The sequence below is a fragment of the Balaenoptera ricei genome, chromosome 1, assembly GCF_028023285.1.
Source record: "Balaenoptera ricei isolate mBalRic1 chromosome 1, mBalRic1.hap2, whole genome shotgun sequence".
Taxonomy (NCBI): domain Eukaryota; kingdom Metazoa; phylum Chordata; class Mammalia; order Artiodactyla; family Balaenopteridae; genus Balaenoptera; species Balaenoptera ricei.
In genome coordinates, this window is record NC_082639.1 from 20,537,630 (window position 1) to 20,677,613 (window position 139,984).

The following is a 139,984-nucleotide window of genomic DNA, read 5'->3' on the forward strand; positions in this document are numbered from 1 at the left end:
TGGCTTCTGGAGGGTGCTGGTCTTGGATCTCGTCCCTGCTTAACAGTATGTGACTTGGGAGAGGTCAGTTACCCTAAGTCTCAGCTTCCTCAGCTGTACATGGTAGAGTTGTCATTGTGAGGTTGTTGGTAGTCATAGTTAGACTTTTATCCCTCATCAGAACCTGAGGTTTTCCAGAAATGATTTCGGGTAGGGGTTGAAATTTCAAGATACAAGGCCATGAAGGTAAAACAAGTGAGAGGGGTTGAGTGGGGTCCACACTGAGATAAAGAGTTCATCTCTGTGTCTCTAACCACCTCACCCCCAGTCTAACAGAAGAACTGGCACATGGTGAGTCCCAGGAAGGCTTTGTTGAAAGAATGCATGAATGACTTACAAAACAATCCCCAAAGTGGAGTATCTAAGCTTAAAAAGTTTCCCAGGCTCTCAAAGCCACCTAATTCTGCTTTATAATCATTTCTTTCTTTCCTGCAGGATCCTGGATCACCGTCTTTCTTCTGATGGCGATAGGCTGGATGCTAGGATAAAATCCTGCCCAGACGCCTCCCCCAACTCTAGTCCTTAGCCTTTAGTTTAGTTGCCTGAGGCCAAGGGTAGGGTGGAGGAAGATTTAGGGAGAGGCAAGTCGTCTGTCCTCTTGTTAGGGACCAGAGTGGTTGAGGGTGAAGATGGAATCCATGTGTGACCCAACTACTATCTGGTTAGGAGTGTGACCACTGAGCCTTGGGCAGTGCTTCCTCATCCCACCTTCCCTTCCCATCTCTGGAACTCTTCCAATGGTGGGATTGGGCAGCTCAATATGGTAAGGGGCAGGGCAGAGGGTATGGCCAATAAACAGCAGGGAACTTTCCTACTTTGACTCCTTTTCTGTGTTATCAGACCACAAAGCTTCAAGGCTTTATGAGAAATGGTGTGTGTGTGTGTGCATGTGAGAAGTCGCTTTGTTCTCTATGGGTCTCAGTTCCCCCATTTGTAAAACGAAAGAATTTGACCAGATGATCTCTGCTTCAACATGGGGACTCCATGACTCTCATTTTAGGGTAAGTTGCTGGGCCTTGGCCAACTGGTTCCAAGTCTCCTGTCTTCTGCAGAAGAAAGCAAGAGCTATTTAATTTCAGAATTAGGATTAAATGTGTCCATATAATATTGTTCTGACCATTAATTATTTCCAACTTCATTAACTCCCATTTCCTAATAGAGAGTGGATACAGGCAACAGTATGCTATCATTTATTCATTCAGAAACAGGTTGGAATCTACTATGTTAGGCCCTGGAGATTCAGTAGTACACAAGACACAGGCTTGGACCTTACAGAGAGGACAGTTGAGTGCAAGAAGCAGGTGGTGTGGATTGGGAAGCAGGACAGGCTTTAGAAGTTGACAGAGGTGGCACTTTCACAAAATCACAAGAAGGCCCTGTGCCTCTTTTTGTTGTTTCATTTTTGAAATACTACTTTTATTGATATCTATGATCATTTAGAAATTAATTTCTTGGGAAAATATGTTGTTCCAAGCAACAAAATAAAAATTAAATTTAACAGTCTCAACATTTAATTTGCAAAATCTCTTCTTGTCATTTAATGGTTTAATAGCTCCAGAAAAAAATTAAGTCAAATGATTAATCCATATTATTTTTTCATGTACATAAAAATCACACACTTATTAAATCAGTACAGTTAATTACATTTCATTGGGAATTCATATTCACTTTATAAGTCTGGAGTAGAAACTGTTTAAATATCCCTCTTGACAAAGGCATTAACCCTTGCCTGTATTTAAAATAGATCCTAAAGGATAAGGGAAAAATATCATTGACTATATTATGCTTAAATATCTCAAAAAGAAAATAGAGTGAAACAAAATGAAGTTAACAAGGAAGCTATTGAACTTAAATTATATTTAGTTGACCATGTTAAAGAAGCCTCTGTGCTGTGTAACAATAGATGCTTATAAAATAATCCACCAGACAACACTTAATGCATGTGAAAGTAGCTCTAATTACATGATTACGAAGATGCAGTTAGTTTATTTTCTCACTTTCCTTGGTTAAATTAGGGTGGGACATAACTGACCAACTCTAGTGTTTTTTCAGTCATGTCAGGTGATAGTTCCATTCATATATCTTACTGAAATATGCAAGTGGTTTTTTTTTAAATTTAATTTTATTTATTTTTTTATATAGCAGGTGCTTATTAGTTATCCATTTTACACATATTAGTGTGTATATGTCAATCCCAATCTCCCAATTCATCACCCCCCACACTCCCCCGCCACCACTTTCCCCCCTTGGTGTCCATATGTTTGTTCTCTACATCTGTGTCTCTATTTCTGCCCTGCAAACCGGTTCATCTGTACCATTTTTCTAGGTTCCACATATATGCGTTAATATACGATATTTGTTTTTCTCTTTCTGACTTACTTCACTCTATATGACAGTCTCTAGATCCATCCACGTCTCTACAAATGACCCAATTTCGTTCCTTTTTATGGCTGAGTAATATTCCATTGTATATATGTACCATATCTTTATCCATTCGTCTGTCAATGGGCATTTAGGTTGCTTCCATGACTGGCTATTGTAAATAGTGTGCAGCAAGTGTTTTTTTAAAATTTTTAAAAAAATATATTTATTTTATTTATTTTTGGCTGCGTTGGGTCTTCGTTGCTGCGCGTGGGCCTTCTCTAGTTGCGGCGAGCAGGCTTCTCATTGCGGTGGCTTCTCCTGTTGCGGAGCACGGGCTCTAGGCGCATGGGCTTCAGTAGTTGTGGCTCTCAGGCTCAGTAGTTGTGGCTCGCGGGCTCTAGAGCGCAGACTCAGTAGTTGTGGCGCACGGGCTTAGTTGCTCCGCGGCATGTGGGATCTTCCCGGACCAGGGCTCGAACCCGTGTCCCCTGCATTGGCAGGTAGATTCCCAACCACTGCGCCACCAGGGAAGTCCCGCAAGTGTTTTAAAATAATAAAGTAACTGAAGATTTACTATGTCATAACTAAAAATTGTGTATGTTCTCTGAAATTAGTGAGAAAATTTTTCATTAAAATATGATTGAGGAGGGCTTCCCTGGTGGCGCAGTGGTTGAGAGCCCGCCTGCCAATGCAGGGGACACGGGTTCGAGCCCTGGTCCGGGAAGATCCCACATGCTGCGGAGCAACTAAGCCCGTGAGCCACAACTACTGAGCCTGCGCGTCTGGAGCCTGTGCTCCGCAACCAGAGAGGCCGCGACAGTGACAGGCCCGCGCACCGTGATGAAGAGTGGCCCCCGCTTGCCGCAACTAGAGAAAGCCCGTGCACAGCAACGAAGACCCAATGCAGCCAAAAATAAATAAATAAATAAATAAATTAAAAAAAAAAAAAATATGATTGAGGAGTCATTCACATTTGAAAATTGGTATTATAATAATGGAGTTACCTTTAAAATATAGATACCCATTGGAGAAAACTGTACAAATGTACTGTTTGCCAATTGTAAATTTAAATCTCAGCACTTCCACTGTTCCCAGTCTGGTTTCTCTTCCATTCTCCGCATCAGCTTTTCAAATCTTCCCCATTCTTCTCAGCCCTCTACATGCCTCTGTTCCCTCCCTTCTTACAGTTGCTTTTCATCAAAGAAATAGAAGCCATCAAGTGGGTGTTCCCACCACCCACCAGCCTATTTCCTACCCACCAGTCCACAAATTTACTCATTTACACATCTATCCTTACCATTTATATTTTAATAAAGACTTCTGGTCTTAATTTCAGAGAATACTCCCTAAATTCATCTATCATATCATACCCAGATTCATTATCGATTAAATCTGTTATTTTCTGCCATCTATATTCTTACCTTCAAACACTATAAGAGAGGGCAAGTGATAGAACCCCAGAGCCCTTCCTCTAGAGTGAATTTGGTCCGGTAATTAACTCTTTATGTCTGGTTCTTCAAAGTTAAGAAATCACACAACTTTTATTTTTCTTTTGTTTTGTTGAGTTATAATTGGCACACAGCACTGTATAAGTTTAAAGTGTACAGCATAATGACTTGACTTACATACATCATGAAATGATGATTACAGTAAGTTTAGTGAACATCCATCATCTCATACAGATGCAAAAGTAAAGAAATAAAAAAGAATATTTTTTCCTTGTGATGAGAACTCAGGATTTACTCTTTCATATATAAAATACAGCACCGTTAATTATATTTATCATGTTGTATCACACAACTTTTTAATGCCTCTCCCTCCCAAGTCGAGTTTCCAGATACCTGGAATTTTACTGTACTTTGGCTGATGGCTTTGTTCCTCCTTTTAAACAATTTCAGTCTGATTTTTCAAGTATGTATTAATGCAAATAAACTTAGTTCCTTTTCCTAGGGACCGAGTTTGAGTAGGGGGGCAAGATTGATCCCTTACCCTTCAACCTGAGTCCTGATCACAGATCGACCACTGATTCTAATCCAGACCAAGCCCTGACCCTGACAAGACAGCGACTCTGGCCACACCCTAACTCCTGGTCACAACGTCACCCCCTGCTTCAAGTGGGAGTACTGATAGATGGTGAGGAATGGGAGGAGGGTGGGCAGGTTGGGTGGGATCCCGGAATGAGCTGCGCTGGCTGCCAGCTTCTCGATCTGCACAGGCCAAGCAGGCCGCTTCAGGCCGGGGTGCACAGGTCTCCGCCCAGAGGCGAGACCCGCCAAGGGGTAGAGGCAAAGGCAGAGAGCCGCGGCGGGCTCATGCGCAGAGAGATCCGTCGGTTCTCTGCGCCGAGGGCGGCGTGCGGGGGCGGGACACGCGCGCGGCCCGACTTCTGATTGGTCGCAGGGGGGGCAGAAAGGGGCGGTGCCGGGGCGGTGCGCGCTCTGAGGCGCGCGGCCTGGCGGGTGTGTAACGGCCGTTAGGCGAGCTGAGGCACTGAAACGCTGTCCGCCGCCGACCTGGTCGCAGTGGTTGGTGTCCCTGAGTGGGGGATTTCGCTGCCCGCTTTCAAGCTCACGTAAGTCCTCCTCCCTTCGGGGGCCCCCGTCGGACTGACAGACCCTGTCCCCTGCCTAGAGAGCCTTGGCGGAGCCTCAGACACTCGACCGGCCTCCGTGGTGGGGAGGGCCGCGGGAGAGCGAAGAGCATGCGCAGAGCGACTGAGCCGTTCGTCTTGGGTCTCTGACGCCGCGGCTTTCTGAAGTAATGCCCCCCGCTCGCCTCCTTGGGTCTCAGTGGCCTCCCGCCCTCATCGCCTCGCTCTCTCCCCGTCACTCACTCCGCAGCAGTTTCGGGACCTTTGCGATGGACGGGCCCAGTGCCGGTCGCCAGGGCACGGCGGGAGGGAAGTTCTTGCCCTCCACGAGCTCGCAGCCCCGGGAGAGGAGTAGACGTCCCGCGGGTGGTTGCTCGGCCAGCACTCAGTAGTGCAGGGTGGCGAAGTACGGGAGCGCGGAACCCAAGGCGCCGACGGAGTCTGAGGGGGCGGGGAGCCCTCCCCGAGGAAGTGAAGTTTGAGCCGAGATTTGGAAAAAGATAGAGGAGGAAGGTCGGGGGACAGAGAGCCCTTGTGAAGGCGCTAGGCTGGAGTTTCTCAGCCGGCGCGATTTTGCCCCCCACGGGATACTTGACAGTGTCTGGAGACATTTTTGGTTCTCACAACTCGGGGATTGCTCCTGGCGTGTGATGGGTAGACGTCAGGGGTGCTGCTAAACAGTCTGCAGTGTACAGGACAACCGCACATCAAAGACTTACCCGACCTCCAATGTCGTTAGCACAGAGCATGAGGCACCCTGCTATAGACAGGGAGGAGCTGGTTCTCTGAACAGAAAGTGTGTTAAAGCTTATTTGTGCAATAGAAGGTGTTCAGAACTTATTTCATCACATTAAACCGGGAGAATCAGAGCCCTGTTTTGTCTTTTACACCATCTACTTCCACGATATGGCACAGAGCCAGGCAAACAGGCACTCAGTAAATTTTGGTTGATGAATTGAGTACTGTGTGCTGGGAAGGAAGGAGTAGTGATACAAGGACGATTAAGAGAACCATGCCTCATTACTTGCCCCTAGGCCTTGTCTGTTTTATTATTATGTGGTGGTGTTCAGGACTTGTTCTAGGCCTAGGCCTTGTCTGTTTTATTATTATGTGGTGGTGTTCAGGACTTGTTCTTTGTAAAGGCAACACCTTGGCAAGGATTTGGCTTCTCTTTCTTTAGGTTTGGTTTAATGAATGATCAAGGCGATGAAAATAGTGTGATGGTGTGAGGTTCTTAGTGTGTCTGTGTCAGCTGTCTGTGTTTCCCTTCAAATCCTCTCCTGTCTTGATGTGGTTCTGTCAACAGCTGCCAAGTGTGTTCCACACTAAGATTATAATTCTTCAAGGGGAGAATACTTATAACAGCCAAAATCTAATTCTTGGGTAGTAACTTGGGAAATAGAGCCTGGGTGGTGACCAAGGGCAGAGTGAAGAAATGATACGAGCTGCCCCTGCTCCTAACTGCTTTAGGGCTTGCAGCTCTGGCTATGTCTGAGGCATAGAAACTCCAACTTGTGGTGCCTTAGTAACTTCCTTTATTTCTTTTTGTCACAGACAGAATGCTGACTAGACTTCTGTAGCATTAGAGCACAGTCCTGGCTTTGAAACCTCTTCCTAACTGTACAATCTTCACCTTTCTAATCCTTTATTTTCTCATCCATAAAATGAGGATAATAGTAGTAACTACCTCATAGGTTTGATATGAGCATTCAGCATAACACATGATACTATAGAGTCTTTAGCACAATGCTTGATGGGTAGTAAGGACAGGCATACCTCAGAGATATTGTGGGTAGAATTCCAGACCACTGCAATAAAGCGAGACACAAATTTTTTTGGTTTCCCAGTGCATATGTAAGTTATGTTTACACTATATTGTAGTCTGTTAAGTATACAATAGCGTTATGTCTTTTAAAAATCTATATACCTTAATTAAAAAATACTTTATTGCTAAAAAATGCTAACCATCGTCTGAGCCTTCAGTGATTTGTAATCGTTTTGCTGGTTTGCTAGTGGAGGATTCTGCCTCGATGCTGACGGCTGCTGACTGAACGGGGTGGTGGCCACTGAAGGCTGGGGTGGCCGTGGCAATGTCTTCAAACAAGACAGCAGTGAAGTGTGCTGCATTGATTGGCTTTTCTTTTCACAGACGATTTTTCTAAAACATGCAATGCTGTTTGAGAGTATTTTCCCCACAGTGGAACTTCTTTCAACATTGGAGTCAGTCCTCTCAAACCCTACTGCTGCTTTTTCAACAGAGTTAGTAATATTCTAAATCCTCTGTTGTCATTTCGACAGTCTTGACAGCATCTTCACCGGAAGTAGTTCCATCTCAAGAAACCACTTCCCTTGCTCATCCATAAGAAGCAACTCCTCATCTGTTAAAAGTTGTATCATGAGATTGCAGCATTCAGTCACATCTTCAGGCTCCACTTCTAATTTTAGTCCTCTTGCTATTTCCACCACATCTGCAGTTACAAATGTAACATCGAAGATCACAGATCACCATGACAGATGTAATAATGATGAAAAAGCTTGGAATACTGTGAGAATTACCAAAATGTGACACAGACACAAAGCGACCAAATGCTGTAGGAAAAAATGGCACCCATAGACTTGCTTAACACAGGGTTGCTGCAAATCTTCAGTTTGTAAAAAATGCAATCTGTGAAGCTCAGGAAAGTGAAGTTCAATAAAAAGATGTATGCTTGTACTTAATACATGTTAAATTTGTTGAACGCATAGTTCTGTAGTTTAAACAACTTTGAAAATGGAAACTATCAATGTTGGGTGCTTTTCTTCTGTCTGCCTCCATTCATTCTTACCTTTCTTGGCTGTGTAATTGGTTATTTGTGTTACTGCTATTTATTTATTTTAAAATTTATTTATTTATTTATTTATTTTTGGCTGTGTTACGTCTTCGTTTCTGTGCAAGGGCTTTCTCCAGTTGCGGCGAGGGGGCCACTCTTCATCGCAGTGCGCGGGCCTCTCCCGTTGCGGAGCACAGGCTCCAGACGCGCAGGCTCAGTAGTTGTGGCTCACGGGCCTAGCCGCTCCGCGGCATGTGGTATCTTCCCGGACAGGGGCATGAACCCGTGTCCCCTGCATTGGCAGGCGGATTCCTAACCACTGTGCCACCAGGGAAGCCCTATTTATTTATTTTTAATTAATTAATTTATTTATGTGGCTGCATCGGGTATTAGTTGCGGCATGCGGGATCTTCGTTGTGGCCTGTGGGGTATTTCGTTGTGATTTGGGCTCTCTAGTTGTGGTACATGGGCTTAGTTGCCCCGCGGCATGTGGGAATCTTAGTTCCCCAACCAGGGATCAAACCCGCATCCCCTGCATTGGAAGGCGGATTGTTAACCACTGGACCTCCAGGGAAGTCCCTGTGTTAACTTCTTATACATTCATTTCTCTCACTTTTATCTCAAGAAGTCTGTCTCCTTCAATTGGTCCTAAAAATTTCCACCAGTAGGCCATCTACTTCTGAACTTAAGTAGGAAGAAGTTTAAAATTATTTATTCTGTAGTGTTTTACTCCTTGGAGTTTTTTTTTTTTAATTAAGGTATAATTCACATACCATAAAATTCAATTTTATGTGTGTGCAATTCAGAGGTTTTAGTATATTCACAAGCCATCATCACTATCTAATCTCAGAACATTTTGATCACCCTAGTAAGAAACCCCATACCATTAGCAATTGCTCCCCATTTTCCCCTCTCCCTGCCCTCCTCTTAGTCCCTGACAACCACTAATCTGCTGTCTCTATGAATATGCCAATTCTGGACATTTCATATAAATGGAATTATACAACATGTAGCCTTTGGTGTTTGTCCTCCTTCACTTACTATAATGTTTTCAGTAGCAGGTATCAGTGCTTCATTCCTTTTTGTTGCCTAATAATATTCCATTGTGTGGATGTACCACATTTTATTTATCCATCAGCTAATGGACATTTGAGTTCTTTCTATTTTTTGGCTATTATAAATAATGCTGCTATGAAGATTCATGTACAAGATTTTGTGTTGACATATGTTTTTATTTCTCTTGAATATATATCCAGGAGTGGAACTAGAGTCATAGGATAACTCCATCTTTAACTGAGAGTTCTTTTGTCATACCATTTTCAACCCCTCTGAATTTGGAAGGGTCTCAGAATCCAATGGGCCTACCATTTTGTTATATTTTAAAGAAAGGGAGACTTCCCTGGCAGTCCAGTGGTTAAGACTCCACGCTTCCAATGCAGGGGGCATAGGTTCGATCCGTGGTGGGGGAACTAAGATCCCACAAGCTGCTCAGTGCAGCCAGGCCAAAATAAAAGAAAAGATCCTTAATTTAATCACATCTGGAGGAAAAACCCTTTAGAAAAAAAAGAAAAGGATTAAAAACGTTTTGATATTGATGATTCAGTATGACTAGCAGGTAGGGTGTCCTTCTGTGTCACAAATAAAACACTGAATAATACTAGCCATAAATGGAATCTTTTTTTAACTGAACAAAGTTTCTCTTACCCAGTATGTAGAGACCTGGGATTTCAGGGGATGGTACAATTTCTGTTGTAGATGCAATGAATTAGTGAGGGTTTGTGTTGTTGTTACTAAGAGGAGACTATAGAGGTCAGTAAAGCACATCAGAGAAATAGTACCATATAGCTTGCCCCACCCCCCACCCCCCCCACCCCCCCCCCCCCCCCCCCCCCCCGCCCTCCAAAGTTAAATTTCACCTTTCAGAATTGTGTTCTGTTGACAGGGTTTGTCCTAAACTCTTTTGGGGCTCTTATAAATTCAGAGTTTCTAAATTCGTACTTTATCTTCTGAGGACTGTACTGTGTCACTTTTTATTAACATAAAATGTTAATATGCCAAGTATAACAAAAACATTAATTAAGCACTTAATATGTGTCAGGCACCATTGTAAGTTAATTATAAATGAATTAGAATGAATTAGGTCCTGTCTTTATCCTCATTTTTATATGAAGGAACTGAGGCACAAAGATATAAAGAAATTTGCCCAAGGTTACACAGCTAATACATTGCTCGTGTCAGGCTTCAAACCCGAACTGTCTGATCAAGAGTCAATACTCTGGGGACTTCCCTGGTGGTGCAGTGGTTAAGAATCCGCCTGCCAACGCAGGGGACACGGGCTCGAGCCCTGGTCCGGGAAGATCCCACATGCCGTGGAGGAACTAAGCCCGTGTGCCACAACTACTGAGCCTGCGCTCTACAGCCCGTGAGCCACAACTACTGCAGCCCATGAGCCACAACTACTGCAGCCCGCGTGCCTACAGCCTGTGCTCCACAACAAAGAGAAGCCACCACAATGAGAAGACTGCACACTGCAACAAAGAGTAGCCCCCGCTCACCACAACTAGAGAAAGCCCGCGCACGGCAATGAAGACCCAAAACAGCCAATAAATAAATAAATTTATAATAAAAACAAGTCAATACTCTGAACCACTTCTCTTACTCTGTACTGCCTCTCAATTACTATGCATTTACAAGATATTATTATTTGCTATTATTAGTTACAGTTAATTAAAGCTTTTGTTTACATAGATAGTAATCAGACATATGCTAAATTCTCAGAACCTACCATTAGAATAAATATAAATGTTTTAAGGAATGGGGTAATGGGAAGAAAACCTCATGTTCCCAGCTGAGTATTGAGGTTCTGCTTATGACCAAAAAATCCATCTTTGTACATCATATGACTAACTTTCAATACTGGAAGGAATCGGGGAATTCATTTTACGTTAATCATAATTGAAGCTATAATACTTCACTGTTGGTTTGGTTATTTAGTTTTTTTTCCACCTCACTCTTCCAACCTGTTCCCATGGGTGAGAAGATCCATGGCAATGTTTGTTAATTAAAAGTAACATTATTTTTAATTTTTGCAACGATTAGAGGGGTTCTAGACCTAATAGGATCAGTATTGGGAATCTCTATTTGGTTCTAGGTTTTTTCTTCTTGCTTCAGGAGAAGTAGAGTGGACTATTGGGAGTTGCTTTTCCTTAAAAAAACATCCTCAGGAGTAAAAGATGTGGAAGAATACTTGAATACTCTGTGTGTTTTTGACAGTTTCAGCTGAATGAGAACAAGTTACAGGGAATTAAAAGGTAGTGGAGAGATCTGACTGGTTCCTTCATTCTACAGCTGGCTCAAATAACTGTGTTGATGGCCATGCAGGAGAAATACCCAAGTGAGCGGATCTCTCATGCCGCATCACCAGGTGAGTAGTCAAAGTTTTCTGGGTTAAATTCTGACCTTTCCTCTATTATTTTATAACAGAAATTTCCTTGAAAGGAAATACTGAACAAACAAGCATTCACTGAAAGGCTGGTGCTTAAAGAACAAAAATGACATGGGGCTACATTGAATAGAAAAATAGGTCTCTCTGAGAGAACAACTATTTATCTCTGGTCCTACGTAGCTTCCAACAAGACCACGTGATTGATTGGGAGAGGAGGACACATAAAGGATTGGAACAAAATGACTTTGGAAGATAGTTCCATTTGAAATCAGAAAAACACAGCATAAATTACTGTGTTCTATGTTGTCTTTGTAGTCCTGTGGGTGGGTCAGTCATCTGTTAGCCCACAAAGATTGGAATTCTTCTTGGATGCCAACAGTCTCACTTGTGTTGTCACTAGAGACTCACGAATTTATCTCTAGAATGGATTTACAGGGTTTTGAAAGCTCAGTAGATATCCTAAGTTGATATGTTAGAAGTTTGTGTATGTATTTAATATATATATTAAAACATGTAAATATATATACATACTCAGTAGACAACATTAAGTAGATATGGTATATTCAAATAGGAAGTAGCATTTTAGAAATATAACTTTTGAATTTGGGGGGATTTATGAAGAAAGGAGTACATTTGATGGAACTAATGGTGTGTTTTCTTTAACTTGAAAAATCCCACAGTGCCTTATAGCAGACATTTGGTAGATATGTTCTGCTAGGCATACTGCCTTGCATATAATAAGCACTTCTAAAAGCATTTGTTGTATCAATTCAAGGTTCATTCAGCAAATATTTATTGAACATTGCTACGTGGCACGCACTGTCTTAGGACTGAATTATACAATTTCTTATGACACTTATGTGTATAGTGCACGTTTTTGGAATGTAGCAATTCCTAACAAAGCTCACTGCTTTTCTGATGGCTTTGTTTTCAGTCGTCTCTCATTTGATTGATAATGGTCTTAATATTTGATAAGGATGCTGCTGATATGACGTGATACGAGCTTTCAGACTTGAATTTTGAAATAATAAGTCTCTATAACTACACCAAAACATATTTTTATTTTAGCAAATATCACTTTTAGAATTGATGTATGGAGTGGGTGAACAGAAAAGTGGTAGTGGTGAAGAAGATCAGTAGTAGTAACAGGGAGTGGTTTCCAGTAGGAGGCCAGGAACATGGTAATAGAGACCCTCAATTGATTTTCACATTTCAAAAGACCTGATAAATTGTACACTGACTAGAGAGATAATGCCATATAGACTCACCAGGAGGTCAAATTTCTTTGCTTCTGGCCAGAATTATGTTAATTTAGTATAGTAACACTGGCTAATCTTATGCTGATCAGATGCTCTGATTTTTGGCTGTGTTTTCTATTAAAGATTGTTACAGGGACTTCCCTGGCAGTCCACCGGTTAAGAATCTGGGCTTCCAATGCAGGGGATGCGGGTTCGATCCCTGGTGGGGAAACTGTGATCCCGTATGTCATGCGGCACAGCCAAAAAATTAAAAAAAGAAAAAAGAAATTGTTACAGATTACTGTATGTATATAGATTCTTTCAAATCAGGCAGTCCACTGAGACCCAAAGAATAAAAGGAGTTCTTGGGGAAAGTGAGGTTGTCTTCAGTAGAAAGCAGAAGTAAGGGTAGCAAAAAAGAGCAAATATAGAAGAAAGTAGGTTCAAAAGATGGGAGAAGCACTAAATTCAAATATCATTTGCTTCCCACTAAATCATAGAGTCTGTAGAACCGTATTTTCTGATTTCAGCTCAAACTCTGACGCTTTAAATGGATAAGTAGCTACCATTACCTGTTTGTTTGTTTACATGGATCATCAGATAAAGTTTAGAAAAATTACAGTGGTTTTTAAAAAATAATTTGAATTTAACTCTTTGCTAGTATATTAGTAAATCAAGTATTTATTGAACACTTTGTATCTACCAGCCCTCAAACAACAAGCTGATAAAGTCAAATAAATCTCATCAGTCTTGTTTCATCTTACCTGCTCAGAAACTTTAGTAGTTTCTTTGCATTGCCCCCGCCCCACAAACTCTTCAGATTAACTTATAAGACTCACCTTGATCTGGATTTACCCTAACCACAAGGGTACCCTGATGCAGTCAAGCAGTGGTTTTCAGCAGGGGACTGGATTGCCTGTTACCCTGCAGAGCATTTGGAAACATATGGGATGTTTTCAGGTTTTATAGTGATGGTGGGATGGAGTGAGAGCTGCTGCTGGCATTTAGTGGATAGGCAGGGACTAGGAATGCTTAACCATCCTGTAATATGTAGACTATACATTAAAGAATTGTCAGGCCCAGAATGCCAAAAGCACCTGTTGAGAAACCCTGTAGGAAAGAAATGTGGGTATTGGAATCAGAACAACCTGGGTTCAAATCTCAGCTCTATCCTCTGCAAAATAGGGGTTATAATACTTTTCAGTGAGTAGGTAGATGAGATCATGTTTGTAAAGTGCTGTGGCTTCTAGATTGCAAAGAATGGAGCTGCTATTAACTATTACTGTCCCAGTACCCCTGGGTTCTTGGTAGTTTTTATTTCTGTCTTTGAACATTCTCACCTCTTATGCTATTTCCATTTAAAATTAACTGGGCTTCCCTGGTGGCGCAGTAGTTAAGAATCTGCCTGCCAATGCAGGGGACACGGGTTTGGGCCTTGGTCCGGGAAGATCCCACATGCCGCAGAGCAACTAAGCCCATGCGCCACAACTGCTGAGCCTGCGCTCTAGAGGCTGCAAGCCACAACTACTGAGCCCGCCTGCTACAACTACGGAAGCCCGTGCACCTAGAGGCAATGCTCTGCAACAAGAGAAGCCACTGCAATGAGAAGCCCACGCACTGCAGTGAAGAGTAGCCCCCACTCGCCGCAACTAGAGAAAAGCCCATGCGCAGCAACGAAGACCTAATGCAGCCATAAATAAATAAATAAGTATTTTTTTTTAAAAAAAACCTCCCTAAAATTAACTAATTCAGAGTAGCTGAAATAGGCACAGGAGAAAGAAAGGGGTGGGGTGCCACTATTCTCTGATAGGTTTAAGTGATTTTTTAAAAAAGTTTTGTGGGGTTACATGAGCAGGTTCACACTAAAGGTGGGAAATGCCGCTTGTTTCAGGTTCCAATGTGATTCAGAGGGGCGGTTCCCTGGGCACTGAATGGCAGACCCCAGTTATCTCGGAGGCCTTTCGGAGCCGCTTCAGCCGCTGTTCAAGTATAGCCGACAGTGGGGACACAGCCATAGGCACATCATGCTCAGACATTGCGGAGGGTAAGTTTGGATTAATGATTTGCTTACCAAAATGTGTTGTCATTTTCAAATTGTATTCCACGTATATTGTCATTTCCAGAGTATTCATAAGTCAATCCATTCAGTCAAAGAGTCTTCTTGATTCTTCTTATCCTATGCTCCTCACAGCTGGTCCCTTCCTCTCAACTTCTACTGTTTGTCCTGTCTGAAACAACTTTCTAATAGGTTTCTTGGATCAGGTCTTTCCCTCTCCTGCCAGATTAATCTTTCTAAAAGCCTGATTTCATAGTTTCCCTTTCCTGCAAATCCTCAGTTGTTTCTATTACTTCGAGGATAAAGGTCAGAGTCCCCAATTCTGTGATATGGCCCTATCCCATTCAAACATATTTCTTACTGTCACCAGGTATGTTGTCTAACTATGCTACGAGCAGAACCTTTTTTTTGTTTTGTTACCTGAGCTCTTTCTTTCTTTAATCTGGGCCCCTTTGTGCTGTTCTCATCTCCTCTTGCCCCTCCCAGCTATGCTTATCTTATTTTTCATGATTTAATGACGTGTCTGAAAAAACTTTTCCAATTTCTTCCTCCCATTACTGATCTTCCTTTTTTGCAATTTTATATCTTTATTTTTTTCTGCCACTTGTTTTTGCACTTAAGTATTAACTGTCAGGCTGTCCTTTACAAGAGTATTTTGTTTTTTCATTTAGATGGTGGGTTCCTAGGAGGGCAGAAAACCTAATGATAATAATTAATTACTGTTTATCAAATACTTTATGATGCATACTGTGCTAAATTTTTTCTATATTTTTTCATTAATACCTTTAAGAACTCTATGAAATATTTTATTTCCAATCTACAAATGAGAGAGCTGAATTTCAAAATGATTAAATGAGTTGATTAAAGTCACAAAACTAATTACCTTGGTACTTGGTGCATCTGATAAGATGTCACACCCACCAGGATGGCTATAATCAAAAAGATAATAACAATCGTTGGTGAGAATGTAGAGAAACTGGAACCTTTGTACATTGCTGGTGAGAATGTAAAATGTTGTAGCTGCTTTGGAAAGCAGTTTGGCAGTTCCTTAAAAGGTTAAACATGGAATTGCCGTATGACTCAGTAAATCTAGGTATATATACGCAAGAGAATCGATGAAAACATACATCCACACAAAAACTTGTACACAAATGTTCATAGCAGCGTTATTCTTCATAGCCCCAAATTGGAAACAACCCCATGTCTATCAGTTGACAAACGGATGAGTAAAATGTAGTATACCCATATGATAGAATATTATTCAGCCATAAAAAGAAATGAAGTACCAATACCCCCCACAAACTGGATGAACTTTAAAAACATCTATGCTAAGTAAAAAAGCCAGGCGCGAAAGACCACATATTGTGTGAAATATCCATAATAGGCCAATCTGTAGGGAGACAGAAAGTAGATTTAGTGGTTGCCTAAGGCTAGGGAAGTTAGAGTAAATGCAGCATGACTGATAAAGGGTAAAAAGATTTCTTTTGGGGGTGATGAAAATGTTCTAAAATTGATTGTAGTGATGGGTACATAATTCTGTGAATGTACTAAAAACCATTGAATTGTATGTTTCAAGTGGGTAAAAATTGTACAGTATGTGAACTATATCTCAGTAAAGCATTTAAAAGAAAAATGTTTGGAAAAAATAAAAGAAGAATGAAAAGGAGAAAAACAAACACATCCACTACATCTACTACTAGTACTGACTCCTGGACACCTGGCATTTAATTTTTTTTTTTTTTTTTGCCACACCACGTGGCATGCGGGACCTTAGTTCCCCGACCAGGGATGGAACCCATGCCCCCTGCCGTGGAAGTGGGGAGTCTTAACCGCTGGACCACCAGGGAAGTCCCTGGGATTTAATTTTAATAGTTTGACAGCTGTGTGTACATGGGCCCAGTGTCAATAAATATTGAATTAATGGAATCATAGATTTTAAGGTAGACAGAACTTTAAAAATCACTTAATCCAGTTTTTTTGCAGGTGAGTAGCAAAAATTCCCTGAGGGGTTAAGTAACTTGCCTGATGTCACACAACTAGTTATCAGATTCAGATCTCCCACCTGTAGTGTTCTTTCCATCACTTGTGTAATCTAAAGTGTTACTGTCAATGTAGTTGTGACTTGTTAAGGTTTTGTCTGCATGTGCAGTCATGGGACCTTTTTCATTCTGAGTAAATAATAGGACTTATAAAAATCAAACAATGGTCTAGATTTTTTTCCCCCCGTTGAATTGACTGGCTATATCTCATTCAGTCAAATTGTTACACAGATTGTGTGTGACTCTGTGTGCTTTTTATTCCTTTGGGGAAATATATATATTAATTGCATAGTACATTCTTTTTTTTTTTTTAATAAATTTATTTATTTTCATTTTTGTCTGTGTTGTGTCTTCATTGCTGTGCAGGGGCTTTCTCTAGAGAGAGGGGGCTACTCTTCACTGCGGTGTGTGGGCTTCTCATTGCAGTGGCTTCTCTTGTTGCGGAGCACGGGCTCTAGGCGCACGGGCTTCAGTAGTTGTGGCACGCTGGCTCAGTAGTTGTGGCTCGTGGGCTCTAGAGCGCAGGCTCAGTAGTTGTGGCGCATGGGCTTAGTTGCTCTGCGGCATGTGGGATCTTCCCGGACCAGGGCTTGAACCTGTGTCCCCTCCATTAGCAGGCGGATTCTTAACCACTGCGCCACCAGGGAAGCCCATCTTTTTTTTTTGGCCGTGTGACACGGCTTGCAGGATCTTAGTTCCCCAACCAGGGATTGAACCCGGACTCCTGGCAGTGAAAGCGCCCGGTCCTAACCACTGGACCGCCAGGGAATTCCTGGTAGTGTGTTCTTTTTAAATTGTAGTAGCCTTGACGTAGTGGCCAAAGCTATCGGTCTAGAAGTTTCTCTTAAAAGAATCTAAGGTGTCTTTTCTGCCGTGTTTGATATATACCGTGATCTTTATCTTAATCTTATTTCTTGCTCACTTTGTTCATGAATGTAGCTTGGTTTATTTGGAGTGCAGTTGACAAGAACACTTACGACTGGTATAAAATATAGTTCATTGGGGTTTTTTTTCTTTTTTTAAAAAATTTTTTTATATTGGAATATAGTTGATTTACAGTGCTGTGTTAGTTTTAGGTGTACAGCAAAGTGATTCAGTTATACATATATCTATCTATTCTTTTTCAAATTCTTTCCCATTTAGGTTATTACAGAATATTGAGTAGAGTTCCCTGTGCTATATAGTAGGTTCTTATTGATTATCTATTTTATATATAGTAGTGTGTATACGTTAATGCCAAACTCCTAATTTATCCCTCCCCCGTCACACCTTTCCCCTTTGGTAACCATAAGTTTGTTTTCTAAGTCTGTGAGTCTTGTTTTCTGTTTCGTAAATAAGTTCACTTGTGACATTTTTTTAGATTCCACATATAAATGATATCACGTGACATTTGTCTTTCTCTGTCTGACTTACTTCGCTTAGTATTATAATCTCTAGGTCCATCCATGTTGCCACAAATGGCATTATTGCATTCTTTTTTATGGGTGAGTAATATTCCATTGTGTATATGTACCACATCTTCTTTATCCATTTATTTGTCAATGGACATTTAGGCTTTTTTTTTTTCTGGCTGCACTGTGCAGCTTGTGGGATCTTAGTTCCCTGACCAGGGATTGAACCCAGGCCACGGTAGTGAAAGCGCAAAGTCCTAGCCACTAGACCACCAGGGAATTCCCTATTTAGGCTTTTGATTCTGCCCTTCTCTAAGGTGTTTTACCTTGAAGATTCTCAAGGGACAGGATAGAGGTGGGTACTGGAGAGCTCAGAAGGCTTTCAGTTTTTTGATAAAGACTGAAATTGTTACTGGCTTAATTCAGACTACCATACTTCATAAACCAGTAAGTGATGTAGGCAGAAGTGATCAAAATTTAGCAATAGCTAAGTCTACCCCTTACCAAGAAAGGGGGGTTGCTAGAAAGAACAAATTGCTTTTGGGGGGGATGGAGGTTGAGGGGCAGGGAATGTGTTTGAGGAAAGGAGAGATTTAGAAATATATCCTTGAAGTGGCAAAAACCCAGTGATTTGGGGAATTGTAAACGTCTCATAAAAATCACATATCCCATACACTAAATTTGGAAAGCCTTTGAAAATTGTAGAAGATAGTGGCCCTTTTGAAAATGTGTTGCTGTTTCGTTTCAGAATGCTCTAAAACACAAACCAGACTTAAAGTGTGATGTAACTTGACATTTTATAGCAATTTCTGAGGATTACACAGTTGCCTTAATATAAATAGATAAACCCAATAGATAAGTGACAAATGCTGACAAAGACCTCACTTCATCATCTGTAGGTGGACCACACTCACCAGAAAATTAGAAAAACCATATTCTCTTGGGCAGTTGGTACCTTTCTTCTTGCCTTTGGTTTTGCCATTACTGCTTTAGGCATTATGGGCTCAAAACTGAATTTGGTGAGTCTTGAGAGAGAGTGGTGCTGTGGATGGAGAATGGAAGGAGGTGTTGCTGAGTTCAGCATAGTAGCAGCCCTCATAACCACAGTCTTACTGTCCTCTGTTCCATAATTATATTTGGGAGTGGGGACCCTTGGTGAGAGTGGATATTATGGTGCCATTATGGAAGATTTCAAGTAGAGAGCTTACTAGTCTTAGAAGTCTTCATCACCACCAGTCTACCTTAACCCTGTTGACTAGTTCTGTATTTAAGTTTTGGGACATCAAAAACTGTGTCCTTTGACTCTGAAATGCCCTTTCTTGGTCCTGAGAAGCTGATGCATGTCATCAAAAATTATTGGTTGTTTTGCTTCTTGTTTGTTTTTAGTATGGCATTTTATATATCCCACGATCATCTGAGTAGAGGAAATTAGACCCTGTGCATATATTATAAGGGATAATTTGGCTTGCCTGTGTTTTTAAAGAGCTGCTTACAAACCCATATGAGAAGATGATAGCTGATCTATACTCATATAATTCTGGAAAAGGTTAGTATCTGTCCTCATTAGCTGAGCGTGTTCTGTGTTGGTTGATGGAAAATGAAAAGAAACAAATCGGAGGTCTACTCTTCTCTGTGGTAGACATGCTTAGTTTGGAAAAGAATACTAGACATAGTTGAAAAAGGAAGACGTTTATATTCCTTGTCCCCCTCACTCAGTTTTCTGCCTGCTGAAGGTAACAGGTGTGTTTCCTCATATTCCTGTATTGTTCTTCACTTGCAGCCCACTGTCCCGCGTTAATTCTGTGACCTCGTAGTCCTCTTCAGAGTAGCACTTGAAAGTTGGAAATATGTAGAAATATGAACCTTCTACAGCAGGGCCAGTCAGCGAGTTGTCTCCCAAGACTAGGCAGGAGCTAAAGGAAACATAAATCCAGTCTGAAGGAAAGTGAAAAATAACAGTTGTATACAAACAAGGGGGTAAATAAAAGGCAAAATATAAAATAGAGGATTTCACTGTTTACCACTTGAGAGTGCTCACTGTGCTAGAATGAAACCTGAGAGTTACTAAGAATAACTTCACATATCCTGGCAGTCAGGTCTGGTGTGTGGGAGAGAGAACAGAATCCTGATTCAGATGCTGTGCTCCCTGCCCTAGATACAAAGCAGCACTATCCAGTTCGCCTTATTTTTCGGATAGTTTAGATTCATTGCTCACCTTCACAGGGGAGCTTTTGGAGATCACAGAGGATTCTGGCAGCCCTTGGAAAAGACATTTTTATTAGATTGGATTATAGCTTAGAGTTGCCCAGCCCTTAGAAGAGTAGGATCTAATCCATTTCCCTTAAGTAAGTGATTTTTTTTTTTTTAAGTTCAGTTTTCAGCTTTGTTGACTGGCAGGATTTTTTATTCAAATACAAAGGACAGAGTATAAGTTAAAAGTGAAGCCAGTGTTGCCTTTTGTTGGTTTGCCTTGTGAATGGCATTTGAGATCCTAGAACACACATCTCCTGTTTAGGCTGCTGTGTTTTTTGCCTGATACTTGTGATGACAGTACGCTTTCTGCCTGGTCTTAGGACGGGCAGAGAATGTCTGGCATAGCAGCCAAAGTCAAGAAAGCTTGCTGCCTCAATTTTGACTTATGGAAGACTGTTCTCTCCGCAGATTTTTGCAGCTCAAGTAGCAGTCCTTCTTTCCAGCCCATCAAAAGCCACGTAACCATTCCAACAGCCCATGTGATGCCTTCTACTTTGGGGACCTATCCTGCCAAGGCAAATTCTCCTGCCGGACCCTCTTCTTCCAAACTTCCTTTGTCAGGGTTGACTGAAAGTGTGGGGATGACAAGAAATGGAGACCTCGGTGCAATGAAACGTTCTCCCGGCCTGTCTAGAGATTTCATGTATCTTTGTGGTGCTGCTGGAGAGAATGGAGTTGAGCAGTCCTGGTTTCCAGCAGTGGGCCATGAAAGAGAAGAAGAGGCGAGGAAGTTTGATATTCCCAATATGGAGTCTACCCTCAATCAGTCGGCAATGATGGAGACACTTTATTCAGATTCCCACTACCGAGTCTTCTTCCACAACCCAAGAACCGACACAAACAAGGAGTTATACAAAGTGTTGCCTGAGACCAAGAAGGCACCAGGCAGTGGGGCGGTATGTGAGCGGAATGGACCACACCCTAGTGGCAGCGGGGTTCTTCCTTTGGGACTCCAGCCTGCCCCTGGGCTCTCCAAGCCTCTACCTTCTCAGGTGTGGCAACTGAATCCTGACCCTTGGCATCCCCGCGAGCGATCTTGTGAGCTCAGCACTTGTCAGCAGCAGCTGGATTTGATCCGTTTACAGATGGAGCAAATGCAGGTAGAGACCCTTCTTTCTTTGGATTTTGCAGTTTCTGTGCTGATCTTAGAACTGTATAGGTTTTGTCCTATAAGTTTTGACTCCAAAGACAGCATTTGTAAAAAGGAGGAAAGATGTTTGTAGATAGGAAATGAAGTCTTGTGAATGTCATCAAATCTGTTGGTGGTCTAATTGAACACCAGATAGTTTCTCCAAAGCAGAGGGTTATAAAGGGAAACCCGGAGTCAGGACACCAACACTGACTGTGTTGTGTGTGTATGTATTTATGTACCAGTCACTAGGCTAGGTACTTTAACATACAGAATCTTACTTAATCCTTATAGCACTCTGATGAGGTAAATGTAGAAATTTACCAGGTTCTTAGAATAAGTAATCTGTCCAGGGTCACAGAGCTGGTGAGTGGCAGAGTTCTAGGGTTCAAAAACTATCTTTGGATCCCAGGTTCTTTCCACTATAACACGTTTGGGTTTTAAAAAAAAAAAGTCCTTGTGCTGCTTAAGAATGGGAAGAAAGGAAGCAGGACACATTCTCCTTTCCTGGTTGGTGAGGACATCTTAGCTCCTGGTTAGCTTCTGTTGCCAGATAATGAAAGACAACTGACCTTTTCTTAGAAACTGGAGCCTTTCTGAGCAGGGAGTGTCCAGTTGGCAGAAGTCTCCCTAGCAGGTTCTTTCCAGTCATACATCAGAGCTAAAATTATTTCATAAACAGTGGGCCTTCTCAGACTGAGCCAAAGTAAGCCTTGACTGCAGACCCAGCTGTAGCTCAGGTGTTTTCAGGTGCCTATAGGTCAAGATTAAGCCGCTCTGGGCCTGCTTGTCTTTCAGCTTCAGAATGGAGCCATCTGCCACCATCCTGCTGCTTTTTCTCCTTCATTGCCCACATTAGACCCAGCACAGTGGATCAGCATCTTGAACAGTAATGAAAACCTTCTGAAGGAAAAGGAGCTCCTTATTGACAAGTAAGGGGGCAAGGGGTGTCATAGGGCTAGCCTCTGCTGTCCCAGCCCCCACTAAGGAGGTCTTCCCAAGGGCAGCACATCCTCCTCTGTTTAGGACCCTGCCTTGCCTCATGGTAGAGCTAGGTCAGTAAGCAGCCTAGTCCAGTATGTGAGTAATGTGATAGGCCAGTTGCATATCTCTGCAGTGGCTGTGGGGAGTGCCTAAAGGAGGCAGCTGGCTCTTCGCAGCTGATGTTTCATTTCCTCTGTCAGTTTTCTCATTTGCTCTTCCTCCTCCAGGAAACAGCACTGACCAGAATCCAAGGTCCTTGCTTACAAAGTGTGGTTTGTACCTAAGGAAAGTGGGGGCTCATATTGCAAGTGGATTTGTGTCAGGACCCTGGACCTCATTCTATTCTGGCTTTTGCAGGCAGAGGAAACATATCTCTCAGCTGGAGCAGAAAGTGCGAGAGAGCGAACTACAAGTCCACGGTGCTCTTTTGGGCCGCCCTGCCCCCTTTGGGGATGTCTGCTTGCTGAGGCTGCAGGTAAGCCTTGGCAGCCAGGATGGCATTCTGCTTGTCATAACTCAGTATCTTCCCTGTGCTTGGCACTGTTAGGCCTCCAGGAGATAGAAAATGGACCAAGTGATATAAGGTGTCCCTGCCCTCAAAAAGTAAACATCTTAATTATAAAGTATCTTCTGTTCTGCCCTTGTGGGGGCAGAAAAGGCTTGAGGGTAGATCAGGTGGAAGTCCAGGTGCCTTGGTATCAGGACATACTTGGGAGAAAAGGAAGGCAGAGCAAGGTACGTAGTAAGACCCTAGAACTGAGTGATGCTTTGAGAAGTCTTAATATACCAGCCCTGGCCAAATGGAGGAGGAAGCAGAGGTAATACAGGATTTAGAGCCATTCCCACTTTTATTCTTCCATGTCTAGGAGCGACTGAAGGAAACCACACTCTCATTTAGGTCAGTAGCTCTAAAAGAAGTTGGCCAAGCTTCTTCTGTAATTGGGGCTTTTGAGTGATGTCTGTTAGACAGATTATAGTACTGCACTGGCTTTGCCACCTAGTGGGCCTGTTAAGGTAGTGTTCCATCTTGTAGAATCAGAATGTTAGTGTAAGAAGGGCCGTTAGATAAAATCTAGTTCGGTCCTCTAATTTACTGATGAGAAAATTGAGGCCCAAGGAGGAAGAATTTGCCTGAAGTCATGTAGAGAATGAGTGGAGGAGAACCAGGCCTTGAGCCCAGGTCTTCTGATACAGTGTCCCGTATTCCTTTGTTATACTACAACTCATCGAGTATTGCTTTAAGCCAGTGGTTCTGAAATATGAGTATGCATCTGAATCACCTGGAGGGCTTGTTAAAACACAGATTATTGAGACCCATCCCCAGAGTTTCTGATTCAGTGGGCCTGGGAGTTGGGCTTAAGAATTTGCATTCCTAACAAATTCCCAGGTGATGCTGAAACTGTTAGTCCTAGGACCACACTTTGAGAAGCACTGCTTAAAGAAATTCTTAGAGAAAAGTGATATTTGACCACAAAGTATACTAGGTATAAGTAATGTGTATGGGACTGTCAGGGTAAGGAACAGTTATATATTGAGAATCTTTCTGCAGGAATTGCAGCGAGAGAACACTTTCTTACGTGCACAGTTTGCACAGAAGACAGATGCCTTGAGCAAAGAAAAGATGGAGCTTGAAAAGAAACTCTCTGCTTCAGAAGTTGAAGTCCAGCTCATCAGAGAGTCACTCAAAGTGGCACTGCAGAAGCATTCAGAGGAGGGGAAGAAACAGGAAGAAAGGGTGAGCTAAGGAGCTGATAGCTTTCTAATTCACAAAGGAGTTGGCAGTCAGCCCTCTCCTGCCAGACCCTAAGCTGTTTCTGACCCCTATTCTTGGAACCTGGAGGAGCCAATTGGGTGAAACCCCCTACATTGACTTCTTATGCAGGATTGGTGTGTTAGAAATGGAACCCCTCCTTTCTGCTTCATCTGCACAAAACTACCACAGACAGGGAAAGCCGTATAATCCCTCACTGTCCCAGGTTGTGATGGGCTACCAGCTGGCCTGGGTGGAAAATCAGCCTGGGCAGTCATACGAGATTGTACTGTGGCAAGATGTACCTGTGGTACATCATTCAGCCTGTTTTCTCCTCACTCTACCTAAAAAGTAGGTGAAGAATCCCATATATGCAGATATTTTGGGAGTTTTAACATTTTTGCCAGTGCTCTTAGAATTGCCTTAGGGTGAGATTGGTTATCATAGAAGGAGCTAAATCTTTTGGTTCTGTTCACAGGTTGCACTAATGCAGACATTCTTGAGGGACCAGTTTAATAATGTTTAGTTCTGGACCACTTGCATCGAAGTCAGCTAAAGCAGTGTTTCTTAAACTTTAATGTGCTTAAGAATCATTTGGAGATCATGATAAAAATACAGATACAGATTCAGTAGTTGTGGGAGGGAAGGGGGCCCTGAGATCCTGCATTTCTAATAAGCTCTCAGGTGATGTTGGTGCCATTGGTACAGCATAGCCTTAGAGGCTTGTTAAAAAAGAAACTTTTAATCAAAATAATACATGTATCTAAGTTAAATAACCAACATGTTATCAAATATCAACATATTTATAGTAAAAATTAGTGGTTCTGTGCCCAGCCCCACTCCACAGAATTATCTGTCCTCAACTCTTTTCTTTCTCCTGATATATACCTCTATATTTCTGAATAGTATTCTTTTATTGCATTTTTTTTTTTTTAATTTTTTTTTTTTATTTATTTGTTTATTTATTTATGGCTTGTGTTGGGTCTTTGTTTCTGTGCGAGGGCTTTCTCTAGTTGCGGCGAGCGGGGGCCACTCTTCATCGCGGTGCACGGACCTCTCACTGTCGTGGCCTCTCTTGTTGCGGAGCACAGGCTCCAGACGCGCAGGCTCAGTAATTGTGGCTCACGGGCCCAGTTGCTCCGCGGCATGTGGGATCTTCCCAGACCAGGGCTCGAACCTGTGTCCCCTGCATTGGCAGGCAGATTCTCAACCACTGCGCCACCAGGGAAGCCCCTTTTATTGCATTTTTTGCTGTTTCTGTTTCATGAATGCAATATCTTTTCTCTGATGATATTGATTATACCTTTTGAGATATCTTCATCTGGTCATAGTGTTGTTTCTTGTTTCCTTCAGGTTTTTTTTTTTGTTTTGGTGTCTTTCATGTTAGAGGCTTGGTGATCCTTGAACGAAAGAGTGCTCATATTTAAGAATGTAGTATTTTAGGGACTTCTCTGGCGGTCCAGTGCTTAATACTCCACGCTTCCACTACAGGGGGCACAGGTTCGATCCCTGGTTGGGGAACTAAGATCTCACATGCCGTGTGCTGCAGCCGGAAAAAAACAAACAAACAACAAAAACGTATCAGTAGTATTTTAAAGCTGCGTGGAAGCTCTGGGTTCATGGTAGTTGCCTGGTGGGCTTCCCTGTGGGATGATCAGACTTAGTCTGCCCTTTTCACTTGGGAACCCTCAAATATCAGTATCTGAATGTCTCATCTCACTATCTCTAAGAAAGAATCTTCAGCCTGCTGCCTGGTGGGGAGACTGGGGACAGGAATGATTTTGGCCTTTGGGTTCTCAACACTGAGAAGGAGATTAGGTTTAAAGTCCCACAGTTCTATGCATAGATTTTTACTTATACTTATTTTCAACACAGTGCTTCACACTCTCTCTCTCTCTGCCGTGACTGATATCCCTGAGCTTGACTCTCAGTTGCTTTCTCCGGAGAATAAATCTTCAGTCTCCTTTTGGGGAAACCTAGGGTGAGAATGGTATCTGGCTAACCTGAACATAGACTTCTAGTGAATCCCCCTATTTTTCAGGTCTATGACTGATACATACCTCCCTCAGGTATCTGGTGCTTCAAGTACAGGGGTTCTTGCGGGTTGTGAAGGGCACATTGTTTTCCAAGTTGTCTGTAACTCCTACTGCAGATAATAACTCCTCTGCTCCAAGTCATTTATCCCCCCATTCACTTTTTTTTTTTTTTTTAAGATTTTTTTTTTTGATGTGGACCATTTTAAAATTCTTTATTGAATTTGTTACGGTGTTGCTTCTGTTTTTTTTTTTTTTTTTAAAGAGTTTTCCTTTTTATTTTTTTTTAATTTTTTTATTTTTATTTTTTATAGCTACTTTATTATTTTTGGCTGTGTTGGGTCTTCGGTTCGTGCGAGGGCTTTCTCTAGTTGCGGCAAGCGGGGGCCACTCTTCATCGCGGTGCGGGGACCGCTCTTCATCGCGGTGCGCGGGCCTCTCACCATCGCGGCCCCTCCCGTTGCGGGGCACAGGCTCCAGACGCGCAGGCTCAGTAGTTGTGGCTCACGGGCCCAGCCGCTCCGTGGCATGTGGGATCTTCCCAGACCAGGGCTCGAACCCGTGTCCCCTGCACCAGCAGGCAGACTCTCAACCACTGCGCCACCAGGGAAGCCCGCTTCTGTTTTTTATGTTTTGGTTTTTTGGCCACGAGGCATGTGGGATCGTAGCTCCCTGACCAGACCAGGGATTGAACTCGCACCCCCTGCATTGGAAGGTGAAGTCTTAACCACTGGACTGCCAGGGAAGCCCTCCCCCATTCACTTTTTTTTTTTTTTTTAAAGAAATATTTATTTAGAAAACATCATTGGTGTGGTCATGATATACACTTTTTTTTTTTTTAAGATTTATTGATTGATTGAGTGATTGCTATGTTGGGTCTTCGTTTCTGTGCTAGGGCTTTCTCTAGTTGCGGCAAGTGGGGGCCACTCTTCATCGCGGTGCGTGGGCCTCTTACTGTCACGGCCTCTCTTGTTGCGGAGCACAGGCTCCAGACGCGCAGGCTCAGTAGCTGTGACTCACGGGCCCAGCTGCTCCGTGGCATGTGGGATCCTCCCAGACCAGGGCCCGAACCTGTGTCCCCTGCATTGGCAGGCGGACTCTCCACCACTGCGCCACTAGGGAAGCCCCCCATTCACTTTTATCTTCTGAAAACATGTTGAAATATCTTGTGTACTTTTGTCTCCTCTGTTGACTTTTAAAAATCAGTACTTTATTTTCCTCCTGTTGTTTTAGAGATGCTTTGGAAGAGAGAAAAGATAAACATCTCTGGCCAGTCTACCATTTTTTTAATTCACAGTTGGTTATCAGCATTTTTAATAAGCTTCCCAGGTGATTCTGATGCATATTAAAATGTGAGAATCTGGAGAATCACATGGAGCTTAAAGATTGTACCTGGGGTAAAGGTTTTGACTGATTTTCAGGGATCCCTCTTAGTACTGTGTTATGTTTGGATTAAATTAGGCCTGTGCCTCTTTGGCATCAGTAGATCTGCCTTACGTTTTCTCTGCTTTCTCTTACTTCCTCCAGCTTCCTTTTTCATAAGGCAAAGAAAAAGCCTTAATAGTGAAGAAAAAGTTTCCATTCAACAAATCTTTGGGCTTCCCTGGTGGCGAAGTGGTTGAGAATCTGCCTGCCAATGCAGGGGACACGGGTTCGAGCCCTGGTCTGGGAAGATCCCACATGTCGCGGAGCAACTGGGCCCGTGAGCCACAGCTACTGAGCCTGCGCGTCTGGATCCTGTGCTCCGCAACAAGAGAGGCCGCGACAGTGAGAGGCCTGCGCACCGCGATGAAGAGTGGCCCCTGCTTGCCGCAGCTAGAGAAAGCCCTTGCACAGAAACGAAGACCCAACACAGCCAAAAATAAAAATAATAAATAAATTAAAAAAAAAAAACAAAAACAAAAAAAACAAATCTTTTTTTTTTTTAATTTATTTGTTTTATTTATTAATTTTTGGCTGCATTGGGTCTTCGTTGCTGCGTGTGGGCTTTCTCTAGTTGCGCTGGGGGAGGGCTACTCTTCGTTGTGGTACACGGGCTTCTCATTGCAGTGGCTTCTTTTGTTGCAGAGCACGGGCTCTAGGCGTGTGGGCTTCAGTAGTTGTGGCACATGGGCTTAGTAGTTGTGGCTCGCAGGCTCTGGAGCACAGGCTCAGTAGTTGTGGCGCATGGGCTTAGTTGCTCTGCAGCATGTGAGATCTTCCCAGACCAGGGCTCAAACCCGTGTCCCCTGCATTGGCAGGCGGATTCTTAACCACTGCGCCACCAGGGAATCCCCATTCAACAAATCTTAATTAATTGCCTGCTCAGTGCCAAGCATTGTGCTGTGTGTTGGGGATATGATAATAAGCAAAATGGACACAGCCCCTCCTCTCAAGGAGTTTAGAGTCTCATTAGCCTTTCCAGATGATTGCTTAGCTTTATATCATATGTGGTGCTTAGGGAAGAATGCATTATCTATCTCACCAGAACAGACCAGACTGGCTGTATGTTTACTGTATGTACAGTTATATTTACTTTTGCAATTCAGTTCTGATGCAGACCACTTAAGAGTTAGCATCAGATTCCACAGGTTTAAGGGCATGGTCCCCCAAAAGACTATGCTTATTTGTTACTTCCGATGCCAGCTGCAAGTTTTGGGTTCCCTAGACTGCCTATATACTTCTGACCAACTGGCTATAAATCCAGGGGTTCCCATGACCCCTTCAGGTTCAGTAATTCACCAGAACAACTCAGAACTCAGGATTACTTAGGATTACAGTTTTATTATAAAAATACAAATCAGGACAAGCTAAATAAAGAGACAAATAGGTTGAGGTCTGGGAAAGTCCTCAAAGCAGGGCTTCCATACCTTTTCCCCCTTGGAATCAGAGCCTGTCATCCTCCTAGCACATCCATGTGTTCACCAACCAGGAAGCTCCACTGAGTTTCGGTGTCCAGAATTTTTAATTGGGGTTTTATTATGTAGGCATGATTGAACTCAATCTCCTGTCTTTGTCCCCTCTTCACAGGGAGTTGGGCTCAACTCCATTGGTCTTTATAGTGACCAGTCTACATTCTGGGTCATCTCATTAGCATAAATGCATTTATGGTGGGCTCTGGTCCACTAAGAAAAACAAAGATACTCCTGTTCTATTATTTGGGATATTCTAAGAGTTTAGAAGTTACCTCCCAGAAAGCTGGACAAAGACCAGACAAATTTTTTTTTGGCTGCACTGTGCAGCATGCGGAATTTCCTCAACCAGGGATCCAGGGATTGAACCCCAAGCCCCCTGCAGTGGAAGTGCGGAGTCTTAACCACTGGCCTACCAGGGAAGTCCCAAATTCCTTATTATACAGTAGAGCTACCAATTTTTGAAAACTGCCAAAGGAGCCCCCCTTCCTTGCCCTTGATTAGAAAGTTCTTGTGTGTTACCTCTGCATTTTATGCCCTAATCTCAAATGGCAAAATTTTATCAGCTTCCTGCATTCATTGTAGTGGAAAACATTTATAGCCCTAAGGGCAAAGACATCACTTCAAAAGAAGTTGGTGTTCAGGGTTGTAGAGGAGTCAGTGGAGACAGATTCTCGACATTTCTTCCCAATAGGTCAAGGGTCGTGATAAACATATCAATAATTTGAAAAAGAAATGTCAGAAGGAATCTGAGCAGAACCGGGAGAAGCAGCAGCGTATTGAGACCTTGGAACGCTACCTGGCTGACCTGCCCACCTTGGAAGACCATCAGAAGCAGAGCCAGCAGGTAGCAGCAATGTCTGGGCATACCTGGGGCAAGAAGGGAGTGGCCAAGCAGGGGGGCTTTCTCAGCCTCTGCTGCATGCAGTTACCTTGTGGCTTCCTGAAAGGAAAATCCCAAAGGAGTCATGTCCACACTCATATCACAACTGAACTGCAAATTTTTTGAGATACCCAGACTGAGTCTTCCTTGGCCTGTTGACCTAAGCATGGAATCCTGTCTTTCAGCTTAAGGATTCTGAGTTGAAGAGCACAGAGCTGCAGGAGAGAGTGACTGAGCTGGAGAGTTTGCTGGAGGAGACCCAGGCAGCCTGCAGAGAGAAGGAGGTTCAACTGGAAAGCCTGAGACAGAGGGAAGCAGAATTCTCCTCCACTAGACATAGGTAAATACCCCTGTGGGGTTGAGGAAAGGAGTGGAGAGCTATGTTCTGGTCCTGGCTGCCCCACTCACTACTTGTGTGACTTTGGGCAAATCACTTCACTTCTCTGAGCTTCATTTTCTTTGGATTGTAAGTAATAGGAAAGCTGTTTATGGACAAAGACTATGTCTTTGAGATGGAATGTGGGGGGTATAGTGGTGCAGTGGGGTGGGATTTGTCACTGTATCCTTTGGAAGGCTCCAACTCAGTACCTGGCATAATAATACTAGATAATAATCCTTGAATATGTATGTGTTGAATGAACGGGAGCACTTTATAAACTGGAAAATGAGTATCTCTATATTTGCAAAAGTAGATCCTGGTGCTGAGGACTGGGGGTTATCCACATTTTGAATCTTGTAAGGTAAAGCTTACCAGGAGCATCTGTTTCTTCTCCTCAGCCCTAGGGATTGCTCTCGATTGCCACAGCAGGTTCTGAGAACAAAACAAGATGCCATAATGTACTCTCACAGTGTCTTGGGAGCCTCCTCCATGTTAATAGCAGTTTCTGAAAATGTGGTGGCTGTGTTTCAACAGCCTCTTGGACCAAATCCAGCTGCTAATGGGATGGATTGGATTTCTCATCCCATATTCAACCACAGTGACCCTGTTGTTTATTTCAGCAGATGGGCCATGATGAAAGTGATTGTGGGGATCCATGGGAGGAAACCATTGGTTGGAGTCAGAAGCAAGGTTAGGGGACATAGCTGGGTCTGCCCCAGACTGTATGTGCAAAGAAAAAAGATTTTTTTGGTATTTTCTAAAATTTCGGCATTATATACATGTGACTTTTATAATTTAAATACATGTGATGAATGTTTACTTTTAAATATCAAAACAAAGAATAAAAAAACCTTGGGCAGGTAGAGAATTGGTAGCACATTGTATAGATGCTGACCTCTAGGGAATGGAACTAGCATAGACTGAGCAAGCAGCTTCTGTGTGGCACTCCCTACGTTATACAGACCTAAGACATTATCCCCACCTATGGCTTGGAAGGGCGTAAGTGTCTTGCCCCAAAACATACAGTAAGTAGCGGAATCAGGAATCAAAGCCACATCCCTCTAACTTCAGAGTTCTTTAAGAGGCCACTGTTTTTCAGCCTGCAAGATAAGCAGTGTGTGGAGGCGGCCAGTGGAGAAGATACAGCTCAACGGGGAGAAGGTCCCCAAGTGGAAATGGAGTCCTGGCAGAAGGAATGTGATTCCCTTCGAAAGGTGACTGAGGGTGTCCAGGCTGTAACGGGGTAGGCTTAGAGGAAAGAAAAGATTGGGTATTGGTAGGGAACCATGAATTTCTGACCCTGAGCCCCCTAGGATCTGCTGCCTAGAGTTTTTCTCTCTTTTCTGAGAAGTCATCCCTGCGTAATAAATTTGCATTTTAGATATTCATCCTTATGACTGGCAAGCAAAGTTAGGGAAGAACATGCCTCTGAACATCCAAATTTATATGCTCCAAAATGGTGCGCTGAAGCTTGGTGCACTTCATTCATGGCTCAGGCCCTATTCAGAACCTCTTGCATTGGGCAAAGTTCTACTCAGTGAGGGGGTTCTAATTCAGCAGAAAAGAAGGAGCTCAGGGCCTAGCAGTGAGACTGGTTGAAGGTCAGCAAAAAGGAAGACCCAGAAATGGTTCAGAGAGTACCTGAGGTCTCAAAGGACAGGAAACTAGGCCTGTTTAGGTTCTCTCCTCGAACAGTCAGTGTGACCAAAGCTATAAGTAATGATAACTGTCACAGCCCTGGATAGGGCAAGCTTCATTAAACTGAATTTTCAGTCATGTCCTTTACCAAAGAACCAGAATATACACTGGCTGTTTATGAAGTTGATTCTACTGGCCTGCAATCATCAGGGTGAGGGTGTCTCTCTCCACCCGACTTCCCCATGGTGGTCATAGGTGGTCATAGGTCCACACTACATTCCTCTTTGTTTAAATCTCTTTGTGACTAGAGCACAGGAGTGTGAAGCTAGTTAGCCAGGATAGGGAGTCTGGGTTATATTTCTGTAGGTAGAGCTAACTTGTCTTCACTCTGTTCTCTCTATTGACTGGCTGTAGCCAGTTGGGCTAAGAGCCAGACCACAGATCCTAGTACAGCCTCTTGCCCTCTGACCTCACTATCAGCATGTGCTTACAGCCTTCCTTGATAACTTTGCCTTTCAGATTGTGGAGAAGCAACAGCAGAAGATTGATCAGTTGCGTTCACAAGTACAGGTGAGCTGGAGTCCTTGAGACATGGTGGGCAGGACTTAATGATGGAATTTCTAGAATTCAACCAACACTATTCTCTGCCATGCAATTTACTCGGTGTTAAGAGCACAAGAATGAGACCCAGTCAGTGCTTTTAGCCTACATTCTTGTTGGGAAGGGGTTTTAGCACAGTACTGTTAGAGCATCCGTTTTACCCTGGGGGAGCATAAAAGAGTCAGTGGAAGTAGAGAGGTCAAGGAAGGGTTTCTGGAGATCATGAGCCGCCTTTTTTTTTTTTTTAATTAATTTATTTATTTTTGGTTGCATTGGGTCTTCGTTGCTGCGCACGGGCTTTCTCCACTTGCGGCGAGCGGGGGCTACTCTTCGTTGCAGTGTGCAGGCTTCTCATTGCGGTGACTTCTCTTGTTGCGGAACACAGGCTCTAGGCACGCGGGCTTCAGTAGTTGCCGCACGCGGGCTCAGTAGTAGTGGCTCGCGGGCTCTGGAGCGCAGGCTCAGTAGTTGTGGCGCACGGACTTAGTTGCTCAGCGGCATGTGGGATCTTCCCGGCCCAGGGCTCGAACCCATGTCCCCTGCATTGGCAGGCGGATTCTTAACCACTGTGCCAGCAGGGAAGCTCTCATGAGCCTTCTTGAAGGAGGAGGAAGAGTTAGCCAGTCAGTGAGGAGGTGCAGGATAGGATGGTATTTCCTGATAGAAGGAACAGCATGGGTAGGAACATGAAGGCATTAAACAGCAGGGTTTGCACATGGAGCTGCAAGCAGTTTGATATTGTTGAAGTAAGGTGGTAAATGGAGAACTGGGCTATGGGAGGGCTGGGACTGTTCAAGTAAGTTAGCTTTTATTCTTTAGGTAGGTGATGGGAATCTACTATAGTATTTAATTGGGGCGTGATGTGGTCAGGTTTGCAGCTCAGGCTTGAGTGTGGAAGAATATTGGCACTTGGAGAGCGACAAGGCTGGAGGCCAGTGGACTGTAGCAGAAATCCTAGTGAGAGATGATGAAGGATGATGCATAAGGCAGCATTGCAAGAAGGAGTTGTGAGGGGACAGACTTAAATGAATTTTAGGAGGTAAAATTGAGAGGAATCAGTGACTGATAGAATGTAGGAGATTGAAGAATAAGGAAAAATCAAAGACAACTCCTGGTTTCTATTTTGGGCCAGAGTAGAGTGTCCTTAATTGGGTTCTCCAAGAAATCCTAGGTACAGATTCTCTTTGGACTCTAAAAGAGGTTTTCACACCAAACAGGAGAGATGCACGTCCACTGAGGAAGAACTGAAAGCTGCAGTCCTACCCTTGCCATTATGTGGGTCTATTTAGTTTACATATTTCAAGTCCTGTAAGGAGATAGTCAAGCCTAGTGAGTGTTTACATCCGTTTATTATTATTATTATTATTATTATTATTATTATTATTATTGGCTGCACCGCTCGGCTTGCAGGATCTTAGTTCCCCAATCAGGGATTGAACCCAGGCCCTCGGCAGTGAAAGTGAAGAGTCCTAACCACTGGACGGCCGGGGAATTCCCTACATCCATTTAAAATCCCAGGATTTTAGTAGTTTTTAGTGGATCTCAAAGTATGTTTCCTGGAACTCTGAGGTTCCACAGCATTTAAAATAGTATATTTACCCATGATGAGACTTTGGTGGAACTAGGTGGATTCAAAATGGTCACCTGGGGTGTTTCATAGTGGTGAGACATTCTCCTTGGCTGCTAAATTTTTTATTAATACAAAATGGAAAAGTTCAGAAATATTATTTATACTTTATTCAAGTCAGTTTCAAAACTGGGGGGAAATTGGAATGAACCAGAATGAGAGGCAGAAGATAACAAATATAAATACCTCCCTCTCCTGACCCTGACTAACCCTACACACACACACACACACACGCACACACGCATTATAACTAGATTAGGTGCCTGAGAGAGTGCTCTCTCTACCGCTTCTCATCTCTGTCAAAAGCATTTAATATACAGTATTGTCAAGGGCATTTGGCTGTGAGCTCCTCAAAGACAGGGATAGTTTGGTATTCTTTTTAGTATCCCCAGTGCCTGTCAACAGTAAGTGCTCGATAAATAATTGAACTCAATTCAATGGACGTTCCTTGCCCTCAAGAAAGTTACGGTCTAGTGGAGGGAGGAATCATGTGCACAGCCAACAAATGTACTCATGAGCCATGATGGAGGTATGAGTAGCAGGGCAATATTAGGATTAATTGGATCTAATTTGCAGATTAAGGAAGGTTCTGGCAGAGCAGAGGGGCATTCTGGGCAAAGGGGAAGAGGAGTGAGCAACAGTATTGGAACTGGAACCTTTGGGGATGAAGGCCAGTTAGTCGCTCAGTGTGACTGGAGTAGAGACTGTGCGGAGGGTAGAAAGAGATAAGGTTAGAAAAGTGAGTAAGGGCCAGACTGGCCTAGAATGCCCTGCTGAGGAGCTGGCCTCTATTGCTAGGTGGTCAGGGGCTAGAGAAGGGTTTTGATGCGAAGTCACAGATCAGGGCTGTTGTAAAATAATCTCTTAGCAGCAGTGTGTGGGCGGGGTGGAGCTTTACTATGTATATAGTCCAGACCAGAGGCAATATGGTCTGAAGTAGACTTGTTACCCCTGATGTGTTCTCCCACCCTCTTTGCCATGGGATTCAGAGCCTAGAGCACGAAGTGGCTCAAGAAGAAGGAACAAGCCAGGCCCTGAAAGAGGAGGCCCAAAGGAGGGAGACAGCCCTGCAGCAGCTGCGCACAGCTGTGAAAGAGGTGAGCAGCAACAGCTAGGCCTCTTGGTACTGTCTTTACAAACCTGATTTCTCTGTGTATCCTCCCGATCCCTTCTCCCACAGGAGCCCTCCACGTTTGGGAGGTCCTGCTAAGCTTTTTTGGCAGAGGAGTAAGAAGGGACATTGCATCATCCTTTATATTAAAGGTCCTAAGCCTTTGAGTGGCCATAATTACCCAGGAATGCTTTTTGGATATGGAAAATCACTCTTATTTTGTATTCCCACAGCCACAGGTTTGTGGGGTTAGGGATGAAGGGTTCAAGAAGATTGAAGGTTTGGTGATCCTCATGGAGTAAACAGAGCTGTCGGCAGGGGGCGGCCAAGGTCACTGCCCAAGTGCTGAGGAAGGAGTCTCCCAGAACTAGGATTGTCACATGGCCCAGTGTGGGTGGAGGGCGGGGACTGGAGGAGAAACTCTATTCAGTGTCTTTAAAACAGAATAGAGGTAGGAAGGAAAGGAGTGTGCATTAAGCTGTTCTGGGAAAGGGAGGGAAAGAGGCACAGATAGACGTGAATAGCTGGTCTCTGTAGTGAAGCCTGACTCCACTGAGGTGAAGGATTGAAAAGGCAGGACACATTTCAGCACTATGTCCTCCAGGTCCCCAGCTTCTTCAGCCCCGCCTCGTCCGTACCCACCCAGTGGCCACTAGCTGTCATGTTGTCTTTCTTGCCTGCTTTATTCCTCTGACACACTCTGATCCGGCTGGCTGGTGGCCACTTTTGTCAGGGTGGCAGGGAGAGATTGAAACCAGTGTCTCCTCAGATTTCACAGTTCACGTTAAGCCTTCTCTGATAGCCTGGCTAACAGAGTTGGCTGAGGGACTGGCTTCAGATAGAGTTCCGAGGGGCGGGAGTATCTTCTCTGGTTCCTGAACAGAAACCTGGAGGCTGCTGACTCAGTCTGCTGGGGTGCAGTTTCCCCTCCAATGCTGCAGCCCTGTGGGCCCAACCTACCTGCAGGAGAAACTAGGCCTGATATTGAGGGGGAAGAGGGGAGTGCAGGGAGGGGGGACATCGCCTTTGACAAATAGCTTCCCCTCCACACACATATATACATATATCCACACTGATGCGCGGATACTCTGCTTTTCCCTGGGCCTGGGTTAATGCGCTTGCCTCTCTATCTGCTCAGCTTTCAGTACAGAACCAGGACCTCATTGAGAAGAATCTGACGCTCCAAGAACACCTGCGCCAGGCCCAGTCAGGGTCCCCGTCTTCATCAGACACGGCCCAGCTGGCATTTGAGCTGCATCAGGAGTTGGCCAGTTGCCTTCAAGATCTGCAGGCTGTCTGTAGCATTGTGACCCAGAGGGCCCAGGGTCATGACCCCAATCTCTCCCTGCTTCTGGGCATTCACTGTGAGTCCTCAGGCCAGTCTGGGACCCAGGAGAGAGTGGCTTTCATTCTCCTCTCACCCCTATCCACCTCTCCTATCGTTACTGGTAATGTGTGAACTGGGCTCCGTAGACCTGGTCACCACCCTCTGGGAGTTTATGTGTTTTGCAAAGTAGACGTTCAGTAGATCTGTTTTGGAAACAGGCATCCTTATGGGGTACCTGGGTGAAGGACAAACAAAAACGTGGCCCTTAGGCAGCAAGATTTCAGCCCATTATCCCTAGGTGCTTTTTGAAAAGTGCCGTGTTCCAAGACCACAGGCCTTATGGTACTGCATATCAGTACTGCGCTTTTCACAGGAAAGTGTCTCCTGAGTGACTTACTAATAATCTCTCGAAATGCTCTCCTCCCCAGCTACACAGCACGCAGGGACTCAGCTAGATTTTCAGAAGCCGGATGTGATCAGGAGGAAACTAGAAGAGGTTCAACAGCTACGCCGTGACATCGAGGACTTAAGGACCACCATGTCAGACAGATACGCCCAGGACATGGGAGAAAACTGTGTCACACAGTGAGGAATGCTGGGGGTGGGACAGGCTGTATTCCCCAAGGGAGAATCTGGTCTGCTGAGAGTCTGGTCCAGCAGGTCCTGCCCTGACAATCTCTTGCCTCTTGTCTGCTGCTATTCCCAGAGAAGGGATGGAGGGGAGGTATGAGCCTGCATCTGGGGCCAAGGGCTGATTAGAGAATTTTGTTTGCCCTGCCCCACTCTGGCTTTGCCTTGTTGGATTGCATTTATCCTGTCATCCTGATTCACCCTTTGAGGGTGAGTTAATAATTAACTTCTGCAGGTAGACTGGTAAATCCTCACAGATTGTTCCCAGTTGCAGGCTGACGTCAAAGGCAAGCAGGCCGCTTACCTCCTTTCTCCATCCTTTGGGATGGCTCCACATTCATTCCCACTGCATACCTTGGTCGTGCTGATGCCCAGAGTTCCTTAGAGGGGCCAGGAAAGGCTGAGTACCAGTAACAATGGCCATTTGAGAATTCTCAGGCCCCATGTGCCAGCCTTCCTGGGACCTGAGCTGGCTCTGGGTTTTCCTAGGCCCAGTCCCACTGCTTCTTCCTCAGGGCTCTTGTTCTCATAGATGCCTCAGGGTGATCTATTCCTTAGCAAAGTACTAACTAGAATTGGGAGCCCAGGGATTATAACCAGGGCTTCTTCATCTGTGCTACCATGCCCGTTTACAGGAGACCCCACTCTAGTTGCCCCGTGCCCTTGGGACCCTGGTCGTGTGGTTAGCACAGCCCTTTCTCCTTTGTTCTCAGGCTGGCCAGGTAGCCCCCTTCTTGGGCTTTGAGTGCAGACTCACTCCTCTATGGTTCTGGGTTTGGGCAGGATTTTCCCCCAGGATACCGCAGGGCAACTGTCAAGCTGCTCACCCCCTTCCCCCCGGGGCTGGGGCCAGTGCCCAGCCTTCTGATTTGTGCCTCTCTTGTGTTTGGGATTGGGGGTCCTTTCCCTTTCCTGCTCTGGGCTCCTTGAGAGGTCAGAGTACCCAATACAGGTCAGCTTTAAGGTACAGCTTTCAGTATTTTTCGTTGTTTCTCCGGGGCCTTTGGACCCTCTGCTTTCTGGTTTCTCTTGCCTCCTTGTTGAGGGAGCATCTCGTAGTTGTTTGTATCTGGTTGTTGGGCCAGCCCCAGGCCTCCTCTAGATCTGGAGCCAGGCCAAGCCAGGCCATGTGTGGGGAAGGGGGAGCACTGAGTAGTTCAGGAGTCCAGAGCCAGCCGTTGGGAGATTCTTGCTAAGCTTTGGGCTGGCAGGGCAGCATCCTGGACCTCACTCCTGGCCTGAATGAGACTCCTTCTTAAGTGTTTTTACAAGTTTGTGTTTTATTTATGGAGTGACTTATCCCTTCCATTCAGAGCAGCCCCACCCAGCCATCCCCTCAGCTTCTGGGCTCCTGCCTCCTAAAGGCAGAGCTGCCTGGTTGGTCTCCACCCTGTATTGGCAGCCCAGCCACCATGCTCACGGGTATTTTTCCTCATAACGTTTATAAGCAGTTATTTATATGAATTCTTGTTATGTCAACCGGTTTGTATTGCCTATTTTGATTACAAAATAAAAATTTAACAGACTCCTTGGTTTCCCATTGCTTTCCATCACCGTCAGCTCATACTCCACCCCTCATTTTGGCTTGTTGGAGCTAAAGCCTGGGTGTTTAGCCAAGTTCTCCAAACAGCAGCAAGGAGGGAACTTTGGCAGGTCCAGCCTCATGTCCGTATTTCTACCACTTCTGCTCCTCTCTTTCTGTGGGGGCAGATAAGATCTCTTCCCACAGCACTTTCTGTTGGGTGAAGCTGCCCTGAGTCACAGAGCAAGTTTGTCATTGAGTTTCAGTAATCCTCTGAGGAGGAAGTCTGCTGCCTGTGGGTTGCTGTAAGGAAGTGGCTTCCCCAGAGCAAGGCAGGACTCGTTTGTGTTTGCCTCCAGGAGCTAGGGTTGTCTTCCTGGGCTGTTCTCGGAGCCCTGGACCTGGGAGGACTAATGAGGGGTGTCATGTCCAACCCCAGACAGATGGCTGAGTGTCCAAGGTTGGGCTGGTTGCTTCCTCTGCACCCTGTGCCATCTGCTGCGAGGAGTTGGCGTGGGGCTGGGGCCACCCCAAGACCAGCGGTGGATCTTTAATAAGGGCCCAGACTCTCAGGAGTCCTGACACCAACCTCTACCTCCACCCAGTCCAGAACTAGAAGCCTCTTTCATACCTTGGCCTCCATCTGGCTCTGTGAGGGTGTGGCCCCGTCTCCTGCCACCACCCTCACTTGTCTAAACCTGCCGATCTGAGCGGAGAGGAACTCTGGGAAAATCTCTAATCAGAGGCCCTCCATGCTGTGGTGTGCCCCGGGGTTAGCTACGTGTGGGTGGCCCCTGGGGCAGTGTGTGCGTGTTGGGGTCGGGGGGCAGCCCGTGAAGCGAGGCTCCCTAGCGGGGGAACTTTAGGTTTGAAAACAGCTCAAGACTTCAAAGCCCGGAGCGGAGCAGCGCTGTCGTGGCACGGGGGGTGGGTAGTTAGTTGGGTGCAGCAAACCCGCGCGAGGCTGAAGGGGAGGCCTCTGCCAAACCCACGCCCTCCCCGGCCCTTCCTGCAGTCAGCTTGCTCCCCAGCCTCACACTGTCAGCCCCAGCTCGGAGGGCTGAAAAGGGCGGCCCTGCGTGGGACGGGGATCCTCGGCGCGCCCGGTCCCCAAGGGGGGAGGGAGGGGGCCCGGCGCTGCGCGGGGCGGGGTCGCGCAGGCCCCGCCCCGGCCGCGCGCCTGTCCGCGCCGCCCATTGGTCCCGAGAGCGATGACTCGCGGGCTGAGCAGGAAGGAAACCGCTCCCGAGCGCGGCGGCCTCGTCTCCAGGCCGTGCAGCTGCTGCCACCGCCACCCAGTCTGCCTGTCGGCCCGTTGGCCCGTCGGCCCATCCGCAGCATGAGCGGCCTGCGCGTTTACAGCACGTCGGTCACCGGCTCCCGCGAAGTGAGTGCGCGCCCTGGGGAAGAGCGCGGGTGGTGGTCCTGTTGCTCTGGACCCGGCGCCTAGGACCCGCCCCCGGGGCGGGGGTGGCGAGGTGCTGGGCGCGGCCTCCTGAGTTGGGTGGGGGCAGGCTCCGCGGCCCCATCCTGAACACTGAACACCTCCTTCGGGCATCCTGGGTCCTCTGCACCCCCACTACCAGGCTGATCCTTTACCATGTCCTTATCTTGCCCTTTCTCTCCTCCACTGTGTGTGTACCTGGGGCGGAGGTGGCGCCTTCCCCGTCTCCACCCAGGCCTGCCCTGCTTTCTCTTTGCCGAGCTCCTGGGTCTCCCCACCCTTAATTTATCTCACTTATGTTCACTCTGACTCCCCTCCTCATGGTTGGTGGTCCCTCTCTCCTTCCACACCACCACAATCCTGACTCCGCCTCCCAACTCCTAGCGGCCAGAACCCTCCCCTAGGGAGTGGAGCGGGACAGTGGGACAAAAGCTCCTGGCCACAGTCCCTTTTTTTCTGCCCAGGGTTCCCCCATAAACCCTCCAGTCTGCTCACTAACCCCTGCCCGCCCTTTGCCCCCAGATCAAGTCCCAGCAGAGCGAGGTGACCCGCATCCTGGATGGGAAGCGCATCCAGTACCAGCTAGTGGACATCTCCCAAGACAACGCCCTGCGGGATGAGATGCGAGCCTTGGCGGGCAACCCCAAGGCCACCCCACCCCAGATTGTCAACGGGGACCAGTACTGTGGGGTATGGGCCTGGGGGCTGGGGGTGGAGGGAGTGTTGTAGGAGGATACCAGCCAGAGTCAGACCTGAGACAAAGCACCAGCACTCAGGTGACCACCTCTTGTCCCCTCCCCCAGGACTATGAGCTCTTTGTGGAGGCTGTGGAACAAAACACACTGCAGGAGTTCCTGAAACTGGCCTGAGCCGAGTCAGCCCCCTGGACTCCGTCACCACATTCCCCCCAGCCATCACCCATGAAGGACCTTGTGACAACTCCGTTATTCCTAACCTTCTGACCTTGGAGCCCCTCCCCCCCCGACCCAAGACCTATCTCCTCCCCTCTCTAACTGTAGCCCTCTCTCCTTTATACAAAGGCAACATTCCTTACCCACTAGTCTCAGAAATTGTCTTAAGCAACAGCCCAAGTGCTGGTTGTCCTCAGCCTGGCCCTGAGGCTGCCACCCTGCCTGGCACTGGCTGATGGGCACCTTTGTTGGTTCCATTAGCCAGGGCTCTGCCAAAGGCCCCGCAATCCCCATCCGGGAGCACTGCAGAAACAATTAAATGTTCCATTCCATTGGCATCATGTCTGTTTGGTGTGGCCTGGACATCCTGGGTCCCTGCTCTGAGCAAGTCTGGTAGATGTGATTGTGCTGAGGCTGTGCTCCCGTGTGGCACCTCTGTGTGTGATTGATAGTGCGTGTGTTTGGATATATGCCCAGCACACACATACCTGTGTGGACCAACGGTTTCTAGAGACAGTGTGGGTGGGTCACCCTCCAGTGCACATGCATGTGATGGTGTCCATTGCCTTGGTGTATACTGCACGTTTGCATGCCAGTCAGTAATGTGGTTGTGCCTCGTGGCCACCTGCCTGTGTCCCAACAGCTCGGCTAGGTGTGGGTGTGTTATGGAAGTGGGTGCCCAGATGCAGTTCTGCCAGCGTTGGGGCAGTGGCTTTGGTGCATAGTGTTGAAGTGTCCCCACGTGCTTGTGGCTCTGCGCGTGTCTGTGCGCAGGGATCTGCACACTGGCACATGAGGCGCTGGGCTGGGGCGGGCCCTCTCTCCCCTGGAGCAGCTTAGCCCTTCTGGGCAGAAAGAGGAACCTAGAGGACAAAGACCCAGCGGCCAGGCCCGCCAGCTGGGGCTCGAGTTACAGAGGGGCGGCTCGGCGCCGCCCCCTCCTCGGTGGAGCTAGTGCTGCTGGGCTGCCCTGCCAAGAGAGCCTCGCAGAGCAGCCGGTGTCGGGGTGGGCGCTTTATTCGGGGCCGGGGGCGGGCGGCGGAACCCGGCGCACCCGAAGCAGCAGCGTGGCGTTGGGCACCAGGCCCGCGGCCTGCAGCGTGAGAGCGTCATTGTGGTAGACTGTGGGCGGGAACGTACTGAAGATCTCGAAGGTGGTGGCCTCCACGGCCCTGGGGACAGGGAAGAACGAATCAGGCCGGGTCGTGGGGCCAGAGCCCCGCTGCGGCCGCCAGCTGAGCCCCGCGCCCACCTGGCCTGTGCAAGCAGGGCGCGCACATCACCGACTGTGTCCTCCGGCCGCATCATCAGCAGGAAGGCCTGCTCACCATTCTCAGACTTGATGCGCAGCGTGGAGAGTGCGGGCGCGGGCAACTCCGGAGACTCCTGGCTCCTGCGGACCCAGAGGCCGTCAATACCCCCTGGTAGCCCAGTCCCAGGGTCCTCACCTCTCCACTCTGCCCTCACCTCTCACGCTCAGCAGTCAAGGCAGGCGTCTCCACCACGATCTCCTGGATCCGGACACGCAATGGGCAGCAGTTCTGGAAGGCATCGATGGAGTGGACAGAGCCCTGGGCCCTGCCAGTCACACCCTCCCCGCAACCCCTACAGGGGACTTCTCCTGACCAGGGATGGATGAGACCAGTGAGCCAAAGGGGGAGGGGGTATTCTGTGTAAACGGGGGCCCAAGGAGAGGAAACAGAACGGAAGCTTTGGGAGGTGGCCCCATCATTCCCTTCCCTCATTCTAGTTGGGGAGACAGAACCCCACACAGTGACCAGGCTGGGTGCCTAACCTAGCATGGGTCAGGGAAGGCTTCCCTGGGGAAATGACACCTGAGCTGTGACTGAAGGATGAAGAGGAGTCCTTAGAAATGGAATGGGGGGGCAAGGATATTCCAGACAGCATAGGTCAGGGAAGACTTCTGAGAAGAGGTGATATATTTGAGAAAGTATCAGCATTCATGTGGCTGAAGCTGGGAATCAGGTTGGACTGGAAGAAAGAAAAGGTTAGAGGTGGGAAGAGGACCAGAAAGGAATGACAGGCCTTACCTAAGAACCACTGGAGGGTTTCAACAGGGAAGAGCCAAGATCCAATTTGCATTTTTAAAAAAGCACAGAGGCTGCTGGGGGAGGATGGCTGGCTGGCAGGGCGGGAGTGGAGGTGGGAGGCCAGTGAGGGGCCACTGCAGTTGTCTGGAAGACACTCTGCAGCCTAGGCTAGGATGGTGGGCAGCGGGAATGGAGAGAAGAGATGGATTCGGGAGCAGTTCTGGGGACAGACAGATCTGACAGGACTTGGCCATGTGTGGTGAAGGCAGAGTTCTGGGAAACGGGTTTGGTATCTTTCACAGGTGGAGACGAGAGAGGAGTAGCAGGATAGTGAGTGAGGAGAGAGGAGGATGAGTCCTGTGAAGGCCAGGAAGGTGTATTTCGGTAGAGGGTGGCCTGAACTTGGGCTCACCCCCAACCTAGACTCCCCTGACTTTCCCACTCTTACAGCCACACTCCTGCGTTGGCCAGCTGCTCTCTGGTCCCAGCTCAGAGAGACCAGGAGATAGTCCTGAGAGCTCACCAGCTCCATCGTTTCCAGGAGACAGGGGAACAGCTCTGAGGAACTCATCTCTCCATCCAGGCCATCCTCAGGGGCCCTCAAGCCTGAGCCTCCAGATAAGCCGCTGCTCTGGTAGGCTGGGCCAGGGTTGATGGTAAAGCCCGCCAATAAGGCTGGGGGAGCCAGGGCTGGCCTCACCTTCAGGGTGTCCCGGATGGGACCTCGAATGTCAATCACCTCGCCTTGTCGGATCACAAATTTGGGCAGCCTGTTCAGAAACTTCTCGGCGGTCATCGTGGAGCCTGCAGAGAGGGCATTGGGAGCCTTGGCTGGGGCAGAGACTGTGTGTGATGGTGGAGGAGGCTACCTGGAGCTTGTCCTGCACAGTGCCCCCACCACCTGGCTCAGCCTCAGGGCCGAGCTCACCTGGGTGCTCCATCCTGTCCAAGGGCTTTCGAATCCTCTGCCAGCCTACCACTCGGCCCTCGCCTGGGAACGCGTCCAGCCCGTTCTCTGGGTAGACTTGATTGCGCAGGTCACTCACCTGGCAAGAAGGAAGGGAAACAGCGGCTGGCACAGCTCTTCAGCCCTGGGCTCCATGCCCACCCCTACTTGCCCAAACAGAGGCCCCAGGAATAGGCCCAAGGGATGGTCTGATGCAAACCCCATTTTACAGATGAGGAAACTGAGGCCCTGGGAAAGAGCAGGAGAGCTGCATGCAGTTCATGCTGCTCCCACCCACCTGAGCCCTGCTCTTCCTGCAAGCTCCCCTCATCATGCCAGCTGGCGCCACAGTACTGACATCCTCCTCACAGAGTCCCTCTCGGGAGCAGACCAGGAGGGGCGGGACGAGGATGTTAGGAGAGGGCAAAGCCCTGCTTGGCATGAACTATCTCAAACACCCCTGGTCGTGACTCACGCTATTTTCCAAGCCATGGTGGCACACACTCCCTCACACGCCCTCACTGTGGAACTAACGCACCACCCTCTGGGACACGGCCTCATGTGCTCCCATCACAGCACCCTCATCTCACTGCGACTGCCCCCACAGCAGGCGGCCGGCTCCATCTCAAGTCCTTTAGTCCCAACGTTTGCCCCCCAACGGCACTGCCTTCCACCCCAACCAGGAGGCTTCAGGAGCCTCTGGGGGGAGCCAGGCCACTTTTGCATGGACTCCTCACGTTCCCCAGGCTGTCCAGGTGTCCTGAATGCTGGGGAGGCGGGGCAGTGGTCCCACGCAGCTGAGGGCTCTGCTTTCAGGATGCCAGAAGGGGGCACTGCCTGCCGTTCAGCTACATGCTTTCCCCACTGCTGACGCAGCAAGTATGGCCACGGCAGCCTCCCTGCTCACTTCCCAGCCCCGTTTCAGGCTCACCCTCCTTCTGGAGGTCATCAGACTGGGGTCTCTGAGGTGGGGCAGTGCCCCTAGGTGATGCCTGAGGAAGCATTCCCACCCCCTCCAAAATCCCCACACTGGGAGTGAGTGGTTTGAGGAGAGCCCATCACCTTAAAGGGGACCCCGTCAGGGTACAGCCGCTGGAGCTCTGACGGGAAGAAGCCATCCAATATGTCTCGGAGGCAGCGCTGCGGGGGGAGAGGTAGAGTGAGGCCTGGCTGGACCTGTGCGGTGCCCTACACCCTGCTTCCTGTCTAGATGGCAGGCTCTGGGCCCCGGGATCGTGGGGCCAATTACTCTCTGGATCAGACTCTGGAAACAGAGTCTCAGGACATGGTTCGGGGGGGGGGCGGTTCTGGAGGTTCTGCATGAGCCTGGGTGCTGGGGGTGAGCTGGGCCCATCATCTCCAACTAATGGTGAGCAGGGGGTGGGCCACCATGGTGGCTTGAGGGTGCACAGGCCTGTCTCCCCTCCCCGTCACTCCTACCTGTGTGGAGGGATCATGGAAGGGCCGGAAGGGCCCATCGAACATCACAATGCCATTCCGGTAGAGCTTCAGTGGGATGGGCTCAAGGACACAGTGTGGCACTCTGCTGGGCACTGGTGTCAGCTGGGTGTCACTGTCTACCGCCAGCTCACTGAGATCCTTCAGGCTAGCCAGCAGCCTGTCAAAGTCCACCTGGGGGGGTACCAGTGAGTCCCCTGGCAAAGAGGATTGACACCCATGAGCCTCTCTTCACGGCTGCTGTGTGCTCCAGATCCCTGGCTTCCACAGCCCCCTCCCATGCTGGGCAGGGGCCTTAGCATCTCCTTAAGTGACCACCTGGGGAGGAGGAAGGACAGCTAACACTAGATAATAATAATAGCTGTCTTTTAGTGAGCATTTACTTTGTGCTAGGGGTTTAACAGCTATTATCCCATCCTTTCTTCATACCAACCCTATGCTGTAGGGACTATAAACATCCCCATTTTCCATATTAGGAAACTAAGGGTTAGAGGTTAATGGCTGGCCTAGGGGACACACACAGTAAGTGGCAGGAGCAGGAGCAGATCCCAGATCAGATGTGCCAGGCACTGGGTTAGCAGCTGAAAGGCACAGTGCAGAGTTCCCAGCTGTCTGGGCTCAAATTCCAGCTCCTCCACTTCTACCTGTGTGACCTTGGTCAAGTCATTTAACGCTCTGCACCACAGCATTCTCTTCTAGAAGGGGATGATGATCGGACCAGGATGGCTGTGAGGGTCCAAGATGACCACATAAGAATTCCAACAAGCATCTGTCTGTGTTAGTTATTGTTACCAGCTCTACCGTACACAAATGCACCTCAGGCCAACCCAGAGGCCACGCAGCAGGGGTTATTTATCTCCATTTTACACATGAGGAAACAGGCCCACAGAGATGAAAAATGATTTGCCTCAGGCCACTTGGCAAGTTAGAAGAGAGGATTGACCCTGGAGTCTGTTTTTCCACCCATCTGCACCATCAGGAGAGAGAGGTGAGGGTCGGGACACCTGCTGGACAGAACAGACATGGGAGACCTTGGGTTGCACATGTATTTGGCCTCCTCTTCTTCTTCTTCTTTTTTTTTTAATTAATTAATTTATTTGTTTATTTTTGGCTGTGTTGGGTCTTCGTTTCTGTGCGAGGGCTTTCTCTAGTTGCGGCGAGCGGGGGCCACTATTCATCGCGGTGCGCGGGCCTCTCACTATCGCGGCCTCTCTTGTTGCGGAGCACAGGCTCCAGACGCGCAGGCTCAGTAGTTGTGGCTCACGGGCCTAGTTGCTCCGCGGCATGTGGGATCTTCCCAGACCAGGGCTCGAACCCGTGCGCCCTGCATTGGCAGGCAGATTCTCAACCACTGCGCCACCAGGGAAGCCCCTGGCCTCCTCTTCTGAAAAATGTGTTGTCCATAGAGCTGTTCATAAGGTTCACGGGGTGCAGGTGGGGTAATGGAGACAGCCAAGACAGATGCCAGAGCAGAAAGAATACAGGGCAGGTGGGATGCTGGTGGGGGACAGGCCAGCAGCTTGTTCTCAGTCCTGAAGGGATCTGGCCCCGAACTAAGTCATCTACTAGGGTGTAACCCTATAAAACACTGGTGACTTTCTGGGCCTTCTTGGAAGCTGTTTTTCACCAGGACAGCCAGGCTGAGGCAGGATGTGGGTCAGGACTCTGGGGACCCAATTCCTTTCCCCACAGTGGTGCAGTGGCTGTACCGGGGAAGTACAGATGTGGGCGGCCCTGTTTCCTGTTGCCTTTGTGGCTGCTGAAACGGTAGGCCCCAGCTGGCCTTCCCTTCTCACCTACATCTCCTACTGCTGCAGGGGCTGCACCTGCGCCCCCCTCTTCCTGGGGTCCCCTGGAGTCCCTGAGAGTCCCAAGAAAAACTCACAGAACATCTTGGATATCCCTGGTATGAGCCAGAACAATCTCAAGACACTATTTTCCTTTAACAACTAACTACTTTCAGAACACCTAGGTAAACCTAAAAATAACAATAGAAAAGCTCATCACTTTCAACACCTGCCCCCATCCCTATATTCTTACAGATGGGAAAGTGAGGCCTAGAAAGTCACATGACTTGGCCAAGGCAGGCCACAAAGCACAGCCAATAGGACGACTCAGATGCCCGCGGACTGCTAATCCAGCTGCCTCCTGGGGCCTGGGCTTTTTCAGGGAGCTGACGCGTCGACAGGGGAAGGGGCAGGTGGAAACCCAGGGGAGGATGCCAAGAAGCATTGAAAGAGAAAAGAAAAGTTGGCCGAGAAAATCAGCCCCGAAGGCTCTCAGCCAGGGCTCAGGGGTGGAGAAGTGAAAGCAGGGTGGGCCTGGCAGGTATCAGATGCAGCAGAATGGAGGTGAGATAAGGGGCCGGGGAGAAGGAACCGCACTAAGGAAGGAAGAGCCTTATTCTCACAGCCGGGAGAGCTCAACAGAAGCCTGGCCCCGTGCAGCCACGTCACATGGGATGAGGCAGGTCAGAGGTCAAGTGAGGCATTTCCTCTCTGAGCCGCAGCTTTCTTTTCCAGGGAATGTGTAGATAATAGAAATCTTCATCCTGCCCGCAAGATCCAGGGGTGAACTGACTGTGATGATGACTCAGCATTTACTATGTGCCAGGCACCAAGAGGCAGGTCTTCCTTCTCCCATTTTACAGATGAGGAAATTGGGCCTTGTAAGGTGACATGCCCCGGGTCACGCAGCTTGCAGGGCCCAGGTGACTCTAAGCCTCTGTCCTCAGTGACCACACAGGCTGCCTCTCAGTGTCGATTCTTCAGATACTGCTCACTGGGGTTCCTTTCCAAGGAGGGGTACGGTGCAGGGAGATCATCTCTGAGGCCTCATCCAACTTCTGAGAGCCCATGATTTTATTTAAAAGGGGAGTGAAGAGGCATGGAGATCAAGTCCAAGCTCCTTGGCCCAACTCCCAAGACCCTCAGAGCCCTGGCTCCCCAGCCTGCCCTCAACAAGCTCCCCCGCTCACACTCTGAAGCCCTACGGCCCGGGCTACCACTTCCAAGCTGTGTGACCCCGGGCACATGGGCCAGCATCTCTGGGCCTCAGCTTCCTCTTCTATAAAATGAAGACAATAACAGCCCCACTTTCCAGGGTTGCTGTGAGGCTCACAGGAAGTGCCTGGCAGACAGAGCTGTTGTTGTCACTAACACCCCACCCTCTTGATCATCACAGGGCTCAGGCGCTCTCTCACCACCTCCTTGGAGAAGCCTTGCCCGGAGCCCCTGCCCCTGAGCCTGGGCCTCTGTTCCTCCTGGGTTTCTGGAGCCCTTGGGGCCACTCCTGACCCTCATCACAGGCTGGTGTCATTTTGTTTGCTTATTTGTCTCTCCAGCTACACCGGTCACTCCTTGAACACAGGCAAGAGCATCCAGCCCTGGGCCTGACACAGAGTGGGTGCTCAAGAAGCACTGGATCCGTCCCTCCACCCCACCCCCCCACCACCCCGCCATCCGGCAAGTATGTCCGCAGTGCCCGTGCTCTGCCAGGCCCTGAGCAGCATGGCCACGCCCATGCCCAGAGTCCTGCCCTCCTCAGGCTCATACTTGAATGAAGGAGACAGGGTGACAGACAGTGACAGTGGCATGTGTTAAGTGCCACCGTGGGGCTGCAGGGCCCAGAGGAGGGCCAGACCCTGCCCCTAGTGCAGGTGAGTGGTGAGCCTGCCCTGGGCTGGCCCCTCGCACCCTCACTGGGAGGACAACCTGCTACCGTGAAATCCCGGCAGCACCCGACGCGCCCCAGCAGGCCCGTCCCAGCACCGCAGGCGAAGGCTGTTGAAAGGAAACAGAGTCACTATTTCCACACACCTGCACGCCAGGCCCTGCTCTGGGGACTTCACCTACTTTCACTCTGCTCTTCCGAGGAGCCGGCGGAGAGAAAACGGGCTCCGAGAGTCTGGTCACCGCCAGGGCCACAGCCAGCCTGCGACTCGGCAGGAGCTGACTTCTCTGGCCCTTGCTTTGATCATCACGCTGCTTGTCCCCACCTCCTCCTGTACAGAGGATCGTCCCAGCGGGCTCTGACCATCCAGGCCAAGGGCACCCAGGCAATGCCTGCCAATCACCTGCATGTGCACGTGCCCTGGCCTTCGGGTCGAGCCCTGTGCTGGCACTCTGGAGCACAGCAGGGGCGGAGCAGTAAATGGACACGGTCATCATTCACCGACCGCATGTCAGCCTGAGAGAACACTCCACATACTCCACACTGTGGTGTTCAGTGCTCTCAATTCAGGGCCTAGGGGTCAATTGTACCATCTCCTCACTTCACAGATGAGGATGTGGACTCAGAGGTGAGGCAGGTTCCCCACACAGGGTACGATCTGACCCAGGCCCCCCTCTTCAGCCAGAGCCTTTAAGGCTTTCACTGCAACGCAGAGCCCCTAACCACGGCCCGGGGCAGCTGCAGGGCGGCACAGCGCCTGGCGCCGAGCAGGCACTCCACGCACATGTGCTAGAGCAGGTGGGGTCTGAGCTCAGAGTTGGCTGGAGCTCTCAGCCCTGAGGCTCAACACCTGACCCGAAGGTGGTAGGACCAGAGCCGGAACTGTCCCTTTCATGTCTCCGCATACCCTGAAGCACCTGGCACGGCATCCTGTTTGCTACTCAACATACTGGTGGGAAGGGGTGAATGATCTTGCCTGAGGCCAAGCCCTTTCGAGGCTTCCTCTCCCCTGAGCCCCTTCATGGGCCCAACTGACCCTCCTCCCTAAGGCAAGAGTCCCAGGCTCTAGAATGTTTGAATCAGCCCCAGTCTGCCTAATACAGATGCCCCAGCTCACCAGTCTACTGGCCTGCTGCCCCAGGGCCTGTGGGGAGTGGTACCCAACAGAGGGAGAGCCAGAGAAACAAGCCAGAGCATCAGGGTCAGCCAGAGGCTGGCTTCATGGACCCAAGGGCCCTTGGGGCAGGAGCAAGTTGGCACCTGGGGACAAGGCCATAGGGAGAGGAAGGGAAAAAGCCAGGAAAGGGGGGGGGGGCAGTCCCAGGAGGAAAAACTGCTAGAAATGAAAAACATGTTGTTCATCTGTCAGAAGAGCTAAACTGAGGCCCCTCCATGTTGAAGAATCAAAAGGCAAAAGAAGAAAAAAGACACAGATCAGGAGCTTGTGGCCGGGCTTTAGAACAAGTGGCTTTAGAACAGCCGTACTCTGAGCAAAAACAAACAACACAGAGCAGTTGGGGGCTGCTCTCTTTTTGGGAGGAGAGGGTAGAATCCACAGAACCAGGTCCAGAAACCAGCTGTCTGGTCTCACCCCTTCCCCAAAGGAGCAGGGAGGCCCCCACTGGCCAGAAGGAAGTCTGCCCTCCAACTAGTCAGCAAGGCCACATGAGGCCTGAGCCCAGCTCACCACACAGGGGCGGTGTGTGTGTGCGCGTGCGTGCGTGCGTGTGTGTGTGTCCGCAGTGCTGGCAGGCCTCTGGCCCTAGACCCCAGGAAGGGACATTCTTACAGCTTCTGGCAGTTGCCTGCCAGGGTCTCACCTCTCACCCAGGGAGAACTTCCCATAGCACTCAGCCCAGGGTTCAGCTCTTGGCATGGCCCAGGGGCCACACAGCTCCCCAGCTTTGCCGTGTCCCAAATGGACTGGGCATCTTCCCCGACAGCCGTGCTTCCCAGGGTCATTCCAGGTTCCTCCCACCCCCTCCCTAATGTTCGAGCAATCACCAAGGCCATGGATTCCCCTCCTGAATCTCTCTGCTCTGCCCCTTCTCACCAGCCCCACCAGTATCACCCTTATGCTGGGCGTCATCTCATCTTCGGCCTGGATGACTGTAATCGTCTCCCAGTGGGCTCCCAGCCTTAAGTCTTGCCCCCTTCACTCAACAGTCTTCAGACTGCTTAAGTGCCTCAGTTTCCCCATCTGTAAAATGGAATAACCCCTGGCCCGTGACAAGGCTATTTGTGAAAATGCTTGAAAAGTGGCAAATATGGTGCAAATGGGAAGTGATGCTTTTGAAACAAGGGTGAGGGGGTTTTCCCCTGAGATTTAGGGGGAGATCTAGCCAAAGTGCAGCAGGTGGGACTCTCATGTTTTCAGTCTGGGTTTTTACCCAGCAGGAAACTTATGAAATTAAGAAAGTACAGTTGTCTTCCAAACAGTCCCCCCGGAGCCAAGCTCATGTTCCCGTGAGACTGCCACTGCCTTCTGACCATGGAAAACAATGAGAGCTCCCATTTGTGGGGCTGATGACATGCAAGGTCAGTGCTAGGTCCTGCGTCCAACCCACTGACTCCTAGTAACTCCATGGGAAAGAATACACCCCCATCTACTGATGAGGAACTGGAGGCTCAGAGAACGGAACTTGAGTACCCAAGTCACACCTGGGCTAGGCGGTGGAGATGAGAACCCAGGTGTGACCAACAGAGCCTGGAGAACTACCTTCCAGGCAACGACCTCCATTCTTTGAAGAGAATGGACCCAGCTTTCAGAAGTGGCCAGTTCTGGGACTTCCCTGGTGGCACAGTGGTTGAGAATCTGCCTGCTAATGCAGGGGACACGGGTTCGAGCCCTGGTCTGGGAAGATCCCACATGCCGCGGAGCAACTAGGCCCGTGAGCCACAACTACTGAGCCTGCGCGTCTGGAGCCTGTGCTCCGCAACAAGAGAGGCCACGATAGTGAGAGGCCCGCGCACCGCGATGAAGAGTGTCCCCCGCTTGCCACAACTAGAGAAAGCCCTAGCACAGAAACGAAGGCCCAACATAGCAATCAATCAATCAATCAATAAATCTTTAAAAAAAAAAAAAAAGAATCTGCCTGCCAATGCAGAGAACACGGGTTCGATCCCTGGGTTCGATCCCTGGTCTGGGAAGATCCCACGTGCCGCAGAGCAACTAAGCCCATGTGCCACAACTACTGAGCCTGAGCTCTTGAATCTGCGAGCCACAACTACTGAGCCCACGAGCCACAACTACTGAAGCCCGCCCGCCACAGAGCCCGTGCTCCACAACAAGAGAAGCCACCACAATCAGAAGCCTGCGCACATAATCGAAGAGTAGTCCCCGCTCGCCGCAACACAAGTAGAGAAAGCCCATGCGCAGCAACGAAGACCCAATGCAGCCAAAAAAAAAAAAAAAAATATATATATATATATATATATAAAAAGGAAGTAGCCAGTTCTATGGCCCCAAATCTCTGGAGTGCATCCCCTGGGATATTAGCAGTTGAGTTAAAAATAAAACGTGGTGGAGGGCCCAGAGATGCAGGTAGATTTCAATAGTTTGCTACAAATGAACCTGGAAAGGGAGTCCACAGAGGGGGCTGAGCCCTTGGACTGAGGGGCAGCTTCCAAAGCAGGGGGATTGCTTCTAAAGGCCACAGCTTTTGAATGGGTGACATTTTGTAAACTATGGTGCCTGAGACAAATGAGGTCTTGTTACGTTTTGTATCCCTGGGTCCCTGGAGCCTTAGAAAGATGAGCAAGCAGAGTCTAGGGTTAGGTGGTGAGGGATGGAGGCTGACGCCTTTCCCTCCTGCCCCTGTGTCAGTGGCAAGGTGTGGGAGGCCTTGGGGCACCTTGTGCTGGGAGGAGGGGCATGAATGAGCTAGCCTCTGGACAGCTGTGGGCCATCAGGAGCTGTAGGGGAATTCCCTTTGCAGGAGGGGCCGGGGTTGACCCCGACTCTACCTGGCTTCCAGAACTTCTTGGCTGTCATCCAGTCCCTCTCGCCATCCTCCGAGTCCTCCTCATCCATGGGCTCGCCCACCCACTGCAGGCCGTAGTCACCGAGGAACCGCTGTGGGGAGAGAAGAGGGAGATGTCGGGGGCGCTGTCAGCTCAGCCCCTTCCAGGAGAAAAGGTGGCATCAGCCCAGCCCCCAGCCTCAGGCCTCAGCTCCCAGCCGACTGGATAGAGGCAATGGGCCCGGGGGTCTTGGCCACTTCCTGGCTGTGGCCTTGGGAAGCCACCTCACCTCCCAGAGCCTCAGGCTTCTCCTTGTAAAATGAAGCTTGTGAGCACTCATAAGGTAATTCACGTCATGTCCTTAGCACAGGGCCTGGCACAAGTAGGAACTCACTTAAGTCAGCCATTATGGTGGCAGGGAGCCACATGGGTCTGGCCCGAGTGGGAGGAGAGGAAGGGACACCTGCTCTGCAGGTCTGAGAGGACATGTCCACCCACATGTCCCACATGTGGCCTCTCTAGGGCTGGCCTCCCAGCGCCTTTGCCACAGGAAAACTTCTGAGTTGTCTGTGCTTCCTGTTGCTGCTTCCTCATCTCCACTCCTTCCCTCAACCCACTCCAGCCTGGCCTCCATCTCCACAACTCACTGCAACTGCTTACGAGCAGCCATCAGCAACCTGCCCGCTGCCTAACCCAGCGGGCACACTTCTGCCTTCATCTCTTGCAACATATGTTCTTCCTTTTCAGTTTCAAATTTCTAGCCATCTACACTTAGATGTCCAACAGGCATTTCAAAATGAACTTGGCCCAAACAGTCATGCCTCCCTGCTCCCACCTCCCAAGGCAGGGAGTGGCCCATGTCCCAGCTAGTCTCTAATGTGTTACCCTTTTAAATATTTCACCATACTCCGTACTTGTGTCTCTTCCTGTGTACTTGTTTATGTGTCTGTCCCCTCTAGACTGTCAGTGCCATGAGGGCAGGGACCCTGTCTGCATCCCAGTGCCCGGCAGGGTGCCGGGCGCACAGGAGATATTTTGTCTGAGTTTGCTAAATTAATGAAGCAATAAATGTGTGAACAACGTGAATGTGGGAGCCCCAATGCCCTCTGCCCTGAGGGGGCAGCCCTCACTCCTGTGGCAGCTGCTCAGAGAAGCCCCACGGGCTGCCGGCAGTCCTGGCAGGCCGCTCAGGGAGCAGCTGTTTACCCACAGCCCTGGGTATGAACAGGCCTGGGTGGGAAGGGCCCTCAGCTGCAGCTGCTGCTTGGGAGTTTGCGTCTGTGGTCTTAAATTAGGTTGGGGCTTTGGAAACCAACTCTGTGTGGAGAGGGAGAGGTTAGACCCCAGGAGGAGCTTCTGGTGGGGCTGGTGAGGCAGTGGGGGACCCTGAGGATGTATGCATGTCTAGGACCCTCCCTTGAGCTTGGGGTCCCTCCAGTTCAAGCCTTGCTGTGTGAACGAGGGCAAGAAAGGTGACACTGGGTGAGTGAGATGCCATGTCCAGAGGCAGGGAATGGCCATGACCAATGCAGTAAACACGCATGACCAGGCCCCTGCCAGGTCCTGGGCGCGCAGCAACGAACAGGAGAAAAGTGGTCCCTCCCTCATTCCCTCGTGGAGTCCACGGTCCCCAGAGGAAGAGAGATGTGGTACTAAGAAAGCCCAGGATGGAGAACCTGCCCTGGTCAGAGGTGAAGGGGGTCCCCTGGGAAAGGGCTCCCACCTTGACTTGAGACTGAGGATCAGTGAAAACTCGCCAGGGGAAGGTAGAAAAAGCAATTTCAGGTGGAAGGAACAACACGGACCAAGGTCCTGAGGTGGGAAAGAGCTTTTTGTGGTCAAAGAAGCAGAGGCAGGTCCCCGTAGCTGGAGGGGAGAGTAGTTCAAGACGACACTGAGGAAGGGGGAGGGGCTAGCCCAAGCCTGAAACGGGGTGGGGGGTGCCCCGGGCCCCTGTGTGGGATGTGCGGTGAGGGGACCCCAGAGAGGTGGGCTCTGACCCAGTCCCTGGGGGCAGACAGCCCGGGGCCGGCACCTCCCTCACCTCCATCTCCCCGACCTGCCGCTGCAGTTGCGCGCACTTGGTCTCCAGCTCCTCCTGCCGCTGCAGGGTCACTGTGCCTTCAGGAAAAGACGGGGAGGGGTTCCAGTGCCCCCCGCATGGAGGCTGCCAGGCCACTTCCAGCCATGACAAGAGCTTTGGCCTGAGGGTCATCTGGAGAAGCTGCTCCACGAGAACTCGAGGGATCCCCAGAGAAGCACCTCTTGGCCTCTCGCCCTGACCTTGAGAGGGGACGCCCTGACTCTCGGGAGGCCGCCACCCCACCCGAGCGAGGCTCCTGAGGGGGCTGCCTTTCCTCCAGGCTTTGGATGGCAGGCCCTATGCTCGGGGCTGGGCTAGGGCTGCGCTCGGGGGACTCAGTCCCACACAGAAGGGCACCGCCCTGGGTGTCACAGCTCCCCTCTGGGCTCCACTGCCCAGACCCCACCACAGGACTCAGCTTGATGCTCTTGCAGCCCTGATACCCAGAGGTCGCCGGCCCAGGGGGTACAAAGGGGGGCTGACCAGCCCACAGAGAGGGCCTCTTACCCTGGTGCTCTTGGAGGGTCTCCACCAGCTCCTCCAAGGCCCGTATCTTCCGATCCTGCAGCAACGAGGCAGGAGGGGAGCAGACCTGGTGGTTCCCAGAGCCCAAGGGAGCCCCTTCCAGATGGGAAGACCCGGCTTAAAGCCCCTGCCCCGCTCTGGCGCTGCTCCGGTGCTCAGATGGCCCTTGTGGTCCCACTGAGGTGGGGGCAGGGGGTGGGCACCCCCAAGTGCCCAGCACTCAGCAGCCACTGCTGCCACCCAATCTGAGGTCTACAGGCCTTGCTCAGATGTGGAGAAGACCCCTAGCCTCTCTGCTCAGGTCACAGGGACCCAGGTCAGTCCCAGGCCAGACCTGGCCCTCGAGTTGGGCGGTTTGGTCAGGGAGATGGTTCTAGAACCCATCCACCATGGCCTATTGCAATAGTAGCCTCACTGGCCTCCCCAGCCCAGGCCCTTCCATCCCTCAGACCAGACCCTGGCCCTCTCCCCACTGGGGCCCCACCTTGGAAAGCATCTCATCCGCCTGGGCCTTCACCTGCCGCTCCAGATCCCGCACTTTCCTCGCCATGGCGGCCATCAACTCCGAGTCGTGGTACACAGGGACTGCCAACCAGACAAAGTCCTAGAGCCCGGGCCTTGAGCTGAGGCTGAGGTATGGGGGTCCAGGGGAGGGGGAGAGGAAGCGGGCTCCCCAGCCGCGGAAATAAGGGTGTAACAACAGCCGCCACCGAGATAACGGGGACAGTTCTACACACTTTGCATAGGTCAGCTTTTCTGAGGAAATGAACTGTTTTGGGAAACTGAGGCACAGAGATTCTGTAATGCACTGAAGATGTATATACGAGGGAGTGGTACAACATACGGGTTACATCACCTTGAAACACTGTCAAAAAGTTCACCCTTGAAGCAACTATACTCCAATAAGTATTAAAAAAAAAAAAAATGTTCACTCTCAGTTGATTCACACCTCTAATCTCACCCCTAATTCACAGGAAATACGGTGGATAGAGGAGCAAGTTAAACCCCACCGGACAGATCACTACAGGGGACATCCTGCGGGACAAGTAGCCTGGACTCTTCAAAAAGTGTCATTTTTTAAAATAGGCAGGGATTCTGCTCTAAACAAGGATAACAATCAAATGCAGTGCAGGACCCTCAATTAGAACCTAAATCTGGGGGGGCGGGGAAAGCTATGAGAGATATTTTGGAACACTGGGATGTTAGAGAGAGTTACTGAATTGTTCATATTCTTAGGTGTGATCACGGCATCGTGGTTACATACTTCCTTACTCCTAGAAGATGCAAAGGGAAGTATTTAGAGCTGAAATGTCATGATATCTGCAACTGATTTCTAAATGGCTCATCCAAAAAATACACTTGTGTTCATAACATATGTGTATATGGATAGAAAGCAAATATGGCAAGATGTCACTAACTGTTGAATCTAGGCTGAGGATGTATGGGTGTTTGCTGTACCATTATTTCAACTTTTCTGTTTGCTGACAAATTTTCAAGTTTAAACATTTGTGAAAGAAAACAAGAGAGAGACATGGGAAGAAACAGGGCCCCTTCTTCCCCTGGATGTTGTCTCTCTCTGTGTGAAGCCGGAAATGTAGCTGTAACCACGCGACCATGTGGAGCTGACAGGCCCAAGGATGGTTCAGTGGAAAGGTGGAGAAACCTGAGCTTCTGACAAGGTCTTTGAGCTGTCTCCCTAGGACTTCTTGGTATGTGGGATAATAAAGCCCCCTGATGTTCCTTGGTTGAATCAGGGTTTTCGTTGACTTTAGTCAAAAGCTTCTTAACTGATACATAGACATTTGGGAACTGTCAGCACACGGACGACAGCATGTGTCTGAGGCGGAGCAGAGAGAGAGAGGAGATCTCAGGAAGGAGGAACGTCACATGGAAAAGCTGGAGCTGGCAGGGAGCCGAGAGGGAAGAGCCTAGGGGGCAGGAGGACGGCAGGGAGGCTGTGTTATGGAGGCCAAGAGCCCGGGGTGTTCTGAGAAGAGGGAGCAGGGAACCGTGTGGAATGTTTCCCTGCAGAGAAGTGAGACAGGACAGGCAAGTCCTTGACTGTGAGCTTGGCAGGGGCAGCCCCTGGCTGAGAGTGGGCTGAGGGGTGGTGGTGGGGGAGAGGCAGAGAGACCTGGGGAACAGCCAGTTGCCGTGGTTGCTGTTGAAAGCGTCCCCCCTGGGGTGATGGAGACCCTGGCTTTGTGACCGAATGGCTGTGGGGCCGGGCTCTTCCGGTCTCCTTTTCCACCTCAACCCTCTCCCGATCTGTACAGCGGAGGGGGCATTCGGTGGAGGATCACCTCCTCCCATTCCCACTTCACACAGGAGGAAACGGAGACAGAGAGACAGGAAGCTGCTCACCCAAGATATCACAGCTAGTGGGAAACTCTAACCTCATCCCCAGCTCCCCCAGACTCCCAGCTCAGACCCTGCCCCTGCCCAGTGCTCCCCACAGCTCACCCTGCCGGCCCACACATCTCCTGTGCCCAGGACTGCTCAGTCCTACCTCCTTTGGGAAGCCGCCCCAATGAGCCCCAGCCTACTTTGGGCACCTCCACTATTGCAGTGTTGCCACAGCCCTTTGCAGATGGTCTGGGTCAGGCTAGGGGGACTGTCTAGGGGACTTGGGCCTTGTCCAGAGCCCTACGGAAGCAGGAAGCAGATGCCCGGAGGCTGAACTTCACCCCCAGGCCCTTCATTCCTCTTGGACTCTGAATCCTAGAGCCACTGACATCACTCTTGATGGGGATTCCAGCCAGGTGTACTCCAGAGGTGCCAGCCACAGCCCGCCCTGGGGCTTTGCCAGACCTCCTGAGCTAACGGCCGGACCTGTGTGTGGCTTTACGCCAAGCCAGGCTCTGAACAGGTCTGGGGTGCAGGCCCAGGGCCACAGTCAGCCAGGAGTAGAAGCAGCTGCCTCTGTCCCAGCAGGTGGGAGAAGGTGCCGTGCCTCTCAGGGCCTCCCTTTTCCCGGGGCCTCTCCTGCTGCCAGGGACACAGACCCCTTCGGGCCTCTGCACTCACCTTGCCTACTCACAGGGGCACCTATGCCACCATAGCAGGAAGGAACAGAGATCCCTTCTTCTGAGCCGTGCGCGTCCTTCAGCACGTCCACCTCATCTTCTGCAGACAGGGATGCCCAGGTCACTGCTCTGGGGCTGAAGCCCAGGCGAAACGGGGGCCCTGGGCCCTGGTCAAGATGAAGCAGCCTGTTCTCTGTCCCCCCAGCATATGAGGATAGAAAACTTGGGAGGCTGGAGAGCAAGGATCCAACCAGAACAGGCCTCTTCTTGGAGTTCTCCCAACCTGGCTCCCTGGGGGGACCTGGGTGGCCAATGCCAGCACCACGCTGGGGGCTAAAGGGGGGCTGGGATGCAAAGGTCTGAGCCTGCAGGAGGCAGGGCAGCAACATGAGGACTGGGCTTCAGGGAGAAAAGGCTGTAACGGGCCGCAGGTGGCTGTCGGAGAAGGAGGGCTGGGGTCTGCCCCCTCACAGCCAACCCCACAGTGAGTGGAGTGGTTCAAATGTTAGTGATGACATCTCCACTAAGGGTGTGGGGTGTCCAAATCCGAGAGCTGCAGATAGCCCTGCAGTTGGCCAGCCACTCTGGCTGACGGGAGTTCATCATGCTCTTTCTCTCCATCCGCCCAACTGCAAGGACATGAGGAGGACACGAGGGCAGAGCCCACACTTACCATTTCCGTAAATTTTTATCCCTCGCCTCCTGGGAATGGGGCAGGAAGGAGAAGGAAGACAGAGAAGTTAGGACCCCCTGGATTGCCACTGGGGGAGGCTCTGGCACCAGGTCCCCCATCAATCCTAAAGAAGGTGTCTCCTGAGGACATCCACCCCCAAATCCCATCCCGGCCCAGGGGTGAGCCAAGGGGCAGGCTTCAGGGTGTCCGACTCCTCCCAACAAAGAAGGATGGGGAAGAGCTGAAGGGCAGAGCCTTGGAGAGAAGATTACAAGAGTCCCCAAGCCCAGGAGCCCAGCCCCAGCTCTGCTCTGAAATGGCTGCAGGACTCCAGGCCTGTCACTTAACCTCTCTGGACTTCCTTGGCCATGAGGCAAATGACTCAAAGTGGGGTTCAGAAGAGCAAGGAGAGAGGTAAAAAATGCTTTGAAAAGATGAAACTGATAGATGGACAAACAGGATTCTCTTCACTGAGAGCCCAACATGTGGCCGGGCCTGGAACAGGTGGGCCATCAGTGTTTGAAAACTAATTCATGAGCAATGAATAAACAGATGGCTGCTGAGCCACCTCACAGCCCACACCTCACTAAATGGCACAGCCCAGTGTGTGCTTAGACACATGGAGAGCCTCCCAGAAGAAGGTTCGAGAAAGATAAGGTGGTCGGAGAGAGATACATAACTTCTTATCGTTTTCCCCAGGACACTAGGAGTCAATCTCCTAGTCCATGGGAGGGGCCGGGAGGAGGCAGGGGCATGGACACAAAGATCCCACGAGGCCGGCTCCTTACCCCGGATTCACAGGCTCCGAATGCAGAGGCACTCGCCGGGTCTTGCCAAGGGAGGCCAAAGGTGAGCTCATAATTCTACTCCTAGTCTCTAGCTGTCAGGAACTCCCTGAGAAGAAAGAAGTCAGCCCTTGGGGACAGTCACTCAGGACCAGGGAGCGTCCTGAAACTTCCTCTGCCCTGGCGACTTTCCCCAGGAGGGAGCACTGTCCAGGGGGCGGCACCCCTCACTTCTTCCCACTGCCTCTGCAGAAGTTTCTGGAGGCAGCCTGGCCTCAGGATCCCTATGCTTGACGTCCAGCTGCTCCGCTGGATATCCAGCTCTCTGCTCTGCTCGTGGAGGTCTCTGGCCTAGCAGTGCTTGGGAAAGGGCGATGGGGGTGGGATGGGGTGCAGAGGTGGGCCGGAAGACTGGGACTTCCCCGGACTTCAAGCCCTGGCACAAGACTACCCAGCAGGCCTGGGGCTTTTGTCTATCTACCAAGGAGCTGGTCATCACGCCCAGGTGTCCCTTCCCCTTCTACCAGAACCAGGTGCCACCTCCAACTTCTCAGAGCCAGAGAGGGGCAACCCCAAGGCAGGATTCTACCAAGACACCCTGCATGGCAGGGAGGTCAAGAGCCCAGACTCTGGATAGGTTCTGCCATTCCAGTATAGCCTGTGCCTCAGTTTCCTTTAGCGTAAAGTGGGGATGGTAATAGTACCAGCCAGGTAGGGGTAACACACATAAAGCACCTAGCCCAGCGCCACGCTCAAAGGAATTACTTAAAAATGTGAATTGTGGCTGCTGCTGTTATTGGCACATAGAAGGTCCTCATAAATGTTGATTTCCCTTCCTTTCCTCTTCCTTCTGGAAAGATGAATGATCATCAGGGATGCAATTAATGGTCACTACTCTATTCAGTGAATTAAATATCACGTGGCTAATATCTAGAAATCGAAGAATCAAACGACCTCCATCAGGGCCTGAATCAAATCTTTCGTTCCACTTTGGAAACGTGTGGCACTGGCCTCCACCAGCCCCTGAATCTGCCCAGCAAGGGGACCTGCATCACCAGGAGGCAGCTCCCTTGGTCTTTATTCTGGAGTTTGGGACTCATGCCCCGCCCCTTTCTCAGAGGTGCCCTCCAAGGACAAGGCCCAGAGTTTCCTGATCCCCATCATCCAGCATCCAGCCTCCCAAACCTGCCCCCAGCCTGCCCGGTTCCTGCCGTCTTGTCCGGTCATCCTCAGGGTATGTGTGGCCAAGTGTGACGGCCCCTGTGGCTCCCTTCACCAGTCTCCACACACTGCCAGGGGAATCTTCTTAAACCCAAAGCTGACATGTCACTTCCCTGCTCAGTACTCCCAGTGGCTCCTTCTCACCCACAGAAAAAAAATTCAAAATTCCTTAACATGGATGATCTGGTCCCTGCCTGTGTCTCTGGATCTCACCCATCATCACCCACAGTCCCCCCCGCATCGCACCCTCCACTTGAGCCACTCTGAACTGTCGGCCCTGAAATGCACCAGGGCTTTCTTTGCACACATGGCTCCTCAGACCTGGAACCCGCTCCCCGGAAATGGTCTCCCTACTCCTACCCACACCCTTCCCTTGTCTGGCTAACTCCTTTTCTTTTTTTTTTTTGCTTTTATTTGTTCTTTAGTTATATTTTAACTTTTAACTTTAAAATTATTATAGATTCACAGGAAATTAGGACAATAGTAGAGAGGTCTTGTGTATCCTTCACAGTTTTCCCCAATAGTCACATTTTACATGACTATTGTACACAGTATCAAAATCAGGAAATTGACATTGTATAATTTGTGTGTCATTCTATGCCATTTCATCCCCTGTATAGATTCTGTGTAACCACCACTGCAATCAATATATGTACAGAGGACTTCCCTGGTGGTGCAGTGGTTAACAATCTGCCTGCTAATGCAGGGGACACAGGTTCAAGCCCTGGTCCGGGAAGATCCCACATGCTGTGGAGCAACTAAGCCCATGCGCCACAACTACTGAGCCTGTGCTCTAGAGCCCGTGAGCCACAACTACTGAGCCCACGTGCCGCAACTACTGAAGCCTGCGCGCCTAGAGCCCGTGCTCCGCAACAAAGAGAAGCCACCGCAATGAGAAGCCCACGCACTGCAACAAAGAGTAGCCCCCGCTCACCGCAACTAGAGAAAGCCTGTGCGCAGCAACGAAGACTCAACGCAGCCAAAAATAAATAAATAAATTTATATTAAAAAACAATATGTACAGAACTATTCCATCACCACAAAGATCTCCCTTGTGCTACTCCTTTAGCATCACACTCATCCTCCTCCTCACCACTATCCCTAACCCCTGGCAACCACTACTCTGTTTCCCATCTCCATAATTTTCTTACTTCAAGAATGTTATATAAATGGAATCAAATAGCATGTGACCTTTTTTTTAAAAAAAAAAAAACAGCTTTATTGAAGTATAATTTACACACTTAACTCTTTTAAAGTATACAATTCATTGGTTCTTAGTATATTCATAAATTCAGAGTTATGAAACCACCATCACAATCAGTCTTGGAACATTTTCATCACACTAAAAAGCCCCAGGCACTGTGCCTTTAGTAGTGAAAACTACCCTGCATGAACTCCCACCAGACCTGATTATCCCTCCTTTCTCCAAATTCTCATCACCATAATGACCCCTCAAAAGAAACTGGTCAAAAAGACAGAAATTAATAAGCATTGGCAAGGATGAGGGGAAACTGGAACCTTTGTTGGAATGTAAAATGGTGCAGCTGCTGTAGAAAACAGTCTAGCAGTTCCTCTAAAGGTTAAACAGAGTTATCTTATGGCCTCCATACCTAGGTATATACCCAAGAGAAATGAAAACTTACATCCACACAAAAATTTGTATATCTATTCATAAGCAGCATTACTCATAACAGCCAAAAAATGGAAACAACCCAAATGTTCATCAACCAGTGGATGGATAAACAAATGTGGTATACCCTTACAATGGAATATTATTTGGCAACAAAAAAGGAATGAAATACATGCTACAATGTGAATGGACCTTGAAAACATTATGCCAAGGGAAAGAAGTCAGTCACAAAAGACCACCAATTATTATGATTCCATTCATATGAAATGTCCAGAATGGGCAAATCCATAGAGACAAAGTAGGTTAGTGGTTGCCTAGGGTAGGAGGTGTTAAAGGGAGATGGGGAGGGTGGGGGTGGACTGCTAAAGGGTACAGGGTTTCCTTTTGGGCTGATGAAAATGTTCTAAAACTGATTGTGGTGAGGGCTGCACAACTCTATGAATATACTAAAAACAATTGAAATTTACATTTTAAAGGGGTGAAGTATACAGTATGTGAATTATATCTCAATAAAGCTATCATAGGAAAGAAAAGGACCTGGTCTCCAAACCAAAACCAACATCTTCCCTCAAAATAAGCTCCTCCCACTTCCCCCTTCTTAATGGGACCCCATCATCCAAACACAACAATTTTCCCTCCTTCTTTCCCTCTTAATCCCATCAGTTACCAAATCCTGCAGGTTAAACTCTGCAAGTCTCTCACACATAGCTCCCCCTCTCCATGACCACTGTTGGCCATCCTAGTGGGACTCTCACTGCCCTTCTTTGGGTCTGTCATAATGGCTCCAAACTGACTTCCCTGGTTCCAGTCTCACTCCAGGCCAATCCAACACACTGTCTCCAGATCCATTTTCCCATGGATTATAGGAGACCCGTGAGGATGACGATTGTATCTTCCTATCAGCCTGGGGACTCCTGAGTGCAGGGCTGTGTCTCCTCCCTCAGACCGGAGACCCTGGTCTACGCCCTTCACTTTGGGGTGTTCCTGGGAGGACTGTGTCTTCCCCCTCAAGCCGGAGGCGGCTAAAGGTTAGGCTGTCTGCCCCTTCAGACTCAAGCTTTGAGAGGAAAGCTCTGTCTTATGCCTCTACATCTTTGGGAGTCAAATTTATCCCCCAACAGGTCCCAGTGCTCTCCAGCGCCGACAGGGACCAGCAGGCTGTACGCCTTCAACCCCTAAATCCCCAGCTGGAAGCACTCACCACGTGAATTCTACCACCAGTCCCGCCCTAGGAGCCGCGTCGCCGCCCCCCCTGCCTCCACGCGGAGCCATGGTAGGCGGGGTCCCGAATCTGCTCCCAGGGAGCGGGGGGCTCTGCTGGGGGAGCCGGGCCGCGGGCCTCGAGTGTCCTCGAGGCTCTCGGGGTGAGGGCCCCAGACTGTGTGTGGGGCTCCATGGGCAGAAAGGTTTGGGGCCGTGACTCACCACGCAGGGCTGCAGAGCCGCCCGCGGCGCCGCCATCTTGTTGTCACACGGTTTCCCAGGCGACCAGGACCCGTGCGCTTCTCATTGGCTAATTCGAGGGGTGTCCCTGAGCAACCAGCAGGCAGCGGAGGCGGGTACAGCCGTCTGTGCTCGAATTCTATTGGCCCACGGAGTCTAAACTCATCGCTGGATACTGCAAGTCCCAGAATCCACCGCTCTGAGCGGACTCTGGGTCTGGGGAAAGGGAGGGTCCATTCATGTCGCCCCAAGGCACAGAAAGCGGAGAACCTGGGATTAGATTCACGAAGCTGCTGGAAGCCTCTGGACCTGAATGTGTAATCCCGACAATGCCACTGTTTTGCTAGATTGATTTTGGGAGAAATTACATTTATCCCTCTGAGCCTGTTTTTTCATCTGATCAGTACAGTACTAAGGGGGCAGTTCTTTTAAGCATGAATGGAAATGATGCAAGTACTTAATAAATGTTTCTTAAATCTGAATTTCTCTGCTAACTTCTTGACCAAACGGCGCCCTGAAGGGACGCTCATATTCTGTTTCCTTGTGTAAAAACTTGGGTGAGACTCCCCCTGCCTTTGGATAAGACACTTTGTGTGATTTTGGGTGAAACACTTCCCCTCCCGAGTCTCACATGAAAAAATAAGGTGTTGGATTAAAGCAACTAGAGATAGTTTAGTTAAGAGCATGGACTTAGGCCTCTGGAGTCGTGGATCCTGACTTGTGTGTCCTTGGGCAAGTTACTCACCTTAATTTCTTCTTCTGTAAAATGGGGATAATACCCACCCCCACAGAGTTGCCATGAGAATTAAATGAGATAATGCATGTCACAATACCCATACAGAATAAGTTTTCAAAACATTTCCTGCTTTTAACTAGCATTATCATTATCTCAGTCTTCCAGCTGTGATGATCTGGGTGTCTATGATTTCTGGCACCCACTTCCTTATGCCTTGGCTTAACCACCAAAGCCCTTTCTCTGCGTGTCTCAAACTGCACTTACTAATATTTTCCATTTGACTTTCTCATCTACTGCATTTAGGGGAGGGCAGCCTCCTTGAGGCATTCTTTACACACCAATTGAAGACTGAAGGAAGCTACCAATTAATGAGTGTCTTGCAAGTGCCAGATGCCAAAATTATGAGCTTTACAGATGAGAAAACTGAAGCTCAGGGAAGTAAAGTGACTTGCTCAAGACTATGCAGGTAGAAAGCAGAAAAGTGGATTCAAACCCAGAACTGTCTGCCTCCAGAATCTGTGCTCTTTCCAGAAGCTCCCACTTTAGTAAAACAGGCAGGCACAGGTAAGCCAAGGTGCAGGTGGTACAGGTCCATGGCCAAGGGAAGGGTTCAGGTGGAAAGTGTGACTGGAAAGTGGAGGTGGGAGAGCTCTCTTGCCACTAAGCTGCTCCCAGAAAGTTCTCAGAGGCTTGAGATATATGAGATGAGAAAGTTCGTGGTCATGCTGGGGCCAAGTGTTTTGGGGGGTTGGAGCCATAGTCAGGGGACTAGCAACCTTTTACTGTCACCTTGCTCATGTTCCTTCTGCTCTTAAAGGTAAGCAAGGACCAACAGCAATGGGAGGCAGGGGGTTCTGGCCTCATGGGTCCTGGTGTGCCTGCTGCCTCCCACGTCAGCAAGACTGGGGAGTGAACTGGCATTTACCCAAGCATCAGAGTTTACAACATACCTCCCTCCTACCCAGGGCCGGAAGCATGGCCTGAGATTCTGCAGTAGGCAGACATTCAGCAAATATCTCGTTCCTGTGAGGGAAGTGGGAGCCCTTTAACCTGGCGTGCAGTTTATTATTATTATTATATATATATATTTTTTTGACTGCGTTGGGTCTTCATTGCTGAGCACGGGCTTTCTCTAGTTGAGGCGAATGGGGGCTACTCTTCGTTGCGGTGCGTGGTCTTCTCATTGCAGTGGCTTCTCTTGCTGTGGAGCATGGGCTCTAGGCGCCCGGGCTTTGGCAGTTGCAGCACGCAGGCTCAGTAGTTGCGGCACATGGGTCCCAGAGCATGCGGGCTTCGTTAGTTGCGGCACGTGGGCTCAATAGTTGGGGCGCACGGGCTTAGTTGCTCCACGGCATGTGGGATCTTCCCGGACCAGGGATCGAACCTGTGTCCCCTGCATTGGCAGGCAGATTCTTAACCACTGCACTACCAAGGAAGTCCCAGTTTATTATTTTTGAAAAAACATTTATTGGGAGAAGTCAGGGCCTTATTATAAAAGTATGCATTTTCATCATAGAAACTTGGAAAATAGTGATGGCCATCATTTACTGAGGAAATATTATGGGCCACCAATACTTAACAAGTCTACGGGGCTGGGCTCTGTCACTTACTAGCTGGCTGTTTCTGCTCCAGCTACTCCACTGAGCCTCAGTTTCCATATCTGGAAAATAGAGATACTAATAGAACCCACCTTGTAGGGTTATCGTGCAAATTAAATTTCTCATAACGTTGTCATATTATTGTTTTTAAAAAGATGTTTTCCAAAAACAAAGTTATGAAAATGAAACAAGAGTCTAAGCTTGCCTAATAGTTATTTTTCTGACTTATATTTTTCTATCTCCCATCTTAGATGGTTCTGGAAATCTTTCCAAGGTCTCCAGGCTTACATAAAATTTGAGTGCTAGGGACTTCCCTGGCCGTCCAGTGGTTAAGACTTTGCGCTTCTACTACAGGGGGCACGGGTTTGATCCCTGGTCAGGGAACTAAGATCCCGCGTGCCGCCCAGTGCAGCCAAAAAAAAAAAAGATTTAAGTGTTAGAAGGACATTGGAGGAAAATTTGTCCAGCTTCCAAGCTCACCCAGGACTCCCTCTGGACTTCTGGGGTGGGGGCCACTTGGCCTCTTCTTGATTCCATCCTGGGGTGGATGCTCATTGCCTGACAATGGTGCAAAGGCCCTGGAATGAGAGGAGGGAGGCTCTTTCTGGGTCTGCTCCCCACCTGTGGGATGAGGAAGTAGACGGTTACAGGGTTAGAGGGTTAGAGGGTTCCGGAGGCCTCTGTTCTTGAGAATAGAGTCCACTTTGCTTCTAGGTCATTTCCTGAAAAACCCTTATCAGTTATGACCCCTTTGGGGCTAAAGAGTTTATCAACTCCTAGCAGCTCAGGAGGGAGAGGTAAATAATAACGGAGAAAGAGGTCCTCTCAGTCCAAGCATTCCTTCAGAATAAAAACCTGGCTATCTCTCCCACCTTCCCCCTCTTCTCCACCCACATCACAGGTGCCTTGGGTCAAGCCCTCCCTTTATCCTGTTGACATTTAAGACCTTCATATTATGTGTCTTTCTCAATGTTCCAGAAACTATCATGCTCTCTCCTATGTTGAGGCCTCTCCTTCCAATGGGAACATCCTCCTTTGCCTTTTCCCCCTGGGAAAATCCCCCTCCATCCTTCAAGAACTAGTTCAAATGTCCCCTCCTCCATGAATACCCCCACTCCCCCCAAGTAGAATCACAGTGTACATTCTAGTAGGCCTGCTGCCATTATAGCATTCCTTATTCCTTTTTGTGATTTTTTTCTGTATGTGTCTCCTTCTTGGACTATGAACTCCTCAAGGGAAGGGATCTTTACTCATTCATCTTACCTGATACACAGTAGGTGTCAATAAATTGTCTGAAATGAATGGATGGACGGATGGATGGATGAACAAACAGATGAAGGTTTCCCTTGGAATGTTCTGTGGCGCTGTTGGATCACAGCCCTCTCTCAGTGGGGATGAAAGCTGCAGGGCAGATCATACTGTAATATGTGCTGCAACCCCCTTCCTTTCTCCCCATCCTTGCTGTGTTCCATTCTGTCACTGAGCTCAAGTACATATTGAGCACTTGCCCATTGTGAGACTGTGCCAGGCCCTGGGAACAGTCATTAAAGAACACTGTGAAACTGGGATGGGGAGTGGTCTGAGGTGTTTTGCTCACCCAGGTCCCTCTTGTTCTGCACAAACATTCCCTTTGAGTGGTCTTCCCTGAACACTAACCTACAATATGTCCTCCTCCCACTTCTCTTTTCTCACACCACCCTTTTGACTTCCTCATAGCATTTACTGAAATCTTAAATTACCATAATTTTTAATGTTTTCCCCCATTCAAATGTCAGTTCCATAATAACAGGGACTATGTCCTTTTTTTTTCACTTCTGTAGCCCCAGTGTGTGCAGTACCTTGCACACAGCAGATACTTAACAACTATATTATGCTGTAATATTTTAGTATCATTTTCTACTTCACTAATTCTCTCTTCATTTGTGTCTAATCTGATGTTAAAACTATCTGCTGAGTTCTTAATTTCTATTATTGTATTTTTAAGTTCTAGAATTTCCATTTGGTTCTTTTTTTTTAAATAAATTTATTTGTTTTATTTATTTTTGGCTGGGTTGGGTCTTCGTTGCTGTGTGCGGGCTTTCTCTAGTTGCGGCGAGCGGGGGCTACTCTTCCTTGCAGTGCACAGGCTTCTCATTGTGGTGGCTTCTCTCGTTGTGGAGCACGGGGTCTAGGTGTGCGGGCTTCAGTAGTTGTGGCTCACGGGCTCTAGAGCACAGGCTCAATAGCTGTGGCGCACAGGCTTAGTTGTTCCGTGGCATGTGGGATCTTCCCCGACCAAGGATTGAACCCGTGTCCCCTGCATTGGTAGGCGGATTCTCAACCACTGCGCCACCAGGGAAGCCCCTCCATTTGGTTCTTTTCTACAATTTATAATTTGTGGTCTTGTCTTATATGTCTTTGAATACACTAAGCATTGTTATTTAAAAGTTTGGTTGATAATTCCACTATCTGGATCTTCTGTGTAATTGTTTCTATTATCTGTTGTTCCTCTTGTTTTTTTGGTTTTTTCGGGGGTTTTTTTGTTTTGTTTTTTGATCACATTGTCTTCAGTTTCTATGATGGGCTGGGCTGTTGTTTCCTGTTTACTCTTACTCCTCACTTGTAACCTTTCATGGTCCCAACCCAAAGCCTAGTGGAGGGTGGCGGAGTTTACCAGGGCCCCCATTTCTTAGTAGGTCTTGAACTACAGTTTTTCTCCCCCAACCCCATAAATCTGTAGAAAGCTCTGCTCAGTTTCTCAGCTGTCTCTTCTGGAAGTGGCAAATACTTTTAGGGGAAAAGCAGCCCCAAAGGGCTCACCTCTTTGTTCCCCTTAATTCTTTTCTTCATTGGTAACTCCCCAGTACTTAGTCTGCTATTGCCCCATAATAAGCATTTATTGACTGCATGAATACAGGTATGCAAGGCTTGGAGGTGGGAGTGATCACCTTATATTCACCCATTCATTCAGCTAGCCTAACTGCCATATTCTGGTTTTTTGTTTTGTTTTGTTTTATTCATTTATTTATCTATTTTTGGCTGCGTTGGGCTTTCTTTAGTTGCAGTGAGTGGGGGCTACTCTTCGTTGAGGTGCGTGGGCTTCTCATTGCGGTGGCTTCTCTTTCTTGCCGAGCATGGGCTCTAGGCAAATGGGCTTCAGTAGCTGTGCCATGCAGGTTCAGTAGTTGTGGCTCATGGGCTCTAGAGTGCAGGCTCAGTAGTTGTGGCGCATGGGCTTAGTTGCTCGGCGGCATGTGGGATCTTCCCGGACCAGGGCTCAAACCCGTGTCCCTTGCATGGGCAGGTGGATTCTTAACCACTGCGCCACCAGGGAAGTCCCATATTCTGTTTTCTGCTGAGTTAAAGAGGTGACGAGACCTAGAGGGACCTGGTGTTGGGTCAAGCTACTAGACCATATTCTTAGCAGACACAACCTTTAGTGCGGTGACCAACAGAAGGAGCTCTTGGAACACTGAGGAACTCCCTCTCTTTGAAGGAGTTGTAGGGGTTGTGGATTGAGATTTCCCATCAAGTCAGGTTTGGAGAAGGTGTACAGTAGGACAGGGAAGTCAAGAAATAGACTAGGTTCTATCTCCAGCTCTGCCATTAACCTGCCCTTCTTGGGCCCTCAACTTTCCCATCTGTAAAATGGGGGTCTCTCTAAGCTCTTTAAGCTTTGCGACCAGGGTTCTGTCTATCCAGATGGTGTCAAGACAGAATGAAACTGCTCAGAGGGCAGGAGAGGCAAAGGTTTGAAGCCCCACTTCTCTCAGGTACTGACAGACTCCAGATATCCCTTCATGCCCCAAGTCCTGATGACCCTAAAACCCCTTCCAGCACCCAGATCCCCCCACCACTAGCAGCTCAAGCTCAAATGACAGCAGAGACCCAGGATGTGGAAAAGAAATTTCTCAGGTTTGTAAGAATATTTTTGCAAATATGAGCTTGGCACTTAAGTATCCTCACAAGAATCCACAGCATGGAGAAAGGACATCCTGGCTGGCCCCAGGGTTTAGCCCCTGCCCAGTATGATGGAGCCAATTTTCAGCAGAGCAATCTTGGACTTTAACATGGGCCTCTTGTCTCCTGGGCCAGTGCCATTCTGGTATCTCTGCCTCACAGACTCTCATGAACCCCCAGAATCACCCACCCCAACAGGTGCACCAAAGGTAGCTGAGACTTGAACAGAGAGTCAGGAAAGGCCTCTGGTGAAGGAGCTGACGGGGGTGGGCAGTGACAGGTAGTTGAGGGCTCCACCCACTTCCTTCCTTACCCACCTCCCTGGGGCGAGATTCCTACCCCTCTCTTGCCACTTCCTGGCTTTCTCTCTCCAGCCTTGACTTTCAGTTCTTTTCTGTTTCTTTTTAGCCAGGGCTGGAAGCCCTAAAGGCCCACTCAGGTTTTTCTGAGGCTTGATACATGAGACACAAAAGCATAGAAGGGAAGTGAGAGGGTTTTTTTTTTCACATTCTGGCATGCAAATGAGACACAGAATAGACTACGGAAGGGAGAGTAAGTGAGGCTGGAGCTGGGCTGTAGAGCCAATCGCTGGGTCCTCCAGGAGGGAGCGGGTCAGGGAACCAAGACTTAATTGGTGACTTCTAGGAAAGCCCCAGAGGTTACATACATGGCTGCAGCTTCAGACATACCTGGATTCAATTTCACGTGAAACTGGCTCCACCTTTTATTACCTTGGACAAGTCACTTAATATCCAAGCCTCAGTTTCTTCATCAGGAAAATGGGGATAATTATGAAACCTACTGCAGAACCCCACTGAGAGAATAAAATGAGAGGTTGTATAAAGAATGGAGCACTGTCCAGGCACCTTTGTGATTCACCTCATCCCCTACCCCTGGCTAGAACTTCACAGCCACCCCACCCCAAACCCCTTCCCCAGCAGTTTATTAACTTCTGGTCCCTCCACTAGCCCTCCTCCTATCCATCTGAGATTGAAATACACAGTCTGTTATTTTCTTCATCCAAATCACAAGATGCTAGGTCTCAATAAACTTCAGAAATAATCCACTTCAGCCTTCTCACTTGAAATGAGAAACCTGAGGCCCAGGGGGAATGGGTTTACCTAGAAGCTAGGTTTCTGGATTCCTAACACAGTGCTCCTTCGTTTTCACAGAAATCTCCTCCCCTACCACCCCAAATTTTCATGCTCCCCAAGCTTTCATTCTGAACCTGTGGAACAGTCTACAACCTTATCTTGAAACCTAAATTTATCCCAGCCTTTTCTCCTTCAGCGCCTATTCCCTGCCCCAATCTCCTTTTAATCATACTGTATTTAATTCTCTGGCAGCTCTTTTGTTAAAGGCTCAGAGAGGTACAGTTTCTGGCCCAGGGTCTCCGAGTTGATAGGTGATTAAACCAAGATTCAATCCCCGCTATGCATGACTCCAAGCCCAGGGTTTTATTTACTGCCCCACAGGTGCCTCGTGGATGCCTACCTCCCATCCCCTAGGATGTGCCTCAGTCCCTCTCCAGAACCCATCATCTGCCAGGGCTGTAGAACCTAGGGCCTGGCACGCTCCACCCCAAGGTCTGTAGAAATGCAGTAGCACCCCACCCCACGCGGTAGGCCCTCCTTCCTTTCCCTCTACCCCGCCTCCCTGCCTCCTTCTCGTTCAAAAGCAGCCAAGCCAAAAGAGGCCCGCAGACAGCCCTGCGTTCATCTCCAAAAGCTGCTACAAAGAGGGCCACTGAGAGACTCCCAAGATGAAAGGCTTCCTCTTCCTCCTATTCACCATCAGCCTCCTGATTATGATTCAGGTAAGCGCAGCACCCCAGAACCCCCGGCACCATCACCCAGGACTCCCCAGACCTGCCCGGCATGGGGGAGAGGGCATGCAGGCTCCTGGGCACCCAGCCTTCTTCCACGAGAGCAGAGGCTCCAGCAGGGGAACCCAGGGCTCAGAGGGCCTGGCTCCCAGCCTTCCGGTCCTTCTGGTTGGGATCAGACTGTTTGAGGGCCGCCCCTGAGCAGGACTGTCTCCTGTACCTGAGGCTGGGGAGCACCTACAGGGTGCCAGGCACACTGAGGCACCCAAGGGGTGCTGTGGAATAACAGGGGATTAAGAGGCTTGGGAAGACAGCCCTGAGTGAGGATGGCATCAACCCACAGGGAACCTGGGGAAATGGTCCTATGGGAGGGGGCCGGGAAATGTTCAAATGGAGCCTGATCCGATTCTGGAGGTGGCAGGAAACCTCCCGGGAGAGGAGCCTGCGTGTTCGGCAATGCTAAGAAGATAGAAATCTCCCACTCTGGAAACAGGTAGAGTCTCGAGATCAGCTGCTATTCCAAGAGGCAGCTTTGGCAGCATCTCACATGTTAGTCGGTATAGGAGATGGGAACCATCAAGTTTTCGATCAAGAACAGCCTGATCAAGCATCAAGAACAGCTTGATCACCATCAAAAACAGCTTAATCTCCATCAGGGGCAGTTTTAGTTGCAGCCTGATCAAGCATTGAGAACAGTTTGATCACCATCTGGCCACCTCCTCAGGGGAGAAGTCACAACCTCCCCACCTACCTACACTTTGCCAGGTGCCTTCTCACCAGCCCTGTCTCATGTGACCCCCATGACTGTGACGGGCTCTTCTCCCCATTCACAAGATGAAGAAACTGAGGTTCAGGGAGGCTCAGGCCCTGGATGGTCAAGGGCTGGGGCCACAGGCTCCCCTATCTCCTACATGCTGGAGGAGCTGGTGATCTGGTGGACATGAAAGGAAGGTTCTGTGGGACGTGAACCAGGGACCGCCTCTGACCCTGCCTGTGTTGAGGCAGGAAGAAGCCAACCATCCCCACAGGACCTTGTGGCAGAAGTTGTGGTCACTGGGGCAGGAACTGAGAACTACAGTCTTGGGGTGGGGGAACTGTCTCTAAACAACAAACATGAGATTCAACCCCCTGTGAGCTTGCCACACTTCTCCTCTTGCAGATACAAACTGGAGTCTTGGGAAACCAGACCACCACCAACAAACAGAGGAATGGGGCCCCAGCCCTCGGAAGCCTGGGCGGCGGCAGCATCCTTCTCTTCCTGACTAACACCCTCATCCAGCTCTTCCACCTCAGATGAGGTGACACAGCCCAGCCCAGCCCTAGCCCCGTTCCCCTGAGACAGCTGCCACCATCACTAGCAAGAGAAGCCCCTCCCCGCCCCATCCTTGGGAGGGGCTGATGCTAGAGGTGAGCAGGTTGTGGGAATTGACAGGTAGAGCCTGGGGGGCCATGGCCGACACAGCGAGATACTGACATGGAGGGGCAAGCACCACCCAGCCAGGGCTCAATAAAGTTGTCATGTACTTGGAGTGGGGTCCTGTGTGTGGTCACTGGATGTCACCAGGCCCAAAGAGCCAGGTCTGCAGCAGCACCAAGGGGCCACCTATAGCCCCATCAGCAGGCGAGGTGGCACCAGCGAGCTTGCACCTCACCTGCCCTGCGCCCAAGTCCAAATGCAGAGGCCCTTCCCCTTCGAATCCCCTTGCAGGGACATGACCCAGAACCTGCCATCTTCACCCTCCCTTTAGTTGCATTTGCTTACCTGTCCCTGGGAGTTTGGGAATGACGGTCCCAGAGGACCCACCCACCCCCACCGCCTCCTAGACCCTGGACATCCCCAGTTGCAGAGGCTCAGAGAGCCCCCCACTCCACTGCCTCGGTGTCCTCAGAATGACAGATTCAGAGAGAAGCCCCCCCCCAGCCTATAGGGGTTCCCAGCCTCACAGCCATCCTCCTGTCTTCACGTCTCCAACCACTGGGGGCTGAAAAAGATGAAGAGGCCACTGTCCATTTCTTCCCTGCCTACCCATGGGCTGGGAAGGCAGGAAGGACAAACAGCTGTTCCAACCACTCCTACCCCTCCTGGGTTTGGGCTGGTGGAATTGGGAGCTGAAGAGTAGGAAGGGAACTCTGGAGAAGCCCCCAAGGGACTTGACCATCTCTGCCTCTTCCTGGAGGACGTTGGCCAAGGGGACAAGTGTCTACTAGATTGAAAGACTATGTCCTGCCCTCTCTGAGCTGGGTTAGGGACCAAGACCCCCTGTTCTGGCTTCTTGGGGGCCAAACCTTTAGGACTTGAGACCAGAGTTAGGGGAAAGTGAGAGGAGCCGGGTGGGCAATGCCCTTTGAGGTGTGGCTCCCACTTGCCTTTCCCATCCCGCCCACTGAGTCCCCACCGCACTGCACTTCCAAGTTTCCGCCCCTGGACTTGTCTGCATCCCTGTGCCACCCTCTAGCCTGGCTGACTCCTTCTCATCCTCCACATCTCAGCTGAGGGTTCCCTCCTCCGAGCAGTGTTCCCTGCCCTGTGCCCCTAAATGGTTTAGGTTCCTCCCCTGTGCATCCCTCCACTTCCATTCTTACCCAGTCACCAAGTGTATCACCCTTCCCAGGGGGATCCTCCACTGGACTGTGAGTTGCTTGAGGGCAGGGACCAAGGGGCTTGGTTCATATTTGTGTCCCCGTAGCCCAGTGCCAAACCTGGCTCAGAGCAGGATCTGAGAGCACATCATCTGGGGTGACTGCACACAAGACCACGCTCAGCGGTTAGCCTGCTCCCAGTATTCCCTCTGGTGGCAGACGGAGGCCTTACCTGGGCCCCAGAACTGGAGCTGGGAGGGAAGAAGCCCACCTGAGTGCAGGCTAGTAAGAAGGCAGGTGAACAAATCCTCACTCCCACCCCCAAATATCAAGGTGCACAGAGATGAGGATACCTGGGAGCATATTATAAAACAGTTTATGTTACAACAAAAAAACCTATAAAAACATTTCATCCCAGGGAGAGCTTCCAGGGCTGGGGGGTGGGGGGGAGGTTCAAAGCACATGGACAGTCCAGATCTGGGACGCCCTGTCCTTGGCCAGCTCCCACAGCACCGCGTGGTCCCGGTCGTAGCCCTGGCCACCTGGGGGAGGGGGTAAGAGATGGGGAGATGGTCAGAGAGAGCTGGGGACTCTGCTGCCTGCAGGGCCCTTCTCCCACACACATGCCCAACTTACCCTTCACATCTAGGATCCGGCCTTCAAACATCTGGCTGCAGATGTGGCCTGATTCGTTGATGCTCCACGTCTGGCGGGGCAGGCGGCTCTCAGCCCACAGCACTACCTTGGAGCCTGTGCTGGGGGTGCCAATCACCTGCAGGCTCATGGTGGGGGCCACCTGAGGCCCCAGGAGGTCGTCAGGCACTGGCCCTCCCCACAGAGACTCCACCAAACCCAAGACACCATTGACACACCCAGCTTTGAATCCTGGCTGTTACGGACTGTGACTCTGGGCAAATCTCCTAATCCTAAACCAGTAGCTCTGGTTTCCTTGGGGATGGCTGTTGTGAGGGTTCAATGTGAGAAACCATAAAAGGGCTGGAAAAATATGCGCTCCTCCGGGAAGCCTTCCATGACTGACTCCTGAAGCACAGGCTTTAGCAGCAGACAAGCTTCCACATACTTACTGGCTATGTGACTTTCAGCCAGTTACTTAACTTCTCTGTGCTCTCGTTTCCTCACCTATAAAATGGGAAGTATAATAGGACTTGCCCCCTAGTGCCCTCTAGGGATTACATGAGGCATTCACGTGAAGAAACCTGCAAGGTGCCTCCCTCCAATGCTACCTTCTCGGGAAGGGCTCCCCTTGTCAGAGCTACTGATACTTCCTATTTTCCTTTCTTAATGTATTTTTCCTCTATTGCACTTTTCAACACCTAAGGTACTAAGATATTTTACTCATTTGTTTCTTTCTCTCCCCACTAGGATGCAAGCTTCAGGAGGGCAGGAGTTGTTTCTGTCTTCTCACTGTTATATTCCCAGCACCTAGAACAGGGCCTGGCACATAGCAGGTGCTCAGGAAATGTTTGTGGAGTGGATCTATCATTATTAATAGGATCCAAATCTGTCACAGGATATCAGAGCTGAGTGGTCCCTTAGAAGCATCTGGTTCAACGCTCTTGTTTTGCAGACGGGAGACAGACCCAGAGAAGAGCCCGAAGTGCCCAGGGGTACACAGCCTGCATTCTCCACCTCCACCCAGGTCCTGGTGTCTGTGTATCTCTCTGTTTCTCTGGCCCAAGGCTGGGTCCTGTTCCTGACTGGGAACAGGCTGGGACTCCCAAAGGTAGGCTTGTGAGGGTCTGGGGCCCTGGTGACCCTGTCCCAGTCCCTAAACTGGTACCTGGTTCTTCAGCAGCCCATCCTCGTAGTACCAGATACAGCTGCCTCCAGCTTGGGGCTCAGAGACCACCACGCGGCCCGCCTTCATGTCCTCCACGTGGTCCGGCACTGCCAGGAATCCCCCCAGTGCCGCATTCCAGAGGTGGAAATAAGCCCGGCGCTGGTGAGTGGGGGGAGCTGAGAGTCAGGGGTCTCTGGGCAGGGATGCTCCCACTTGGGCCCCCAATGCCCTCAACTCTGGACCCTCCAGTATCCCAAGCTCCCAAGCTCTCCCTCCTGCCCCAAACCATCCTCAACCCTGCTTCTAAGTCACCCCTTCTTTCTCACACATATGCCAGGGGCACATACGTAGTGCACACGCACACAGTTCCATGTCTGTAGAGATACACACAGAAACACTGGCAGATACACCCAAGATCCACATGGTTGTACAGGAGTGCCGCAGGCACAAACACATGGATACACGTCGACATGTACACTCACACTATTTGCCCCCCCAGCCGACTCCACGCCAGGCACTTATGTTTGCCAAAAGTTTGGATGTGTATGGGAATACAGATGTGCACATACACTTACAGAGAGAAATGCACGCACTACCCATGCTGAAGAGGTACCACAGCAGGGCGGACACTGGGCTGTCAGACATCAGACCTGGCTCGGCCACAAATCACCTGGGGATCTCGGATGATGGTGACAGTAATAATAGTAATAATAATAATCACGGCTAACATTTGTTGAGTGCCTAACCATTCAAGCACTGTTCTAAGGGCTTTACATCATTATTATCTTCAATCCTCTAAACAACCCTATCATACATAGCACCCCCATTTTAAAGATGAGGAAACTGAGGCCCATGGAGGTAAAATACTTGTGAAGATTGCAGAGCAAATTCTTGTCCACTTCTCTGGGCCTTTATTTCCCCATCTGTAAAATGTGAAGGTTGGAGATTATCTCCAAGATTCCTTCTAGCAATGATGTTATGAGTCTGAAATAGGGACCACACAAGTTTCCTCACACAAAGACACACACTTTCAACGGTGTCACAAGTACAGGCATGTGCAGTCATAAATATACTCTCACAGATGTACAGGGTGAGGGGATGACAAACATCCCCCCACAGATCACCTCCAGAGGACACATTGATACAAGTGACATCACAGACACAGAAACGCCCTCAGATGGGCATGCGCGCACACACACACACACTCACACACACACCCCCTCTGTGGCCATGCCTCCACATAAGTGCACATGCACATAAATGAGACACGTGTCCAGACATGCACTCACAGACATATGGAAACACAAGTACAGACACAGTGTTTCAAAGTGAGGTGTGCTTACCACTGGTGGGTGTACATGAGATAATTTTCAGGCTTATGTGGATAAGCCTTATTGTTAAAAATTTAATGGTAATGAATTTATCACAATGTCTATTAAGGAAAAATCATACATACACATCAAACCCGTGATCTTATGGACATTACTCCTTAGGATAGGATAAAGTAAAAAAAAAAAAAAGTGAGTTGGTTTAGAGGAAAATATTAAGGAGACAATGGTTCAAAAGGAATGATGGTGTGACAAAAATTGTGACAAAAGTATACAAAGGCTGAGTTTGGGAAACATGGGAAACGCACAGACAGACAAACAGCCAGACAGACTGGCCCAGACGTGCTCAACCCGACATGCTACCTACCTGCTTGATGGGGTAGAGGGAGCCCACCCTCTGGGTCCCACTGTACGTCAGCCAGCTGGTGATCTCGCAGCTGCCCACCAGCCACTGGCGGCCCCGGAAGTCGCTGTGCTGGCACAGCACCCAGCTGGGCCCAGCAAGTGCCACAGACACAGCGAGGAAGACAGACAGACAGACAGACAGGCAGGTAGAAGAGGAGGAGCAGCCGTCAGAACATTCTCTACCTCCTCCTCTCTCACGCCTGGACTCCTCTGCCTGGGGTTCAGGTCCCGGGAGGGGGTAGAGAGGGAGGCTGGGAGGGAGCTCTGGGATTTGCAGGGCAGGGGAGGGTCCTGGAGAGCACCTCGGGCTGGGGTCCAAGCCCTGAGGGCCAGTGACCCTTCTCAGCCTGCACTTCCCCCCTCTCCCTCCTGGCGTGGAGGGGAGTGCAGTAGAAGTGGGGGGAAGACCTGGAGGCCCCCTCCCTCCCTCCCTTACAGCCCCCGCAGCCCCACGGCACACTCACACGCCCCCCTTGATCCGCAAGGACAGCACGTGGTTGTTGAAGCCCTCAGCTTGCAGGCTCCGCAGCTCCCCACCGAGCTTGATCTCCTTCCCCTCGAAGCACTCCAGGCCATACAGGAAAATGGATGGCTCTGAAAAGTGCTGCGGCCGGGGGCACGGAGAAGGGGTGAGGCCACGAGAGCCCCCGACTCAGCCCCTCTAGTTCCAGACACCCTGACTCCCAGAATGGTATTTCAGGCTCTCTTCCCTCCTGAGCTCCACCCCACAGGGCCCCTGACTCCTGGACACTGCCAGCTGGGTGTCCCCCAGATTCTCAGATGCAGCATGTGCCAGATGGAACCCCCATTGCCCCTCAAACCTCCTCCCCAGTAAATGGCACTTCTAAGATGAGTGACAAGAATAATATTGGTCATTATAGCAGTTCTCATGTATTCAGGGCTTACTACACGCCAGGTTCTGTGCTAAGTGCTTTACCTGATCTCATTATAACTTCTCAACAGCCCTATAAGCAGGTGCTATTATTATCCCCACTTAGAGGGAAACTGAGGCTGGAGAAGGTAAATCACTCGCTCAAGGCCCTAGGGCCAGGCTTCCGAACCAGGTCTGTTTGTCTTCAGAGCCCAGCATGTAGTTGTATGGAACCTGGCTCTGTCTATTACCAGCTGTGTGACCTGAAGCAAGTCACGTGACCTCTCTGTGCCTCAGTTTTCACGTCGGAAAAAGGTAGAAGATAATAGTTACATGGCTCATAGGGTTGTGGTGAGGATTAAATGCCTTAGTGCATGGGAAGCCTTTTAAACACTGCCCAGAGCAGTACAGAAAACACCAGCTGTTCTGCTTGTGCTGCTGCCACTGGCCACCCAGCCCACAACCAAGTCCTACAGACTCCAGGTCCTTCATCAGCCCACGTCACTCCTCTCCACATCTTCCTAGTCCAGGACATCATCATTTGTCCTGGATCACGGCAGCAGCAGCCCCACTGCCCTCCTCCCGCCCACCGTTCCCCCCACGCAGCAAAGCCATCTTGCCATTCCACTCCTCCCTGCCCAGAATCACCACCTCATCGGTCGCCCCTGCCCCCACCCCTGAGTGCTAGCCCCTCCTGGCCCTGTCCCACCTCAGTTTCAGGACACAGCACTCTGAGCTGTAATCTTTCTGGGTTCCTTGAAGGCAGGGCTATGTCTGATATATTGCAGGGTTCCAGGACCTATCTCAGCAGGGGCTCAATAAATCCCTAGTAAGCTGACCTGGCTTTGAAGCCCTGGGGTCGAGGGGACCTGGGGTGGTTCTGAAGACTGGGTTTAAGCCCCAAAGCCCACTCAGCAGTGAGAAGAGGCTCTGTGTGTGGGCTCCCCCAGCAGCAACCCCTGCCTCAGGGGTGCCTGGAACCGGAGCGGGGCACTTACCAGGGGCACCTTCCGGAGAGAGCCCAGGACCGTGGAGGCCAGGCAGCCCATGGCTGTGAGAGTGGGGAACTCGCCCTCAGAGAGAATGTGCTGCTCACCCTCAAAGTTCTTCTCATCAAACAGGATCCAGCTGGGGAAGGAAGGGGAAGAGTGGGGGGATGTGAGTAGATATTTGAGCCCACCCTCTCCTTGGCCTGCCCAGGTCCCCCTGAGATACAGCAGAGTGGATGCAGACTTGATGGGGATCCCCCGGTCCGGGGGAGGCCAAGGATAAACGGGCGTTGCAGCAGCAGGGACGAAGGTCAGACTTAAGAAAGGACTGAATGAAATCATACTGCCCTTCGGGGGAAATTTGGCAACATCAAACAAAACTCCATGCACAATTACTCAGCAATCCCATTTCTCAGAATCTATCCCAAGGACATCCTTCAAAAACATGAAATGACACATACATAAGGCTATTGATTACACACTGTTTGCAGTGGCAGAGTGGGAGCAGCCAAATGTCCATCAGTTGGGGATTGGTTGAATAAACTAAGAACCTGGAGTGTAACATAGCAGTCAAAAAGAATGAGGAGGAGCTCTTAAAGGGATATAAAGTGATACAAACTGTTAAGTAAAAAAATCAAGGTGCATAACAGTGTTTACAGTATGCTTCCTTTTAAAAAAATTGAGATATAATTCACAAACCATAAAATTCACTCTTTTAAAGTGTACAATTCAGTGGTCTTTAGTATATTTACCAGGTTGTAGTATGCTTTTTTTGTGTAAGAAAATGGAGGAGGAGGAAAACAAAACATATTTGGTTTCTATAATTATATGTAAATTTATGAGCGCATATTTGCTTATATCTTCAAAAAGAAACAATGGATGAATAAACTAAACACACACACACACACACACACACACACACACACACACACACACACAAGATTACCTATAGGGGGAGGGAGTGGAAAAGGTAGCAGGGACAGAGATGAAAGCTATTGATTTTTTAAGTCTTGACTTTGGAAATATTATGGACTGAATGTTTGTATCTCCCCAGAATTCCAATGTTGAAGTCCTAACCTCCAATGTGATGGTCTTTGGGAGGTAATTAGGTTTAGATGAGGTCAAAAGGTTAGAGCCTCCATGATGGGATTAGTGTCCTTATAGGAAGAGGAAGAGCTCTCTTTCTCAGCCATGTGAGGACACAGCAAGAAGGCAGCCATCTGCCAGCCAGGAAGAGAGCCCTCACCAGGGAACCAAATCAACCAACACCTTGATCTTGGACTTCCAGCCTCCAGATCTCTGAGAAAATAAATTCCTGTTGTTTAAGCCACCCAATGTATGGTATTTTGTTATAGTAGCTCAAGCTGACTAAGACAGGAACACTACAAATATTTTATGTAATTAGGAAACAGAATTAAGTAAAAATGAGAAGTATTCATAAAAATTAAAATAAACAAAATAAATGAACCTAACTGTATATCAGGTTGGTGGCATAACTGCAGAGAAAGAAGTATTATTTCAAATGTCTTAAAAACACAATAGTTTGAACTGTACATACCTAATGGGATGTAGGTGAATGTTCTGAGGACAAAAAGAACAACAGAGAGACCTGAAACAGCATTCACTGGTTTTTACTGTTAGTAGTAATATCAGTATTATAATTTTGAAACACCTAGCGTGCAGATTTTGATCTCCAAAGAGCATTATGCATTAAAAGCAATCAGGATTCTTTGGGAAATGATTCCCGGTTTGAGGCAAAAAATGTACAAAATGATCCTGGAACCTCTTACTGTACCAGAAAAACAAGGAAGTTATAAAAAAAAACTATTGGGGTCATATAAAAAATACCCAGGAAGCAATTTGGAGGTGCTCCCATTTGCCAAGATGAAACAATTTGAGTACACAAAAGAATAGTGACTCCAAGGGACTGGAGCATTTCATATACATAAAAAACCCATGAGTTCATAACAATACTTTAAAAAATCTTCATTGGTCAGCTCTGGAGGTTGCTAGGGCACCAATTCAGAAATTATTCTGAAAATTGATAGAAAGGGGGCAAACACTGATTCTTGGGAAAAGATCAAACTGCCTTTTTTGTATAAACTATTTCAGGTAAACAAATAGTTGAAAAGGGAAAGTTCTTCTTTATAGAAGTATTCCAGCCAATATATGTATAAGGAATAACAAAACTTAGAAAATCATTTTGTAACCTCTAAAGAAATAATGGGTCTAGGCAATCATCATCAATGGATGCTAAAAATCTTTAGGTGAAAGGTCAACGAGGAATCTTATAATGTAGGGATCTTAATATCATTAAAAATGGGACAGCTAGACATGTGCCTCCTGATGTGATGCAGTGGGAAGTACACATACTACCTCTAATAGTCTTCTTGCCGGCAAAACAAAACAAAACACCCTGGATCTCATCAAGCCTCTAGATCTAACTACCAGTTAACAGGAAGTATGGGGCACAGAGGAACAAAATTAAAACACCACCAGGAAGCAATCAGCTAAATACAGAAGATGGGAAACTTACAGGGCAAATTATTGGGTTCTTTAAACGAATAAATCGTATAAAATAAAAAGAAGAGAAAGGTACTGTTATACATTATAGATCAAATGGACCACATGCAATGTGTGGACCTTGTCTGGATCCTGAGAAAAACAAACCAATTTCACAAAGGCATTTTTTGAGATAACGGGAGGAATTCGAACATGGACTGGGTATTAGGTAATAATAAATTATTGTTAATTTACACTATACTGTCTACAGTTTTTACATTTTCTACTAAAACTTTATCTTGCTTTGTTTGCTTTAAGATTGAATGATTCGGGATAGAATAGCTAATCTCAAGGAAGCCAAAGGAAGGAAATCATTTGAAACAAAGACCTCTAATTACAGCCTCGATTTCCAAGCTGAGCTAAGCGCTTCTGAGCAGGTGCCCCCCGCCCCCCTCCCGCCCCCGTCTCCCCTTCCCCACTTCCTCACCTGCCGCCGTGGACCCGGCAAGACTGGGGCTGGAAAGAGGGGGGAAGAGAGGTCTGGTCATCCTCAAAGGAGATGTGGTCGCCCAGGAAGTCCGGACCGGAGAAAAGCTGAATCTGGCGGCACAGACGGGAAGAGATGAGAGTGAAGGAGGGTGAGTGGGACAGAGAGAATGGGTAAGTGGGGGAGAGATTTGAAAAATGAGGGAAGAGGAGACATAGGCCCCCACCAGCTCCTTACCTTTGAGACAAAGTGCAGATTGTGCGCCCCGACCTGAAGGGAGGGACCGAAGTTTCGAGATTTAAGGAGCGTGCTAGCCCCCAGCCTCAGTTCCTCTGGTTTCAATATTCCCGACCCTTTTCGCAGGTCCCTCACCCTCCTGGTCCGTATGAGCCTCGCCCCTTCCAGAAGGCCCCGCCCCTTCCAGGAAGCCCCGCCCCCAGGCGCTCCAAGCCTGGTTGTTCCAGTCCCGCCCCCCTGCGGGGGGACGCCAAGCCCCTCCCCTCTGAGAGGCCCCGCTCCTGCGGCGGGCACACACCTGCAGGACCGGCTGCAGAGAGGCGAGGGCGCTGTTGCTCGAGCCCCAGTCCTCGCAGTTGCGGTACACGCCCTTCTCCAGCACGTACTGCTCCCCGGAGAAGCCCACCTCCTGATAGGCCACCCACCTGCAGGAAGGGCGGGGCGCGGGTTAGCATGGAGGAGCCAGTGCCTCTCCTGGAACACCACCGCCCCCCCCCCCGCCCCCAACCGGCCCAGCTCCCGGAGCTTCGGTCACTCACACGCCGCTGAGCACGTGGATGGCCTGCGTTCGGGGGCCGTGTCCCGCCAGCTCCACGTCCGGCAATGCCTTGCTCACCTCCACGCCATGCCCCTCAAAGTCCATGGCCTCAAACAGCACCACCGCCGGGTCCCCGAAGTCCTGGGCCCCAGGGACAGTCAGGTTTCTCCCGCCCACCGATGGAAACCCCTGGGAGTGCCCAGACCCCAAGGACGCAGTCCACCAAGGGACTTTGCGGTGAGGTGATCAGTGTGGGCTGGGGAAAGGCAGCAAGAGAGAGAGGCTAGACCTCATGGAACACTTCCAGGTGCTCTAGAGAACAGGGAGAGGAGGCGCAAATTCTTCCCTCAACAAATTGTGCTGGGGTAAGTATGGCTGCGGCCAGAGGCAGAGGGATGTCCCAGTTGCTCTTGCTTACCGTCCGGATGACTCTCAGGGAGGTCAGCGCCTTGTTATAGCCTCCCCAATGTGACCAATCAGCGTATTCTCCCTCCTCCAGCAGATACTGGTGACCCCGGAAACCCTCCTTCTCGTAGCCCACCCAGCTGGGGGAAGGGGGAGGCAGACAAACAGACTCAGTCACAGGAAGCCCATGGATGTGTAAGAGAGCTGCCCCCACCCCTAGGCAGACCAGGTCACTTCCCATCCTGGAGGGTAGAGGCTACTGGGGAGGATGAGGGAGAAGGAAGGGTCCTGAGTCCTCACCAGCCCCCAAGAACTTGCAGGGACCCCACAGAGGCCAAGCTGGGGCTCTGGCTGTCCTCTGGCTGCTGCAGGTTGTAGATGTCTCGGCTCACTTCCCAGCTCTGGCCCTGAAAGCCTGGGGCCTCATACACTACAGCCTGCGGGGGGAGAGGGGCTGTGTGAGGTTGGTGGGGAGTGATCTGGACCCAGACCCACCCAGCCACCCCAGGATGACTCTATCCAGCATCAACCCAGAGCTAAGCCCTCCCATTCCCTCACTGAGCCCCAAGCCCTTACCTAACTCCTGTCTCTTCTCTGACCTCTGACCTGGTCCTTACACATCAAAAGCCAGTTCCCAGTTAGCCCATCGGGTTTCCACCCCGACCCTCCCCAGCCCAGCCTCTAGCCCCCAGCTCCCACCTCTCCCACCTTCTAGTCCAGGCCGTGATAGCCACACACATACAAACACCCCACCCAAAGGTCCTCTTTGACCCTGAGGCCCAGATGCTTACCTTGGGCTCCCCTGGCTTCTCCACTCTTGGGCAGCCCTGCAGAGGAGACAGAGCTGAGACACCAGCCCAGAGGTGCGGGAAGACAGATGGGGCTGGTGACCTAGGGTTTACTTGTTCCTGGGGCCCCTAAAAATGGCCAACCCCATGTCCTCCCTCTCCCCCAACCCTTGGACTAATCCTCCCTCTCCTCCAATCCCATTCCCAGTAGGAGGTCCCAGGCCCTGCCTCTTCACCCAGACTACAGACAAGGCTGCTTGGGACCACCTGCTCCTTACCAATCTCATGGGCTTCAGGGAGCCCACACTGGGGTCTGATGCACCCCAGGCCTCTGGGGTGGGGTACTCTCCAGGCTCCAGGATGCAGGGAGTGTCTTCAAAGAAGGGCTTGGGGTATAGAAGCCACCTGAGGGGAGGCAGAGAGGCAGCTGCACCCCAGACTCCCGGGAACACAGATTAGTGGATGGGGTGGAAGGGGTAGAGGGGGGAAAGAAGTTTTGGGGGAGAGGCCCCCATCAAGGGGACTCTGGAGGACATTTCAGGCCCCCATAATTTCCTGCAGCAGCCACTCCATTGATCTCCCCTTCTCTGACCTGGCCCTCTCTAATTGCACACAGCGGCTGAGAGTTCTTTCCAGCAGCTGGACCTGCTTAAAAACCCCTGGTAATTCCCCATTAGCCTCACAATACAGCCCAGCTGCACAAAGAGGCCTTTTGTCCTGTCCCCCTGCCTTCCTCCTGGACCTCACATCTCCCCACTTGCTGCTTTCTTTGGCCAGAGTGAACTTTCAAAGTCAGTCTCTCACTTCTGGGCCTTTGCAGGTGCTAGTATACTCTCTTCCCCATTCATTCAATTAACAAATATTTAGGGGCATCTACCCCATGCCAGGCCCTGCTTCAGGCGTCAGAGATACAGTAGTGAACAAAACATACAAAGTCCCTGCCCTCATGGAGCTTAGATTCTTCTGGGGCCGACTCATCCCAGCTGAGGAGTCTCCTCCTCCAGGAAGGCTTCTCTGACCTCAGGCTGGTTTGGTGCTGTTCTGTACTCCCACAGCCCCGTGTCTCTCCATCCTGGAACTCTGGATTGCCACTGTCTGCTTGCTTGCCTGGCCCCACCAGTAGACTGAGCACGTCTTGAGGGCAGGAACCATGTGCTGCCACCTCTGTGTCCCCAGCACCCAGCACACTGAATGTTAAATGTAGGGTTTCCAGAACAGCCCAGACTCACAGTCCTGCGGAGACAGTGGCAGATGCCACCTGCAGAGGCCTCTCCAGGCCCTGGGGGTCCTCCAAGGCCTTGGTTAGCTTCACTTGCTCCCCATTGAGGCCCTCCTCAGAGTACAGGCTGATCTCTGGGGTAATGTAGTCCTACGGAAGGAAAGGGGTGGAAAAATGAAGTATAAAACAATAGCCCTGGGGCTTCCCTGGTGACGCAGTGGTTAAGAATCTGCCTGCTAATGCAGGGGACACGGGTTCGAGCCCTGGTCTGGGAAGATCCCACATGCCACGGAGCAACTGGGCCCGTGAGCCACAATTACTGAGCCTGGGCGTCTGGAGCCTGTGCTCTGCAGTAAGAGAGGCCGCGATAGTGAGAGGCCCGCGCACCGCGAGGAAGAGTGGCCCCCACTCACCGCAACTGGAGAAAGCCCTTGCACAGAAACGAAGACCCAAAACAGACAAAAATAAATAAATAAATAAAAAAACCAAAAAAAAAACAGCCCTCAGAGACCACCCCCACCCACACCTTCTTCCCCAAGTCTGTCCAGGTGGGGCTCCCGGGGACTTCTCCCCAGAAGCCAGAAATGACTAGGGTGTTCTCTGCAAGGTCAGCCAGACAAGCCTGAGACCAAAGCCCTCACTGGTCCCACACTGGCCCTTTGGGACCTGAGACCAAAATTCCCAGTAGGAGCCTGCCAAGTGCCATGCCCTTTGCCTTGCCTCTGGGAGCCTCATTTCCAGCCTGGTGGAGGGATGGGCGGGATAGACAGCCACTTCCTGAGGTCTCACTTTGACCCTTCTTTTGTATACAATTCCAGACTGTATACAAATCTCTATGCCTGTCCGGACTGGCCTCGTTATCCCAGGAAGCTGCAGGTCCTCTCTGCATTCTGGGTGTTTCTTCCTCACTAGGGCCATTTTCATTCACTCCTTCATCAATTGTTTATGAAGCACCTACTGGGTGCAAGGCATATATATAAGGGCCTGTCCTACCCCTTCTCATTTGGTCTTCCCAACGAGAGTTATTACGCCATTCGCAGACTAGGAAAGTGAGGCTCAGTGAAGTTAAGTGGGCCGCCCCAGGGCACACAGCCTGTAAGTAGCAAGACCAAGAACAGAGCACTGCAGTTTTTGTTCACTGTTGCAACCCGGCACATCCCAGGTGCCTGATACACACTAGGCACCCAGTCAGTGCTGAATGAATCAAAGGAACCCAGGTCCACTGGACTTCAAAGCCCTTGTTTTTCTCTTGTACCTCATTACCTCCCACGTGAAGATGAATTTATTGTGAGAAGCCCACAATAAATTGTCCACAAATATTTGTGTGTTTCTGGAGAGGCTTTGAAAATTCTTGTCCCCTCCTTTGCGTGGCTGGGCCACTGCCCTAGTTAAGAGTCTCATCCTCTCTTACCGGGAGGATTTCAACAGCTCTGGACTCAGGGTTATTTGTCCTTCCATTAAAAACAACAACAACAAAAAACAAATTAAAAAAAAAAAAACCCAAAACGTTGGCTAGGCCCTGGTTTTAGATCTTTGCTTTCTCATCTGGGTCTCCCTAGCGGCCAAGACGGCTTTGTCAAGCTTAAATTTAGCAGTTTGTAAATTTGTGTTATGAAAACAGTATTATTTTTCCCCACTTTACAGATGTGAAACTATAATAAAACTATGCCTTTTCAAACCACATACCCCTCCCTCAAAATTCAGAGGTTCCCCTCGGCTGGAAATCACAGCCCTTCCTGGTCTTCCTGTCTCCAGAATCCCTGTCTTTTCTCCTCCTGGCAACCAGAAGGATGTTTCTAAATCTCTAATCTGTTTATATGGCTTTCCTGCTTCAAACCCAGCCCTCATGCCCTAGCTTGACCATGAGTCCTACAGGGCAGAGAGCAGATCTCCCAACCTACTCATTGCCTGGCGTGGTGCCGGGCACACAGCTGACATGAAAGAGCATCTGTGAGCACGTGAATCAACACACATCCATGGCACCTTGGCTCTGGCCGTGGGCCTGAAAGCCTGGGCCCGGGGTGGGGAGGTGAGCGCTCACAGCCACCCCTACCCGCTTCTGTTGCTCTAACTGAATCCTTCTCCAGCACTAGCTGGAGCTACTGGAGCTTGGCCTCTGCCTGGTCCCTGCCTCCCCAAGCCAGGCTGAGCACACCCAGAATCCTTTTCTTCCCCACTGGCTCCGAGGTTGGGACTTTACAGGTGAGACCATGATAAGTCGTCTCCAGGCTCCGATCCCATATGATCTCTCCCAGAAATTCCAACTCTAGGTACCTGAGGCTGTCTCCCTCCTCAGGGCCTGGGGCTTAGGGTAGATGGGGCAAAATCTGGTCCCCCACACCCAGCCACTCACCCGCACAACCCTCCTCAGGGAGCCAATGCCTTGGGTACTCCATGCTGGCCCCAGAGCTCCAAGTTCCACATCTCCTTCAGGCAGGACCAGCTTCTGGCCCCGGAACGCCGGCTCTTCGTACAGCACCCAGCTGCAGGCACAGAGACCTAGGGTCACTGAGTGGGGAAACGATGTACCCACAAGACAGGGTCTCTGGGTAGCTGAGGGGGTTTCTGCCAGGCACTTCTCACTGGGCACTTCCCACTGCCCTCACATCCCCCAGGTTCACACACAGGACCCCGCCAGGAACTCCGCACTCACCAGCCTCGTACCACCCGTATGGAAGCCACGCGGGCCCAGCCTGAAGCATCAGCAGTGTCTTCCCAAACCTCCCTGCTGCTGCCTTGGCAGCCAGGCTCCGAGAAGAGGATCATCTGGAGAAGGCACAGAGGGGGTCCTCAGGCCCTGTCCCCAGGTCCCCCACCTCCTGCTGCCCCACCCATTTGTCCCCCACCCCCTACCTTTCCAGGCCTGGTGTTCAGTTTGCCCTGGGTCTTCAATGCTGAGCTCTGGAATGGAGAGCGGTGATAGATCTTATGGGGTTGCCTCCTTACTGTCTCCCCCAACCTGCCATTCCAGGAACCCCACATCCTCCCTATGGGCCTCCACCCTCAAAGAGCTGGCCTACAAAGGATGCTACACTTGCTCCCAACCCCCAGGTGCTTTCATCACTCTGTCCCTGGAAGCTGTCCCCTTCCCCAGCTTCCAAGATATCAAGCCCTTTGGAATCCACAGTGCAAATCTGCTGTTTGGATAGGGAGACGGAGGCCCAGAGAAATGTGGTCACACTGAACTAGACCTCAGACCCACGCCCCTGGCCCCTGGAGACTCTGCCCCCCAGTATCATGGTCCTCACACCAGCCAAACCCTGGCCCAGATGAGGCCAGGCCCCCTCTGTTGCCCACCCAAGGCCTCACTTACCCACCCCTCTGGGGGCTGGGCACGTGCGGGCTTCTCTGGAGGTGGCCTTTCCCTGTAGAGCAGGGGCAGCTGTTCTGGCACCTTCTTGAGCCCTGGTGCCCCGTGGGGCGGTAGAGCGGATGGTTTTGTGCCCAGTGGTTCCAAAGTGGGGGCCTCCTTGAGGGCAGGCACCAGACCCCCAAAGAGAAGGCTGCATCCAAGACGGGAAGTGGGCCGGCTGCCTGCCTGCCGCTCTGGCCCGACTTCTGGGTGGGCGCCCTTGGCACCTGCTGTGTGCTTCTTCATCATCTCCAGAAGAGAGCAAGAGACCTGGGGGGGTCGGGCAGGGTGGGAGTCGCAGGAGGGGCTGGGCCTGGCTTTCTCCTGCCTGAGCTGGAGCTTTTCACTGTCACTCAGGTAGGGGTTCTGTGGTTCTTCCTCGTCCTCCTCCTCCTCTCCCTTTTCCTCTTCATTTTCTTCCAGTGCGGGCACCCCCTGGGGGCTGGGTCCCAGCACCCATGGCCCAGGCTGGTCCTCCTCGATGGCGGGCAGCGTGGCGTATATGGCCAGGTAGGAGGAGCGGGGGGCTCGTGGCAGCCGGTGAGTGCGGAGGATCTCGGGGGGCTCCATACTCCGCAGGGTATCCAGGAAAATCTCCAGGTCAGCAGTCAGGGCCACCTCCTCCTCCTCCCTTGATGGCTCTGGGAACGTCTTGCCCTCGGCGGAGTCAGGGACAAGCTGGGACTCCAGGCTGGCCTCTGCTCCCATCAGCCTTGGGGCAGGGGGGCCTCCTGGGCTGAGGGATACCTTGCCCCCTGAGGAGGAGGGGGCAATGAGAGCAGTAGGGCCCTGGACAACTACTTTCTGGGTAGAATATGGGACAGTAGAAGCACCAGGGCCCTGGACAACCTCTTTTTGGGTAGGAGATGAGATGGGGCTCTCCTCAGAGTCCTGAACCTCCCTTTCCTGTTTGGGGGATGGGACAGCAGGAGCTGTCAGGCCTTGACTAGCCTCCTCCTTGGTGAGAGGAGGGGCAAGGCTGCCTTCAGTACTCTGGACAACCTCTTTTTGGGTGCTAGGGCTGCCTTCTGGGGCCTGGGCAACCTTGGTTGCTTTAGGGGATGAGGCAGCAGGAGCACTAGGACCCTGTACTACCTCTTTCTGGGCGGGGGTTGAGTCAGCAGGAACCCCAGGGCTCTGCACTACCTCTTTCTGGGTAAGGGAGAAGATAGGGACATTTTCAGAGTCCTGAGCAACCTTATTCCTTGGGGAGGATGGAGCAGAAAGACCTCCTGGGCTGGTGACAGCCTTCCTTCTTGTAGAGGATGGAGCGAGAGATTGTCCGGGGACTCTAACAGCCTCAGTCCTCACCGTGGGCAGGCTGGTGGCAGCAGGGGGATCTGGATGCCCTTCCGTTTTGACGGAGGGCCAGGCCTGGGGTCCCCTGGGCTTGAGAGTCAGCTGGGCCCTAGCATGAGTAGGTACTTCAGGCTGCTCTGGGGGGTGACCTAGGCCCAGGGAGGGGGTTTGGGTCTGGAGTCTGGGAGAGGAGGGTACTGGTGTGTGGCCCTGAGAGGTCTGGAGAGGGAGCTGGGTGGGGCTGGATTTTCTCTGCACTCTTGGGACCTCATGGATCCTGGCATCTGGGGCTTTGTCCTGGTCTCGGTCCAGGTGGGTTGCAGGGACATCCTGGTTCTGAGGCGGGTGGGCATAGTCCCGGAAGCCTACGGGAGCCAGGACAGATCTGTCCTCTGGCTCTGCTGTCCCTGTCTCAGGCAGCTGCCCCGGGGCTGCACCCTCTGTGCTGCCCAGACCTGGACTCCTTGTCACAGCAGCCAGGGGCCTGGGAAGCCGGCTGGCAGGTGGGCTCCGCCCAGCAGGCACAAGGCTACTTAGCAGCTCCAGGGCCTGGCTGCGGCTGGGTGAGTCCTCGGCTCGGGGGCTCACCACCACTGCCTGCACCACGCGGGCGGCATTGCGGCCCCTGGGCGGGGCCTTGCCCGGGAGCGTTAGCCCCACGGAGTTCGTCACAGAGCTGTTCACCTGTCGGTCCACGTGCCCTCCCACCACCATGGTAGTCCGCACAGCGCATGTCACCCGCTGTTCCTCGAGGCTCCGGGAGCTCCTGCTGGTGAGACTCACACCTGGGTTGGGCCTGGGCTCATGGGGCCCGTGCACCGGCGCCAAACACTCAGTCTTGGCCATGGCTCCTGGGCTCGGTGGCTCAGTCCTGGGGTCCTGGGGACTGCCATCACCCTGGTCCACAGCCTCCTTTGGCCTTCCCACTGGCCTTTTCTCCTTGGGGGGCAGTGGGTACTTTTTGGAAAAGATGGGCCCATGGCTCTGGAAGCTTTTGGAGCCAGCCCCGTCCCCGGGACCCTGGTGATTCATAGTCTCTTCTTCCCGTGCAGCAAAGCCGTTGACTTCCTCCCGACGGTGGCCATTCTCAGACATCTCCTCCTGGGGGACTTCTAGCCGTGCCCCTGATACCAGGGACACCTTGTGAAAACGGTGTTTGCTCTCTTCCTGGGCAGGGGGCCACTGCCCCCATGTCAGTGAGGTGCTCACCACTCGGGCCTTGGCCCGAGCTGGGGGCCCACTGGCCTTGTCCGTGTTGGGCCCCAGCAACGGATCCTGAGGTGTCCTTGGCTCACTGTGGTCCAGCTCACTGCAGAGGGTGACGGGAAGAGGAGAGACAGGGTCGGGGGTGGTCAGGGTAGCTCTCTGCAGTGCAGAATCACTCCCCCTGCCAAGGTCAGGCTGAGTAACCTCAGGCAAATCATTTGAGCTTTGGGGCCTTTGTTTCTTCATCTGTAAACCGGGCACGATACTCTCAGATCTCCCACCCCTCTCCCTACTTTCAGGTGTTCTCCTATGCCAGGGTCCTTCAAGGAGTGAAGCTAAGGCCTAAGCCTAGAAGGAGAGAGAAGGGAGAGAGCAGAAAGGCATATGGGTCTGACCCACTGATCTGTGGATGGGGCTGAGACTCTGCCCAAGGAGCCCTGGGGCTAGTCCTCCAGGAGCTGAAAACTAGAAAACTGGAAAACTGAGAATTAGGCAAGTGATGTTCTGACCGTGTTTCTGATAGCTATAAAGGAAGGTAAGGAAAGACAGCTTTGGCTTCCAGCAAAGCTGGATTCCCCCTGGCCCTGTCACTCACTAGCAGGATGACCTTGGGCAGCCACTTCTTCCCAGCAAGTTTCAGGGCCCCCAGCCACAAAACTGGAATAACAAGAGTATGTGCTTCACAGGATTATTGTCAGCATCCAGTAAGAGAGAAAGAATAAAAACTCACTTTATGAGAAAAACAAATATCGTATATTAACGCATGTATGTGGAATCTAGAAAAATGGTACAGATGAACCTATTTGCAGGGCAAGAATAGAGACACAGACGTAGAGAACGGACGTGTGGACACGGGGGAGGGGGGGAGGGGAAATGGGATGAATTGGGAGATTAGGATTGACATATATACACTGCCAAGTGTAAAATAGACAGCTAGTGGGAAACTGCTGTATAGCACAGGGAGCTCAGCTCAGTGCTCTGTGGTGACCTAGATGGGTGGGATGGTAGGCAGGGAGGTCTAAGAAGGAGGGGATATATGTGTACATATAGCTGATTCACTTCGTTGTACAGCAGAAACTATCACAACATTGTAAAGCAACTATACCCCAATTAAAATTTTTAAAAAAGAAATAGATGTTAAAAGAAAAAAACTCACTTTATAAACTAAAACGCTGGCTCATAAGCTTCCTCATAAAGAACAAATTATTCACTATGGAAAACAGTATGGAGGTTTCTTAAAAAACTAAAAATAGAGCTACCATATGATCCAGCAATCCCACTCCTGGGTATATATTCAGAAAAGACGAAAACTCTAATTCAAAAAGATACATTTACCCCAATGCTCATAGCAGCACTCTTTTTTTTTTTTTTAAACAGTTGCCATTTTTTAAACCTGTGATTTTACTTTTAAATTTATTTATTTATTTATTTATTTTTATGGCTGTGTTGGGTCTTTGTTTCTGTGCGAGGGCTTTCTCTAGTTGTGGCAAGCGGGGGCCACTCTTCATCGCGGTGCACGGGCCTCTCACTATCGCGGCCTCTCTTGTTGCGGAGCACAGGCTCCAGACGCGCAGGCTCAGTAGTTGTGGCTCACGGGCCCAGCTGCTCTGCGGCATGTGGGACCCTCCCAGACCAGGGCTCGAACCCGTGTCCCCTGCATTGGCAGGCAGATTCTCAACCACTGTGCCACCAGGGGGGCCCCATAGCAGCACTCTTAACAATAGCCAAGACATGGAAGCAACCCAGTTGCCCATCAACAGACGACTGGCTTAAGAAGATGTGGTATGTAAATACAATGGAATATTACTCAACCGTAAAAAAAGAATGAAATATTGCCATTTGCAGCAACATGGATGGACCTAGGGAGTATTATACTTAGTGAAGTAAATCAGACAGAGAAAGACAAACATTATATGATATCACTTGAATATGGAATCTAAAAAATAATACAGGGGCTTCCCTGGTGGCACAGGGGTTAAGAATCTGCCTGCCAATGCAGGGGACACAGGTTCATGCCCTGGCCCGGGAAGATCCAACATGCCGCGGAGCAAATAAGCCCGTGTGCCACAACTACTGAGTCCACATGCCACAACTACAGAAGCCCACGCGCCTAGAGCCTGTGCTCCGCAACAAGAGAAGCCACTGCAATGAGAAGCCCATGCACCGCAACGGAGAGTAGCCCCTGCTCGCCACAAGTAGAGAAAGCCTGCGCACAGCAACAAAGGCCCAATGCAGCCATAAATAAATAAATAAATAAATAAATAATTAAAAAATAAAAAATAATACAAATGAATCTATATGCAAAACAGAAAGTGACTCACATACATCGAAAACAAACTTATGGTTACCAAAGGGGAAGGGGAGGGGATAAATTAGGAGTATGGGATTAACAGATACAAACTACTGTATATAAAATAGATAAGCAAAAAAAAAAAAATAGGTAAGCAACAAAGATTTACTGTATAGCAAAGGGAACTATATTCAATATCTTGTAATAACCTATAGTGGAAAATAATCTGAAGATACATATAACTGAATCACTTTGCTGTACACCAGAAACTAACAATTATAAATTGTTATTAATTAACTACACTTCAATTTTAAAAAACAGAATAAATTATTTATAAATTATAAACAAGGGACTTCCCTGGTGGTCTGGTGGTTAAGACTCTGTGCTCCCAATTCCAGGGGCCTGGATTCGATCCCTGGTCAGGGAACAAGATCCCACGTGCATGCCGCAACTAAGAGTTCGCATGCTGCAACTAAAAGATCCCACGTGCCACAACTAAGACCCAGAGCAGCCAAATAAATAAATAATTTAGAAAATTATAAACAAACATTCCCACTTTGCACATGAGGGGGGAAAGGCTCAGAGAGGTTAGGAAACTTGCCCAGAGTCACACAGTAGCAGAGGCAAGAGTTGAACCCAACCCTAAGTGCTTAACCACCAAATCAAATTCCCTGATGTATCTGGTTAAACTAAGACTCTGTGGTTTGGGGGTTTACTTTTAAAGGAGGCCACACAGTCCTAGAGGGGGAGGGGCCAGTCAGCTACTCCGACTTCCAGGCTGCACTGAGCAGGGCAATCCTATTCTCAGGCCTCAAGGACCCAAAAGGTCAGCTTGTTCCGCATCAGCCTCAGTACCAGCCTGTCTTCAGCTCCTCCTCTCTGTGAGGCAGCCCCCAGACCATTATAAGGGCAGTTAAGGCCGGAAATGGACCCATGCCCCCAACTTCCCTCCTCCCTCTCTATTTTCCTCCCTCCTGAGAGGCTGGTAGAACCCAGAACTTTGGCCCTGTCTTGTGGCCCCAGCAGTGACTCAGGTTTTATGAGGGGCAGAGATGAATGGGGATGAGGCCCAGGGAAGCCTGACCTGACTCGGGGACCACTGGTGGCTGTGACAGCATGTGGCCTGGCCCAGGACGGGGTCTGAGTGGCCCCAGAAAAGCCCTGTATATGGGGGAGGTGAGGGGCTGAGATGGATGCCCAATCCTTTCCCCGGGCCAGAATTCCTGAGAGCAACACACTCAGACACCTGAGGCCCTGGACTGCAGCCCTTCCCTGAGGCCTGACCCTCTCCGCTGTCCTCCCTGCTGAGACTCCCCCGCACGTGGAGTGTCACCCCTTGATGAGCCCCTGTCCCAAGTCTCATCTCCATTTCTGAATAACAATAACAACTACCATTCGCTGAGATTCCCTGTCCGTGATGGCAGATAGTAAGGGTCAAAGCCTGGGTTCTAAGTCATTTATTCATTCATTCAGCGCTAATCGTGTCACGTGATGTGCTAGGCCCTGGTTAGGTTCATCCAAAGCCAATTTTCTCTTGGAGGTGGTATCCTAGGAGTACAGAAGTCAAAGAACTAGACATAAAAAACAGGAACCACATTTGGAAAGCCTCCATAGGCAAAGCAACAGGAGAGCAGGTTCAGAGGAAGCCATTGGTAATCAGATCAGCTTCAGAGGAAGCCATTGGTAATCAGATCATAGGTCACAGTGACTTATGATTCTATGCTTCTCTCAACCCAACCCCTGGACAACACCCTTGATAGTCATTCCACAAGCATGTGATCATTTGTTTCTGCTTGCATACCTCTAGCGACAGGGAGGTCGAAATTTGACAGCTGACCTGTCCCATCCCTGAATAGTTGTGATGGCTAGAATGTTCTTCAAACTATGCAGGAATCTGCCTGCCTATAGCCCTCCCCCATATTGTCCTTCCTCTGAAGACACACCCCAATGACCCAGGATGCCTCTTCCAGGCCAGCAGAAATGCCCATTTCCAGAGCCCTCTCTTCTTCAGGGCCCCGGACCATAGGTGGATTTGTCACAGGTTAACCTGTGGCTTCCAAATCAGGTGTGTGGGGCTGGGAAAGGGAGAGGCTGAGGAGGGGGCGGGGGGAGTGTGGGAAAGAGCCTCGTCTAACCCGACACGTCCTGGATTCTCCCCGCTTACCTGTGAGTCACCCACAAACTAGGTCAAACCAGCCCACAGGCGTACAAGCTTGTGCTGCATCACACACAGACACACACGGCACAGACGCACAGAGTCACACAGGCACAAAAACACACATAGATACTTACCCCAACGTACACAGTCAGACACACAAACACAGAGTCAGTCACAGACACTCGGGGATATACACACAGGGACACAGCAGACACACAAGTCACACAGACACACACACAGAAACACACAAACACAGTGACACATGCACACACATTCACAGCACACACACACACACACACACAGTCAATTCACAGCCCCCAGCCCTCCTCCCCTTGAAATTCACCCTTATTTGAACAGATGCACACACTTGGATGCATACACATCTTACATTTCCAGACCCAGTTGCGTTGCGCCTCCCCACCCCCGATAGTTGCTAATCCTGGCCCAGAGAACCCTCCCTCAGAAAGGGAAGGGAGAAGGATGACACCCCTGGAGGTCCGCTTCCTTCCTTTCTAAGTGAGCCCTCACCTTCTGCGAGTCTGTCATTATCCACCTGTGCCCAAAATAGTCAGGGAGTGGCAGATGGAGCCCAAGTCCCCCAGATGAACCTCCTGCTCCTTCCTTTCCCCTCTCCAAGGACTGCCCCGCCCACTCACCCTCCCTCTCTCTGCAGCCCTTCTCCCCCAGCTGGGGCACACCCTCCCCCTGCAGCAGGTCTCTGAGCCAGTCTGGGTCGCACATGTCCCTCTTCCTTATCACAGAATCATTACCCCGACTCCTGCCCAGAGGCCTGGTCATCCCTGATGCTGCCTCTGCTGACACAGTACTGCCAAGTCTGCCTCCATGAGGTTACAGAAAGCTCTGCAGTGCACACAGCAACCACACTCAACACTCCATTGCTTGCACAAGGCCACCGAGGCCTCCGTTAGAGGCAGGAGAGAGAAGTAGTTAGAACACAGGTACCCGGGTTCAAATTCTGGCCCCTTCACTTTCTGGTTGACTTTGAGCAGGTGATGAAACCTCTCTGAGCCTTAGTTTCCCTATTGTAATTGGGGTGGAAAGGTGGAGAGCAGGATTAGTCCAACTTCATGGGGCTGTTGTGAGGATTAAATAGAATTATGCTTAGAAAACAAACCATAAGTGACGGCCACCACCGTCATCATTAGGAACTTTTCAGAGCCCTGTTTGAGGCCCAGTGCCCTTCCCGGTGGTTCTAGAGAGATCCCATGTTCATCCCCTCTTCAGTGAGTTTTAGGGGACACATCCTTCCACCTCTGAGCCCACCAGGCAGATTCAGGAGAGTAATTTCAACACAAATTAAAAACGGAGGCTTGGGAACCTCAGTGCCGCCAACACAGAACCATGTGGGGTAACTATTGTTGCGACTGAAGCTTTATTAATAAGCATCCCTGGGCTTCCCAGGTGGTGCAGTGGTTAAGAATCTGCCTGCCAATGCAAGGGACACGGGTTCGAGCCCTGGCCCGGGAAGATCCCACATGCCACGGAGCAACTAAGCCCGTGCACCACAACTACTGAGCCTGAGCTCTAGAGCCTGCAAGCCACAACTACTGAGCCCATGTGCCACAACTACTGAAGCCTGCGCTCCTAGAGCCAGTGCTCTGCAACAAGAGAAGCCACGACAATGAGAAGCCCGCGCACCGCAACAAAGAGTAGCCCCCGCTCCCCACAACTAGAGAAAGCCCACGAGCAGCAACAAAGACCCAACACAGCCAAAAATAAATAAATAAATTTATTTAAAAAATCATCCCTGCTATTTCAGCAGCCCAACTCTCTAGAGTTCAAAGTATTTTCCTGTAACCACCTCCTCCTTCCTCATCTCCAGCTACCAAATCTACTTGGCAACTCAAGGCCCAGAGAAGTTAAGCAACTTGCCCCAGGACATACAGCACTTTGGCTGAGAGTCTCTTCTCAGGCTGGGAATGTGGTCTCCGGAACAGAACGAGGGAATGAGGGGGTGTTGCTGAGGATAAGGTGATCCCTCCCTCATCCTCTCCATGACAGGATATCCCCCTCCTCAGGCGGACAGAGGAATAGGGAAGCACTGGGTCCCAGGAGGTAGCCTTTGGCTGAGGGGAGGGAAAGGAGGGCAGAGTTGGGAAGGGGAGGGGATGGCAGAGTCAGCTCACACCCAGGGAACTGAATGAATGGGCCTTGAGTTGGAGAAGCCCAGAGACAAGATAGAGACCCAAGAGGGGGCAGACAGGCCGGTTTCCCCTCCCCGCGTTGCCCCACGTGGGGCGAAGTCTACTCACCATCTATGCGGGGACCCAGGCATCTGGCCAGCCTGGAGCTGCTGCCGCTGGGCCGTGCTCCCCTGATGTGGTGGGGCTCTCAGCCGGGGCTCTTGAGGCAGGTCCACCAGGCACCCTGTGATGGGGCGGGGGCCCTGGGGAGGCTCCTGCCAGCCCCTGGATTCCTCAGGGCCGCAGGGGTGGGGAGCTGGTCGGGCCGGTTTGGGCTCCTCAGTCTCCTCCCCAGGTGCTTGCCCACGCCCCTGCAGGGTGACGGTGATGTGGTAGCGGGTCCTCCTGGCAGAGGGACACTCACGTAGAGTCTGGGCTGGCTCGGGCAGGGCTGGCCCTGCGCTGGTAGGCTCGCCCTTTGCCCCCTCTGCCCTGGGGGAGGATGCTGGGCGGGGCCGCACGTCCTCCAGGTTGCTGGGTGGCTCAGGCCTCAGAGGAATCTCCGGGACTGTGTACGGGGGTTGCAGGCAGGTGCAGCCTGGAGATCCTTGTTCCAAACATCCAGGAGCTGGTGGTGGGCATGACGGACACCTGGTCCCAGCAGGCTCTGCTGAGGTCACCGCCAGTGCCAGGCTCTCTGGCCCCACAGAGGCATAGTTGGCCAGGTCAGAGGCGCTGCCCACTGCTGGCCTCTGTAGGCGCCCCAGTGGCTCAGCAGACCTCCCTGAGCTGTGTCGTTGCTTCCAAAGCCAGGAGCCACGGCTCCCTGCCCAAAGGTCCAACTCTGAGAGGCTCTGGGCTTGGGCCTGAGGGAAAGCAGAAGCAGAGACCGGGTGACAGAATCGCTCCCCTGCCTTCTGGGTACCCCTGACACCCCGGCTGCCCTCCTTGTCACAGAAGAAGCTGAGCAGCGCTCTGACACCAAGCAGAGCTGCCTTAAGGAGAGACTGCCTCTTAGGCCACAAGATCTGGACAAAGAGGCAGAGCTCTGGAAAGGCCCTTCAGCATTCAACTCACCCCTTCCCATTCTGCATGTGAGGAAGGTGAGGCCCAGAGTGGACACTGACATGACTTAAGTCACACAGTGAGGGCTCCTGATTCTCAGGCCAACTGCTGATTTCCCAGGAATCCTCTGGCCTCCAGCCCTTTGGTACCAGCTGCCCTGGGCATTAGGGGCTTTGTGGGCAGGCCTGCCACAAATGCCCATGGCCTCTGCCCGCTCCTGGCTTCCAGAGAGCCTGCAGCCAACTCCCCAGTACCCTCCCAGCCCGAGATTCCCAAACACACCTGGGAGGAGGTACTTGGGCATAGAGATGTTCTTGGGACAAGAGGGAGCCTGGAAAGAGGTTTTGCCTAAGTGGGACAACACTGACTTCTGTCCGCTGTCTTCCCCTGGGGCCCAGCCTAGCTGTGGGTGTGAGGGGAGAGGGTTCAGGACCAAGGACCCAAATGGACACTGCCACCCAAAACACCAGTTTTCAGGGATGGGTTTGTGTCCCTGGCAACAGAGGAGCCAAATCTGGGGTCAAATTCCTCCTAGCAGAGGCCCTTGATCCCAAATGCCTTAATGTACTCATCTATGAAATAGATGCAGCTTCTCACTCCCCAGAGGCTGAATATCTCAAGAAAGAGGAGGGTTGGATGATTAATCTGGGGGCCCCGAGCAAGGCAAGCTGGGCTTGATTCTCCGCTCTGTTACTTTCTAACTGCAATACCTCTTGCATCTTAGTTTCCCCATGTGTAAAATGGGTGTGATAATAAAAATATTGCTTCCTGGGAGTGCCGTGAAGATTGTATGAGATAATCCATGCAGAGTACCAGCAGTACTCAATTAAATGCTAGTAATTATCGATAGTATTCAGGATCACAGAGAGACACATGGCTGCTCGAGCCACCTCCAGAGGAAGCCGTCTGCTCCTCCAGGGGGTGGGGAGTGGGGGACCTTGTCTCTGTCCAATCCATGGCTCAGGTCCCCACTGATGATGGGGAAACTGCGGGCAGAAGGTTAAGCCACCGGCCCAGCGTCACCCCTGGGGGCCATGCCAGGAAGTGGGGAAAAGGGGTCAAAGATGGGGAAGGTCAAGCTAAAGGAGGGAGTGTGGAAAGGGGGTCCTGAGAACAGGTACTGCCCCTACATGCCTCCCCCAGGGGCCCCGACATTAGGAAGCTGTTTTCTGAGCATCTAGGCCCTGCACTGGAGGTTCTACATCTGTTACGTTATTTCTCACAACAGCCCTAAGAGGCATTACTGTCCCCATTTTGCAGATGGGGAAGCTGAGGTTCAGAAGTGGGAAGTGATCTGCTCAGGGTCACACAGTGAACCCGTGGCAGAGGAGGGATGAGAGAACTCCAGTTGCCTAACTTGTAAGTCAGGGTTCTCAGGGCCGGCCCAGCCCCTCCCAGAGCTTCTGCTCCCCTACACTCCCCCACCCTTGTATTCTCTCCTACCTTGAGGCTGACTCTGCTGATGCTGCCCTGGCCCTGGGCCAGGTCAGGGCAGCTCTGGCCACCCCAGGGCCTGGGAAGGAAGCACAGGGAAAGGAATGAAGTAGCCTCCTCCTCTCCGACCCCCAGACTGGACCTGGTGGCTCTCCCACCTCTTCTCTCAGGGCCCACACAGGCAGGATGAGCACCTGAAATCTCGGGGGGGGGGCGGGGCTGCGGGGCAGGGGAGGTCTATGCAGCAGCTTCCTCTCTGCTCCCTCCCCCAGCTGTCCACTCCACCTCCAGAGACAGAGAGACAGGGATGGGATGGGCCTGGGCCTGTATCAGGGCCAGAATACAGAAAAAGGACAGTACCCTAATAATTCAAAAGCTTGCCATTTGCTGAGGCCCACCCTATGCCAGGTTTAGCACTAGGTACCAGGCCTACATAATCTCCTTTAAGCCTTACAAATAATCCTAAAAGGTAGATATTATTGTCCTCATTTTTCAGGTAAGGAACTGAGGTCCAGAGTGGTAAAGTGACTTGCCTGGAGTCACACAGCTAGTGAGCCTTGGAGTTAAGACACTAGGATGGTATCACTCCAAAGGTTGGTTGGGCATCACCATGCTAATGGGGGCAAGATGAGGAAGTGCCTTGGCTGCCCCCTCCGTACACTCTGCCCCCCACTCCAGGCAATCAGCAGGGAGCAGAGGCCTGTGCCTCAGGGCCAGAGTCCCATTCCCACAGCCAGTGAGAACCAAGTCCAAGTGCACACATGGGATGTATCATCACGCTGGCCCAGGAGCATGCGAAGTCCCTACCCTGCTCTCCCTGTCCCTGACTCACCCGCAGCCCTGCCTCCTCTCAAGTGGGGAAAGAAAGGGAGGAGCAGTGCCATCTGGGCCTATAGGGCAGGTTCCTGCCAGACAGGGTAAAGGGAGGGGGTGTGACTTCCAGGGAGGGCACTGGCAGGGTGTGGGCACCCCTGGCCATCCAGGCTTCCAGGTATAGGGTGGCTAGGCCCTCCCCTCCTTTCTCTCTTTTGTGTGAGAGAGCAGCACAAACTCCTCCCCTCACTCTGGCCCCACCACGACTGCCTCCACTCCTCCCAGGGCAGGCTGGAGACAGCCGTGTCATGATAAGATCAGAACAAATTGCCCAGTCTCTGCACAGAGACACAAACACCCCGTGCCTGAGAGCACACGCCATGTTCTTTGCAGATACAGGGCCTGTGAGCTACTGAGGTCCTCTTCGTTATGCCCCTCCCAGCCATTCAGCCTGGCCACCCACAGAGCCTTTTCCCTTCCTCTCAGACATCAGGTAACAGTGAACCAGCTAGGAGAGATGTAGCAATTTGTTCAGGGTCACGTGGCCAGCGGCATCTAGGGTTAGGACAGAGCTCCGGCCCCCTGGCTTGCAGTCCCAAAATTTCTCCAAGCAACAGAGCAGCCCAGTGCTTCAGGATGTGGGCCCTGGAGTCAGACTGCTTAAGCCTGTGTCCCAGCCCCACCACTTCCCAGCTGTGTGACTGAGGCGGTGACTTAACCTCTCTGGACCTCCATTTCCTTATCTGACTCACACAAAATACCCGCCTTGTCTGGCTGCTGCGAGGATTAAATGAGATAATCCAGGTACAGCACCAAGCAAGTGACAAATAAAAGTTTAATGTTCTTACAATCTGAGATGACAGGGGGAAAACTTCTTCATGGCATTTAAGGGCGAATGCAGTGCAGTCTAAGCCAGCTCAGGAACCTGTCATACTCATGACAAAGGGACGTGAAGACCAGAGCTAAACTGGCCTGTGATGAAAGAAAGTCCACAGGGGCAGGAGGAGCCACCATATTTGCCTTTCAACTATCTCTGGAGAGAAAATCAGGAGTTCCCTGGCATGCCACCTGCCAGACTTAGGAAATTGCAAATTTGTTGTAAAGTTTTATAAAAGCACAGGAACTTTATAATATAAAGTCCACATAACCAAAATCGTGGTACACCGACAGGTATATTTTTATGCTCCCAGACACTCATACAGGATATTTGAACATCAGGTACACTCCAAGACGCACACCCACACCCTTGGGCCCAGGGGCGCCCCGAGCGGCCCTCCTCCAAACCCCTCACCTATCCCGGGATCTGGCCTCCTCCGGTATCGGCTTCCCCTTGCACTCCCTCCGGAGCCCTAGCCTGGCCAGGCGGCGAGCCAGGCGGGCCCCCAGGCCCCCGCGCCGCTCGGCCATGGCAAGGGCAAGGTCCCAGGCTCGGGGCGTCAGGACACCTGACCGATCCCGGGCCGCGGGGGCCACCCGGATCCCGCTCATTTACAGAGAAACGCCTCCTCCGGCCCGCCCCCCTGAGCAAACAGCGCCCGGCCCGCAGTGCGGGCGCGGGGTGAGGACCGATCCAGATGCTGCCCAAGCCCCAGGGCAGGGGGTGCGCTCTGCAGGGGTCGTCCCCACCCGGGCCACCCCCCACCCTTGCTTCCCCCACCCCCACCCCCGCCCCGCTGCAGCTCTTGGCCCTGTCTGTGCTACTTCTTTAGGCCTCCGGAAGCGCCAGGGGCCCACTGGGTCCCGGTACTGGAAGCCTTCAAGCTGGGCCTGCACAAAGTAGGCCGGAAAGGAAGGTCCTGGGGCTAGAAGGGGCCAGGAGGCTGGACTGAGCCAAGGGTCTTTCCCGCCCCCCCGGAGAAGGAGGAGCTAGAACGCAGGGGCGGAGCCAGGGGCGGGAATGGGCGTGATTGGGGAGGCTAGCCTGATTGGTTGGCATGTTGGGCGGGGCCAAAAGGGTGATAGGTGGGCTTGGAAACTAGACCTCGATACTGGTGGGGACCGACGTTGACCCTGCCCTTACCCTGCCATGGTGGACCCTTATGAGAGTTCTCTCTCGGTCCTGGAGACCCTATGACACAGCAGGAATCTCGTGTGTGGGGGAATCTTCCCCTGGTGGGGAAGCCTATCCGAAACCCACAGGGATGCGAACGGCGATCCCTGCTGGAAGTTGGCCAGCTATTATGATTTAATAATGGCTACTGTTGTGATTATAACCTGGGCCTCCTGTACCCCCAAAGGGCAGTACCCTTTCCCACCTGATGCTACCTCTCTTAACTCTCGGGGGGGCATACCTTGCACATTGGGGGATCCTCTGGGACTGCAGGAAGAAAGACCATCAGGAGGGTCCCAGTTCCCCAGGCTCTCTGCCAGTTCTTCCCTGCCGGCAGTCCTTGTAGGACCTTAACCCCTTCCCCGAGCTTGGTGCCTCCTTAGCCATTTGTTCTCTGTGATGACTGCTCCTGACACACAGGGGGACATCTTGCTTGTGGGTCATGAGTGGACACTGATATCCTTGTGTTCCTGCCTCTCCCACAGGGAGCTCAGATCCTGGCATGTACAGAGGGAGGAGTATGCCGCACCTGACCACGGCAGGGAGTACCAGCTGAGGGAGCACGTAGCAACTGTGAGACAAGAACGTTGCAGGAAGCAGCAGACAGGCATCTGGGCAGGTGCTGGAACATCTGTTCAGAAAAGAGGGCAGTGTGTCCTGTGCTTGGCAGCACGGTCTGCACCTTGCAGCGACCTGGAAGGCTGGACTGTCCATCAGCGAGCTGAGATGGTGGGGCTGGTCCCAGATAGGTCCCTAACAGAGAGTGGAACTCAAACCCAGCCAGAGTAGATGGCTGCAGGCACCCACCCCACGCGGTGGGTAGCATAGTCTCTTCCTGGCTGTGTTCCCTGAATTGCCAGGTGGAGTGGGGTGTGAAGTCTGGCAAATACATGGTGACCTCCCCCTCCACTATTGAAGCTCTGGAGGCCTCAACTCATCATAGAGAAAATCCTTTAATTGCTCTGCCCCTGCCCCCTCCCCAGGGCAGTCCTGGCACCACTGCTCAGGCTGGCTGCCCTTGCTTTCCCCGGGATGCTGAGGACACCTTGACCTTGTCCACGTCCCAGTCTATCTGCCTCTCTGATGGGGCCACCACAAGATCTAGTGCCCCCTGGTGCCATCGGGCAAGGCAGGCAAGAGACGCCAGGGGCAGGTGGGTGTGAGCAAGGCTGCAGGGCCGTGGTGCATGCAGCCGATGGTGCAGCTTCAGGTGAACGTGCTGGGTGAAGCGACTTGGGCAGACACTGCACTGGAAGGGCTGGGCCCCTGAGTGCAGGCGCAGGTGGGTCTTGAGGTTGCTGGAGCTGCTGAAGCGTTTGTGGCACATCTGATGGGAATGGGCACTGGCGTCAGCTCTGCCCACCTGGTTGACCCAGGATCTCTGCTCCCCCTCCCCATCTTGAAAATACCCCCCTACCACCTCCCTGTAATGCAGGCCTGGAAGCTTTCCCCCCATGATTCCTCCCTGGGACCCACAGTGTCTGGCAGATTGTAGCCAGTCAGAGTGGGTTAGTATCTTGGTTCTTTTACTCCCTGCATGACCTTGTATAGGTGACTTCCCCTCTCTGATCCTTGCTCTCCTTATTGTTAACATGAGAGTATTAATACCTAACCTCATAGGTATGGTGGACTGAATGAGATAACCACATAGAACCCTTATACGTGGGGCTGCAGCTTCAGTGGGCATAATTAACATTTACTGGGAGCTGCTACATGCCAGGAACTGTTCTCGTGTACTAGTCTTCTCCAGGACTCTGGAGAAGCAGGACTAAGTACTCTCCTAAACGCAGAGGCTCAGAGAAGTGAAGCCACTAGCCAAAGCTCACACAGCAAGTTGGAGGCAGAGATTTTGAACCCAGGTAGCCCGGACTATAACCACTATGCTGCTTTCATTTCTGCCTCTTTAAAACAGGAAAAGAGTCTGGGCCCTTCTGACCTCCCAAGGAACATGGTGAAACTCAAAGAGGGAGGGAGCTAACATGAGCTGATGTTATAAGTCGTGTTTATATACTTTACACACACTATAGCATTAACTCCTCCAACTATGCTGGGAAGTAGGCAATGGGTATCCCCAGGACCCCTAACTTCATTCTTCTCCCCCCACAAACATACATCTCTTTTCTCCCCTCCAGGCCCAGGGGGTGACCTCCAATATCACGTCCTGGCCCTTCCCTTCCACCTCCCTCTTCCCCCCAACCCTTGCCTCCTGTCCTGTCTCCACTTGCTCAGGATGGTTGGGGAATGGAGGCCACGGGTGCCATCCCCCAGGGGCCTAGAATTCTTCTGCAGCCTGCAGGAGTACAGGGGAGGGGGAGGATGGTCTCACCGGGCACTTGTGGGGCCGCTCCCCAGTATGCACCAGGTGGTGCTTCTGCAGGTGGGCGAGCTGGGTGAAGCTCTTCTGGCACAGGGCACACTGGAACGGGCGCTCCCCGCTGTGCACACGCAGATGGACCTGAGCCAGGTGTGGGAGAAATGCTGCCAACTGCCCAGAGCCCTCCAGCAGGGCCGGGGATCCTCTTCAAATCTCTACCCACATCCCCATAGGCACCAAGGCCTCTCAATCCCCCTGCATCTGTATCACCTCCCTGAAGGCCAATCTACCATTCCCCAGGATCCCCTCACTCTCTCTGCTGCCCTGCAAGAGGGGAGATGGCTGTGGTCAGCAGGCCAGGTGAGGGGTACCCTGTGTATGTGTGTGTGTGTGTGTGTGTGTGTGTGTGTGTGTGTGTGTGTATCTTGTGCAGTGCTTCTCGAAGTATGGTCCACAGACCCGCAGCATCACCTGGGAGAGTGTTAGAAATGCAGATTCTCAGGTCCCACCCCAGACCAGCTGAATTAAAATCTCTGGGGCTGAGCCTAGGAATCTGCATGTTTACTAGCTCTCCAGGTGGTTTGAGACTCGTTAAAGTTTAAGAATTCATGCCCTAGAGGATGCAGAAGGGCTGTTCTCCAATAACCCAATAACCGTAACTTTTCCTCAACTTCAGCAGGTGCCAACTCGCGCCTAGCTTCCGGTGTTTGCTGATACACAGAGATGTGCCCATGGTTGCCCCCTGCTGGACGTTGCCTATAATGATGTTAACAGCACAGCGCTGATGTGCAGGATTCCACATGAAAGAGGCTGGTTGTCAGGTCTGTGGTCTAGACTCACTAAAATCTACCTGTTCCCCCACCTGAACTTCAAATAAGTAAACAAGAGGAGGCTTAACTGGGAATCAGAGAGGATGATTGCTCAAGAAAGGGCTTTGCTCTAGATGTTGAGAGACTGAGATCAAGACCTGACTGCACCATTAAATCAAGGTAACCTTGGGCAAATCTTTTCTCAGTTTCCCTATTTTTTTTTTTTTTTTTTAGTTTCCCTATTTTTAACTTAGAGGATTTCATAGACAGTCTTTTAGTGTGGAGAGGACTCCTCTCTACCGATGTGAAACTGAGGGGCCAAATGAACCAGCCAAGGTCATAGGCCCTAGAGGTTGCCCAGGCGTTCCTTCTGGCTGTAAGGTCCTTGATTCTAGATGGGAGGGGGGTCATTGAAGGATGCTGAGGGGAGCCACTGAGCCCAGAGGTAGATACCTTGAGGTTGGAGATCTGCCTAAAGCTCTTGCTGCACACGTTGCACTCGTACAGGATTTTGCCATTCTCTTTCTTCAGTGGATAAGGCAGTGCCGAAGAGCCCGCCTGGGAGCCCGGCGGGGCCGACTTTGCTGGAACCACCCAGCCAGCACGCTCCAGCCCTGTGGAGTAGGTCCTGGCAGCTGCAGAGCCTGGATTCTGGGCCTGGGAAGGTTGGGTTTGGCCAGAGGCTTGAGAGGCCCCTGGGTAGGGGTGCAGGGTCTCCCCCTGGGTGCTGGAGTGCCCAGCCTCATAGACATTCATCAGCAAGCTGGGCACAGCCATGGTGGTGTAGGAGGTGTTCTGGGGCAGCATGAAGAGGGGGGGACACTGCACAGAAGGTAGGCCCCCACAGGTGACCAGGTAAGGTGAGGGCAGGAGAAGTGGGTATGCAGGATAGACCGGGCGGAGGTGGGATGGGAATTCTTTGGAGATGGGGGTGGGCAGGGGCCAGGAGCAGAAAGGCAAGGGGCTGGGGCTCTTTTTATCTTGCCAAGGGTTTGGGGAAGAGCTGTTGTGAGGAGAGAAGGATGGGTGGGGGGACCCCTCGCCAGCTCTTTCCAGCTGGCTTCCCATCTTGTCCCTGCTCAGAGGGTACTTGGCTGTGAGTTTCTCACCATTGGAGGAGCTGGCAGGCCGCCTTGGTGGCTGGTGCCCTGAGCAGGAAAGGGAAGACGGTCAGGGCCGCACAGACTCGGGTAAAGTTCTGCTCTGCATCAACCTGCCTGGCTCGGAGCTGAGAGACGGCTCTAGCCTGCACGGCATCTCCCCTCTCTGGGCTTTCCTGGTCTGCAATTGCCCTTGCCAATAAAAGAGGCTAGAATTTGTGCAGCGCATAATGATTTCAGAGAGAGAAAACGATTCAAGAAACCTATTAGACGTACAGGTGGAGAAGTCAAGTGGGTAGTTGGGTGAATTGGTTTGGAGATTAATGGAGCAGCCTGAGCTGGAGACATAAATCTGGGTGCCATGGGCCCAAATGAGATCCCATAAAATGTGGTCCTAGATCTGCTGTGTCCAAAATGGTAGCCACCAGACACATTTAAATTGATTAAAATAAGTACAGTAAAAACTTCAGTTCCTCACTTGCACTAGCCACACTTAAAAGGCTCAGTAGGTATCAGACAGCACAAGTACAGAGCATTTCCATTATTGCAGGAAGTTCTATCAAACTGCTACTCTAGATAAAGAGAACATGAGAGGAGGGGGGAAAGAAGAGAGAGGAGAGGAGAAGAGAGGAGATGGGAACAGGGGAGGAGGCGGCTCTGGACTGAGTTCCTGAGCAGGGGAAGACTTAGGAGGTAAGTAATGGAGAGTAAGCAATGGAGACTGAGGTGCAACAGCCAGTGAGGTAGGAGTTAAACTGGGAGTGATATAAAGTAAAATACTAAATATGTACAAAGATTAAAAAGTAGATTGTCTGCTTGGATCCTCATTTATTCACTCAACCAGCTTTACTGAGCTGCTTTACTCTGTGCTGGGGAAATAAAGGACACAGCAGCATGGTCCCTGCCCTCCAGGTCGAGTTGCATAAGGAAATGGTGTATCATAAGCAATAAATGTAGAACATAGGTTAGTGAGATTGTACTTTTGTGGAAGAAGAAACTGGCCTCCATGATGTCATGGAGCCAGAAAGGGCAGAACCAGGACTCCACCCCCGACTCCCTGACTCCCAGGGCTCCTGTCTTATGAAACAGGAGCCTCTAGCTCAAACGTTCTAGGCAGACAAAGCGCCACTCTCAATCCCCGGGAATAGCTACGCCTACACCAGATCCCATACCCATGCCTGAGAAAACCACTGCTCACCTCCTCTGCTCACCTCTGCTCACGTGTCACCACCTGAGAGCCCCTCGCACCCCCAGGCAGAGCTCCAGCTCAAAATGTGGCAGTAACGCGTGCTTGAGGCTCTGTCCTCATGAGTGACACTGGGTCCGCAATGTCTCTCATCCCCAAACCTAACAGTGCTTCCCACCTCCAGCCTCCACCAAGGTGCAGCCCCGTGCCCTGGGCTTACTTGTGCTCAAGGCATCCTCTCTGAGACCCTGCGGGGCTGTGCCCGGGGGTGCCGACTGCAGGGTGCACAGGTATACGTCCAGGCCCTGAGGGCAGGCCAGCAGGGAAGACCTGGCCAGTGCCAGTGGCAAGGGGCACAGCCAGCTGGCACAGGACGGGCCATGGGCATCCACTGTGTCTGGAAGTGGCCTGAGGGCTGGGAAGACCTGGAGGGCAGGGGGAAGGGGCTTGGGGGCTAGGGACTGGGAGTCCCCTGGGATAGTCCCTTGGGATGGTTCCACCCCTAGTTTGGTTTCCAAACGGGGAGGAGAAGCTAAGACCACCCCCCAACATACACCCACCTCCACCATGTCTGTCACTCAAATGGTTTCCCCTTCCCTCCTCCGCGTTCCCAAGGGGCTTACACGTCCACCCCCAGGATTACCCTCCCCCTGCCCCAGAACCCCTCACTCAGCCCTGTTCTTCCTCCTACCCTTCCTTCCTGACCACCCTCAGACTACCTACTTGAATGGAGCCAAGGTGAACTGAGAGAAAATCCTCATCAAAGACTGTGTACCCCACAGGAGGGCCCTGAGCCTCCTCCCTCTAAGGCCCAGGTCACGGTCACACAGCCAAGCTTCCTGCATGGCCCTGTCCCTTCTCATGCCTCACAGGAGAGTCGGGACCCTGGGGCACAGGAGAGTCTCTGGCACTTCCAAGGGCACATTCCCATGATGTGCCGGGATAGGGGTGCTCAGGAACAGGGGAATCGAAGTCCCTTCAGATTTTCCCCCTACTTCTTCCTAACATCCCCACCTTCCAGAAGCAGCCTGGCCTCAAAATTGGGGATGGGACCGCACCTTACCTGATCGCCTTGGCAGAGCTGGAAGTCCGAGTGGGGGGACAGGGAGCCTCCTGTGCTCCCCAGGGGCTTAGTCTTGTGGCAACAACCCAACTCTGGAGCAGGTTCCCCCTTCATGCCCCCACTACCTGCTGGGAAGACAGGTCAGTCACAGGTGAGCAGTGAAGGTCCTCCAAATAAGAGCCTGTCTTCGAGGGCTGGCTCTCCCAGGAAACCACTGTGTGACCTTGAGTCAGTCACTGCCCCTCCTGGCCTCAGTTTCCTTATCTGCAAACTGGGAGAGTTGGACTGGCTGATGTGATAGGACTCTCTCAGCAATGACATCAAAGCCAATAATGCTTTCCTGGTAGGGGCAAGAAGAGGATTGAATGGAGACTGGCCAATCAGAGGCAAAGAGCAGAGCTGGCCTGATCCCCATCCCTGGGGAAGAGAGGAGAGAGGGAGGTCCTCATGGAGGTACTTCCAGGTGAGCTCAGAGATCTGAGGAAACATTCCAGACCTCCTCAGGGCCACAGGGAATTGAGACGCTATTCCAAGACTCTACCAACCTCAGGCTCCGCACTGAGGGGCGCCCCTGCCCCCCCAGCTCATCCACACAGCTTTTCTGGGCAGCTGAGGAAGCCCCAGTGTCCCGCCACCCAGACTTCCCAAGCTCAGCTTCCTCAGCAGGGGCGGTCTGAGCGAGCGGACCCAGAGTCCCCGGTCCTGACTGGGCTGACAGGAGGCTGCCCCGTGCCAGCTGTCTGATCAGCTAGCGCCTCACTTCTCTGCTGCTTTCACTGAGGGCCGCGCAGCCCAGGGACCACGCAGCTCGGCAAGTGTCCTGAGGCCCTTCCCCTTCCCCTCCGTAACCCTCCTTAACCCCCGGTGCCCCTCAGAGCCTGGCAGCCTCACGCGGGTGTCTCATTCCTCCAAAACCCGGTCTCCTCTCCCTCTTCCCTGACTCCTCCCAACCTGCCCCAGGTCTCAGAACACCCCAGAAGGAGAGGCGGCCTGGGTGAGGCTCTTCACCTGGCTCGGCAGAAGTCCCCTCTGGCTGGGGAAGGAAGCAGGGGGGCAGGTGGGCAGCCAGTCTCTGTCTGTGTTTGAGTCCCCCGTGGGTGTGAGAGGTGACAGGAAGGTGCTACATTTGAAGTTGCCACAAATAGGAAGGGGGGGCAGGCAGGCGGGCGGGGGCCCTCCGGGACCTGACAAGGGCGAGCCGCCCACCTGCCTTTACCTACCTGAGACAACACTGCCAGAGCTTGGGGCCACAGTAAACTGGAGCTACTGGAATTTCAGTGTGTGGGCTGGGATGGAGTGGGGGTGGTTAACTCTGGCTCTCAGAGAACTCAGATGGCTGAGCAGGAGGGGGACAGCGCAGGGCTCAGAGGCTGGAGCTGGGGTCCTTCCGGGGAAGGGGGCCCAAAGGAGACAGAGACGGGCAGTGATGCTGACAGGGAAGACAGTGACGGGGTTGGCAGGGACAGGAACAGGCAGAGACAAGAGCAGGCAACATAGGGTGAGGCAGGGGAGAAAGCAGGAATCCGATCTCACACAGCAGGGGCCCAGGAGGCAGCGAGTACGTCTTCCTCCTCTTCGTCCCATCTCTGATTTCTCGGTTCTGGGGAATCCTTTCTCTAATTTAGATAGAATGCCGAGGCCCCCCCTCTGGGCAAGAGATAATTCAAAGACACAGCAGAATGCTTGTAAGGCATGACTCGATATCAAAAGGGAGACCCTTTAGGCCAGAAACAGCTTCAGGCTGAGCAATTTCATCGTTCCTGTGAGCAAGAGAAGGTGCACCGCCCCCCGGCCTCACACAGATTCTGCCCGGTTGGTGTGTCCGCAGTGTCTGGCCCAGTGTGGCAGCCCCATCCAGGCCTCAAACTCCACCTGGCCATGCCACCCAGGTGGCATGGAATGCACAGGGACATCTCGAACTCCCCATTGTAGGCAAGGGGCATGGTACTCTGCCAGCTCAGCCCCTGGTCAGTACTCACTTCCACTATGGCCCCCGTCACGTCCTGTCATAATCATTTGTCCATATAACTGACCCCTACATGTCTGTGTGTATCTCAAGGCCAGGGACCACTCTTTACTTATTCTTGTTTCCCATGTAGGTATTTGCCAGGTTTTTTGGATGCCCAGCATCTGGAACTTTCTCCCACATGAGTCTGGAGGGAGGCAGAAGGCACATTCCACTATAAAAGCCAAAATGGCCACATGCTGCATTCCTACCTCCTTGCTCCAACACGTGATGCAGGCACATGACATGGACCAGACTGACCAGATGTGCCCATCCAGACTGTGATCAGAAGCCAGTGGCCCTGGGGCTTCCCTGGTGGCGCAGTGGTTAAGAATCCGCCTGCCAATGCAGGGGGCATGAGTTCGAGCCCTGGTCCGGGAAGATCCCACATGCCGCGGAGCAACTAAGCCCGAGTGCCACAACTACTGAGCCTACGCTCTAGAGCCCGCGAGCCACGACTACTGAGCCTGTGCGCCACATCTACTGAAGCCCGCGTGCCTAGAGCACGTGCTCCACAACAAGAGAAGCCACCGCAATGAGAAGCCTGCGCACTGCAGTGAAGAGTAGCCCCCGCTCACTGCAACTAGAGAAAGCCCGCGCACAGCAACAAAGACCCAACGCAGCCAAAATAAATAAATTAAATAAATAAAATTTTTTTAAAAATTAAAAAAAAAAAAAAAGAAGCCAGCGGCCTTGAGGTGGCAGGTCGGTGGAGCCCACTCTGTACGTAGACGGTGCTGCACCAGCCTCCAGGACAGCAGAGGAAAGAAAGGGGTTCAGAGGGTGTCCCCAGTCCTCTCGGGGCTGGTGCTGGGGGTGTGGTCCTGGCCCTGTTTTCCAAGCCTGGCTCTGCAGCCTTCCCAAACCTTCTCTGAGCTTCCCCAGCATCTTTTAAGTGAATTCCTCCTTTCGCTCTCTCTTCTTTTTTTTTTTCCTTCGGCCACACTGCGTGGTTTGTGTTCCCTGACCAGGGTTTGAACCTGGGCCCCAGCAGTGAGAGCCCAGAATCCTAACCACTGGACCACCAGGGAATTCCCTCCTTCTCTCCTTAAATCCTCCTGAAATGGTTTCTGTAGCTTACAACCAAGAATCCTGCACTATACACGTCCAGAATAGATGAAGCGCCAGGCTCAGGTTGGAATACTCTGAGGATTAGAGTAGATGGCTACATTTACAGTTACTATGTGCCCAGGCACTGTGCTAGGGGCTTCATAAACATTATCTTATTTAATCTTCACAATAAGCCTGTGTGGTTGGTTTTATTATCCCCATGATGACGGAACAGATGCTCAGAGAGGGTAAGCAACTCACTCAGAGTCACACAGCAAATAGCCAAGAGCTCTCTAGTGCCAACCCTCAGATTCCACTGTCTCTTGGCAATGTCAGCCCACCCCCAATGCCACTCCCACTGCTTCATTTCTGTTCCCCATGCTCTCTTCCGAAGTGCCATTCCCAAGGCCCAGACCACCCTCCCCATCCTCTCCCCCCACCAACCCTGCACATCCCAGTTGCCCTCTCAGCATCCTTCAGATTAGTGAAGAGCCCTTCCCATGGCACTCCTCGCCATCTTGGTCGACCAGAACTCCACTCCCCAAAGCTGGAGCCCTCCCAGCCTCCCAGGACACAGCCTGCCTCCCCTCCAGCCTTGCCTGGAATCTAGGGGTGCAAGAGCCTCACTGGGTACCCACAGAAGGCCCCACCCACATCTCGAAGGAGGATTCACACACACCTTTGGCTTCCATCTGCCAAGTCCACCCCCTCCTGGCATCACACTCTGCTCCCATCTCACAGAAAAGTGTACAACCTCTTGGTTAGGAACAAAAAGGAAAATGGCCTTGGAGATTTCCAGATCTCCAATCCCTGAAAGGCCTGGCTAGGAGTGTCCCAGGAGGAGGGCTGGGGACACAATCCCTCAAGTTCTCACTGGAAACAGCCTCTACCTGCCAATCCCTTCCTTGCTCCCATCTCTTGGGCCTTGCCAGGTCCTCTGTCTTGTCAGCCTCCAGGTCCACTGTGATGTCACCAGCTTAACTGTGATGTCACCATGTCCCACATCCCCCTGAGGGGTAGCACAAGGGGTAGGACCATGGCTTCCTGGGAAACCTGGACCAATGCCTGGACCCAGATGAGAGACCCAGGCCAAGGCAAGTCCTTGGAGACCAGAGGGGGCTTGAGAAATGATCGTGGAGGGGAAGCAGGGTTGAGGAGCCTTCAGTGCTGAGCGGAAAACACCAGGGAGGCCTCAGAAAAGAATCAGCATCTGGAGCAGAAGAGCTGGAGGGGTGCACAGGGGTCTTCAGGCTCCTGGCTCACTGTGCACTTGCTTTCTTCGTCTTTCTGTTAATTACAAAATAATACAGATGAGTGGTCAACGATTCAAGCAACATAGAATATAAAGACAAAAAATGGAAGCTCCCCTCCTTCACAGTTTCCCAGTGGTGAGTGTGAATTGTTTGGTGTTTATCCTTCCAGACATTTATCCATGAACCTACAAACAAGTAAATGGACTTTAAAATTTTGTTTTTATACACAAATGGATTATATGATAGTACTGTTCTGCAGCTCTTTCTATCAACAATCTACTGTGGCCATCATTTCATGCCAGAATGTACACATCATCTGCCTCTTGTTTTTTTCCTGACTATATAGTGTTCCATTGCAGAGGACCACCTATATGTCCTCTGATGGACATAATATGTAGCATTTCTCTGTTGGTGGACTCCAATTTTTCCCTGTTCCACACAAGGCTGGAAAGGATCTCCATGCAGAGGTAATATGCAGAGTGTTTAAGAATATTAGCTCTCAGACACAGAAAGACAAATATTATATGATATCACTTATATGTGGAATCTAAAAATAATACAAACGAACTTATTTACAAAACAGAAACAGACTCACAGACATAGAAAACGAACTTATGGTTAGGAAACGTGAAAGAGGAGGGTGAGGGATAAATTAGGAGTATAGGATTAAAAGATACACACCACTATATATCAAATAGATAAACAAGGATTTACCATGTAGCACAGGGAACTGTATTCAATATCTTGTAATAACCTATAATGGAAAAGAATTGGAATATATATTTTTTTTTCTTTCTTTTTTTTTTTTTTAAAGAATGTTAATTCTGCTGGATTTAATCTCAGCTCTGTGATGTTAGGGCAAGTCACTTAACCTCTGTCCCTCTTTCCTCATCTGTCAAATGGGGATAATAATAGCACTTGCCTCACAGCGTTCTTTCAATGATTCCTCAAGATAATTTATGTAAAGCCCTGAGGACAGTGCCAGGCCCAATGCAAGCACCTGACAAATGTGGGTTACTGTTAATATTGTATATCAATCTTTGCCTAGTTAGGCAAGTATCTGCAAGTCAGCTTCCTAAAAGCTGATGATGAATGTTCCTGGCTCACTTTGGAAGACCAGAATTTGGGCAGCACACTTGGAGAGATGAACTACATTCAGTTTTATTGCTTTATTCATTAAGCCCTGGTTGGAGACCGTTGCTCTCCTCCAATGCAGTCTTGCCCTCACACCAGTCCACATACCACAGCAATAGTAGCTCCTGGCATTCGAGCCCTCCCCATGTGCCAGGAACCCTGCAAAGCACTTTGACCAGCTTTGTCTAACTCTATCAACACAATGGCAAGATGGATGCTATTATTTCTGTTTTACAGACAAGAAAACTGAAACTCAGAGAAGGAAAGTGACTGGCCCAAGATCACATGACCCAAGTTGGGGCTGCAATGTCCCAGAAGAGAAGGAGACCTCAGGGAAGAATTCCTGGGGCAATTCAGGGGCACCTATGAACAGACAAAAAGGGCCACAAATGTGGTACAGTAGAGCCTGAATTCCCTTCAGAGGCCAAAGGACCCTCGGAAAAGTAAAGATGGATAGAGACCCAAGTAAAGGACTGGGGAAATGAGCTGCAGAATTAGCATCTGGCACCGTGCAAGCTCCCCAAGAACCTGTCATTCATTCATTCACTCACATATTTATTGATTGCCAACTATGTATCAGGCATTGGACTAGTTGCTGGGAATAAAGCCCATAGGAACATGACACAGACCTTGCAATTTACAGCCCACTTATCAGAAGGCTTGCAGGATGTTGCTGAAATAAAAAGTTGTGTGCAACTATCAAAGCTTATTATCATTAAACGGTTTGGGAAGCAAAGTAGAGCCAGGAGTGTTGGGCTAGCTTTGTGCAGTACAAAGAGAAACACAGTGGAACCACAAGCAAAAGCCCCACTTCCTCTTCAAAAACCTCAAAAACTTCTCCAATCCATAACCACTGCCACCTCCAACCTTGAGGACAATCAGCTGAGCTCCTGGCTGGCTCAGTGCCGGGGTCCTGGAACTCTGTTGCATGCATAATTTTTAGGGGGCACCAGATCAGCCAGGTCAGGAGGGGGGTCTGGGACCATCATTGCTTCAGAGGGTTAAGCAGCTCTGTGACTCTGACAGGGTTGAGGGTGGAGAGCTCAGCCCAGTCCACAGTGCGCTCACCTGCCCCCACTCTGTGGTTGACACCTCCCTCCCTCTGCCTGACACCCACTTATCTCATCTCCCCGGACAGCCCAGCTGTCAGTCAGATGCAACGAGTTGGCCTTTGGCTTCACACCCCAGGGCGGGGAGATCCTGAGATAGGGCTCGCCAGCTCTCACATTTGCAGAAAGGGCCTCGAGACTCTTGCATCTTCCCCTGCACCCACCCATAAACTTCCAGTCCTTCTGTGGACAAAACTGTAGATATATCTTCAAATGACATCTGAGGTCATCCCACCCATCCCCTTATCTCAACCATTCCAAGAGGATAGGAGACAAAAAGAGGTCACACAGCTGGGATTCAAATCCAGTAGCGCTAATATACTCTTAACCACCATATAGCACTGCCTACCATATACATGGATGTCCTATCCAGCCTTGTGTGAAACAGAGAAAAATTGAAGTCCATCTATATGCCCACCATTAGAAGAATTGTACCTATTATGTACATACATGCAACAGAATACTACGCAGCCAGCAAAATGCAAAGGATAAATCAACTGAGTGCCTCCTGTGTGCACCTTTATAGTCGTCTCATTTAATCTTCCTTGAAATCTTCCAAGGTAAGAACTATTAATGTCTCCATTTTATAGATAAGCAAACAAAGATTCAACAAGGGTAAACCAGGTAGCATCCACTCAAATACCTACAGTGGCCATGCAGTTAACAAAGAGTGGTCCAGGAATAAGTATGATGCAAATGGTACCTGACACTCAGCCTTGGTGTCAGGATTAACAAGGAAAGGTGGGGACTGAGGTAAACCAGAGAGCTTAGGCCATTCATCATGACTCAGCATATTAGAGGCCAGTGCTGCCAAAGGCTCTGACTTTTCTAGAGAATCTGAAAATCAGGATTCTTATGTGAAATCTCTAGATTTTTTTTTTTAAAGTTGGTTCAAATGTTTTAAAATAATGTGCCCACCAATCAGAACAGATGTGTGTGTCAGATTCAGCTGCCTCTGTCCAAGGTCCCAGAGCCCTAGCTCTTTCCTGTCTCCAAAGGATATGACCCACATTCCATCAAACATTCAAAGAATATCAATTCTTGACAAAATCTCCTAAAAAATAGAAAAGGAGAGAACACTTCCCAACTCATTGTATGAGGCTAGTATTACCCTGATACCAAAACCAAAGACATCACAAGACAACTACAGAGAAATATCTCTTATGGATATATATGCAAAAATCCACAACAAAATATGAGCAAACAGAATCTAGCACCACAAGAGAAGGATTATACACCATGACCAAGGAAGATTTATACCAGAAGTGGTTTGACATCCAAAACTTGATTAATGTAACACACTATATCGATAGAATAAAGGACAAAAACCACACAATCATCTCAGTAGATGCAAAGAAAGCACTTGACAAAATCCAACACTCTTTCATGATAAGAACACTCACTCAACTAGGAATAGGGAACTTCCCCATCCCAACAAAGAAAGTCTACAAAAAGCAAGTGGCCGACATTGCACTTAATGGTGAAAGCCTTGTTGCTTTCCCTCTCAGATCAGGAACAAGACAAGGATGTCTACTCTCACAACTTCTATTCAACATTGTCCTGGAGGCCCTAGCCAGGGCAATTTTAGGCAAGAAAAAGAAGTAAAAGTCATCCAGATTAGAAAGAAAAAGTAAAACTATTTCTATACACACATGACATGATCTTATACATAGAAAATCCTAAGGAATCCGTAAAAACATATTGGAATTAGTAAACGAGTTCAGCAAGGTTGCAGGACACAAGATCAACCAATGGTGCTGAGAAAATTGGATATCTGTGTGCACACAAAATTCTCACACCGTGTACAAAACTGACTCAGAATGAGTCATAGACCTAAAGATAAGAGCTAAAACCATAAAATTCTTAGAAGAAAATATAGGAACAAATCTTCGTGACCTTGGTTAGTCAAAGCCTTCTTAGATACAACATCAAAAACGTAGGCAAGGGCTTCCCTGGTGGCGCAGTGGTTGAGAATCTGCCTGCCAATGCAGGGGACACGGGTTCGAGCCCTGGTCTGGGAAGATCCCACATGCCGCGGAGCAACTGGGCCCGTGTGCCACAACTACTGAGCCTGCGCGTCTGGAGCCTGTGCTCCGCAACAAGAGAGGCCGCGATGGTGAGAGGCCCGCGCACCGCGATGAAGAGTGGTCCCCGCTTGCCGCAACTAGAGAAAGCCCTCGCACAGAAACGAAGACTCAACACAGTCATAAATAAATAAATAAATAAATAAAAGAACGTGAATTTCAAAAAAAAAAAAAAAAAAAACGTAGGCAACAAAAGGGGAAAGAAAGGTAAATTAGACTTTAAAACTTGTGTGCTTCAAAGGATTCCATCAAGAAATGAAAAGGCTAGGATGGCTGTAATTAAAAAAAAAAAAAAGTGTTGGCAAAGATGTAGAGAAATTGGAACACTCATCCATTGTTGATAGGGATACAAAATGGTTCAGCTGCTGTGGAAAACAGTTTGGTGATTCCTCAAAAAGTTAAAGAATTACCATATGACCCGGGAATCCCACTCCTAGACATATACCAAAAGAACTGAAAACAGATATTCAAGCAAGTACGTGTACACGCATGTTCATAGTAGCACTGTTCACGATAGCCAAAAGGTAGAAATAGTCCAAATGTCCATCAACAGATGAATGGATAAATAAATTATAGTATATATATGCAATGGAATATTAGACAATGTGGATGAACCTCCAAACCACTATGCTAAGTGAAAGAAATCAGACACAAAAGATCACATATTATATGATTCCATTTATATGAATGTCTAGAATAGATAACTTCATAGAGATAGCAGATTGGTCATTGCCAGGGGCTGAGGGGAAGAGGGAATGAAGAGAAATTACTTAAAGGGTAAAGGATTTTACTTGGGAGTTATGGAAGTCTTTTGGAACTAGATACAGGTGGTGGTTGTACAGCGTTCTGATGACAGTGAACTGTTCACTTTAAAATGGTTAATTTTATGTTATGTGAATTTTACCTTAATAAATTATTTTTTAAAGAAGAAAGTGAAAAAGCAACTCACAGAATGGGAGAAAATATTTTCAAAGCATTTATCTGATAAGGAACTTGTATCCAGAATATATAAACAACTCTTACAACTCAATAATAAAGAACAAATAACCAAATCAAAAAATTGGCAAAGGATATGAACAGACATTTCTCCAAAGAAGACATATAAATGGACGATAAACATATAAAAATTCTCAACAATAGCAAAAAAAGCTCAACGTTAAAAGTCATTACAGAAATGCAAATCAAAACCACAATGAATTACTATTTCACACCCACTAGGATGGTTATAATTTTTTTAAAAATATGATAAAAGACAAGTGTTGGTAACAATATGGAGAAATTGGAACCCTTATATATTGCGGGCAGGCAAGCAAAATGCTGCAGCCACTGTGGAAAATAATTTGGTGGTTCTTCAAAAATTTAAACAGTTACCGTATGACTCAGCAATTCTATTCTTAGATAATATATACTCCAGAGAATTGAAAACATATGTTCATATAAAAACTTTTATATGAATGTTCATAACAGCTTTAGTTGCAATAGCTAAAAAGTGGAAACAATATAATTCAATTAAAAAATAAAAAGAAACAACCCAAATGTCCATCAGTTGACGAATGGATAAACAAAATGTGGTATATTCATACAGTGGGATATTCTTCATCTATAAAAATGAAGTACTAATACATGCTACAATGTAAACATTAAAAACATTATGTTAAATGAAATAAACCAGTCACAAAGATGACATATTGTATGATTCCATTTATATGAAATGTCCAGAATAGGCAAATATATGGAGACAGAAATTTGATTAGTGGTTGCCTAGAGCTGGGGGTTGGGAGGGGGAAATTGGGAGTGTTTGCTTTTAGTGTGATGAAGATGTTCTAAAATAGGTCATGGTTGGGCTTCCCTGGTGGCGCAGTAGTTAAGAATCCGCCTGCCAATGCAGGGGACATGGGTTCGATCCCTGGTCCTGGAAGATCCCACATGCCATGGAGCAACTAAGCCCATGCACCACGACTATTGAGCCTGCGCTCTAGAGCCCATGAGCCACAACTACTGAGCCTGCATGCTGCAACTACTGAAGCCCACCCACCTAAAGCCGGTGTTCCGCAACAAGAGAAGCCACCACAATGAGGGGCCTGTGCACCGCGACGAAGAGTAGCCTCGCTCACCGCAACTGGAGAAGGCCCGCACGCAGCAATGAAGATCCAACGCAGCCAAAAATAAATAAAGAAAATAAATAAATTTACAAAAATTTAAAAATAAAATAGGTCATGGTTAAAAAAAAAATAAGATCATGGTGGTTGCACAACTCTGAATATACTAAAAACCACTGAATTGCCCACTTTAAATGGATGAATAGTACAGTATACACTGTATTATATATTAAAGCTCTTAAAAAGAGAGAGATAAGTATATTCTTGCCTTCCTAACACTAGAATGCCTTCCTGGAGTTTCCATAAGTGCCTCCTGCTAGAATGGGAGCTCCGTGAAATGAAGGCTCTAGTGAAGTATCCATCAAAACCTACATGTCATTTCTCCAAAGAAGACATACAGATGGCCAACAAACACATGAAAAGATGCTCAACATCACTAATTATTAGAGAAATGCAAATCAAAACTACAATGAGGTATCACCTCACACTGGTCAGAATGGCCATCATCAAAAAATCTACAAACAGTAAATGCTGGAGAGGGTGTGGAGAAAAGGGAACCCTCCTACACTGTTGGTGGGAATGTAAATTGATACAGCCACTATGGAGAACAGTATGGAGATTCCTTAAAAAACTAAAAATAGGACTACCATATGACCCAACAATCACACTACTGGGTATATACCCAGAGAAAACCATAATTCAAAAAAACACATGCACCCCAATGTCCATAGCAGCACTATTTACAACAGCCAGGTCATGGAAGCAACCATGGAAGCAAGGTCCATCAACAGATGAATGGATACAGAAGATGTGGTACATATATACAATGGAACATTACTCAGCCATAAAAAGGAATGAAATTGGGTCATTTGTAGAGACCTGGATGGACCTAGAGAGTGTCATACAGAGTGAAGTAAGCCAGAAAAGCAAATATCGTATAATAACGTATATATGTGGAATCTAGGCACTTACCTGGTGGCGCATTAGTTAAGGATCCGCCTGCCAATGCAGGGGACATGGGTTCGATCCCTGGTCCGGGAATATCCCACATGCCACAGAGCAAATAAGCCCGTGCGCCACAACTACTGAGCTTGTGCTCTAGAGCCCGCAAGCCACAACTACTGAAGTCCATGCCCTAGAGCCCGTGCTCCACAACAAGAGAAGCCACCTCAAGTGAGAAGCCAGCGCACCTCAACGAAGAGTAACCCCCACTCGCCACAACTAGAGAAAGCCCACGCGCAGCAACGAAGACCCAACACAGCCAAAAATAAATAAATAAAAATAAATAAATAAATATTTTTAAAAAATAACATATATGTGGAATCTAGAAAAATGGTATAGCTGATATTATATGCAAAGCGGAAGTAGAGACACAGACGTAGATAACAAATGTATGGATACCAAGGGGGAAAGGGGTGGGGTGGGAGGAATTGGGAGACTGGGATTGATATTTTTGATACTATGTATAAAATAGAAAACTGATGGGAACATACTGTATAGCACAGGAAACTCTACCGAATGCACTATGGTAACCTAAATGGGAGGGAAGTCCAAAAGGGAAGGGATATCTGTATGTGTATGGCTGATTCATTTTGTTGTGCAGTGGAGGCTAACACAACATGGTAAAGCAACCATACTTCAATAAAAATTCAAAAAAAAAAAAAACAAAACCTGTATGTCAGGCTCCCCACACCTTCAACTTAATGGTATGTGAGCAGGAGCAGGCCCAGAGCAGAGTATTTCCATGCACAAGCTCTGCTTTGGCAGAAATGGTGATGGAAATGGTGGCTTGGCACTCAACATCCCTTGCTCCCTCCTAGCATGCCTTCCTGTACTGCACAGGAGGAACGTGAGAAAACTGCATTTCCCAAACTCCCTTGCAGCTAGGACACTGATTATGAATATGGTTGTGCTAATCCAGATACATTTGGATGAGATTTGGAAGGTGAAAGTGAAGAGGTCAAAGGCTCTAGGTCAGCCTTTTTTACAACAGTATCAGCAGCAGGACCAGAGTTAAAGTTTGGAGCCACTTCTGTTTTCTTTTTCCTTGTGGATCTGGCATAGGTCTGGAGCCAGCCCTTACAGATTCTCCACCTTTCTGAGTGAAGCAAAGGGAGCAGCTCCCCAGCCTGGTCAGCTCTGTAGAGTTGTTCTGGAATTACTCCTGGAGGCCTAGTCTAGTACCAGCTCCCAGTCCCTTCTTGTTATTTTGGAAGATTTAATGCCCTGTATGACATCCCTTTCCAATTGGCAATAGCAGTTTATTTATTTATTGAAACTATCAGATGCTTTTTTTTAAAAAATAAATTTATTTATTTTTGGCTGCTTTGCTTCTTTGTTGCTGCGCGCGGGCTTTCTCTAGTTGCGGCGAGCGGGGGCTACTCTTTATTGTGGTGTGCGGGCTTCTCATTGCAGTGGCTTCTCTTGTTGCAGAGCACAGGCTCTAGCTGCGCAGGCTTCACTAGTTGTGGCATGCGGGCTCAGTAGTTGTGGCTTGTGGGCTCTAGAGGGCAGGCTCCGCAGGTGCCTCCGAGGTGCACTGGCTTAGTTGCTCCGTGGCATGTGGGATCTTCCCGGACCAGGGATCGAACCTGTGTCCCCTGCATTGGCAGGCGGATTCTTAACCACTGCACCACCAGGAAAGTCCCAATAGCAGTTTATTTATTTGCAGCTGAGCCTTAAGGAACACCCCCGCTTCGCCCATGTTGTCTTGCATGAAGACATGTAATCATTCTGAGCCCCTGTATCCTCATCTTTAGAATGGAAGTAAGAATACCTCACTGAGGATTAAATATGAAGTATTTTAAGCTAGCATACTACTTGACAACAATTTCATGAACTGAAGCTATCTGGTTGAGTTCAGGGGTCCTCATAGCTTGGACTCCTGTGAGGTAACAAACAGACTCAGGCTACACCCTCCCTCCTCCCAGAAGTTCACCCCTACATTTCCTATCTCTGCATCCTTAAAACTCAGAGCCAAGTGGTGTAGGTCCCGTTGTGTCAGGTACAAGAGAGTAGGGCAGGGGAGAGACCACCAGATTGGGGCTTGGACCATCTAGGTGCCAGTAGCCCTCTTTTACAGATGAGAAGACTGACATTTAGGGAAGATAAAGGACTTGCTTAAGATCAACAAGCCACAAAGGCAGAGAATGGATCTGAAGGCACTTTTGTCTGACTGCAGAGTGAGGCCTTTGTTCAGCACACTGTACACAGACCTGTTACTTTTGGCACGTGATCCACTCCCCACTCTGTTTGAGGAAAGGAGGTGGCAACCTCATTTCAATGAGAAATTATCTGGAGAGACAGCCCCCTGGATTGCTCGGTGGGCAAGGACACCACTCCAGAAAACTGGGGCAATTTGGGTACCACGAAGAGCATTCAGAAGGCAGCAGGTCCTTTGCTAGGATCTAGTTGAGATGACAACTCTGATTGCTCACCCAAGGAGTCAGGAGAGAAAGATCTAGTCCCTCGGCTGACATCGACCTAAAACATGCTACGCACGAGGTGCCACAGTGGTTGCGGGAACGTGTGCTATAGCAGGGAGCCCAGGCAGGGACTGTTAGCCCACCCTCACCTGCCCACCAGCAGGCCTCAGACCTTTCCAAAGACACCGCTCCCAGGGCCCCAGGACTTTCACACCTTCAGAGAGGGCCCCCAATCCCCATCCCGCCAACTGCCCACCTTTAAGGTTCAGTGGGCAACTTCCTCCTCTAAGACCGGACCTCAGTTCAGCAACCTATCCCACCTCTGAGGGTCTGCAGTCCTCATTTCAGGCAGACCGCTCCTCAGGGACACAACAAATCCTGCCTTGTGTCATGATTACAGTGGGAAGAATAGGAGGCCTGGGCTGACCTCAAACCTACATCAGCCCCACTGTACTTGTGTGGCCTTGGCCTGTTACTGAGCCGCTATGAACCTCTTTCTTCACCTGTAAAACAGGGTTACTAATACCTACTTTGCTGGAGAGGTAAAGAGGGGTAAGCATGTACCGGGGCTCCTGTTCAGTAGATGGTCGTCCCTCCTCCTGGCCCCTCTCCTGCTATTTCCTTTCAGATTATACCATCCTTCAGGGCAGAGGCAGGACCTTATTATCTCTTTATCCACAACCACACCCATCCACACCCGCACCCAGAGGCTGCCTGACAAAACCTGTTGAATGAGTCAACAACTAGAAGCCTATGGTCTACATCACTCCATTTGTTTCATGCATTCGTTTGTTGAACAAAATTGTCTTGAGTCTTAATCAGGTGCCAAGCCCTGTGCTTGGTGCCAAGGATATAAAACCCGAGAGGCCCACAGGCTGTGATAAAACAGACATGTGTGATATTATAGTCCAGTGTGCTCACTGAGCTAGGGGCATCCAGAGGGGAATGTCTAACCTGGGGAGGTGGGGACAAAGTTGTCAGGGGAAGTTTCCTGGAGGAGGTGGGGCCTTGTCTGACTTCATTTAGTATCTGTGTCTCTCCAGCCATTAGAATGGAAGTACCATGAAGGCAGAGATTTTTGTTTTGTTCACTGCTGTGTCCCCAGCACCTGAAAGACTACCTGGTACATAGCAGGTGCTTGATCAGTATATGTGAATGAATGCATGAAACAGGCAAAGAAGAAGAGTTTTGGGCAGAGGCTTGGAGGCAGGAGACTGCTTGGATCCTCTGGGTTCCTGCAACACTTGCTCTTCTTTCAAGGGACACCATAACCCCATACAGGGCTCTGCTCCTCACAAAGGCTCTCATATCCCTGTGTCAATCTCACAATAGCCCAGTGAGGTGAGCAGGGCAGATACAACTCTCCCTACTCACCGATGGGGAAACTGATCTTTGGAGAGAAAAAGTGATTGGCCCACGGTCCCATGGCAAATTGGTGGCCTTGCTGAGAGGAGAACTCAGGTCTCCTGGCTCTGAAACCTGGCTCTAACCTGCTGCCCTGAGGGCAGGACTCAGTGCAAGCTGCAGTGCTCAGCTGAGCTGGGTGTCTCAACCTTCAAATCCAGAGAGGGGACCTCAGCAGGCAGTAGAGGAAGATCATGGTCCTGAGAATGGAGACGGTATAATAATAGTAATGAGGAGGAGGAGGAGGAGGAGAATTAGAACTTTTCTATTGTTATGATACATTTTTTTTTTAGTAAGTTCAGTGCTAGACATCTATTCTTTCATTTATTCCTCACCACAACCCTGTGAGGTGGATAGGCTTCCCCCTGTTTAACAGATAAAAAACTGAGCTCAGAAAGGTTAATTAACTTGTTTGAGGCCATACAGCCAATAAGTGGTAGAGCTGAATCACAAGCCAAGTCTGTTGAGCTTTTTACCATCTTTGCTCATCTACAAAGGGCAAGGGATATGGGAGAGGTGTGATGCTATGATGTTGTATTCATGCTGGGGGCCAGGAGGAACTCAGAGCCCTGGCCAGGAGGCACTGCCGAGGTCAGACGGCTTTCTCCTGGCAGCAGAGTCCAGGGCTTTCGGTACCGGGAAGGTCCACGGTGCTGACACAGAGCTTCTCCTGCTGCCATAGCTGTCACACAACAGACACTTACAGATGCCTAGGTGCCTAGCACAGCTGGGATGTAAATGTAACCCAAACACTCAGGCTTCCCCATTTATTGGGAATAAATGAGGGCATGTTAATAGAAACGACTTAAATTTCACTCCAGCCCAACCTTGAAACTGCCCTCATTATTTCTCCTGTGGCAGTTGAGTATTTTGGTTAACAGACCAAGACCCTAAAGTCAACCAGACTAAGTTCAAATCCCGTCTCTGCCACTCTAGCTTGCACCTTGAGCAAGTTCTGTAGCATGCCTCAGTTTGTTTCCTTACCTACTTACAAAATAGGAATTGTAACAGACCGAGGTCTTGGGATGTTAGGAAGATTGTAGCAGACAGTGCATGGAAAGTGCTTAACCCAGCACCTCGCCCAGAGTAAGGGCAGGATGAATGGAGCTGCCGAGAGGATTTTTCTGAGAGGTTCTGGGGACGGCTTGGTGGGCTCTCAGTCATGCCACCTGAGGGATACTAGCAACTGCCTCCATGGGAAGCCAAGGATGCTGCCTCCGGAGCTCCTCCAGCACTGGGCCAGCAAGTCACTCTTAGGACATGTTCTGCTCTCAGTGATGAGAAGGGTGTCCCACTCATGCCCCAGGTCCCGCTTTGTCAGCAGAGGGTGAGGGAGCTGAAAAGGCACCTCTTGCTCTCCCATACATCAGAGCCCATCATGGTAGCAGCTCCTGGGACTCTGACAAGTGGGCTTGTTGATCAGCCAGACCCCGTGGCTCTGGCTCAACATCACGGCCATTTCATTCCCCAGGGAACTCCTCAGCCCTCGCACCCATGGGCCTCAGGGGTCCATGCCAGCCCCTAATGTCTGAACTTCAGCAGACTCCACACCTGCTTCTGAACTTCAGCAGACTCCACACCTGCTTCTGGCCACCCAAAATCTCCCAGGCTGCGTAGAAAAGACTCCAATAAGTGATAACGATGAAAGCCTTTAAGAGACAAAGAGAGAAACTGTTGCAGGAGCACAGAGCAGGGAGTCTTTTTTTTTTCCTGCCTGGACCAGGGAAGGCAATCTCACTGTGTCACTAATGACTCAAAATGCTTCCAGGGCTCCTCAGACCCCCAGTTTAGTCTATGAGGCCTTATCTGATACAGCCCCTGCCCAGGCCACCACAAAGTGTATATGACCTCGCTTCATCCTGCAGCTTTATTTCACAGAAAAAAAAATAAGGCTCAGAGATTTTAAATAATTTGCTCAAGGTCACAAAACAGGCTAGAATTTGAACCCAGACCCAACCCCAGAGCCTGTGCTCTAAGAATCACAGAGTCATTTTAAAAACTAAATGAGCAACTTGTAAAAACACTTTGGAAAGCATACAAGAGAATTTAAAGACACCATTCGTAGTAAATGTCGTTTGAGTTAACTTGAAAATATTTTCCTCATCTTGATCAAAACCCTCAAGCAATCCAATGATAATATCACCTCTAGATGTGGTCACTCTTAAGACATCAAAGGAGACCAAAGGGGTCAACAAGAGGTGGCTTACAAAACTGAGTGTCCTCCTTTCTGGACAGTGTGGGCAGGCACAGATTCTGGAAGACTGTTCCCTGTGGATTATGGCAATACCAGACTCTGCTCTGCCCTCAGCCAGGAGGAGCTGTGTAAAGCCCATTGCCCTGAGCAGCATCAGGAGCTGAGAAGGTACACTCATTCAAGACGGGTTCTGGCCAGCTCTTCCCAAAGTTTCCCATGGAACACCTATAAAGTAAGGATATTTTAGCAGAACACTACCAGGAGGTCATGACCTCCAGATTAAAGGAGACAGCCCAGCCTCTAACAAAACAACAGAGGTGTCAAATTAACTGCTACAAGAAATGATCAAAAATTGATTCCTTTTTGAATAGACAGTAAGCGTTGAGTATCGCAGTCACAGGCTGAAATTATGAGACAAGTTGCAAGACATAGTAAAATGATCAAATGTCTTGACTGCAACTTAATATGTGGTTGGTGAATACATTCACGTGGAAGTGAAAATATTTGTTGAAATGAAACAATGCATTTATGCATTGGAGATGAGTTCGTGAAACTCATAGAAATTCTTGATGTGTTCGTTCAGGTCCTCCAAGAAGCAAATGTCAAGAGGGGATTAGATGTGGGAGAGATTTATTGGGGAAAGTACCTAAGAGGGAAAACGTGCAAGGAGCCAGAGGAAGCTGGGAGAGCCGGCAGACCACAGTGCAGGTGAAATCCCCATGGGGGACAGAGGAAGGAGGGAGGACTGGGCAGGAAACATCTTAGACTGGAGTGCAATTCTAAGAAAGTTTCAGCAGAGCCAATGAGGAGTCCTCAATACAGAATTACCCATCACAGGACTCCCTTGCCTTCCGGGATGGCCCTGCCTTCCTGTCCTTGTTGACTTCATCCCTGCTTGGGAGCCACCCATTGGAAGTGTGGCCCCAGAGGTCCTGTGGTGAAGGATTCCGGCCACTATGGTTGGGGCACACATGACACTTGGGTATGGCATACCATTTATTAAAGGCGATAAGTATGTCACAGCAAGACCAACCATAGCAACGTGTTTAGTTTTTATTACGCAAGTATTTTTCCAGTACATTTTAAGAGAAATAAATATCACAAGCCTTATTTGTGTTTTCAGAATACTCCATGAAGTCTCAGGAAACATTTTGGAAAATTCTGGATTCCGTGAATTCCTGGCCAAGGGATAATTGGGAGTGCGGAAAGAGGACGCAGGACAGAGCTGGGAGATCTGGGTTCTAGCCTGATCCTGTCACTCACTTGCTGTTGGAGCTTCTTCACGTCACTTCATTAGTTTCCACACCTTAAAATGGGTGTGAGGAAGAGGAGCTCCTACGTGTCCCTCGGAACCTGCTGTTCAGAGCCCCTTAAAGACAGACTCCTGGACAGAGGATTCTAGAGCAAAGTGGCTGCTTTTGTGGCATTAAAACCTGCTGGTCATGCACCTGCACCTTGTGCCCCCATGGGCGTGCCAAGCAGGGACCTTGTTCCCCACCATCCTCTGCCCCTGGCTTCTCCTGAGCAGACTGGCTCGACTTCTGGTCTTGTGGTTTCCCTCTGTCAGCTGTCATAGCAACTGTGGGTGCTGGGAAGGGGGAGGCTCTGGGGGGAGCTGTGGTAGACAGGGGGAAGGTGTCACCTTCCAAAATAACCCCCGAGGAGAGACTGGTGGCCACTTTGAAGCAGATTCTCATCACCACGCTGTTTCCAGGAAACCCCCAGAAGCTGAACAAAGGAGGGGCTTTTAAGAAATGAAGCCTGGTGCAAGATCCTTAGCCTTCCTGGACAGATGGGAGACAAGCCAAGGGTCTAGAAGTCCAACCAGATTTGGAGGGGGATCAGGGAGCAGAATTAGGAGGAGGGGGCAAGGTTAGTGGTGAGAAGGTCAGGGTATGAGATCCCCAAGAGGAGCGTCTGTGTCTTCCCCATCTGCCTAGGGGTTCCTTGAAGGCTGTGTCCTGGTCTCCCCTTGAGATGAGGAGGCCCCACAGTGTGGGCTCTGTATCTTGCGTGAGATAAGGAGTCTCAGCCAGGGCCTCTGAGATGCAGCCTCGTCCACTTGTCTGCCCAAGCCTAGCACAAAGCTGCTTCCTGTCTCCCGGAAGTCTGCCTCTATCAGTGCCCGCACCTCTTATCTGCCCCCTGCCCCGTCCTCCACCCAGGGGTCCAGCCCCACCACACTCTTTCCAGAGCCACTGACTGATTTCCAGCTGCAACTTCCTCTGGACTTTACTGGATTTTACTTTGGCCTCCTTCTCAGCACACTTAGGCCAGTTGTTTTTTTTTGTTTTGTTTGTCTGTTTGTTTTAATCTGTTCAGTCAAAATCCTTCCTTCCTCTGAGAGGGGCAGAGGCCTCTAGCTAACCCATCACCAATGTACTCCTGACAATTAGCTCTAACTCTGAGCATATGCAAATGGTCCACAAAACAGACCGCATCCAGTAAATGATAACAGTGGCCACCCCTGGTTGCAGGCTGGGCATCTGCCAGGTACAATGCTAAAACTTCACACTTGGCATCTCAGGTCATTCCTACCTTCAAGACTATTACAGAGCTCCCATTGTCCTCCGGCCCTTGCTAGGTGCTGGAGACACTGCAGTCAAAAGCAGACAATGATCCTTGCCCTTCTGGAGTTTACATCCTCACAGCAACTCTGAGGGTAGGCATTATTGCTCCCATTTTGTATTACCTAAGGTAAGAAAGCCAGTAAGCAGACTCCACGCTCAAGCTCAGCCCTTTATAAGGCAGAAGGCTTTTTAAGAAACACGAGATTTTGGACTTTACAAACTGAAAGCACTAGACTAATAGGAACCGGCTTCTGCATAACACTTTCAGTTTGTAAAACACTTGGCTCCTTGAAGAGATGGCTGATCTAGTGCTGGGCTGAGGAAGTACAGGTAAGCCTGGAACAGCTTGCTTTGCCAGAAAGCAAGGAAGTACTCAAAGCAAGATGAGGACACGAGGACCTGGGAACCAGTTTGAAGGGGGTCCCACTGGCCAAACTGGGGGCAATTTAAACATCAGAACAACTGATGGTAATTGATTATAGCCCATTGAAAAATGAGAAATCCATGAATCCATTCTGATATAAATAAATTTATTTTTTTAAAGTCTTTATTGAATTTTGTTACAATATTGCTTCTGTTTTATGTTTTGGGTTTTTTCGCCACAAGGCATGTGGGATCTTAGCTCCCTGACCAAGGATTCAACCCGCACCCCCTGCATTGGAAGGTGAAGTCTTAATCACTGGACCTCCAGGGAAGTCCCCCATTCTATTATAAATAAATGAATGAATAAATGGAGAAGGAAAAGCTCTTCTAACAAATGTAGAAAGATAATGTAATTAGAAAATCACATTTGGTAGACATCAAAATAATAATCAGTTTAGCCAAGGATTAATCAATGGATGCTAAAACTACGGGATGAAAGTTTGTGAGAAACAGGATCTATGTCATCACAATGTGTTTCCCTACAAGATACTCACTGAATACAAAGGGAAAAAAAATAGCAACTTGGCAATGGAGGAAACTGACACCTCAACCAAGTGATTCAAGTTCAACATACAATGGTTCAAATTAATATCATGTATCTCCTAATATGATATACTGAGAAAGATATATCAACTTCTGTGATATTCCTGCCAAAAATGCAAATTTTCAATCTAATCATGAGGAAACATCAGACAAACCCAAACTGAAGGATATTCTACAAAGTAACTGGCCTACTGGACTTCCCTGGTGGTGCAGTGGTTAAGAATCTGCCTGTCAATGCAGGAGACACAGGTTTGACTCCTGGTCCGGGAAGATCCCACATGCTGCAGAGCAACTAAGCCTGTGTGCCACAGCTACTGAAGCCCGCTCACCGTATCTAGAGAAAGCACGCGCACAGCAATGAGGACCCAACACAGGCAAAAATAAATAATAAATCAATTAGTTAATAAAAAAAAAACTGGCCAACTATTTTTTAAAATGTCATGTCACAAAAGACAAAAACCAAGGAATGATTCCAGATTAAAAAGACAGAGATGTGAGAATTTAATGGAATGGGTGATCCTGGATTGATTCTGGACAAGAAGTAACATTATTAGACCCTTAACAGGACAATTGAAGAAACTCGAGTAAGTTCTGTAGATTATAGTGTATCATCCTGGCTTTGATAATTACGCTATGATTATGTTTGAGAATGTCCTTGTATTTTTAGAAAACACTCTCTGATGTATGTAGGGATGAAGGAACATTATGTCTGCAATTTACTCTGAAATAGTTGAGTATACATAGAGAGATGGGGAAGGGAGAGAGAATGATAACAAATGAGGTAAATTTTTAACAGTTGGGGAATCTCCGTGAAGGGTATACAGGAATTCTTTGATTCTTCTTGCAACTTTTCTATAAATCTGAAACAATCTCAAAATAAAAGGTTAAAAGAAAACATTTTACCATTAATTATCTCATTGGCTTTTCATGTAGAAGTTAAAAGCGAAGGTCTTATTACATCCTTATTTTACAAATGTGGGTAACAAGAGTTTGAAGAACTGAGCGTACTGGCTCAGGCTGTTCAATTAGTGGTGAATCAGAGTTTGAACCCAGATCTCTAAGCCTCAGAGGTTCTTCCATGTGGGTCTGAGGGATTAGTATGAGCTAGTACCGATGCGGATGTACCCCTCTTTTAGGCTCTATCTATCCTAAGAAATCACATCATTCAAACCATTCTCACCTCTCCCCGCCCATCTCAAAATACCTAAGCAACTCAAGTGGACTGGGCACACTTTGTCTACAACACCACCTGGGAAAGGGTCCATGGTGACACGTCTGACTCAGGACTAACACACATCCATGAAGTAGATGTGAAAGCCACTGAGGCCCTTAGAGCTGCTGGATGGGTCATCATAATGAAGGAATGAACTAGTGGGTGAATGGACATTGGCATGCACACAGACTTTCATTTCAGCCTAAATACCTTGGATAGTTGAAGGTGGCTCCTCTTCTGGGGGCCAGCTAAGGAAGGGCTGAGGAGGGGCAGCTCCAACGCTCTGTAGCCCTCAACATGCTTCTCCATCCCTCTTTCCAAAGGGCCCCTCCCTGGCATTCCTATAACCCATAACCCATGAGCCATCCACCCAACGCGGACCACAGGGAGACTGATCAAAGGGAGAGGAAGGATCCAGGGGCCAGTTAAGGTCTGGAGCCAGCAGTCAGGCTCTGGAGTCCCACTCAGGCAGATGCAGGTCTTATTGGGCCTGGAGCTTTTACAGTTTAGGAGGCCCTCTTTAAGAAAAGAAATACAAGATTATAAATATAAAATATATAACCCAAGTGAACATTTATTTAGAATGAGAAAAGAAGTCATGATGAATCATAAATTTTATTTAACATCATAAAATATATTTGTATTATATTTGTATTAACTAATATATTTGTATTAACTAATTGTCTGGCACACCTCTATACTACTCTTTAACAGACTAGTGGCTGGTATTTCACATTTCAGATTTCCAACTGTGATTAAATATCTCATTTGTGGGGAATTCCCCAGAGGTCCAGTGGTTAGGACTCCGCATTTCCACTGCAGGAGGCTTGAGTCTCCAATCCCTGGTCGGGGAACTAAGATCCTGCAAGCTGTGTGGCCAAAAAAAAAAAAAAAATTTTCATTTGTTCACATTTTATAAAAATATGTGAGCATATGACTTGGCTCCCTCCACAGCCTTGGGAGCGGCCCTGAGTTTTAAACTAAATCGACTTCTGTTCCACTTCTTCTGGACAAAAAGTTTTGAGCTTAGGGAGGGCATGAACAGGAATTCTCCCTCCCAAGCTTGGTTACTCTAGAAAGGCCCCAGAGACCTGCTGGCTCTCTCTCCTCCCCTTCTCCCCCAAAAATGCAATTCTCAAGAAAACTGAGCCTTGGAAAGTTGAGGGCTCTAGCTGTGTGTGTTCCACAATAGAAGAGGTTAAACCTCTGACCAAAGCTGGATATAGCCACAAGGAAGGCTTCTTTCTTTCCTTCTGAAGGGGCCCTGATCTTTCCTGCTTCAGGTCTCTGAAGCACATTGTTCCCTTTGTCTGAAACACAACCCCTGCACACCCCACCTTCACCTCTTTTCCACATTGTCACCTGGTCAAGATTTAGGCATCTGTTAAGTCTCAGTTTAAAAGGCAGTTGCTCAGGAAGGCTTTGTCTGATCCCCTTTCCCTTAAATTAAATCACAATAATTATCTATTCACTGTAATCCTACCCTGCCAGCACCACGAAGTCTAGGACCTTGTTTGTCTGTCCTTCCGTCTCGTTGGTGCCTGTATTTTTACAGTCCATGGCATACTGTCTGGTGCACAGTGCCTGGCACACAGTGGTGCTCAAACAATATTTTTGAATGGAAGAAGGAAAGAAAGGACTTGATTCTGATGGGTGAGGAAAGGGGAAATGTGGGGACGGGACGCCCCCTACTGGACACGTGGAGTAGCAGGGACCCAGGACTCCTGCCTGCACTGGGAAGAACAGTGGGGCGGTAAATTTCTTATCTGTGGGGTAGTCTTGGGAAGACTCCTACAGATTTATTCCCTCTCACTTCTATCAGCACCACCACAGCTCTCCTCCCAAGCTTCAGAGCAGGGTCTGAGCTCTGCACCCATCCTCCCCGACACTGCAGACCACCTCACCCACAGCTCCATAGGGACCATCCCCTGAGCTTCCCCACAATTAATATCCCTCCCTCCTGGGCCTTTAGCTTTCAAGAGAATAGGCCCAGATTCTTCCATCTATCCCTTTTTCTCCTCCTCCCTAATCAATCAATCAGAAGTGATTGGTTAGGGCACTGGGGTGGGAAAGGAATGGTGGGCAGGGAGCATGGAAAGTTGGTGGGATGAGGGACGTGGGTGGGTGAGTATGCTTCCGAAACAGGGTCCTGCTAATATTATGGCCAAAACAATGGGTTTGTTCTTGGAGGGATGCGAGGGATGAGAAGGTACCTGGGACGAGATATTTAGGAAATGATGAATGAGGAATTCCCATCGACTGCCTTGACTGAAAAAGCATAAAATTGTTCCACATTGGGACTTCCCTGGCAGTCCAGTGGTTCGGACTCCGCACTCCAACGCAGGAGCTGTAGGTTCAATCCCTGGCTGGGGAACTAAGATCCTGCGGGGCACAGTCAAAAAAAAAAAAGAAAAAGAAAAAAACTTGTTCCAGATTATACAGCATGGGGGGCCGGGGAGGGAATCATAGAAGGAGTTTGGGCTAGGAGAAATATAGGGTTTCATTGAAGGAGGAATGGGGCTCAGCAACCAAGATGGAGGCTCAGATAGGAGTTTAGGGGTTCAGTGAGGGGAGGCAGGGCTCAGTGCTAAAAATATGGGAGGAGACGGAGAGGGCAGGAGGAAATCTTGGGCGATGGTAAGAAGGGGAAGAGGGTGGGGGTCAAGGAGAGATAGAGGTCTCGTTCTTCCTCTGGTGGGGAGGGGAGAACCGACCACACCTATGTCTCTCCAGAACGGTTCCCATCCCTGGCCCCTCCCCCAGCAGTGCCCCAAGTGGGGCTGGGGAAGAGTGACAGTTACTTAATGACCCTGAGTCCCACTTGCTCTTCTAAGCATCCTGTGGTCACTGGAGGGCTAAAGGGGGCTGAAGCCAAAGCTTGGGTTATTGATCTCTGACCCCAAAGGTCAGCTTCAGGGACAGAGGGAGTGGTGTGGCCACAGTGGGAGCCTCCAGAGACCCCGCAACAGTGGGGCTGTGCTGCACAGCCTGGTTTCCATGTCTGCATCCTTGGCTTCCCATGATCCCCCAACACACACACACACACACACACACACAAACACACACACACACACACACACACTCATACCTTCTCCATACAGTCCTGTCTGACACTTCTGCCTCTGAGATGTCTCAGACTTTTCGTGTTTGGATTTTGGAATAACTAGAGAGTATAAAGCAGGGATTTGGATGGAATTATTTACTACTAATCCCACCCCCAGGACAAAGCCCTAGGAGTCCATGAACGCATCGGTGAACTCAGTGGGAAAGCACCAGTCTGGTAGTCAGGAAGGATGGCCACAATTTGCAGTGTGGCCTCAGGCAAACCACTTAACCTCTATGGATCTTAGTTTTCTGATGTATAAAATGAAGGGGTTTAATCAGATGAGCACTAGCATTCCTTCCAAATAAACAATCTAAGATTCTAAGGAATTAAGTGGGAACAGGGACAGTAGGGGTTAGGGTAGGAATTAGGTTAGGTTCAGAAGATGGTAAAAAGAATTCTTGGACTTAGAAATAAAACCTGGATTCTAATTTAGGCCATTATTAACTATGGAATACTGGGCAAGTCATTCATTTATTCATTCAACAAACATTTAATAAGCAATTACTCTATTACAAGTTTTGTGCTGTATGCTGGCCACACAAGAATAAGACAGACATAGTCCTCATGGAGTTTACATTCTAGTAGCCAGTGTGAGAGAAAGATAAATTTAAAAATATAATAAAGTGGGGGCAAACAGTCTGTTAAAGAAGTGCAGGGTACTATAAGAACACACGAGGGACTTCCCTGGTGGCTCAGTGGTTAAGAATCCGCCTGCCAATGCAGGGGGCACAGGTTCGATCCCTGGTCCGGGAAGATCCCACATGCCGCAGAGCAAATAAGCCTGTGCGCCACAACTACTGAGCCCGTGAGCCACAACTACTGAGCCCGCGAGCCACAACTATTGAGCCCGCGAGCCACAACTACTGAGCCCACGTGCCACAACTACTGAAGCCAGTGCATCTAGAGCCTGCGCTCTGCAACAAGAGAAGCCACCGCAATGAGAAGCCCGCACACCACAAGGAAGAGTAGCCCCCGCTTGCCGCAACTAGAGAAAGTCCATACGCAGCAACAAAGACCCAATGCAGCCAAAAAATAAATAAATAAAATAAAAAATAAAAACCCTTCCCCCAAAAGCCATCAGGGAGTTTGGGTCTTTAAAAAAAAAAAAAAAGAACACATGAGAGTGGTGTTGGGTAAGTGAGTGGGTGGAAGCAAGGAGATCCCTGGACAAAGTGTGACATCATTGAAGCCTAAAGAATGAATAGTGATCAGCAAAGTGAGGTAGGAGAAATGGTGCTGTTGGCAGAAGGTAAGCATGGGAAATGCCAGGCAGGAGAGAGCAAGGCATTCAGAGGCCCTGGAATGCTAACTGTGAGAGGCGTGAGGAACGTAAGTTTGGAGGTAAGTCTGGTATTGGGGTCAGAGACCTGCCTCACCTGCAAAACTGAGATAACCACATGCCAGTCATGCCTCCCTCCTTTCCAGCAGCCCTGTTTTCCAGGGTCTGATGAGATAATGCATGGGAAAACACTTTGTGGTTGGAAAAGCATTGTGCCAAGTAATGCACAGACAATGGAAAGGAGCTATGGATCACTGAGGATCAAGCTAGGTAAATCTAGCTTTAGGCTAACTTCCACAGGAACAGTGGGAAATTAACCAAAACTGAGGCATTGAGCCTCTGGTAAATTTGTCCAAGGTCACACAACTGGGGAGGGGTGGGACAGGGGTTTGAACAGAAAGCTTGACCCCAGAGTCTGCCCAAGAGGGAGGGCACTTGTTCTAAAGACCCCACTGCGTAAAGGCTATCGACATCAGCTTCAATTCAATGGAAGAAAGAACTTTCTAAGAGTCCTAACTATCAGGGGATGGAGAAGGCTTCCAAAAGCAGTAAACTCTCTGTTGCTGGAGGTTTGTAAGCTGAGTCTAGAAAATGGTTGATATCAAGCTTGGGATCTGGCAGGGAGTCAGCCCATCTGTAAGGTCACTTTTGGCTCTGAGAGACATGGACTCATGGATCCTGGGTCTCCTTTCTCTTTGTCCCACACCCCATCCTTTAACAGAACAGCAGTGGGGGCATCTCTTTGCAGAAACCTCAAAGTGCAACTTGCATTCACGAGAGGCTGGAGGAGAGAAGGGACAGCTTCCATGCGTCTGTCCTTCTCTCGCCCTTCTTCCACCATGGCCATACCACAGGAGCCCAGTGGTGAGGAGAGGGAAGAGGTGGTCCCCTGTTATCTGGAGGCTTTGACTCCAGAGTAGCTTATATGGAGTTTGGTGCTGTCTCAGACGTCATCACTGAGATGAAGTGTGGCTTAGTAATTAGGAGCATAGCCTACAGCATCAGACACTTCCTGTTACCCCATTTGAAAATGAAGATAGTCAGAAAGAGAAAGACAAATATCATATGATATCACTTATATGTGAAATCTAAAAATACGATACAAATAAACATATCTATGAAACAGAAACAGACTCACAGACATAGAGAACAGATTTGTGGTTGCCAAGGGGGAGTGGGGCATGGGGGAGGGAAGGATTGGGAGTTTGGGATTAGAAGATGCAGACTATTATCTATAAGATGTATAAACAAGGTCCTACTGTATAGCACAGGGAACTATATTCAATATCCTGTGATAAACCATAATGGAAAAGAATATGAAAAAGAATATATATATGTATAACTGAATCACTTCACAATACAGCAGAAATTAACACAACATTGTAAATCAACTACACTTCAATAAAATTTTTAAAAAATGGAGGTTGTTGGGGGATTACATGAGCTAATGTAGGGTCTTGACACAGTATCTGGCATGTGGTAAACACTCAAACATTTTAGCCCTTATTTTGTTGTTGTTACTTGCTGGGAGAATTTGAGGAAGTTATTCAAACAGTCAGAGCTTCATTTTTCTCTTCTGTTAAGTGAGGAGATAACATCTACCTCATAGGGTGGTTGGAGGGGGCTATGCTCGGCACACAGCAGAAGTTAACAGATGTTATTTCCTTCCTTCCTCTAATGGAGGGGAGTCAAAGATACCTCGACACCTTTTGTCCTATTCTTGCTCTGTAATTATCACAGATGCAGCAAGTACGAAAAGGCCTTAGAAATCATAAATCTGCACTCCCATTTGATAGATGGGGAAACTGAGGCCCAGAGAAGAAGAGATTTGCTCAAGGTCGCACAGTGAGTTAGTGATAGAGATAGGACTAGAGCCAGAACTTTCTTACCATACAATTCTATCTCTATTATTGACAAAATGTTGAATGAATGTGTGATTGAAGATTGAATGAAGGGAGTACAGGTCTCTCTGGATGTCTTCACACGGATGTGGAGGACTTGC

At 49.7% G+C, this 139,984-nt stretch overlaps 5 protein-coding genes and 1 long non-coding RNA gene across 15 annotated transcripts; 3 read left to right on the forward strand and 3 right to left on the reverse strand.

Annotated features, from left to right (window-relative positions):
- The first annotated feature begins 4,863 nt into the window (after positions 1-4,863).
- On the forward strand, positions 4,864-38,733 carry CEP85 (centrosomal protein 85). 3 transcript variants are annotated; one of them, XM_059916014.1, is made up of 14 exons: positions 4,864-4,975; positions 11,152-11,227; positions 14,378-14,530; positions 20,634-21,325; positions 22,153-22,286; positions 22,696-22,813; positions 23,888-24,073; positions 29,707-29,859; positions 30,081-30,235; positions 31,374-31,488; positions 32,432-32,482; positions 35,129-35,236; positions 36,389-36,614; positions 37,006-38,733. In XM_059916014.1, the coding sequence occupies exons 2-14, from the start codon at positions 11,173-11,175 to the stop codon at positions 37,164-37,166; spliced, it is 2,307 nt and encodes a 768-aa protein (XP_059771997.1). In that variant the 5' UTR covers positions 4,864-4,975; positions 11,152-11,172; the 3' UTR covers positions 37,167-38,733. The 3 variants fall into 3 exon arrangements, with proteins under 3 accessions (XP_059771997.1, XP_059771998.1, XP_059771999.1); XM_059916015.1 differs by lacking the exon at positions 29,707-29,859; XM_059916016.1 differs by lacking the exons at positions 4,864-4,975; positions 11,152-11,227; positions 14,378-14,530 and adding an exon at positions 20,097-20,317.
- Positions 38,734-39,939: 1,206 nt separating this feature from the next.
- SH3BGRL3 (SH3 domain binding glutamate rich protein like 3) lies at positions 39,940-41,422 on the forward strand. Its single transcript, XM_059916044.1, is given in 4 exon segments — positions 39,940-40,039; positions 40,042-40,116; positions 40,696-40,863; positions 40,977-41,422. Coding segments are annotated over 4 exon segments (408 nt in total). The 5' UTR covers position 39,940; the 3' UTR covers positions 41,043-41,422.
- Positions 41,423-42,009: 587 nt separating this feature from the next.
- Positions 42,010-64,599, reverse strand: UBXN11 (UBX domain protein 11). Of its 6 annotated transcripts, none has more exons than XM_059916026.1 (15): positions 64,543-64,599; positions 60,270-60,375; positions 59,482-59,510; positions 58,810-58,908; positions 56,267-56,367; positions 55,765-55,819; positions 55,219-55,295; positions 53,178-53,286; positions 45,522-45,736; positions 45,144-45,221; positions 44,064-44,181; positions 43,836-43,939; positions 42,552-42,625; positions 42,413-42,477; positions 42,011-42,256 (listed from the first exon to the last, which is right to left on the reverse strand). In XM_059916026.1, exons 2-15 carry the CDS (start codon positions 60,338-60,340, stop codon positions 42,036-42,038), a joined length of 1,416 nt encoding a protein of 471 aa, XP_059772009.1. In that variant the 5' UTR covers positions 60,341-60,375; positions 64,543-64,599; the 3' UTR covers positions 42,011-42,035. The 6 variants fall into 6 exon arrangements, with proteins under 6 accessions (XP_059772001.1, XP_059772009.1, XP_059772004.1 ...); XM_059916024.1 differs by having other exon boundaries at positions 42,084-42,256; positions 42,337-42,477; XM_059916018.1 differs by having other exon boundaries at positions 42,010-42,477.
- LOC132362094 (uncharacterized) lies at positions 54,753-57,495 on the forward strand. Its single transcript, XR_009502204.1, has 3 exons — positions 54,753-54,865; positions 56,232-56,416; positions 56,757-57,495. It is a non-coding gene; the product is annotated as an uncharacterized LOC132362094 (long non-coding RNA).
- A 10,999-nt stretch (positions 64,600-75,598) lies between the features above and the next one.
- On the reverse strand, positions 75,599-99,676 carry CRYBG2 (crystallin beta-gamma domain containing 2). 3 transcript variants are annotated; one of them, XM_059916074.1, is made up of 20 exons: positions 99,387-99,676; positions 90,122-92,768; positions 89,662-89,709; positions 89,462-89,574; positions 89,162-89,291; positions 86,819-86,958; positions 85,868-85,994; positions 85,593-85,628; positions 85,102-85,238; positions 84,815-84,941; positions 84,398-84,537; positions 84,157-84,283; positions 83,859-83,891; positions 83,622-83,734; positions 80,642-80,771; positions 79,237-79,376; positions 78,735-78,858; positions 77,040-77,198; positions 75,875-76,034; positions 75,599-75,780 (listed from the first exon to the last, which is right to left on the reverse strand). In XM_059916074.1, exons 1-20 carry the CDS (start codon positions 99,407-99,409, stop codon positions 75,692-75,694), a joined length of 4,743 nt encoding a protein of 1,580 aa, XP_059772057.1. In that variant the 5' UTR covers positions 99,410-99,676; the 3' UTR covers positions 75,599-75,691. The 3 variants fall into 3 exon arrangements, 2 of the variants coding, with proteins under 2 accessions (XP_059772057.1, XP_059772049.1); XM_059916066.1 differs by lacking the exon at positions 99,387-99,676 and having other exon boundaries at positions 90,122-92,911; XR_009502207.1 differs by lacking the exons at positions 75,599-75,780; positions 79,237-79,376 and having other exon boundaries at positions 75,947-76,034.
- Positions 99,677-105,622: 5,946 nt separating this feature from the next.
- Positions 105,623-111,680, reverse strand: ZNF683 (zinc finger protein 683). Its single transcript, XM_059895880.1, has 6 exons — positions 111,637-111,680; positions 111,092-111,219; positions 110,249-110,453; positions 108,196-108,890; positions 106,946-107,074; positions 105,623-105,946 (listed from the first exon to the last, which is right to left on the reverse strand). Exons 2-6 carry the CDS (start codon positions 111,203-111,205, stop codon positions 105,623-105,625), a joined length of 1,467 nt encoding a protein of 488 aa, XP_059751863.1. The 5' UTR covers positions 111,206-111,219; positions 111,637-111,680.
- Between the last annotated feature and the right edge of the window lie 28,304 nt (positions 111,681-139,984).

Excerpts from the sequence above, each read along its gene's own strand:
- CEP85 (XM_059916014.1), top strand. The coding sequence starts at position 11,173 with ATGGCCATGCAGGAGAAATACCCAAGTGAGCGGATCTCTCATGCCGCA. Across the intron at positions 29,860-30,080 it reads ATCAGAAGCAGAGCCAGCAG|CTTAAGGATTCTGAGTTGAA; the intron begins GTAGCAGCAATG and ends CCTGTCTTTCAG. Across the intron at positions 36,615-37,005 it reads CCTGCTTCTGGGCATTCACT|CTACACAGCACGCAGGGACT; the intron begins GTGAGTCCTCAG and ends TCTCCTCCCCAG.
- UBXN11 (XM_059916018.1), bottom strand. The coding sequence starts at position 60,340 with ATGAGCTCACCTTTGGCCTCCCTTGGCAAGACCCGGCGAGTGCCTCTG. Across the intron at positions 55,820-56,266 it reads CGGATGAGATGCTTTCCAAG|GATCGGAAGATACGGGCCTT; the intron begins GTGGGGCCCCAG and ends TCGTTGCTGCAG. Across the intron at positions 45,737-53,177 it reads CAAGAAGTTCTGGAAGCCAG|GGGACTCACTGGTACCCCCC; the intron begins GTAGAGTCGGGG and ends CCTCTTTGCCAG.
- CRYBG2 (XM_059916066.1), bottom strand. The coding sequence starts at position 92,911 with ATGAAGAAACAAAGGCCCCAAAGCTCAAATGATTTGCCTGAGGTTACT. Across the intron at positions 84,942-85,101 it reads CTGCAAGTTCTTGGGGGCTG|CTGGGTGGGCTACGAGAAGG; the intron begins GTGAGGACTCAG and ends CCCTTCCCCCAG. Across the intron at positions 84,538-84,814 it reads CCCTGAGAGTCATCCGGACG|GACTTCGGGGACCCGGCGGT; the intron begins GTAAGCAAGAGC and ends CCTGGGGCCCAG.
- ZNF683 (XM_059895880.1), bottom strand. The coding sequence starts at position 111,205 with ATGAAGGGGGAACCTGCTCCAGAGTTGGGTTGTTGCCACAAGACTAAG. Across the intron at positions 110,454-111,091 it reads AGCTCTGCCAAGGCGATCAG|GTCTTCCCAGCCCTCAGGCC; the intron begins GTAAGGTGCGGT and ends CCTGCCCTCCAG. Across the intron at positions 107,075-108,195 it reads GGCAGATCTCCAACCTCAAG|GTCCATCTGCGTGTGCACAG; the intron begins GTATCTACCTCT and ends CACCTGGCTCAG.